The sequence below is a fragment of the Engystomops pustulosus genome, chromosome 6, assembly GCF_040894005.1.
Source record: "Engystomops pustulosus chromosome 6, aEngPut4.maternal, whole genome shotgun sequence".
NCBI classification, from domain to species: domain Eukaryota; kingdom Metazoa; phylum Chordata; class Amphibia; order Anura; family Leptodactylidae; genus Engystomops; species Engystomops pustulosus.
Genome location: NC_092416.1, coordinates 159591261 through 159735439, shown reverse-complemented (window position 1 = coordinate 159735439; position 144179 = coordinate 159591261). Strand labels below are relative to the sequence as shown.

At 43.0% G+C, this 144179-nt stretch overlaps 1 protein-coding gene across 3 annotated transcripts; it reads right to left on the bottom strand.

Annotated features, from left to right (window-relative positions):
• Positions 1 to 60043: 60043 nt before the first annotated feature.
• Positions 60044 to 118715, bottom strand: KIAA1755 (KIAA1755 ortholog). 3 transcript variants are annotated; one of them, XM_072112076.1, is made up of 22 exons: positions 101277 to 101406; positions 99026 to 99139; positions 95866 to 97331; positions 91071 to 91268; positions 90687 to 90810; positions 89626 to 89719; positions 85259 to 85345; positions 84909 to 85025; positions 83990 to 84088; positions 83757 to 83905; positions 75482 to 75620; positions 74809 to 74931; positions 74465 to 74656; positions 73393 to 74378; positions 72382 to 72631; positions 70295 to 70384; positions 69828 to 70049; positions 64783 to 64953; positions 63315 to 63492; positions 61035 to 61148; positions 60717 to 60959; positions 60044 to 60424 (listed from the first exon to the last, which is right to left on the bottom strand). In XM_072112076.1, exons 3-22 carry the CDS (start codon positions 96650 to 96652, stop codon positions 60270 to 60272), a joined length of 4518 nt encoding a protein of 1505 aa, XP_071968177.1. In that variant the 5' UTR covers positions 96653 to 97331; positions 99026 to 99139; positions 101277 to 101406; the 3' UTR covers positions 60044 to 60269. The 3 variants fall into 3 exon arrangements, with proteins under 3 accessions (XP_071968177.1, XP_071968178.1, XP_071968176.1); XM_072112077.1 differs by lacking the exons at positions 99026 to 99139; positions 101277 to 101406 and adding an exon at positions 118602 to 118715; XM_072112075.1 differs by lacking the exon at positions 101277 to 101406 and having other exon boundaries at positions 99026 to 101268.
• Between the last annotated feature and the right edge of the window lie 25464 nt (positions 118716 to 144179).

Below are 144179 nucleotides of genomic sequence, written 5' to 3'. Positions count from 1 at the left end.
TACTGTGCCTACAAGTAGTGTCGGACAGAGGTTCCTTGCACCCACCAGATAAAAATTATCCTAGGAGCCTAACCTTCATTAACCACTAGGTAACAGACCCTAGTAGCCTCCAAAAATCGGTTGTCTTCTGCTGTCCCTCTGAGATTCAGTATTGAGATGGAGCCTGGGTCCAGCAGAGGATCATCTGTTGGGCTAGTCTGGCAATGCCTACAAATCTAATAATCCCCTCTAACTGGTTGCCACTTTACATAAAATGTATTTTTTAGTTTCTCCTTCACCAGTTCTTCTCTTTTCTGCCGTAGCTTATGACTGTATAATAGGCTAATTTGTTCTGGTTAACACAAATATGTAACTTTACACATGGGTGGAAGAATGTTTGTATCTGGTTTTTAATGAATTCTGGAAAACTTAGTGTGGGCCAAAAATACAAGTGTGGGCCTTGTAAACTAGGTGAACTTTCTCTGCTCCACCCATCTCGGGCTCCAGCGCCCCGCATGGCACCACCATCGGCAAGAAGTTACAAGGGGTCCATGGACCTTCTTCTGCCAATTAGTGTGAAGGTGCTTCTACTACAGTATAGATTTCATTAGCAATGTACTTTCTGTCTATTTGTTACATTCCAATAAAAAAAAGGTATTAAATTTGGCAAGTGTGACAGTAAAAGACCATGGTCACCTTAAGTCTATTATTAACTCTGCCTCTGGAACTTATGGGATTGAGACACCTTATATAGTTGAGGCCGCTGTGATATGCAACATTAAGGAACTTGTGCCCTCTATGGGTAGACTGTAAATACTTGTGCCCTCATCTTGAACTGTAAGTACTTTTTGTAATGTGTTGTTTGCGCCGTTTGCACTTCGAGCACCACCCTGTGCAGAGATGAATATGAGATATCCGTAGAAAAAAATGTATTTGTACTGCAGATGAACTGTGCCTCCGCCTGCCAATGCTCTCATGCCATTTCCACCAGAAACACACCCGATCACAGGCGCTACCAGCACTTTGACTCCCATTTTCTCCATTTACAGGGCATTTGGGGCCTGGGGTGTACATTGTTCTACATCCTCATCCTCTTATCTTTATGTGCAACATTGGAAAATAGTGTCATGTCTGCGGAGTGTATGAAATTCCACCAAAATAATGTCAAGCATAGCTAAACTTTTACCAGAATTGCATGAATCAATCAGTGAAGTAATAATATATTTTATTAAAGACGTATGTTGCGGTGTCCTTTTTGTTCTTACCCTCATTCTTATCATCCTCCCTCCTTCCTTCTTTATCTGTTTTTCAAAGTTTGTTCTGATTGATTCATCACTTCTCCTGGTGCTCATCAGTTTCAATAGTTTCCATTGTTGCCAAATAAGTCACCATCAATGTGCTAGTGACTAAACTCCTTACAGACAGGCACTGGGCGGCCTTATCTTCTTTCAGAAATAAATTACCAAATGAAATATTCTCTAAGTGTAACATATGGTCTGGGAAGAGACTGAAGACACAGACAGAGACAGTGAGTCACAACAAAAGGTCAAAGGTAGAGATGAGCGAACATACTCGTCCGAGCTTGATGCTCGTTCGAGCATTAGCGTACTCGAAACTGCTCGTTGCTCGGACGAATACTTCGCCCGCTCGAGAAAATGGCAGCTCCCGCCGTTTTGCTTTTTGGCGGCCAGAAACAGAGCCAATCACAAGCCAGGAGACTCTGCACTCCACCCAGCATGACGTGGTACCCTTACACGTCGATAGCAGTGGTTGGCTGGCCAGATCAGGTGACCCTGGGATAGACTAGCCGCTGCCCGCGCTGCTCGGATCATTCTGTGTCTGGATGCCGCTAGGGAGAGAGCTGCTGCTGGTCAGGGAAAGCGTTAGGGTGTTCTATTAGAATAGTGTTAGGCAGGAGTGATTCTACAAGAACCCAACAGCCCTTCTTAGGGCTACAATAACGTTATACTTTTTTTTTTTTGTTTGCTTGTGGCTGGGCTTGCTGGCACTAGTAGTGCAGCTAGTACAATATTGTGAGGAATTTGCAGGGGGACTTGCTACCGTTGTGTTTAGCTCTTAGTGACACACATATCCACCTCAAACACCAAAGTGGGAAAATTTATTAGGGGTTTGATTTCAATTAGGCACAGTCTGCCATTTACTTTTTATTTTACGTTTATTTTTTTAATAACTCAGCGTCATCTCATCTTGCATAGTAGTGTGCTTTCATACTTGGCTAGAAAATAGCCATAGGAGAATCCAAACGGCTTACTTACGCCTACAGTAGCGTTATATATATTTGATTTCTGGTTGATCTGCTGGTGGCTGTCCTTGCTGCAGTGCATCTACTAGCAAATTGTGAGCAATTTGTAGTGAGAGTTGCGACCGCTGTGTTTTGCGCTTAGTGACGCACATATCCATCGCAAAGACCGAAGTGGGAAAATTTATTAGGGGTTGGATTTCAATTAGGCACAGTCTGCCATTTCCTTTTTTATTTTACGTTTATTTTTTTAATAACTCAGCGTCATCTCATCTGGCATAGCAGTGTGCTTTCATACTTGGCTAGAAAATAGCCATAGGAGAATCCAAACGGCTTACTTACGCCTACAGTAGCGTTATATATATTTGATTTCTGGTTGATCTGCTGGTGGCTGTCCTTGCTGCAGTGCATCTACTAGCAAATTGTGAGCAATTTGTAGTGAGACTTGCGACCGCTGTGTTTTGCGCTTAGTGACGCACATATCCATCGCAAAGACCGAAGTGGGAAAATTTATTAGGGGTTGGATTTCAATTAGGCACAGTCTGCCATTTCCTTTTTTATTTTACGTTTATTTTTTTAATAACTCAGCGTCATCTCATCTGGCATAGCAGTGTGCTTTCATACTTGGCTAGAAAATAGCCATAGGAGAATACAAACGGCTTACTTACGCCTACAGTAGCGTTATATATATTTGATTTCTGGTTGATCTGCTGGTGGCAATTTGTCCACCAGTCAGTCTTCCACGCAGTCCACCCATGTCACCGAAATCGGCACTCCTCCAGCTCCTGCACCTCAGCCTCCTCCCCCCCAGTCTGCCCCCTCCCAGGAAAATTTGGCATTTGAACCGGCATACTCTGAGGAACTGTTTTCTGGACCCTTCCCACAGTCACAAACCACTTGTCCGGTTGCTGCTGAGCAATTTTCCGATGCCCAGGTTTTCCACCAGTCGCAGTCTGTGGGTGATGATGACCTTCTTGACGTAGTGGAAGAAGTGTGTAAAGAGGTGTCCGACGATGAGGAGACACGGTTGTCAGACAGTGGGGAAGTTGTTGTCAGGGCAGGAAGTCCGAGGGGGGAGCAGACTGAGGGATCGGAGGATGATGAGGTGACAGACCCAAGCTGGGTTGATAGGCCGGGTGAACACAGTGCTTCTGAGACGGAGGAGAGTCCTCGACCAGAACAGGTTGGAAGAGGCAGTGGTGGGGCCAGACGGAGAGGCAGGGCCAGACCTGGTGCATCAGCGCCAAATGTGTCAACTAGTGAAGCTCCCGTGGCGAGGGCTCCTGCGGCGAGGGCTAGATTTTCAGAAGTCTGGAGGTTCTTTAAGGAAACACCGGATGACCGACGGACTGTGGTGTGCAACATTTGCCAAACCAGGATCAGCAGGGGTTCCACCACTAATAGCTTAACTACCACCAGTATGCGCAGGCATATGAATGCTAAACACCCCACTCAGTGGCAACAAGCCCGTTCACCTCCGGCCGTGCACACCACTGCTCCTTCCCCTGTGTCAGCTGATAGTCAGCCCCCTGCCCAGGACCCTGCCACAAAAACCCCATTGTCGCCTCCACGATCCTCCACAGCATCCACCAGTGTTCAGCTCTCCATACCCCAGACGCTGGAGCGGAAACGCAAATATAGTGCAACCCACCCGCACGCCCAAGCCCTTAATGTCCACATCTCCAGATTGCTTAGCCTGGAGATGCTGCCCTATAGGCTAGTAGAGACCGAGGCCTTTCGCAACCTCATGGCGGCGGCCGCCCCTCGGTATTCGGTCCCCAGCCGCCACTACTTTTCCCGATGTGCCGTCCCAGCCCTGCACCAGCACGTGTCAGACAACATCATCCGTGCCCTGACCAACGCCATTTCTGACAAGGTCAACCTGACCAGGGACACGTGGACGAGTGCTGCCGGGCAGGGCCACTATATATCGCTGACGGCACATTGGGTTAACTTGGTGGAGGCTGGGACCGAGTCTGACCCTGCGGCTGGTCATATACTGCCGACGCCGAGGATTGCGGGGCCTACCTGTTTCAGGCCTACTATGCCTCCTCCTCCTCCCACCCCTCCTCCACCTCCTCCTCCGAACTACCATCCGTGGGCATGGCGCCATCAGTCGGTAGCTCTAGGCACAGCAGCAGTGCCGTTGCTAAGCGACAGCAGGCGGTGCTCAAACTGCTGAGCCTAGGCGATAAAAGGCACACCGCCCAAGAACTATTACAGGGCATCACGGCGCAGACTGATCTGTGGCTGGCACCGCTGAACCTGAAGCCAGGCATGGTTGTGTGTGACAACGGCCGTAACCTGGTGGCGGCTCTGCAACTCGGCAGACTGACACATGTGCCATGCCTGGCCCATGTGTTAAATCTGATAGTTCAGCGTTTCCTCAAGACATACCCCAATCTGTCTGATTTGCTCACGAAGGTGCGCCGCATCTGTGCGCATTTCAGGAAGTCCAGCACAGATGCTGCCACTCTCAGGGCAGCGCAGCGCCGCCTCCAACTGCCCGCTCACCGACTGCTGTGCGACGTGCCCACGAGGTGGAATTCAACACTGACCATGTTATCCAGAGTTTACCAGCAGCGCAGAGCGATTGTAGACTGCCAGATGTCAACTTCCACCAGAACTGGTAGTCAGGTCAGTCAGCTTCCTCAAGTCTACAATGAGGAGTGGACGTGGATGTCTGATATCTGTCAGGTGCTGAGTAACTTTGAGGAGTCAACACAGATGGTCAGTGGCGATGCCGCCATCATCAGCCTCACCATCCCGCTGCTTGGCCTGTTGAAAAACTCTCTGATCAGCATGAAGTCGGAAGCTTTGCGCTCGTCACAAGAGACGGGGGAAGAAGATTCCCTTGTTGATAGCCAAAGCACCCTTAGGTCTGTTTCTCAGCGCATATCGGAGGAGGTGGAGGTGGAGGAGGATGAGGAGGAAGAGGAGGAGAATGTTGGCGAGACACAAGAGGGGACCATTGTTGAGTCCTTCACTGTTCAGCGTGTATGGGCAGAAGAAGAGGAGTTGGAGGAGTTGGAGGAGGAGGAAATGGACAGTCAGGCCAGTGAGGGGAGTGAATTCTTACGAGTTGGTACTCTGGCGCATATGGCAGATTTCATGCTAGGCTGCCTATCCCGTGACCCTCGCGTTCAAAGAATTTATTCCAGCACCGATTACTGGGTGTTCACTCTCCTGGACCCACGGTACAAGCAAAATCTTTCCACTCTCATCCCTGGAGAGGAAAGGAGTGTGAGAATGCATGAATACCAGCAGGCCCTGGTGCACAAGCTGAAACAGTATTTCCCTTCTGACAGCACTAGCGGCAGAGTGCGTAGTTCTGCGGGACAAGTAGCGAGGGAGAGTAGGCGAGCAGGCAGCTTGTCCAGCACTGGCAAGGGTACGCTTTACAAGGCTTTTGCCAGCTTTATGTCACCCCAGCAAGACACTGTCACCTGTCCCCAGTCTCGGCAGAGTAGGGCTGATCTTTACAGAAAGATGGTGAGGGAGTACGTAGCTGACCATACCATCATCCTAAATGATCACACAGCTCCCTACAACTACTGGGTTTCAAAGCTGGACATGTGGCACGAACTGGCGCTGTACGCCTTGGAGGTTCTTGCCTGCCCTGCCGCTAGCGTCTTGTCCGAGCGGGTTTTCAGTGCAGCTGGTGGCATCATCACCGATAAGCGTACACGCCTGTCGACTGACAGCGCTGACAGGCTGACGCTTATTAAGATGAATAAAGCCTGGATTTCTCATAATTTCCAATCTCCACCAGGTGAAGGAAGCTCAACCTGAATAATTTATCCACTCCTCCTCCTCCTCATTTTCCTCCTTCTCCTCCTCTTTGTACAGTAAAGCAGAGGAAACTGGCTATTTTTTGACAGGGCCCACTGGCTCTAGCTATAGTACTTTATGCATTTAATTTTTCTGGAGGGCCACCGACCCGGTCCTCTGTTTTAAACAATTTTTGGGAGTGCCACATACAGGCACTCAATCTATTCAATTTTTCTGGAGGGCCACCTACCTGCTCCTCTGGTTTGAAAACTTTTTTGGACTGCCACATACAGGCACTCAATCTATTTCATTTTTCTGGAGGGCCACCTACCTGCTCCTCTGGTTTGAAAACTTTTTTGGACTGCCACATACAGGCACTCAATCTATTCCATTTTCTGGAGGGCCACCTACCTGCTCCTCTGGTTTGAAAACTTTTTTGGACTGCCACATACAGGCACTCAATCTATTCCATTTTTCTGGAGGGCCACCTACCTGCTCCTCTGGTTTGAAAACTTTTTTGGACTGCCACATACAAGCACTCAATCTATTTCATTTTTCTGGAGGGCCACCTACCTGCTCCTCTGGTTTGAAAACTTTTTTGGACTGCCACATACAGGCACTCAATCTATTTCATTTTTCTGGAGGGCCACCTACCTGCTCCTCTGGTTTGAAAACTTTTTTGGACTGCCACATACAGGCTGTATCCAAATTAAATTGTCTCCATAGCAGCCTCCACACGTTGTCTCCATTGCTACCTCCAAAAGTCGTCCATATAGCTGCCTCCATACATCGTCCCTTTATCAAACGAGGTGTGTCAGGCAGAAATTTGGGTTGTTTTCATGGATTCCACATCAAAGTTGTTAACTTTGTCGCCACCCTGCTGTGTTATCCACAAAATATACTGGCAAACTTTTATCATTTACCAATATTATTTCAGCGCTTCTTGCGCATCTGTTTACATTCCCCTTACCCGCCATATCCTAAACTTATAAGAACGCTACTACACTTGATCTTATACAAAAGGTTCTTAGAAGTGCTGTTTGGGGAGTAGCCTAGAGACACGGGTTTGGATTGGCGAAAGCTCGCCTGGCAGCGGAGCGCCAGCTCCATGCCAAGATCCAACTAACATAGTTTTAACTGCAGCACCTTTAATCTACTACTAGTTCACTGCCTCCATACATGGTCCCCTTATCAAACGAGCTTTGTCAAGCAGAATTTTGGGTTGTTTTCATGGCTTCCACAACAAACTTGTTAACTTTGTCGCCACCCTGCTGTGTAATCCACAAAATATACTGGCAAACTTTTATCATTTACCAATATTATTTCAGCGCTTCTTGCGCATCTGTTTACATTCCCCTCACCCGCCATATCCTAAACTTATAAGAACGCTACTACACTTGATCTTATACAAAAGGTTCTTAGAAGTGCTGTTTGGGGAGTAGCCTAGAGACAGGGGCTTGGATTGGCGAAAGCTCGCCTGGCAGCGGAGCGCCAGCTCCATCTCAAGATCCAACTAACATAGTTTTAACTGCAGCACCTTTAATCTACTACTAGTTCACTGCCTCCATACATGGTCCCCTTATCAAACGAGCTGTGTCAGGCAGAATTTTGGGTTGTTTTCATGGCTTCCATGTTAACTTTGTCACCACCCTGCTGTGTAATCCACAAAATATACTGGCAAACTTTTATCATGTACCGATATTATTTGAGCGCTTCTTGCTCACCTCCTTTGGTTCCTCACTGCCACCCATTGGTTTGAAGCCTGAGTCCATTTAGGGTATGTCGCCATGCCACTCTCTAGCCTGCCGCTGCTGCCGCTGCCTCTGCATGCCGTCCCCTATAGTGTCAGGGTCAATTATTGGATGTTTTAGATGCTATCTAGCTTCATTCTGTCACTCTGTCATGGCCATGCTGTTGCCCATAATTTTGGCATAATGGTGCGATTAAGCAGCCTCAGAGGCATCCATGCATGCTGCCCCTGCTGTTTCCTGTCCATTTCCGTGGTGTTTCCATCCTTTTCTGAGGTTCCCAGGTGTTTGGCCAAGCTTCCCTGTGCAGAGCCTTGGTCCCCTTGAAAAATGCTCGAGTCTCCCATTGACTTCAATGGGGCTCGTTATTCGAGACGAGCACTCGAGCATTGGGAAATGTTTGTCTCGAATAACGAGTACCCGAGCATTTTAGTGCTCGCTCATCTCTAGTCAAAGGCAAAGCAGTACAAAATCACAAGGCAGAAGAAAAGTCTGAATATAGACGGAAGGTCAACGTTTCAGGAGACAAAGATCAGAAATACCACGATGTCTAGATAAAAACTAGGCAGGCACAGAACTAAATGTGGGCAGATAATTTATGTGATGCCAGAGCCCCAGTCCCAGGAATGATTGGAGCAGAATTCTGACATCCAGACCAACCAGAGCAGTAAGGAAGTGATGTGAGTGAATGGGGAACCTGTCAGTAACATTGGGTTTACTGTTGATATACTGGAGCAGAGCTGTAGGAGAGTGATTGCTGCGGTACACATATACTATTGTTCACACAAGCTGTGAACGGAGAAAGGATGACACCTGTACAGTTGATACAACTATCACTTTTCACAGGTGAGAATTTGACTGGGGTGCCAGACTACAGAGTCTATCTACACAGCGTACAGGGAACAGTGATTCAGAGCAGCTAGGTCTCACACCAGCAGAAAGGGAATGGCAAGTTACAGAAAAGGACTGCAGAGATGAAAGTTGCAGAAAAAATAAGATTTCAGGTCACATAATTACAAGAAACTGGGACAGATTTACTTACCCGGTTCATTCGCGATCCAGCGGCGCGTTCTCTGCGGTGGATTCGGGTCCGTCCGGGATTTATTAAGGTAGTTCCTCCGACGTCCACCAGGTGGTGCTGCTGCGCTAAAGAGCATCGGAACGCACTGGAATACACCGAGCCGGGCTGAGTGAAGGTAAGTGGAATTTTCGCTACACATTTTTTTTAAAAAATGCGGTGGTTTTTCCGAATCCGTCGGGTTTTCGTTCGGCCAGGGCCCCCGATTTCTGTCGCGTGCAAGCCAGCGCCGATGCGCCACATTCCGATTGCGTGCGCCAAAATCCCAGGGCAATTCAGGAAAATGCGAATCGGGCCCTTAGTAAATGACCCCCACTGTGTTAGCTGTGGGGGACACACACACCTGCACTGGATTTCTGCCAAATTTCAATAGGTTGGGTTTTCTTTGACTTTTGCTATGTGGCCCATTGATGCATAAGTGCTCCATGTATATGTAATGGTGGTGGCTACTGCTCTTCCATTAGACTGCAGGGATGCAGATTAATCACTTTTCATCATTCCTATGGATAAAGTGTGAATTAACCTTTTAATAATCAAGAACTGGTCATGATTAGTTTGGGTCGCAGCAGTTGAGTTGGGAATGTGGGGTCCCTAGTACCCTTCTCTTAAACAAGAGACAGGACTTCTATATGGGATTGCTAAAGAGAAACTGATCTCAGAACTTTTCGGCCATCCAGTTTTTTAAGGGGCTTATTTATAGCACAGTTAACCCATCGGCTGCCTCCATTTATGGTTACATTTATCCAACAGCATTCATACTTATCGTTGAGACACAACAATGACTGGAATCAATTAGAACTCTTTCCTGCTATGTATATCCTGCTCCGAAAGAACCGTGAAATCTGAAAATTGGCTATTGGCAATGACAAGGCAGTTCGTGCTTAACTTCTATTAATCATGGCACTTTGTCTTATTGCATTTTTTCATTTTCAGCAATTAGCATTTGTACATTTTTATTACATAAAATGAAATCCAGGTCTCTTGCCAACAACCAGAAAGCGAAAGAAAGAAATTGGGAAACAAGAGGAATTAACCCCGTCAGCACTTCATAAAGTGCGTATACACTATAGAGAGAAGCCTGGGCTGCTTTAAGTGATCACAAGGCTGACAGCAGGGCCAGAGGCAAGGATCCGGCCGGTACGTGGTGCCATCTTCCTCCTTGTTTTGGCAAGGAATTCTATTCATCTTCTAGTAAACGAAACAATGAAAATTAGTATCCTGGGGCAGGAATAAGTCATAATTATAACGTGAAGGCTTCATTTTTGAGCACTGAATGCCGAACCCAGAATCCTTAGTCAGCGGGTGAAGCTGTGCATTAGATCTGCCTCTTCTCCAGCTGTATGAACATAAGGGATGACTGAAGAAGCCTCCATCTGATCTGAGTATCAATGTATTGTGCCACTGTGGATTGTGCACAGTCAGCTCTTTTTCACGTCTTTCTACTTTGTAAGCTACTAATGATTTACTTTCTCAGCAATGGAAAACAAAAAAATATAAAAATATGCATCAAGAAATAACCTGAAACATAAAATGGAGCATTCATCTACTGTACAGATGAGCGGACCTATTTGATGGTTTCATTGGTGTAAATACATTCGTAGTAGCCATAGCAGTTGCCATGGGGCCCGCAGTGTCAGGGGGCCCCAGCATCTGAGCTGACACTAAAGAATGGAGGATTTGCACCTTATATACATATTATGCTGCACATTGTATAGCATTATATGTATAAACATACGTTTGATGTACATTTGCTGTAGCTGTGATGTGTATATACTGTATGTGTGTATATATGCCATACATTTGTATATGATGCTGTCCATTTAGTTTTGGCTTCATTTCGGACCAATGTTCTAAAACTATTGCTGTTATGCTGCTGTTAAACATATTGAACTGAGATAGGACTTGATCAGGACCTGTGTTTTACAGAACGAAAGGAAATTCTTTACAAATTTCCAGGGCAATTGGAGCAACATGGGCTTGGACTGAATATATTTGGACCTGAGCTAAATCTTTTGAAAAATTCATTGAGTTCACCTTTATAAACCTTAAGAGATGTATGTATAACACTGTGTAACATACCAGATGAGAATGTTGGCAAAGTATAGTGTTGGGAGTTTACATAGAACAGTATGTGAACAGCACAAGTTTTATAAGCAATAGAGACCTTTCACAGATGATCAAAGATTTATCTGTAGATCAGAGATAACATCTTTCATATTAAATGCAATCAATCAACTAAACACTGTACCCAGCAGTGGCAGTGGGTAGGGCACAGCCAACCAGACACATGTTGAATTACATGGGGGCCAACCAAGCACTGACACTCTTGCAGGTTTTGGTCTTCTTATTCCCTGTTTTTTTTTTCAAAAAGGCTTTTAAAATTATGCAAATTAACCTGAGATACTCGGGGCTCCATAGGTGTTAATGGAGCCTGGAGCCCCTTAGGCTCATTTGCATAATTATTAAAGTCTTTTTTTTTCTTACCAACAAGGATATAGAAAGCTTAAAGAAGACCAGAACTTGACAGAGTGTCAGTGTACTTGGTTTACAAAGCTTCATCCTGGTGTTAGATGCTCTTTAAAGTTGTTCTCCAAGAATTTTGATGGATGGATTATTATTTTGATTGATCATTGCAGAGGTCCGATGTTGGCTGTCCAGCCAATTGCCACACCTGCAATTACAGCTTCTGGCCATCACGTAGAGCATGAAGCCATCTGCTTCTGATTCAGTGCTTTGTGCTTATGATGGTTCGAAACATCTCATTGGCACATGGTCTAAGTAGAGGTCTTCAATTAAAATTCCTGGACAATGACTTCAATGCCCATGTATTAAAATAAAATCATACCTCGAGTCCGCCTGGTGTTGGATCCCCACCCATCTCCTATTAAGCATCTTTCCTAAGGATAGGTGTTCCATTTTTTAAAACCCGGCAACCCCTTTAAAGTGAAGGTCAATGAAACAGTTAATACCATACTACTATACATAGGCAGAATGGAACGAATGGATTTCAATGTGTCTGGCAGTAAGGAGCAGTAATACTTGAAGCTGAGCAGTACTTTGGCGCATACCTGTGTTCTAAAAGCCAGAACTAAATGAAATTCCCTGAACTTAATGAAAAACACTTTGTATCAGTACACGAGCATACACACTTCTGTTGGATTGTAGACTAACTTCTATGTTACGTTCCATGTTATTTCAAGGGAAACTGTTGGTAGAGTTATGCCTCACTACCACGAGCATAAAAGCTTCCCCCAGCCAGGTTTTATAAAAGTTCAGATGTTCTATTTCAAAGGAACTGTAGGCCAACAATATTTAAGACTTGGAAAGCATGTCCTGGGGTCCAGGGAATGGATGGGAGTCCTGGGTGGCCGAGGTACGGATGGGGAATTATAGGGACCTGGGAATGGATGGGGTATCGTGGGGGCCAGGGAATGGATGGGGTATCGTGGGGACTGGAGCATGGATGGGGATTCCTGGGGCCAGAAAATGGATGGAAAGTCTGGGGGTGGGGGGGTGGGCATGGCTAGGGTGTCCTGGGGACCAGGGCATTGATAGGGAATCCTGGAAATGTATGTGGAGTCCTGGTGGCCAGGTGATGAATTAGGAGTTCTGGGAGCCAGGGCAAGGATGTGGATTCTGGGGGGCCAGGGCATGGATAGGGAGCCCTGGAATCCAGGGCAAGTTATTTGAAGTCCTGGGGACAAATGAATGAATGGGGGGTTCTGGGGGCCAGGGTGTGAATGGGGAGTTCTGGAGCCCAGGGCATGGATGGGGGGTGGGGGAGGGTCAAAGCATATTAACCCTGCTCTGATTCCCAGGTCTACAAGTCCCTTTGGTAATCCCAGTTTTTAGCATGGCAGCCAGACAGAGATTCCAGAGGATCACAGGGACCATCTTTTGCCAATAAGTGACCTCCTTGGACCATGAGATGAAACATTGGTTGACCACAGAAAGCCTATTCCTTGGTTTTAGCCAGGTCTGAGGAAGCCACTAATTGGCTGAAGTGTTTTCTGTGACCTTTAACTTCCACAGTGCAATGAAAGCAATGCAAGACATGGAAGGCGGAACACGGTAACTACACTTCTCTTTTGTTTCCCCACCCCTGCCCTGCCTATCTAAGGGTTTTCCCCATTACATTTCACTCCCCCTGCCAATGTATACTCTTCTGTAAACCATTTTTATCATCGCATATAAATGCATATAAAACAATATAACTTTATAATAATTGGTGCAAATGTAAATATTTTCTTCCATTTTACTTCTACATCTAGTTCCTATGCATCTCCTTGGTAACAGACAACAATCTGTGGAAACGGTAGTCACTCTCCCTTGAATCTATCCTTTTTTTGGTGGGAGTATCTGGTAGTACTATCGTATATACCTAAAGGACATCTATCACTAGATCAAGGATTGTAAACCAAGCATACAGACATACTAGTGTGTGCCCCCTCTGGCAGGATCTGCTGTTCTTTTAGCTTCTGATGCCCTTGTTTTAAAGAAAAAAAGGGCTTTAAAAATTATGCAAATGAACTCCTATGGAGCCTGGTGCCCCTCAGGCTCATTTGCATAATTTTAAAAGCCTTTTTTTTTTAAACCAGGGCATAAGAAGCTAAAAGAAGAACAGATGCTGTCAGAGGGGGTACATACCAGTATGTCTGTATGTTTGGTTTACAATCCTTCATCCTGGTGGTAGATGTCCTTTAAGCACAAATAAGAAAATATTAGACTTTGTGATTATACTTCAATGATTCTTCTTTTTGACAGGTTCTTCTTTTTGACAGTTTTCATATATAAGTCCCATTACGCTGTCATGACAAGTGCGGAGTGTTATGGATCTGTGTTTGCACGCTGATCTATGGTTATACTGATAATTTTCCTTACTCTGACCCAGAGAGATCTCCCTCTATTGTTGAATGGCTTCGCTTTTGTATAGGAAATAGAAGAAAGGTTTCCCAGAGACAAAATGGATCCCTGCAGGCAGGGATTCAAAAACCAATAAAACTGCTCATGAAAGACACAGGTCTGACGCTGTTATTTGCTTTAACATTGAACATTTTGACACGACAATACATTTCGAGGCTCATTAAACAAAAACAATGTTCCTATGATATATTCTCTCAGCGACGCCCTGCGAATGTGAATGTTAAAGAGTCGGATAGAGACATCACCAGCTCGTTCTCTTCCACACTTATATATCAGGGAATATATAGAGGATGCTTTTCGTCACTGTATGCTAGAGGGAAAATATAAATTACTTACTGTAATTAACTGTACTGAACAACATACATACATACTTAGATAGTCCGTACATAGTCGCACGTGTGCTGCACCATACCGCTCCGTACCGCGCCGTGTGCCCATTGCCAGCCTTTAGGGGACATATATACGATATATATATTTGGCAGCCGTGTAAACGTCCCCCAACGGCCATCTGAATGTAGCCTTAGAGCCATCTTTTATACTTCTGCAGAGCCAGGGTTCCAGTATTCCACCATATACAATATACATATAGAACGTGTCATCGACTACCAGCTTACAGGGAACCTGTCATCAGGATTTCACATTTTTACCCAATAACAGTTTTTTTTGCTGCCACTCAGTATACCTAGCTCCATGCCAGCAAACTGCGTCAAGTCATAGGGGCGTCTGAGTCCTTGTGTCATCATCATTATCTCCTCACAGCTCTCCTTCCTCCTCCTCCTCCTCCCTCTCACAGCTCTCCCTCCTCCTCCTCCTCCTCCTCCTCCCTCTCACAGTTCTCCCTCCTCCTCCTACTCCTTCCTCTCACAGCTCTCCCTCCTACTCCTCCCTCTCACAGCTCTCCCTCCTCCTCCTCCCTCTCACAGCTCTCCCTCCTACTCCTCCCTCTCACAGTTCTCCCTCCTCCTCCTACTCCTCCCTCTCACAGCTCTCCCTCCTCCTACTCCTCCCTCTCACAGCTCTCCCTCCTCCTCCTACTCCTTCCTCTCACAGCTCTCCCTCCTACTCCTCCCTCTCACAGCTCTCCCTCCTACTCCTCCCTCTCACAGTTCTCCCTCCTCCTCCTACTCCTCCCTCCCACAGCTCTCCCTCCTCCTACTCCTCCCTCTCACAGCTCTCCCTCCTCCTCCTCCCTCTCACAGCTCTCCCTCCTCCTCTTCCTCCTTTCTCTCACAGCTCTCCCTCCTACTCCTCCCTCTCACAGCTCTCCCTCCTCCTCCTCCTCCTCCTCTCTCTCACAGCTCTCCCTCCTCCTCCTCCTCCTTCCTCTCACAGCTCTCCCTCCTACTCCTCACTCTCACAGCTCTCCCTCCTCCTCCTACTCCTCCCTCTCACAGCTCTCCCTCCTCCTACTCCTCCCTCTTGCAGCTATTGGCTGACCAATGTGGCAAGCAAATCTCTGCTGGCTCAAGTTGGCAGAAAGGAGGCGGGAGGAGGAAGAGATGTGAGGGAGGACTCTGTATAGCACATGTATGCAAGATTTATCAGAAGTGTATGAGAGTGAAACTGTTCTAGAAGCTCATAGCATCCAATCAATTTTATAAAATGAAAGCTGAGTTCTGATTGGTTACCTTGAGAACTAGAACAGTTTTGCTCTTAATAAATAATAAATCTCCATCTGATATTATCAAGAAAAATAACAGATCTATCGATCATTAATAAAAAAAAAAATAATCAAAACAAAATTTTAAATCAATAACTTATTCAGAAATTAATCATATACAATAAAACCTCTTTCAACAAACCGCTCAACAGAAAATTGGTCTTTAAATGGGATTGCAGCTTCCAAAGATTATAAAGATCAGACACATACTTTTATGGAGGGGGTCTTCTTAAAGGGGTGTTCTTCTGGAGAGGTTTCACTGTATCTAACAACAAGCTCTGTTTAGTCAATGTAAAAGAAAAACCTTGGCCATTGGCCACATCAAAATATGACCGCGCTATAAAAATAAAAATTATTATTATTGCTATCATAATATTGTGGTTTGGATCAGAGTCTGTGAAATTAATACGAGAATCTGCCAGAAAAAGCAAAGTCATGTGGAAACATTAACTGTATCAAAGTCTAAGGACACAGAGCACAGCCCACAGCACACAGAGCACAGCCCACAGCACACAGAGCACAGCCCACAGCACACAGAGCACAGCCCACAGCACACAGAGCACAGCCCACAGCACACAGAGCACAGCCCGCAGCACACACAGAGCACAGCCCACGGCACACACAGAGCACAGCCCACGGCACACACAGAGCACAGCCCACGGTACACACAGAGCACAGCCCACGGCACACACAGAGCACAGCCCACGGCACACAGAGCACAGGATACAGAGGACAGCCCACTACACACAGGGCACGGCCCATGGCACACAGAGCATAGGACACAGAGGACAGCCCACGGCACATAGAGCACAGCCCACGGCACGCGGAGACACTTTGGGTCCACATAGCAGATCCTAAACTATGTTTTGTATTGCCATATGTTTCCCTGTGAGGAACCGTATTCTCTACTAGAAGCGTAGTTTTCTATAGAAGTGCTACAGATTGGAAGCCCATGAATGTACGGTATGGGCCCTCATTTGGTCCATATGGCTTGTGAACAATATTTTTTGTCATAAAATTGTCAAATGTATTCCTATTTTACATTTACAATAAGCCAAACCGAGCTTGCATGTGCATGAGAAATATGTTTGAAATATCTCCTGCCCATCATTTGTCTGAAAGCTATTAAAAAATACAGTATAACAAACTTAGAGGGAAACTGTCAGCAGCATTTACACGACTAAAACCTCCAATCTGGAATATGAAAAGTCTAAAATTTCTTTTCTATTTATCTTTAAAAAATCACCTCCAAAGTCATAACAAAATGAGATGAGAAGAGTTACTTTTTGCTTTAGATGAGTCACTTTTAGAGTTTGGATGGGTATTATCACGCCAGAAGCCGTTATCTTGGGCTGTATAGTACAATAGAAAACATAAGAATCTCCTCTTTCAAAACTGCATCCGGCTTATGGTTCTGTGAACTACAGATAGGGAAAGTTAGAGACATAGTTGGAAAAGTGAGCTGTAGATAAATGTTTAATTCTTATCTATACCTTTAACTGACTATAACTTTTATTCTGTAACAATGTATTCACACAAACGTTTGGGGGACTTATGAATGGCTGCAAGCTTGCGGCTCTACATACGTCCCCCATAAATGGCAATGGCTGCACGGAGCAATATGGTGCCACACATGTGCTGCTCCTTACACGGAGAAAGGATAGGACACATGGGGGGTCATTTACTAAGGGCCCGATTCGAGTATTCCCGACGTGTTACCCGAATATTTCCGATTTGTGCCAATTTTGCCTGTATTGCCCCGGGATTTTGGCGCACGCTATTGGATTTTGGCGCATCGGCGCTGGCATGCACGCGACGGAAATCGGGGGGCGTGGCCTAACGAAAACCCAACGGATTCGGAAAAACCACCACATTTAAAAAACAAAAAGTGTCGCGGAGCTTGCACTTACCTTCACCAGGAATAGGCCGGTCTACTTGAGTGCATTTCAGCGGACGTCAGCGCAGCAGCGCCACCTGGTGGACGTCGGAGGAATGACCTTTGTGAATCCTGGCTGGACCTGAATCCACCACAGAGAACGCGCCGCTGGATCGCGAATGGATCGGGTAAGTAAATCTGCCCCATCATGTCTTTCTCCGTGTGCACGCCTCATGCATCTCTATGGAGAGGGGTCACCCTTCCTCCTCTCCAGTGTGCTGGACGTATGTGAGTAGGCATACTTTCGTGTAAATGGAGCCTAGCCTGTGCAGCAACTATAAGATGGCGAAACATGGTTGATATTAAGTATAACTGGACCTGTGCACATGTGGTATCGCTGTCATGTATGAGGATCTGCAGGAGCTTCATACTCAATAGCAGGAGGAATAGGAAATCAGCAGTCAGAGAACCAGACTGCGATAAGCCATATTCCTGGAGGGGATGACTGATGCTTTTAATATGTGCATGTTAATATCGTTTTCTTATCATATGATGAGCACTGCTACCTAACCCCGTTATTGTGTCAGCATCAGTCCGACCACACGGGCACCTATAGTGACAACGGGCATAGAAAGTGGCATAGATAGCACCAGGGCCACCTGTATGGACACCGTATACTTCATCTCTATTACCAGCCTCCTGCTGAGCCGTCATGTACATCGCTCACCACATTTTTCCCAGAAAATTAACCTGAATTTGTCAATGTTTATGCAATGAATGTGGCGGCAGCAGAACATCACGTTGTAACGTCTACGAATCCTCTGTTAGAATCATCGCCTGGAGTAAACTAATAATGTAAACCCAGAGATGAGATTAAACCTCCGCATAATCACGGATAAGAATATTCCAAGGAGCGTGAGCCCTCATTATAATACGCTATCCTTGGCCCGGGTGAGGCGGCACAAGTCATATTGTTAATAATGTGATGGAAATCTCCCTTTACCAAATGACTGAAGGTTAACCTCATAGAATTAAACCAGGGACTTGGCTGAGAAATATTGTAAAGGGTTTTACTTAATAATAATAATTCCTTTATTTATATAGCGCACACATATTACACAGAGCTGCACAGAGTTTGCCAAATTGGTCCCTGTCCCCAATGGGGCTCACAATCTAATCAACCTGTATATTTTGGAGTGTGGGAGGAAATCAGAAGACCCGGAGGAAACCCACGCAAACACAGAGAGTACATACAAATTCTTTTCAGATGTTGACTCTGGGTGGGACTTGAACCCAGAACTCCAGTGCTGCAAGGCAGAAGTGCTACCCACTCATGTAAGTAATTTAAAATTTCCATAATCCAAATGTTTAGGCAATAAGTATCTGACAGCGTATGCCCCCATATAGTGATGGGAGGTTCTATCCAAATCTATCATCAACCATAGATATCAGCCATAATTAGGAGAACCCACTAACAGGGTAGAGTCAGGGGGTTTTAGCCCTGTCTACGTTGCAAATTTTGGGACTGTACTCACCACTCACATAAAACCCCAATCCTCGGGAATTAACTCAAGTCTGCTATGGGGTAAGAGGCAACAGTGTTCCCAGTTGATTGATGGCAATTATTCCACCATAACATTTTCCTGTCAAAAGTTGAGGTTTCATAAACAATATTTTCAAAAAGGTACTTCACAAAGAGGAGGAATCAGCCACATTTGCATGTGAACAGCCCCTCTCATTGACATCATAAGCAACGGGGTGGAAGAAAAAACCCATTGGGTATAAATTAGGGAGCATAACATAACATAACACTCTTGCCAATCTTTTGGGGATTTCACTGTCACATGAAGAAGCTGTTTGGATAACCTTCTCCTGAAACCCCATGGCAAAAATTACTGCTACTATCCATTAGTAAATTTTCCCCTTTTTTAGTACAGAATTGATTTTTATTTTTGTTGTTTGTAAATTATTTGCATTTTTTTTTTAATCTTCTCTATTCGACAACAGTATTTCTTATGTCTGCACTGCACATCCTTGTATTAAATCTTTAAAACTTACTTTGGTAACCAGTGTAGCAAAACAACAATTATCGGGGATAGGTCAAAGTGTGTCTAGCAGACTGTGGGTTCACACCCTAGCTGTAGCAAAACGTGAAAATGTCAAATGTCAAAAATGTCAAAATGAAACGTGCAACTACTATATTGTAAGACTGCAATGTCTGACTACTATTAAACTTCATATATGTATATAAATCTTTAAAACTTAATAAGTCTCTACTACTGGTCTTAAAGAACTTACATTTCCGAAGGATAACGCTACTAGTATTATTTTTTTTTTTTAGTAAATAAGTTAAGCATAGGTGTTGGCACTGCTATTTTTGTGAAAGTTTGAGCAGGTGCTGGGTGCTAGGAGAGTCATATTTATCGTAAATACGCCATCTTGGATAGGTGGGAAAGTTTTCTGTGATAAATTGTGAGTCTCCCTGGGGTAAGTGCGCCCCTTGACGTGACCTGAGTGTAGGGATACACCGCAATGACTGGTTTTGTTTTGGATTGGGTACCTATGACAATCCAGTAGACACAACTGAGGGGCAATATTTTTTACATGAGTCTTGTGGCCCAACAATATGGAGCTGCTAAAGGTGTTCTAGTGGGAGTAACAGCTAAATACAATGAGGCCCGTACAAATTCTGCCGTTCCACAGCTTAGTCCTCTTAGCTTGAGAGCCTCTTATTGCACTCTATAGCCTTGATATTATAGATACTTACTAGAGGTTTTATAGGAAACTTTATAACATAACAGTTGGAGACACTTGAGACACTTGGAGTTCTCAGGTTAAATGTTGCACGTCGTCTTCCCCTTGTTAACACATTTTTGCTGAATCTTGTATTACATGACCTTTGATTTCCTTTTCTACAGTATGTTACATTTTTCGTCTAATTGAAGCCACTTGCCTCATGTAAGGGGCAGTGAAGTCACTGACTGACACCATGTTGTAGAAATCTGTCATTTATCTCTTAATTAGAAAAATGATTCCAAATGTGTCCATTTACTAATAGTCATAAAAAGCTTCCTCCAGAATAGAAAGCGGATGTTATTAAAGATGCCAGATGGATGCAAGAACATACAGTAACTTGCTTGTAAGTGTAGGATCGCCATGTCAAAACACAAATGCCTCCTATCCCCGACATCAAGCGTGGGTTGGGAGGCCTCTATACACATTTGATTGGCAACAATTGGACATTTTTCATTACATTAATACAATAAAATAGGCCAATTAGATAAAATAATTAATCATAATAATTCCTTTATTTATATAACACACACAGATTACGCAGCGCTGCACAGAGCTTGCCAAATTGGCCCCTGTCCCCAATGGGGCCCACAATCTAATTAAGCGACCAGTATGTTTTAGAGTGTGGGAGGAAACCGGAGGACCCCGATGAAATGCACGCAAACACGGAAAGAACATACGAACTCTTTGCAATTGTTGACCTGGATGAGACTTGAACCCAGCCCCAAGTGCTGCAAGGCTGTAGTGCTAACTACTGAGCCACTGCACTGCCTGATAGCTTACTTATATGCACATTGGAGGAAATCCAAGACCATGGGGGTCATTTACTAAGGACCCGATTCACATTTTCCCGACATGTTACCCGAATATTTCCGATTTGCACCGATTTCCCCAGAATTGCCCTGGGATTTTGGCGCACGCGATCGGATTGTGGCGCATCGGCGCTGGCATGCACGCGACAGAAATCGGGGGCGTGGCCGAACAAAAACCCGACGGATTCAGAAAAACCGACGCATTTTTAAAAAAAAATGTGTCGCAGAGCTTGCACTTTCCTTCACTCAGCCCGGCTCGGTGTATTCCAGCGCGTTCTGGGGAACTTCAGCGCAGCTGGTAGGTGGACGTTGGAGGAACTGCCTTAATAAATCCCGGCCGGACCCGAATCCAGCACAGAGAATGCGCCGCTGGATCGCAAATGGACTGGGTAAGTAAATCTGCCCCCATGTGTCAAACTGAGACATCCCATACAAATCCTATGAAGCCCCTGATTTGGTCCAATTTCATTCTCATGGCTTAAAGATAAGCTCTTTACAGAAGTAACATCTATGCCGGCGTTATCTTCTCGCTGTAGAGTGCAGCTGAGGATGAGCAGATTGGTTTATTATTATATTTCACTCTGACACAACTAGTTTGTATTTGCTAAGTACCTTTATGGATTTGAACCCCACCAGACACTCTCCTGCAGCTCCGATCCGGTTCATCAGCATTATATCCACTGGTACTAACACTCTCTCCATCCACATCGTTCTCTTGCTGTTCTGCTTGGGTTGAATATAAGAGCCCTGCTCATATCATTCCTGGGGCCGGGAATCCCATAAAAAATCTGCTCACAATTAGTTCTGTGCCTGATATAGACTCAGCTTGTAGTAAACTCTTGCTATCCTGTTTTCTCTGTGCTCTGTATTATGGTATTATGACCTTCTGCCTGTATCCAGACTTTCCTTCTGCCTTTTGATTTTGTACTGCCTTTGCCATCTTGGGTTTGACCTGGCTCTTGAGACTTTTCTTCTGTGTTTGTATTGTCTTGTCCATATCTTTACACTTTGGAAGTGGAAGGGAACATAGACTAGTTGTCCCTTACTGCCTAGTGTGAGTGAGGTAACTAGGCAGGGCCAGCTGAGAAGGGGGTTTAGTCTCAGGGGACACAGGGACCTGTCTGTGTAATCATCCCATTTCCTAAGACTACATTACACTAGGAGAATATTTCACCTGGTAATTTAGTTCTTGAAGAAGATAAGGCTGCCCAGTGAGTGTCTGTAAGGAGTCTGTCAAGTGTCTGTGAAAAGTCAGACAGACAACTGGTGCACGGCACTTAGTTAATGTGGGCCATTGAGGTTTTACAAGATAAGCAAAAGCATATATCCAGTTTTGGGAAGCAAAAAATCTATTTATATCCTTTTGATGCCTTTTGGTGTTTGGAGTTACATTCCAGGAATCTCTTCATGTCATTTTGTGATTTAGGGCAGTTGACTAAGACAACATTATGATTTCGCTAGCCGTTATCTGTTGCCATTGCCACATCTATCTGTTCTTTAAATAGACCATGAGAATTGTCTGCTAGTTACTTAAAGGGAACCTGTCACCAGGGACCTCATTTTCATTAAAGACAGGTTACAGAAGTCCATTACACCTGCAGTGCACATATGCCTTTCTGCTTTCTCTAAGAATTTGCATTACAATATAATTGTGTGTTATAACTTACCTTGCACCCTGACAGAATCCTCTGTGTAGTCTCAGGGGTTGGGCTTTGTATTTGATGCATTTCAAAAAATATGTGACTTGTCTGTGCTGAAGACTCCTCCACTCTCATCCCCCACCTTTGTGCTCCTGTACAACTCCTTCCTCTCCCACTGATGTCAGCTCACCAGGCTGTGATCTCTGGAAGGAGCAGGTAGGTGGGGCTGTATAGGAGCACAAAGGTGGGGGATTAGAGTTGAAGAGTGAGCAGCACAGACAAGTCACATTTTGTGTTTTGAAATGCAGCCAAACCAAAGCCCAACCCCTGGGACTACACAGAGGGTTCTGTCAGGGTGCAAGGTAAGTTATAACACACAATTATATTGTAATGAAAATGTGTAGAGAAAGCAGAAAAACATATTTGCACTGCAGCTGTAATGGGCTTCTGTATCCTGTCATTAGTGAAAATGAGGTCCCTGGTGACAGGTTCCCTTTAAAAGATACTCTTTAAGAACACAGATCTATTGGGCTGAATCATTTATGCTCACAAATATTATGATGAATTGTTTTACAAGGTATATGAACTTAACAAAACCCAAAATCTACTCAAAGACAACTGGGAATCACATCTTATTAATACTTCCGCTGCTATTACTGTGCTCAGAGATCTATGGTTTAATAACTACTAGAAAATCATTGTGATGTTTTCTTTCCCAGTATTATTCTTTATTAAAAACCATCACAAAGAACAAAGGGAAAAAAACCACTGAATATTTCCATTAATATAAAGGTATCATTTCGATACCCTGAAACAGCAACATTATTAACAGTCCATTGCTGGACAATTATGTATCCAACCCACCTAGAAAGTGAAAATTTAGGAAAGAAGCCATAAGAGAAAACTACCTGTATTGGATGTTTGTAAAGAAGTGATCCACGGCCCTATAATGCAAATGCACTTTCCCTCAATTTATTCCAACACATCCACTTACCTTTTATATGGGGTCCCATTAGCATTCAATGGGGGTCATTTACTAAGGGCCCGATTCGCGTTTTCCCGACGTGTTACCCGAATATTTCCGATTTGCGCCGATTTCCCCTGTATTGCCCCGGGATTGTGGCGCATCGGTGCTGGGATGCACGCGGTGGCGTGGGCGAGCAAAAACCCGATGGATTTTTAAAAAACGCTGCATTTTTTTAAAAAAATGTGTCGCTTGGGACGCGCTTACCTTCACTTGGTCTGGCCTGGTGAACTTCAGCGCGTTCAGATGCTTTTCAGCGCTGGACGGCGGAGGAACTACCTTAATGAATCCCGGCCGGACCCGAATCCAGCGCAGAGAACGCGCCGCTGGATCGCGAACGGACCGGGTAAGTAAATCTGCCCCAATGTATCCACATAGTTTTTTTCATACTAATAACATTCCTCTATTTCCCCGGCTAATTCCAGATCTTATCGAGTTTCGGTCCTCCAGTACGGTGTGCTCTGAAAATAGCACAGATTCTGTTTATGACCCAAATATATTCTGTTTCAATATTTTCAGGAGGGATATTTGATAGGGATAATGGTTTGATTTTGCTGGTGCTCCTTTTAAATTCAAATGGGATTATATTTTGTATAAAGTTTTGGAGAAATTGTTAACAGCATGTCTCCATGTTTATAGCTGAAATGAGGTATCAACATATACCTCTCAAGTAAGCATATATGGCTGTTAATTACATATACAACATATTTCCATGTATGCAGCCGTGATGCCTCTCTGCCTTGTGTCAGATCTTAAAAATTTACAAAACAATCTTTGTTAACTGCTTTCTCTTAACATTTTTACATAAGAAGGATTTTACCTTTGTATACTTGAACCAGTCATTTAATGGTAGATTATACCTCATGAACAATTCTCCAAAGGATATTATGGTGTCTTTTTCATATTAATCTCTTAAATTGTTAAAGACACCTACCATGGGGAATCTCTATGCAGAGCAAGCGGCTGCGCATACTCGGCTGCGAAGCCGGAGCTACTGCGCATGCCTAATAGCTCTGGCTTCAGAGCCGAGTATGCGCAGCCGCCGAATCTGCATAGAGAGTGGCCGAGTAGGCGCAGCTACCAGGAAAAATTGCATGGTGCTGCACCTTCTCTCTTATGAGCTGTCCTTAACGGTCCTAGATGGATCCAGCAAACATCCACTATTCAATAGTCCAGTAGAATAAAAACTCTTTTGTGACCGGAGCTCAAAAACGAAAAAGACGATCCATGCACGTTTCCTCCTTATTTGTGCACCAAACACAAGGGATCACTTTCAGGGATAAGTCACCATTCAGACCAGAAACCGTCAATACTTTCACTCCTGTCCTAGTCTCCTCCACTCACTGTACATAAGAGACATATCCAGACATAGTGTAGACAGTTGTAGATAAAAAATGCGCATATCACAAATAACTCCACAAGGACGCTAATCCTTGCCCGACCCAGGGTTTCGCCTCTGTGCTTCTACCAGGAGCTGCGTGCTGAAGATCTCGTTGTAGGAGGATCCAAAGAGACTACTAGGGCGTGGAGTAGCCGCACCATTTTGTAGCTTCAGCTCTGACTACTCCACGCCCCAGTAGCTTCTTTCAGATATTTGCATGTTAGGTGATTAAAAATTTATAAAGTTACAGGCCTAAAAAGGTTCATTCATTGAACCTGCCACCAGATCTACCTTAATAGGTAGATCCGAGATGGTAGGTTTCCTTTTCATCCCTACCTCAGACCAATTCTTGGGATTTATAACCTACATACTAAACACAAGTCATTTCTATGTCTCCCAGGCACAGAATGGAACCTTTATTATAAAGGGTACAATATTTGCACCATGCTGCCAGGGAGGCCCTAGTAGTTGCTAACATATTCCCTTCTTCTGTCCTAATACAGTCTTTATGTTCACATCTACCAAATTTTTTTTTTAACTTAAGACCTTTGTTTAGAAGGAGTAATTTTAGTTTGGTCCTCAAACTTTTTCTATCTGTGGATCAACTTCACAGCCAATTTTCCGGGAGCTGGTAGTTGTGATTTAGCAGCACCACTGCTCCGTTGTGACCCTGGTTCTTTTCATTTCTACGCTTTTCTGCTGTCTGTCCTGACCATCTGCTCTGCGTTTGACTCCAATACCATGCTGCCTGCCTTGGCGGCCTGCCTGTACCACAATTCTGCCTCACGACCTGGTGGTATCCCGCCACAGCAAGACCAATCCACTTTGCGGCGGGCTCTGGTGCCAACCGGGTGCCACTTAGACTCCGATCCCAGGTGTTCAGTGGTACGGTAGGTCCACTACCACTGGAGCCTGACAATTACATTTCCTACTTAATGTATTTTGTATGGGCTTGTTTAGATCTCCATGAGTGTGCTGCATTATTTCTTTAGAACTGATACTGGAAGCTGTTGATGTTGGAAATAATGAACCCCCAATGGTACCCAAAAATACAATTAACTACAATGGGGTCCACTGGGGATATGTTGGCTTTTTAAAGGAGGTTCCCTCTTCAGCACAGATATGAACTTAGCCTTATATACTTATTAACAAGGCAAGTTCCTTCTACAGAATTTTTTGTTACTCTCTACATTGGGGAGAGACACTGTTACTGTTAGAAACCAAGTAACTGAACTGTTAGAAACCAAGTAAGATTTGGGGAAATGGTCCAATGGTCATAGGAAGTGATTAATCTTCATGCTGGAATAACAATGTTTATTTTATGAATAAGATTATTAGATTGATCATAAGAATTTGGTACATAAGTGTTGTACCTTTATACAAGTCATAGGGTAGTGTATGCTCAGCATACATTGTGCCAAATGAATCATCCCATAATTGCCCATCAATCACAGAATATTGTATATTTTTCAGGTTCAGTTCAGTTCAGGAGATCTCACAATGCAGCTACACAATTGAGTTGGTTGTTGACCATAAAATCCATGGAGACACAAATCATCACATTTGTAAATCCCAAATTGTAGTTGCACTGAGAAAAGATTTCTCCAGGAAACGGAAAGTGTTGCAGCACTTGAACCCGACAAAACTTTCTTTTGTTCGTGAAGATGTTTAATAATCCACTCTGAGAGACCATCTCTTTAATTTGGTAACTCATTGAGGTTTTCAGGAAATTCTTCATATTTTATTCACCACTGGGTATGGAAAGTCTCCAACTATTCTAATACAATCACTCAAGCTTCTCTCTGAGCCTGGACTAATTTATCCAAGGATTTGTAGTTAATCTTATACCTTAACATGTGTTGTAGTTGACGAGAGATCGTTTCATCTTGATCACGTCAAGTTAAGGTTTTGACTTATTTCTTTGAAAAATGAGGTATAGTAAAAAGTATGTGATATATATGTATATATTTTGTTGAACACATTGATACATTTTTTCAACTTACTGTAGTTATATTATTAAGAAACAGCACCACCCTTGTCTATGGGCTTTGCTACATTTTAAATTCACTTGTCCGGGGGCTCCCCAATTACAGCTCCGGTTCTCAGATCCTTGATGGCTTCTAGTTTTATTGAACTGTAAGGCCGCATTCACATGAGCATATAAGGGATGTACGTATGTCCCATCGACAGCAATGGCCACACAGAGCAATACGTGTGTGGCACCATTACTCCCTGTACACGGGGAAAAGATAGGACATGTCCTATCTTTTGTGCCAGATATATGCTAGGCTGGCTATGGCATAAGTTCGTGTAAATGCGGCCTTAGTAATGAAGTGATAAAGTGAAGAGCTATGATGTGCAGGACAATCATGCAAACCAAAGAGGAAGACTGTAGGTATGGGGTCATTTAGAATAGACCCAACGTTGTTACTGCTTTGTCACTTGGTAGGAATAGGTGGGTGATTGAAGAAAACCATTCTCTAGTATGCATTCTACAGGTAAGACTAAGCACAATGGGGCAGATTTACTTACCCGGTCCATTCGCGATCCAGCGGCGCGTTCTCTGCGCTCGATTCGGGTCCGGCCGGGATTCATTAAGGTGAAAAGCATCGGAACGCGCTGGAGTTCACCAAGCCGGGCTGAGTGAAGGTAAGTGCAAGCTCCGCGACAGATTTTTTGTTTTAAATGCAGCGTTTTTTCTGAATCCGTCGGGTTTTCGTTCGGCCAAGCCCCCCGATTTCCATCGCGTGCATGCCAGCGCCGATGCGCCACAATCCAATCGCGTGCGCCAAAATCCCGGGGCAATTCAGGGGAAATCGGCGCAATTCGGAAATATTCAGGTAACACGTCGGGAAAACGTGTTTTCAACAACCCTATCAATGATAAGTCTATACATTACTGGTATCTGTAAACTTCCACAATCCGACTGATGATGTCAGGAGATAAAAGGATCGGAAATGTAGAATTTTATAATGACCAATTCTTTATTCACCCAACCTCCTGCAGAACCTTAAAGGGAATCTGTAATCAGTTTGACCATAATAAACTGCAGAAGGTGTTAGGTTAGATCCGCAACTTGTGATGTATCTGTTAATTGTCAAAAAAGGATGATCTTGTGGTTACATGTTCCAGTTTTTTTGGAGCAATTTTTATTAGCAATTAATTTATTTTTAGTTAAGGAAATTTGGGCAAAAAAACCTTGGATGGATGGATACGCCACCTATAGACCACTGCCAATATGCTTGAAAGGAGATGAGAATGTAGCCTTAGGCCATGGAGATCTTTGTAACCATACCTTTATGTGTCCTAAGTGGCAGCAGGAGCGTAAAAAAATAATTTTTTTTTTAGCGACTGCTAACATACAAAGTTGTATAGTTACACAGATCTCCAGAGCCAAAAACCAATTTTGTATGCTCACAACTGCTGAACGATTTCCTTTAAATGTAGATATTTTTAGTCCATGAGTCTATAAAGTGGTCTGATAAAAGATAGATGGGTCATCTTCCTCTCCAAAGTGAAGGGAACTGGAAGTCGATGGAGGTTCCTCAGGATAAGAGCAAAATTCATTTGAATGTTTATAGGGTTATTTACCCCTGATCATTTTTGAAAGTGCTTGGAAGACACTCATAATGTGTTTTGGAGGTTCCAACTGGAGATTCATTTACACATTTTGCTTATGAAGCCCCACAAAGTAACACAACAAATAACAGGCTCCGTAATGAAGACCCAATGGATCCCATTATAATCTGTCTTCTGTCAGGTTACAGATCTCACTCTTCAGTCGTGATCTCCTATGATGGAACAGAATTCATTAGTGCAGATGTAAATGAACCCTTAAAGTCCCCTGTTTCTTTCTATCTAATCAAAAGATACATTACAATTTATTGAGTGGCTCCAATGGGCCCGTAATATTCCAATGATTTACGTTTTACAAACATAGATGTGATCATAATTGTCAGATCATCAAATGAAGACAAATCCTTATCCAATTACAAGATGTCAGCAGGGAAATGAGCAGTAAGATAGTAATTACTGAGTGTAATTATAGAGCTAGATGGGTAAGACACCCCAACCCCTGGCTGGAGAATCCTGGCCCCAAGAGGAGAACATGGGTCTTCTACTTGACATAGGGATTGTTCTGATCCTCCCAGTGCATATTTCTAATTGAGTGGGCAGCTCTAGATAATACATTTATATTATTCCTGGCACATTGAGGAGATTCCATTCAACAGAGATAAGTGTATTCCTTGTTTATTCAGTTGCCAGGTAGAGCACTGAGGTCTCCACAAGCTTGGAATTTTTTGCAAACCTGGTTCTCTTAAAGGGAGCGTGAAATGAAGCATGTTACATGATAAGTTAGCAGAAGGTAGAGGTGATCAGAATGTGCTAAGTTGTGGATTTGACATTGCTTGACATTCCCTTCCTCAACCAAGGAAGGGAAGGGATTGGATGAATAAGGGATTTAGAGGAAACAATTCTATATAACACAACGGTCTATGTTATTTAGGTGTAATGAGGCATTTACACCCTTCTTGAAGCTCTCTGCTGTCCCTGCTGTGACCAGCGCCTAAGGCAGACTACTACACAGCTTGTCCTACTCCTATCCTCCATAGATTGTATTACACTAAACGCTGCACACCCTTCCCCTCTCCATAGACATGCACGGCCGTGGACACGGAGAAAGAAAGAACTTGTACTATCTGTTACCTGTGTAAGGTGCGGTATGGTGCCATACGTGTGTGGTAACGTACCGCGCAGGGAGGCTATTGCTGTCTATGGAGACATATATGTGGCCACAAGCTTGCAGATAATAGTCGTGTGAATGTACCCTAAGTGTCCCCGGTTTATCATACTTGATTTTGATGGTAAATTTCCTTTAATAAATGGAAACATCTTTACTTGCTTAGCATTTTCTTGGAAAGCTTACAAAAACCTAAAACTAATGAATATATGAGCTGTATGTCATGGATCATGTGCGCCATGTCCGGGCATGTGGAGGCTTTGTATTCTGGGCTGAGTTACTGTTTGCATTAGTCTGTCATGCAGTCATGGTGTGAATATTTCGGCATGAATACATTTGTCCTGTCCCTCACCTGCTGTCTGTACAATACTGTTCTGTGTTTATTTTGGGTTGTCCCGCTCTGTTCCATCCTGCTGCCTTTCCGTTTGTGGCTTCCTACATTCTTTTTCCTAGGAATCGGGTCACACTTCATGACATTTGGCTCTAAGACATATTAAACTTACATTTGTCAGCTTTAATTATGTTCTAGAAAATTCACTTATAGAGAATAGGGCTGTATGGAGGTTCTCTGACTTGTGCTATGACATGATATAGTAGATGGGATAAACATTTGTCTTGACAACCTGACACTAATCCCATTGAACCCCCAATGACCCTTATAAGAGTAATAGTTCACCTCCGTTGGAGCATCAAATACAAGATCCTTATGCTACCTTAGCCTTTTTTCTCCAATTTTGTTAATAGGGACTTTACAATGATCAATGGATACCAGGATATTCTACTGTAAGGACCCCTAATGAAAATCTGTAATAAATGGGTTAATTGGCGGTAGGTTTTCAGTTGTCCTGCAGCACCCCCACAGGTGAAATAAAGAATTACATGGTAATCATTGAATTCCATAGGAAGTCTGTACAATGAATGGACATGCCGAGTCCTCCAATCCCTTAGCCACTTTGTGAAACCATTCTAGGTCCTAAATGTATTAAGTATTGTGTAATATAGTATTTAAAAGTGTTTCCTATGACTATGACTATACAACAATACAACAATGTCTTTGTTTTGGTATCAGGACTTGGAACTTGGATAGGATGGTGGTAAAGACTATTCTTAAAGGATTATTGGGATTATTCCTAAGAATTTGCTACCTGGTTTAGCCCTAGTCAAATGTGTTGGTGTGTTCATATACAGGTAGACTTGTCACATTGGGGTTCATTTACCAAGGGCCCGAATTTACGACGATTTACCTGAATTTTTCCGTTTTGTGCCGTCTTCCCCTGAATTGCCTCGGGTTTTTGGCGCACACGATCGGATTGGCGTGGCCCTGGTATGCAAACCAGACGGATTCGGAAAAACCGACGCTTACCTGCACTCGGCCCGGCTTGGTGAACTTCAGTGCATTCCGATGAACTTCAGCGCAGCAGCGACACCTGGTGGACGTTGGAGGAACTACTTTAGTTAATCGCCGGAAGACCCAAATCCTCTGCAGAGAACGCGCCGCTGGATCACGAATGGACCGGGTAAGTAGATCTGCCCCAATGTATTCATATTTGATTTTTCCGAATGACCACAGCCAGCAAGTAGGGAGGCCCAGACCAACCCCTGGACATATTGGGGGTCATCTATTATGGCCTTTCAAATGGAAAAGTGGCTTTCTTTGTTTCTTTCTGCGGCTTATTTATGAAGTGTCGGCACCACAATATTGGTGTTGTTTCGACATGCTCAACTTGTCCTATTCTTGGGTGCAAGATTTTGGTAGCACTTGTAAATCCATAAATTTTCTGGCACTTTTCGGCACAATTTGTGGCACAAAAAGAGAGCAACTAAAAGCTGGTTTAGGGAGTTCTAAACCTTTCAGTCCGTGCGCCAATTAATTAATCCCTTGCGCCACAAACTTATATCCCAATTTAATATATTGGGGGAGAGTTATCATAAGTGTCTAAGAGCAGAACTGTTCTAGTTGCCCATGGCAACCAATCAGAGCACAGCTTTCATTTTTCTACAGCTGTTTATAGAATTAAAGCTGAGCTCTGATTGGTTTCCATGTGCAACAGTTTTACCTCAGAAACTTGATGATAAATCTCCCCCTTTTTAGTGCCACCCTGTGCCCAAATTATTAAATGCCCCTCATTAAAATTTGATCTGCCTTACATATTTAATACACTACATATGGAACATAGTCAGCATTGTTAATACATGGCTATGTTGAAATCTTGAATTTTTTCATACAGTATATAATGTACAGGAAACAGAGGAAACCTGTTTATGTTGCTCATTCTGCATCCTGACGTGTATATCTTAAAGGGGAAGTGCATTTAGGTCATGAACACAGCGTATCCTTAAAGCTGCAAAGTGTCATAGACTTGACCCTATAAGTAGCCTACAGTAATGTAGATCTAGTGGCCTGTAAATCAGCCATAGACCCCTCTTAATTTCAGAGAATAAACTCACTAAAATGCTAGATAACACTGAAGAAATAATGGCAATTTATTAAATTTATGCTATCCAGAATATTCTCAAATATAAACCAAGTACATAGACCTCATAAAATTAGGATTATTAAAGGGGTTGTCCAGTTACAACAAGTTATCCCCTATCCAAAAATAATAGAGATGCAGCACAAATGTCCAACCTGCCACTACATTCATTTGGGGTACAACAGACCCCTGTTTTGTGATGGGGTGGTCTTACCACTGAAACATTCACTATTCAGCAAATCATCCCCTATCATGTGGATTTCACAGGTGGGCATCCTAAAAAAAGACCCTAATAAGTGTTATAACCTAATTTTTACACCACTGGTAGGAATGTTGATTAAGGGCCTGGTGGGCTGTTGCTGATCCAGAATCTGTAAGGAATAAGGGAGGTCCACCTTCTCCCATAACAAGTACGACTACTTACCTCCTCTCTCCGGGTATCACCAGTCAATATAAGTTTCACTTCTTGGTCTAAATAACTCTCCCCTGACCCAGGGCCGGCACCAGCACTGAGAACAACTGGGCAAGTGCCAGGGCCCAGAGCTGCTGGTGGGGCCCACATAATGCTGTATATAAGGAATTCATTGGGGGTGAGGGGGGAGGGCTTTATATAAAATAAACATGAGAGGGCTGTTTGGTATGAAGAACTAGGGATATTTTAGGGAACAGGAGACTGTTTTAGTTTCTAAATGTTTAATGCCGCCACATGAGTTCACAGCAAAGGGGCCCACTGAGGCTCTGCCACCCAGAGGCCTACCATGATTGACCCCACACCAAGCAATGTCGAGTCCTTCATTAAACTGCACGGAGTCTCATGACTTCTCATCTCATAAAATAATCATAATGAATATTTGGGAAAACTGAAACTCTCACTGTTATTTCTAAGTTACATAAGTCAAAACTAAAAAAAAACCTTTCATTTTCACATTATATTTTCACTTGTCTCATGTTAATTAGAAATTCTGATGATAGCACGTGTCAATGTGAAGGAGAAAATTCACAGTCTTTGCTGCAGGCCATGATACATTAAGTATCACTTACATTTACAAGATGTCATATCGTCCTGCAAGTGACATTTATTGCCTTATGATTGCACTTGTGAAAACGTATCATCAGTATAGGACAGACGATACTTGGGCCCACTAAAAACATGGTTCTTCCATACAGAACTGTGTTTGAGGACTATCACTGTCAATCGCTGTATGTGGGCGGAGTAATCAGGACTCTTACTGTCAACCACTATGTGCGGGCAGAGTAATCAGGACTCACTATCTCTCCTAGGAGTCCTGACAGAAGGTGGATTTTCTTTTTAAAAATCATGTATGATACAGCCCAGCTTCTCTCCTTCTATTAAATCCTAAAGATACCTGTATATTGAAGTTCACAAGAAGTTTTGATTATAATTATTACTATTAAATGTTTTAAAAATTTCTCTAGTTAATAAATTACAAGTTTTTCTGGCAGCTCCTGTAGACATGGAATTAGATTATGTTAAATTTTTGGAGTAGATGAGGGGGTGAAATAAAAAGACAGATTGTATTACATTCTTATACCCCTTCCATCTTGTATTTATTACCTGTTTCTATTATTTATTACAGTTATGTGTGCCAAGGTTTTGCACGTGTATTGTATCAGGTCTCATAATTTAGCAAAATTTAATCCATCCATGCAAAATTCCAATATATTTTTGAGGACATGCAGGTAAACATAAAAACTTTTGTCAATTTAGGTTCAAAACCTAAGCCCAATTCTCGATACAGTCAAGATTGCACTTATCTGTGGAGTAGCAGGGAGATGGAAGCCGATCCCACTGGGTAATTGGTGGGAATGGAGGTCCAGTAGAGACCCGATTTAGAGAGAGTTCCAAACAATGGCTACAGGTCCAGTCTGGTCATTCGATCCCTTGTACTATAAGTCAGTAGAGTTTAGTAAATCCAAACACTGGATCCCGGACTTCGAAGTTCGAGTTCGGGCTTACTCCCACTGGTAAAACCCACGATCAATGAACCTGAACGTGTCCACTCATCACCTGCCAAGTTTATAATGTAGCTCCCAATCATGCTGGATTGAGTGTAACAGTTGGCTACCCCCAGGCCATGATGTCATTACGCATGTCGGTATCTGAGCCACATACAGCCACGGAAAAGAAAATAAATGAAAAGCAAAGAGCTGGAAAGATGACTTATCTGATGTTTTAATTTCATTTTACAGCAAAAAAGAAAAGAGATGGGGGGAGGTTTAAATGAAAAAGGGGTGCATCATGTACAAAAATTGGACTACACAAAAAGGGCTTTGAAAGAATGGCATCAGAAAAGGGGGTATTCTGAGAGAAAAAGGGGATATTTTAAATGGAGGCCAACAGAAAAGGGGGTATTATAAGTAAGGATACACTAAATGGGAGTATTATACCTTATAAGGCCTCATACAAATGACTGTGTGCTCATCCTGGCCTGAACCTTGCCGAGTGGAGAAGGGTGGAGGAATGATTACTTGTCACCCCTCTACAATAAGAACCAAGCAGCCGCAATACAAAAATGGTAACATTTAAAAAACGTATATTTTCTGACCTGGTCGCCTGGTTAGGCCATGGTGCAGAGAGACACTGTTTGCTCATCACAACGGGATCGGATACCATTGCCTCTATGGGGGCTGTGATATGGCCTCAAATTGTGTGGCCCTATCACTGACCTCCATACAGTTGTGTGCATGGGTCTAAGGGGCACAGAAATGAAGCATAATAAGATGGCTGGTCCATTATACAGTGTTGGAGCGAGTAAGGGGGGGGCATTATTATACTTTGTGGGCACAGTAGACAGTGAGGTTAGGTTTGGAACAAAGGTACCGCCTGAGAACCAAATATTTACCAAGGTCAGTGTAGCGCGATACAACTTTTGTCCCTCTTTGTGGTCACAAAAGTTGGGTATGGATGCTATAAGTGAAACCTTGGCCTATGTTGGTTGCAAAGGGGCCCATTATCCTCCAAAACTGTTCCAAAGAGTCCAAAGAGTATTTGATTGAATGAACCAGGGAGAGGCTATAGGGAGTGGGCAGGCCGTGTCCCTTCACACCTCTCCAGGTGCACTTGGCGTGGATGTGACGTAAGGGGGAAATAATTGCAGAAAATTGGCATAATATTCCTCATAAGTCTCCCCCATTGTGCTCTCTGGGATGATAAAGGAAGCCTATTTTGATTTTTACCCTGGCTGTTCTGCCCGTGTACCCCATAACTGCTGGTGTGCCATGGTCGATTAGGTGCTCCCTTTCCAGCTGTAGAAGCGGTTAAATGAAATTTTTGTCCAGAGGATGTAGATACGGCAGAAAGTGAACAAAATTACAAGGAAACAGTGACCACCACACAAATGGGATATCTATAGACTATGAAATCTGCGGTCACAGCACAAACTCTTTGTTCTCATCCACAGATGATGAGGAAACTTACTAGAAATGACACTTTTCACTTTGTACGATTGTGCAAGAAGTTATTAGGAAAGAGCCTGTTGATGCTCACCTCAGTGACCCCTCTGTATGTGACCCTTTAATGACTCATTTAATTGCTCTTTGCCTTACAGTTCTAACATTTTAAGTGGTTTATTGGCCGGGAACTTCTTAATTTAGTTGCGTCTGATATAAAAATCCAAAAAGATAAATTTAAATTCTCAATGTCTACATGCATGGAAAATGAGGCCGGGGATAGCGACAGGGGGAAGAGGGCCTGTGTATGATAACTTCCCCCCTATATCTGTCTCTGTTGTAGTAACAACCTCAATTTAGTAAAAATCAGCTGTAAAATAATAATGTAGGTCAAATCCCTTTAGCTTTTCCCTGTTCTGTGACATCTGGTTGTCCCTAATGTGTAAATTAACCCTGTACTAAGATATTGGGGCACATTTGCTAAGATTATTGTAAACTGCAATAGTGTGGCTTACCTGTGTGTAGTGAAGGGTGTGCCAGATTTAGGATTTCTGGCGCCCGTTCTTCATGAATCAGGCGCTCCCTGAACTGGCCCGATAGAGAAGCTTTTTTTTTTTGGTGCACCTTTAACATGGGGTGTGCGACACACTTCTGTCAAACTTTGCATGTTAAATCTGTCGCACGGTCCGACTGAGCACCGGAGTGCCCCCTAATCACAAATGTGGTGTGGACACTTCTTAAATACCTGTGCAAGCAGTTTGCACTAGAAAGAATGTGCAAAGTCCGACAATTCAGGCTAGATAATCCCAGTACAGGAGGTCCCCTACTTAAGGACACCCGACTTACAGACAACCCATACTTACAGACAGACCCCTCTGACCTCTGGTGAAGCTTTCTGAATGATTTACTATAGTTCCAGACTGAAATAATCAGCTGTAAGGTGTCTGTAATGAAGATTTATAGATAATCCTTTGTCCCATTACAGCAAAAAATGTTTAAACTCCAATTGTCACTGGGGCAAAAATTTTTTTGTCTGGATCTACAATTATAAAATACACAGTTTCGACTTACATACAAATTCAACCTCTGGACCCTATCTTGTGCGTAACCCGGGGACTGCCTGTACGATGTGTATTTTAATAAATCCACAATGACACACACAAAACTGACTAACTTTTTATACATTGTCATTTAGAACTGTCTCATGTCGAGAGTCACTGTTATTTCACTGGACATAATATTGTGGGGTTAGGGGTCTACACCTGTGAACTAGTTCCCTAGGGAAATAAAAAAGTTAAGAATAGGTAAAAACTGGTACAGGCAGTTACGTACAAGATAGGTTCTGTAGGTTTGTTCTTAAGTTGAATTTGTATGTAAGTTGGAACTGCATAGTTTATAATTGTACCCAAGCAGTCCCCTCATGGTTATTTTATATAAAGCCCCCTCACACTCTATGGATTCATTAGATACAGCACCCCTCACCCCCATGGATTCCTTACATACAGCCTTATGTGGGCCCCCGCAGCAGCTCTGGGCCCAAAAGTTGCCCAGGTATGCGCAGTCCTGCCCCGGCCCTGCTTCTGGGTATAGATGGGTTAGCAGGCACTATATTTCCCATTATAGCCTCTATACGCATCACATACCACCTAAGGACTTTGGTCAAACCTAAAGAATTTAATTATAAGGTGAATTTTTTTTCATCTAATATTAAATTATTCATCTTTCTACAGGTTATTTCCATAACATTAATAATTCTGTTCTAACTTGTGGTTTATAAAATCATGGCCGCCAGCGTATTCTCACCCTCAGCAATACCTAGGTAAGTTTTTGAAACCTTCATATATGAGACAACGTCCACCGACGCGAACAACCCGCTGTATGATCCTCGCTTTTAAAAAATGACATTGATTCTGAAGATGTGCCAAAGGGCAAATTGTACGGATTTGTTCACTGCGCTGCCAACAGACTGACATCGCCACACAACGAGATTATAATAAAGGAGACAGCCGCTGGGATGACAGTAAAGTAAAAGTATCACAGTCCAGAGCTGTCATTGTGCGTTCTCTTCTCGAACATTGACCCTCCGCGTCTGTCAGCAGCTCCTCGGTCATGTCATGACTGAACCAATATTGTAATCTCTCTGTTCTGCTGCTTCATAACAGACGGGCTGACAAGTCCTCGCCATATATTAAAGTGCCTGTGATACTGGTGAATGCCTCAAAGATCCCAGCTCCGAGGTTCAAAGGCAGGCCACCTCATAACCACGAGGAACGGGAACAGGAATGTGACAAATGTACTTTATGTAAAGATACATTTAGTATAATCTGACACCTATGACACGCTCCTGGTTAATTTACTATCACTTTAGTTGTCTGCCCCCAGAAGGTTTATATTTACATGTTGGATAAAAACTGTCAAAAAGATAGATTTTCTGTTTTCATAAAAATTCACTGAATAGTCATTGCCTCCGACAGAAGCCAACACTTGGCTAACCTTCGTCTTGCCCTATATACACATATGTAGATTGAACCTCTAGTGCCAGGGCTCTGTATTCTGGTTTCCAAGATATGATATCAGACATGAACTTGTGACCAGTGTTGAGCGAAACCGAACCAAAACATTCATGTTCGTACTGAACTTTGCAGGTTCTGTTGCCCTGGATCCAACCCCGAACTTCATTATAAGCTTGTGTCCAGGTTTGGTCTTGGTTGGTATTGTCCTTGATTGGCCAGTCATAGATCATGGTCGTTACCTTTTTAGATCCCTGCCTCCGCACGCCAGCTGAAGTATTCCAGCGACACAAGGCGTCTCCATTTTGGGGAGGATCATCACTTCCCAATGATGTCAACGGGAGCCCTGACCTTCCCTAAAATGGCAGGTCAAAGTTACAGTGATTTAAATGACGCTCGCGACTTTGCCAGCGGCATTTAAACAGTTAACACCAACAATCAGCGACATCACATATCACAGATGTTACTGGTGGTGGTTCGGGACAGGCTAAAACACTAACCCATGACCCGTGCAAATCTTCTGCTGATTACAGAATACAACCCTTGTTCTTGTCTGGCGATATCTCAAACCCCCCATTACACCTTCAACCGGCAAATCATGAACTGAAGTGTATCTCCCTATTTTCCATCAGTCATGATATTATCACACCATTACCACTGTGAAATCCCATATATCTCTTGCAATGTTAGACATTCAGATAACACTAGGTAATTTACCCTACAAGACAGGTCTCAACCCCCCCCCCAAATTAATTTTAACATAAAGAGTGATCCACCTCATTAGTTATGATTATTACAAAGCTTACCATTGAATTATTTTATATGCAGCACCATACCCCTGAATTGATAATAGTTGCTCAGTACATAAATGCAGCACCTAGAACAGTGATGGCAAACCTTTTACATACTGAGTGCCCAAACTACAACCAAAACCCACATATTTTTCGCAAAGTGCCAATGCGTCAATTTAAGCAGTAACGTATTACTCCCTGCACTTTCACAGGTTTAAAGTATATAGGCACCTGGACACAGTACAAAGAAGAAGACGTTTGGATTATCATTGTAGCTTCCTTCTAGGGTCCTGGACTCTCTGGGACTGTAAGAGGCCTTGAGTCCTGTCTGACGAACTCTGTGCTGGGGTGATGGCTCGGGTGCCCATAGAGAGGGCTCTGAGTGCCACCTCTGGCACCCGTGCCATAGGTTCGCCATTAGAGATGAGCGAACATGCTCGTCCGAGCTTGATGCTCGGTCGAGCATTAGGGTACTCGAAACTGCTCGTTACTCGGACGAATACTTCGCCCGCTCGAGAAAATGGCAGCTCCCGCCGTTTTGCTTTTTTGCGGCCAGAAACAGAGCCAATCACAAGCCAGGAGACTCTGCACTCCACCCAGCATGACGTGGTACCCTTACACGTCGATAGCAGTGGTTGGCTGGCCAGATCAGGTGACCCTGGGATAGACTAGCCGCTGGCCGCGCTGCTCGGATCATTCTGTCTCTGGATGCCGCTAGGGAGAGAGCTGCTGCTGGTCAGGGAAAGCGTTAGGGTGTTCTATTAGCTTACTGTTAGGCAGGAGTGATTCTCAAAGAACCCAACAGCCCTTCTTAGGGCTACAATAACGTTCTACTTTTTTTATTTTAATTTGCATCTTTTACCATTTTGTGAGGAATTAGCAGGGGGACTTGCTACCGTTGTGTTTAGCTCTTAGTGGCACACATATCCATAGCAAAGACCGAAGTGGCAAAATTCAGTAGGGGTTGGATTTCTATTAGGCAATAACTCAGTGTCATCTCATCTGGCATAGTAGTGTGCTTCCTTTGATACTTGGCTAGAAAATAGCCATAGGAGAATACAAACAGCTTCTTGAAGCCTACAGTAGCGTTCTATATATTTGATTTCTGGTTGATCTGCTGGTGGCTGTAGTTTCTGCAGTGCATGTACTTGCCAATTCTGAGCAATTTGTAGTGAGACTTGCGACCGCTGTGTTCTGCGCTTAGTGGCGCACATATCCATAGCAAAGGCCGAAGTGGCAAAATTCAGTAGGGGTTGGATTTCTATTAGGCAATAACTCAGTGTCATCTCATCTGGCATAGTAGTGTGCTTCCTTTGATACTTGGCTAGAAAATAGCCATAGGAGAATACAAACAGCTTCTTGAAGCCTACAGTAGCGTTCTATATATTTGATTTCTGGTTGATCTGCTGGTGGCTGTAGTTTCTGCAGTGCATGTACTTGCCAATTCTGAGCAATTTGTAGTGAGACTTGCGACCGCTGTGTTCTGCGCTTAGTGGCGCACATATCCATAGCAAAGGCCGAAGTGGCAAAATTCAGTAGGGGTTGGATTTCTATTAGGCAATAACTCGGTGTCATCTCATCTGGCATAGTAGTGTGCTTCCTTTGATACTTGGCTAGAAAATAGCCATAGGAGAATACAAACAGCTTCTTGAAGCCTACAGTAGCGTTCTATATATTTGATTTCTGGTTGATCTGCTGGTGGCTGTAGTTTCTGCAGTGCATGTACTTGCCAATTCTGAGCAATTTGTAGTGAGACTTGCGACCGCTGTGTTCTGCGCTTAGTGGCGCACATATCCATAGCAAAGGCCGAAGTGGCAAAATTCAGTAGGGGTTGGATTTCTATTAGGCAATAACTCAGTGTCATCTCATCTGGCATAGTAGTGTGCTTCCTTTGATACTTGGCTAGAAAATAGCCATAGCAATAGGATAGGATTGTTTGGTTTTAAAAACTCAAAAAAAAACAAAAAACACAAAAAAACACAAAAAAAAACAAAAAGAAGTAAAAAAAAAAAAAAAGTTATAACTCTCATTTTAAAAATGTTTAACCCGAGGGCTAGGGGTAGAGGACGAGGGCGGGGACGTGGGCGTCCAACTACTGCAGGGGTCAGAGGCCGTGGTCCTGGGCGGGGTGAGACACCACCTGCTGATGAGGGAGCAGGGGAACGCCGCAGAGCTACACTCCCTAGGTTCATGTCTGAAGTTACTGGGACTCGTGGTAGAGCACTGTTGAGGCCAGAACAGTGCGAACAGGTGATGTCGTGGATTGCTGACAATGCTTCGAGCAATTTGTCCACCACCAGTCAGTCTTCCACGCAGTCCACCCATGTCACCGAAATCCCCACTCCTCCAGCTCCTGCACCTCAGCCTCCTCCCCCCCAGTCTGCCCCCTCCCAGGAAAATTTGGCATTTGAACCGGCATACTCTGAGGAACTGTTTTCTGGACCCTTCCCACAGTCACAAACCACTTGTCCGGTTGCTGCTGAGCAATTTTCCGATGCCCAGGTTTTCCACCAGTCACAGTCTGTGGGTGATGATGACCTTCTTGACGTAGTGGAAGTGTGTAAAGAGGTGTCCGACGATGAGGAGACACGGTTGTCAGACAGTGGGGAAGTTGTTGTCAGGGCAGGAAGTCCGAGGGGGGAGCAGACTGAGGGATCGGAGGATGATGAGGTGACAGACCCAAGCTGGGTTGAGAGGCCGGGTGAACACAGTGCTTCTGAGACGGAGGAGAGTCCTCGACCTGAACAGGTTGGAAGAGGCAGTGGTGGGGCCAGACGGAGAGGCAGGGCCAGAGCTGGTGCATCAGCGCCACTGTCAACTAGTGAAGCTCCCGTGGTGAGGGCTCTTGCGGCGAGGGCTAGATCTTCAGAAGTGTGGAGGTTCTTTAAGGAAACACCGGATGACCGACGGACTGTGGTGTGCAACATTTGCCAAACCAGGCTCAGCAGGGGTTCCACCACTACTAGCTTAACTACCACCAGTATGCGCAGGCATATGAATGCTAAGCACCCCACTCAGTGGCAACAAGCCCGTTCACCTCCGGCCGTGCACACCACTGCTCCTTCCCCTGTGTCAGCTGCTAGTCAGCCCCCTGCCCAGGACCCTGGCACAAAAACCCCATCGTCGCCTCCACGATCCTCCACAGCATCCACCAGCGTTCAGCTCTCCATACCCCAGACGCTGGAGCGGAAACGCAAATATAGTGCAACCCACCCGCACGCCCAAGCCCTTAATGTGCACATCTCCAGATTGCTTAGCCTGGAGATGCTGCCCTATAGGCTAGTAGAGACCGAGGCCTTTCGCAACCTCATGGCGGCGGCCGCCCCTCGGTATTCGGTCCCCAGCCGCCACTACTTTTCCCGATGTGCCGTCCCAGCCCTGCACCAGCACGTGTCAGACAACATCATCCGTGCCCTGACCAACGCCGTTTCTGACAAGGTCCACCTGACCACGGACACGTGGACGAGTGCTGCCGGGCAGGGCCACTATATATCGCTGACGGCACATTGGGTTAACTTGGTGGAGGCTGGGACCGAGTCTGACCCTGGGGCTGCTCATATACTGCCGACGCCGAGGATTGCGGGGCCTACCTCGGTCCAGGTGTTTCAGGCCTACTATGCCTCCTCCTCCTCCCACCCCTCCTCCACCTCCTCCTCCGAACTACCATCCGTGGGCACGGCGCCATCAGTCGGTAGCTCTAGGCACAGCAGCAGTGCCGTCGCTAAGCGACAGCAGGCGGTGCTGAAACTGCTGAGCCTAGGCGATAAAAGGCACACCGCCCAAGAGCTATTACAGGGCATTCCACATCAAAGTTGTTAACTTTGTCGCCACCCTGCTGTGTAATCCACAAAATATACTTGCAAACTTTTACCATTTAGGGATATTATTTCAGCGCTTCTTGCGCATCTGTTTACATTCCCCTCACCCGCCATATCCTAAACTTATAAGAACGCTACTACACTTGATCTTATACAAAAGGTTCTTAGAAGTGCTGTTTGGGGAGTAGCCTATAGACAGGGGCTTGGATTGGCGAAAGCTCGCCTGGCAGCGGAGCGCCAGCTCCATGCCAAGATCCAACTAACATAGTTTTAACTGCAGCACCTTTAATCTACTACTAGTTCACTGCCTCCATACATGGTCCCCTTATCAAACGAGCTGTGTCAGGCAGAATTTTGGGTTGTTTTCATGGCTTCCATGTTAACTTTGTCGCCACCCTGCTGTGTAATCCACAAAATATACTGGCAAACTTTTATCATGTACCGATATTATTTGAGCGCTTCTTGCTCACCTCCTTTGGTTCCTCTCTGCCACCCATTGGTTTGAAGCCTGAGTCCATTTAGGGTATGTCGCCATGCCACTCTCTAGCCTTCCGCTGCTGCCGCTGCCTCTGCATGCCGTCCCCTATAGTGTCAGGGTCAATTATTGGATGTTTTAGATGCTATCTAGCTTCATTCTGTCACTCTGTCATGGCCATGCTGTTGCCCATAATTTTGGCATAATGGTGCGATTAGGCAGCCTCAGAGGCATCCATGCATGCTGCCCCTGCTGTTTCCTGTCCATTTCCGTGGTGTTTCCATCCTTTTCTGAGGTTCCCAGGTGTTTGGCCAAGCTTCCCTGTGCAGAGCCTTGGTCCCCTTGAAAAATGCTCGAGTCTCCCATTGACTTCAATGGGGTTCGTTATTCGAGACGAGCACTCGAGCATCGGGAAAAGTTCGTCTCGAATAACGAGTACCCGAGCATTTTAGTGTTCGCTCATCTCTATTCGCCATCACTGACCTAGAATATAAATCAGAATTGAAACATATCACCAGAAACAGGCTCAGTCCATAAATACAACACATAACCAATCTCAGTATATAAAAAGTATCAGAACCAAATTAATACCATAAACACAGCACCGGAACCAAGCTCAGTAAATAAATATAGCATCAGAAATAAATTCATATGAAAATACATCACCAAAATCAAGGTCAGTATAGAAACACAGCACCAGAAACAGTCTCACTATTTAAATGCAATGCAGAACCAAGCTCAGAATATTAACACAGCGCCAGGACCAAAAGTACAGCACATAAATTAAGCCCTAGAACAACTTCAGTTTATAAACACAGGGCCAGAACCAAACCCAAGGCATAAATATGGCACCAGAACCAAACTCATACCAAATAAGGCACCAGAACGGAGCTCAATATAGAAACACAGCAACAGAACCAGGCACAATTTATGAACAAGAACCAAGCTCATACCATAAATACAGAAACAGAACTAAGTTCAGTATATAGACAGAGCAGAAGAACTAATCTCAGCAGTGACGTAAATAGGAGAGAGAGGGCCCCATAGTAGGCTTCTGAATGTGCCCCCCCCCCCCCCCTTCCCACTTCAAAAATATACTTATTTCTATACTCACTTTTGTGAGTTACACACCATACATTGTATACATTCACATACAGCATACATACATCACATATATGTACAATGTGCAGCATCATATGTATATAATGGTGCACATCCACTTTTTAGTTTGTCAGGTCAGATGATGGGGCCCCTGACACTGTGGGCCCCATAGCAGATGCTATGGCTGCTACCATTGTAGTTACACCCCTGAATCTCAGTATAAAAGTATCAGCTAGGCTACAAAAATACCACCCACTTGCCATCTGTAGCCTTGGTCTACCGGCGCGATCCAGCGGCGTGTTCTCCGACGTAGATTCAGGTTCTGCCCGGATTCACTAAGGTCGTGTGCCCGAGATCCAGTAGCTGTCGCTGCTGCGCTGAGGTCTGCCGGAGTTCACCTGCTTCTTCTAAGTGCATGTAAGTGCATGATCTTGCGACATATTTCGGTTTTTAAATTCCACGGTTTTTCCGAAACCGTCGGGTAGTCTGATGGCCACGCCCCCCAATTTCTGTCGTGTGAAAGCTAATTGCGGCAAAATCACTTTGCGTGCACCAAAATATGAGGGGAATTCGGCACAAACCGGAAAAAAATGAGAAACCTGATGAAAGTGCGGCCGCGGAGCCCTTAGTAAAAGAGCCCCAATATGTCATTGTATCTTTTGGAATGTATAAGATGATGACAGACTTCTTTTCTATGTAGTATAGCGGGTAATGAGGTTATAATGGTTATCTATTTATAAGCATAGAGGGACCATATGATGAAGTAAAACCCCTCCACCTACGTAGTGATTATATTGCTCCATCTGCACTGAAATGTCACTGATTATTAGTAAAACAGAAGGTAAGTTCCTGCCACAGGTCAATGTCCCCCATGTTCACCCCGTGTCGCTCCACGTAGATCTCTAATGAACGTGGGCTCGTTTGCTTTCCAGCCTTCCTGCCTCTGATGCCAGTCACAATAGCTTTGATGTAACAGGGATAAATCGGTGAAGTCTATTTATTACCAGCATTTCCAGGCTCCCACTATTCTTCGTCCTCGCCTCATCCCAATTTACGTGTTGAATTGTTGACCTACGACATGGTAGAAATCACTTCCTTAAATGTCTTTTGTCAAACTGACTTGCAATTCTTTCTCGATCTGTAATAAGATATAATCTTTCAGAGATGGCATTGTGATGGCTCTGCCCCCTGTTCTCCTGTGTAATGTGGAAATGCTTGATGTTAAATGACACAACATGGCATCTCTTGTAGCTGGGATATGGAATGACGGCTTCAAGAGTCGTCCTGCAGGAGACTAAAAACACGGTAGTTTATCCTTTGTACTGTAAGGATTACCATAAGTCTCGGCTTTATACATGTGTGTGATACAATTCTCGACCCCACCGGTGGTGGATTATCTCCTGTGTGAACAATGGAACGTGCCCGATTCTTCTGACCACCAACGTCATCCAAGGAGAGTTGGGAAACCCTTATCTAGAGGAGGTCATCAGTCGGCCACCAAAATCAATGGATTCTCCAATTTGTAATAAAAGGAGGAAATAATTATTTGATCCCTGGTTGATTTTGGGAGTTCGCCTACTGACAAAGACAGGAACAGTCTAATTTAAAGGGTAGATTAATTGTAATGTAGAAAGATAGAATATCAAGTAAGCCATGATCCCTTTGAAATAAAATCTTTAAAAAATAAACCAGAAAATCCAATTGTATAAATGATATAAATCTATTTGTATTTTGCAGTGAGAAATGAAATTTTTTATATCTCTTACAAACCTCCTACAGAGCAGTTAGATGCCTCCTAATGACCTTGTTACCGGCATAGGGGAGTGGACCAGAATTCCTCCTGACTTGTGCGCAAAGCTCATCATCAACTACAAAAAAACGTATTGACTCCTTACTTCCAGGATTCACTAAGGTCCGTGTGCCCGATATCCAGCAGGTCTTGTTGCTGCGCGGAGGTCTGCCGGAGTTCACCTTCTTCTTCCCGGTGCATGTGAGTGCTGGTCTTGCGACACAAATGTATTTTAAAATTCTGTGGTCTTTTTACGAATCGGTCGGGTTGTTTGATGGTCACGCCCCCCGATTTCTGTCGCGTGAAAGCTGGCACCGATGCGCCACAGTCCAATCACATGCGCCAAAAACCCTAGGCAATTCAGTGCAAAACGGCAATCGGAAATATTCGGGAAACCCGGAATAGCGGCCGCAGGACCCTTAGTAAATGAGCCCTATCATGTCAAAGTGTTTTTTTAAGAACATTTAAACACATGATAAAGTTATAATGTTGTTCTATGTGATGTGCCCTGTAACATAGGGTCAAAGGTTACATATGTTTTGGTTTGGTTGTTGACCCCCTTAAACACTATAGTGTTTCACAGTAATGAGAGATGGATCCAGTAATAGCACAGATTCTCCAAATATATACTTAGAATTTCTCTTCTATTCAAGTGTTAAATTACTCACAGAACTTACTAACATTAATTTAACACTTCAATAAAAATAAATCTCCTGTAATGAGAAATATTCTAAAATTATACTTGGCAAATAACGCGGCTGTGTGATTGGTTTTCCAGTCCGGCCTATGGAGGCGTAGTGAGAGAGCATGAAATATTATCTTTTTGTACACTGCGCCCCCTTACCTTATACAACCCCTTTAAAGAGAACCTGTCACCCGTTTTGGCCGATTGTTGTAAAATTCTGAAGCAACTTTATTTATAATTCTGTTTTATCTCCTAGAAATTGACGGCTGGGTTTATAAAAGGGACGGTTCCTTCTCGCTGAGCCCGGATTGGACGATATCCTCTTACTATTAACACCCAGTTATTACTTTACTCATAAATTTCTAAAGAGTATAACAAAGTAATGGCACAACATAAAGTTATAAGAGCGATATTCCATAATGTCATATCATGGAGACTGCTAACATTTACTAAACCAGACACGTCAGGAGTGATGGCAAAGTCTTCTTAAAGGTAATTAAAATTCTTTATAATTATAATCCTTCAGTGTACAATCTGTGCCTATGATTGCAACCTCATTATCTTCTGCTCACATAATTGGACAGCTCAATTGTTACAGTAGCTGTCTAGTGTCATGTGGGTTCACATCCAACCATGGCAACATCTACATGGATGACATGTACTCCTCATACTCGCTCCTCTGCTCGCAAACTAATTAGATTGTATTACTTTGTGGACCTCAGAAGACATTTGCTGGCTTTTCCCTTTACCAGTCACTTATGGGAGAGATGAACAAAACATTACAATTGTCATCTTCAACTGCTTGGCGAGGAATGGTGTCATCTTGCCTCTGTCCTAACCAAAGTCTGACTGATTCCCATCAGAAACCATAGCTTATAGCCACTTTTTATAGTTGATAATATATTGTGTCCCCTTAATATATACTTTACATACTAAAAAAAGAATGCAAATAGATCTCCCTTAATTCATGGTATAAGTCCATTTGAGTTTATAGAAAGGGCATTCAAACCCATTTAGCTCTCTTATGGGGGCAGATTTTTTTTTTGTTGATAAAAAAAGATGATAGACTTTGCTGACTGTCGTGAGCTAAATAACATTACTGCACAAAACTATAATAATAACACATTATGGGTGCTCCTGCGACCCATATCCCTGGTCAAAGTCAAAACCGTGCCCCTCTCAGCGGCGTCCAGGACCCAAGCATCACTCACCTCTCCACGCTCCATCTCCCATCCCTGCCTACCAGCGCACACGTCCCTGACTCCTATGGCGCACGTGCACCGGCGTATGTAAATTTTAAGGGCCAGCGCACCGCTGATTGGTGCTGGTCACTTCCCAGGATTTGATAAAAGCCGGCTTCTTCTAGCATTTCCCGCTGGATCTTCATGCTCTATGCTGTTTAGAAAGCTTTGTCCTGTGCCTAGTGCTTGTGATTGGATTCCCTGTTGTGACCCCGGACCTGTTCTCGTTTACACTTCTCCGCTGCCAGCCCTGACCTTCTGCTCCGCCTCTGACCCTGAACTTCTTCTGCATGTTTTGACCTCCTTGCCTACCGACTTTGTACCTCGCCTTTGCTGCCACCACGGACAAAGTCGCACCTGTGGAACGGCCTGATGGTAACACGCTGCAGCAAGTCCAACCTTGGGCTTGGTGAAAACCAGGTACCACTTCCACTCCGGTCCCAGGTGTCGCCTTGTGTCATCGTCCGCGCTGGTCCAGGGGGTCCATTACCCCTGAAGCCTGACAGGAACACTGTGTTTTATGCTTCTGAGGGACATTTTGAATATCTTATGATGCCATTTGGATTGTGCAATGCTACTGCTGTTTGTTAATGACATCTTCCGGGATCTTCTGGGTCAGCATGTTATTGTTTATTTAGATAATATCCTCTGTCTTTTCTCTGGATTGGGCCACACACATGTACCACATGTTAGGAATGTTCTGTCTAGGCTTCATCTGAATCAGTCATTTGCTAAACTTGTCTGTAAAGTGTCTGTATGGAGTCCAAAAAATATCTTTCCTAGGTTACAACATCAATCCTTAATTTTTTTGTATGGATCACATCATGGTCACGACTATTTAGAACTGGGAATGTCCTACTAACCTGAAAGCCCTTTCGGGTTTTCAAACATTTATTGAAGATTTATTTTAAAAATTTGTGTACTAGCTGAGCCTTTGACAGATCTAGGAAAGGCGCGGATGTGACCAATTGGTTTTCAACATTCATACAGCTATAGAACTGTTTCATAAATGTGCAGTCTTGATTTTACCCAATTTGGATCATCCTTTCATTGTAGAGGTTTACACTCCAGATGTTGGTGTGGGAGCTCTTTTGCCCCTGGGTCCTGACTCCCTTACCAATATACAGCCTGTGGCATTTCTCAAGGAAGTTCTCCTCCTCAAGGACAATTTTCGTATGAGAAACCATGAACGCCTGGCCATAAAATGGGATTTTCAGAAATGGAAATGCTTCCTTAAGGGGACTAAACACCAAATTACGGTGAGTATAGCCAAGGAGGTTACTCCTGACAAATCCAGTCCCCTGGTGTTGTCGTCGCAGTCATTGATCAGTATTTGTCCACGTCTATTGCTTATGTTCAGGGTTCAGCTCCTTGTTGTTTGTACCCCTTTTGGGCATTGCTGGAACCAAGATCTTTTCCCCATGTGTGGCACCGTTCCGCCACAGTGCCGCCACTGCCATCTATGGGGACGTATATGTGGCAGTCAGAATGAGCCAAATAGGAAATGGTCATCTGGTCAGGAGTATGAGTTGGCAGAGCATGTGTGGAAGTCAACAAAGAATCTTCATCTCGTTGTTCAATTTTTAAAGTTTGCTCCTCGCTACCTGAGTCTATAATAGAGATGAGCGAGTATACTCGTCCGAGCTTGATGCTCGTTCGAGTATTAAGGTACTCGAAACGGCTCGTAGAGTATTTCCCCTGCTCGAGATCGAGCATTTAATTAAAAAAACACAGTGAAGAACAATGAAGAATAGAATAAAAACAGTGAACACTGTGAACACAGGATCATTTAAGTGAAAAACACAGTAAAGAACACAGTGCAGAATAGATTACAGATGTTCGGCACATCTGCTTACTTGTCGGAAGATACGCGCGGAACGGTGCGAACAAAATAGTATGTGAAGAACAATATATATGTGTGAAGAACACATTGAAGAACACGGTGAGCAGGACAGAGACACCGGGGAGCAGCACAGAGACACCGGGGAGCGGCACAGAGACACCGGGGAGCGGCACAGAGACATCGGGCAGCGGCACGGAGACATCGGGCAGCGGCACGGAGACATCGGGCAGCGGCACGGAGACATCGGGCAGCGGCACGGAGACATGGGGGCACGGAGACATGGGGGCACGGAGACATGGGGGCACGGAGACATGGGGGCACGGAGACATCGGGGCACGGTGACATCGGGGCACGGTGACATCGGGGCACGGAGACATCGGGGCACGGAGACATCGGGGCACGGAGACATAGGGGCACGGAGACATAGGGGCACGGAGACATCGGGGCACGGAGACATCGGGGCACGGAGACATCGGGGCACGGTGACATCGGGGCACGGTGACATCGGGGCACGGTGACATAGGGGCACGGAGACATAGGGGCACGGAGACATCGGGGAGACTTCAGTGGAAGAAGAGCAGCGGATCCCGGGACAGCGTATCTCCCGACAAGCAAGCAGATGTGCCGAACATCTGCAATCTATTCTTCACTGTGTTTTTCACTTAAATGATCCTGTGGTCACTGTGTTCACTGTTTTTATTCTATTCTTCACTGTTCTTCACATCTGCTAACTTGTCGGGAGATAATATACGTGCGGAACAGTGAAGAATAGATTGCAGATGTTTGCATACATCTGCTAACTTATCAGAAGACATTCTTTTTCAATTAATTAACACATTTTATTCCCGAACCATGGTCCCTTTGAAAAATGCTTGAGTCTCCCATTGCCTTCAATGGGGCTCGTTATTCGAGATGAGCACTCGAGCATCAGCAAAAGTTCGTCTCGAATAACGAGCACTCGAGCATTTTAGTGCTCGCTCATCTCTAGTCTATAATCAAAATCATCAAACATCAATGTCTTTTAGCCTGCAGTTACCTCATACGCTTCATGTCCCTAACATATTTGACAAATCACTCTTGAAAAAATAATTCCCTCTTGTCTTTCCTAGCTCTTAAGCTTTCACAGGGTTCAGAAAACTGTTTAGGGCATTGGAAGCTGTATGGCCCTGAGTCTCTGGCAAAGATTTTCTTGAGGTCTCATACCATTGCTTGAACCCTTCCAAACCTGGTGGTCCTAATGAAGGTACAGTGGCCCCTTGTAAGAGGGGGTTACTGTTACATCTGAGTCAGAGTCTTCCTTTGTTCATAAGCTCAGGACTCTGCCCCTTTCACCTGGAGTAGAGATCCTACTATGATGAAACCCTGTGGGTTACCAAAAAAAACCCCTTTTTTTGGCGCAGCTGCGCTGGTTTCCCTGTGTCCAGATTTAGGGGACATGGCTGTCGGACGATCCGACTGATTCCGTCTGAGCGAAGGATTTAACTTTCAAATTGTGTCGCAAGCCCAAGCACTTACATACACCACTAAAAAGATGGTGAACTCTGTTGGACCTGAGCGGGGAAGTGACACACGTAGGATATCGGGCGCACGATCTAAGTGAATCGCCGCACTGCGCATTATAGACAGACAATGCACTTAATGTGAACTCCAGCGGGAATTAAGTAAATGTTCCCCTGTGTGTGCTATCCTCTTTGCTGGTTATATTTTCTTGATATACTTATGTACTTCTGGTTTCTGATATTTGTCTCTTGTTCTTTACTGTCCTTTTGTGTGTGTAATTCTGTACCTTATATACTATTACAGTTGTGACCCGGATTGTTTGACACCCTTATTGTGTTCATCTGTTTGTCTTAGTTTGTGTCTGCACTTTGGTGTAGGGAAAGACCATCTTTGTAGTTGTATTGCTTAGGATATGCAGAGGCAAGCAGGCAGGGCTGTTGGGGGGGCTGGATTTTAGGGTGCACTGTCATATCTGTTGTTAAAAGCCCTGTTCCCTATACAGTAATTTCCTCTTGTACACTGTTTGCTGGGTTTAACCTGAAGTGTCACAAGGCTGGTTGTTAACAGTGATCCATCGCAGCTTCTGTTTTCAGTCCTTGTCTTCATACGTATGTTGTTTTTCATCTCTGCTCACAATTTGTGCCAAAATGATTTTCTTTTTGCAGACTCTAGAAAATGCAGGACAACACTTCCTAAGTGCAGCATAAATAATTCTGTCTCTTCTGTATAAAGGTCTATTCCAGTCACAAAAAAATAACTACTCAGCTTCCGACTGCACTAGAGTTCATCTACCCCCACTTAAATCTTCCCTGGTGTCTTACAGTGAAGAGGTCTGTAAGATTCCTATTAAAGTGCTTTTCCGGAAAAGAGTCTTAACATTCTGTACTTATAAATCATGGGTAAGGTTATGTTGTTTGGGGTCTTACCAATATTTTTTCGGGGACTTTTTTAGACCTGGGACCTGCAGATTGCAGCTCATCTGATAAATATACATGTGGAAAATCACTTTCTTTTTTTACGATAGCTTCTACTTGCAGGCCATGAAAACAGGACATGAACACAAGATTACAAGAACCAGTGTCCCGTTCTCACTAATTGGTTGAGCCAGACAGTAGGTGATCTCCTTAAGGAGAGAAGGCCATCTTAAAGGCATGTGGAGACTTTAAGCCATAGATGCTCCACTAGGGAATTCTGGGAAGTATGCAAATATGTTTTCCAAGGTGTTAAATTGAAAACAATGCCTCTTTTTGTTACCTTGAAAGGCAGCCCCCTTAACATCAAGTATGACCTACAAGAAGTCTAAAAACATGATGTAGGATTAAGCCAAAACCAGTATATCTGTTCCAGAAGGAACAGATTCCCAACTCTAGACGCCACTGTTTCAACCTGGTTGGGTCTCCTCAGTACAGTGTTGGGAACTGGTTTGGCTGAGTGAGAGGCTATTGACTAGGTTCAGATAGTAGGTGATCTTTTTAAGGAGAGATTGACAATTAAGGCCACCTTAAAGGCATGTGGAGACTTAAAGCCATAGATGCTCCACTAGAAAATTCTGGAAAGTATGCAAATATGTTTTCCAAGGTGTTAAATGGAAAACAATGCCTCCTTTTGCTACCTTGAAAGGCAGCCCCCTTAACATTAAATATGACCTACAAGACATCTAAAAACACTATGCACGATTAAGCCAAAACCAGTATATCTATTCCAGAAGGAACAGACTCCCAATTGAGCGTCAGGTTGAGCATGTGTAGTGTGACTCCATTAAATGGGAATGTCAACAATTTTCCGAGCACGGCTCTTGGCTATCTCCACCAATCTCGGCAGTCAATTAGTGAGAATGGGACCACTGTTTTCATGATCGGTGAGGTCCTTTCTATTGATCAGTGGGGTTTCCAGCAGATGGACCCTCAACAACCAGATTGTTATCCCTTATCCTGTGGACAACCATTCCCAATTCTCATGATTGGTGGAGGTCCCACCAGTCACGATCCAGTGTATAGAGGATACATTTTTACTAGATGATGATAGAGTCCATAATCTCCCAAATCCCCTTACAATTAGAAACAGCATTGTGCAGGACAAGCTTTCCAGATAAAATTTTCTTATCGTTGGTCATTTTAAGGAAAATTCTACTTGTATGCAAATTGGCTATTGGCGCAGACAGTGGGGCCATTTCTATTACTGCATAGATTTTTTTTTTACCTTCCACACCTTATTTCTATGAGATATACCAATCTTTGTTTAAAAGGTAGTGATAGACTATGAAAGACAGCATATAAAGATTAGTATAGGTGCATAAGTAAGTGTAATCCTGCCCCCACTATACAAAGCAACTAATTTGCATAAAGTAAAGATAAAAGTGGATTTTTTTAAAAAAACGACATATTACCAGGATATAGGAATTGTTGATCTGGGAAGCTTATCAAATGTCCTACACAAAACTTTGAAGTGATTTTGGAGCTGGGACACTCCCTATAAAGTCCCATGGAGTCAACTTACATCACTTAGCAATTATTTTTACAAATTTGCAATCTTTTCCGAATAAGAAAACTGTAAAAATGCATTAATCCTTGCATAATAGCAACAACCAATTGAATGGATGCGTTTGTAGGGACGCATTTGCATGGAAAATTCTACAAAGCAACATGGATCATCGGAAAATCCAATTCCACCGAAAATTTGCATCTGTCAGAAACTTGCAGACAATGCATTGATATTCCGGGGTAATAATACACATAACTTCTCTCTGTACTCATACATAATGGATTGTTTGCGACATTCCCTTAGGATGTATCATCTGAAAAGCATTGATGTTATGTAGCAGCTAAAGACTTTGATGTTGTAAAAGTGGCAGCACGGCTCTTAACACGACTGGAGAGTTTCTGTAAATATCTAATGTTCGAGTTTTAGTTATTTCATCCTAGACGCGACCCTTGATGGTGGAGACAATGCCGGAAAAATAAGGAATTTCGCTCCTACCGTGGAGATCAAATAATAAGATATACTGAATGGAAGATGGTTTATGGCTCTGTATCAATATATAAGAATAATAATATTGTTATAATAATTAATGTTATTACTATTATTTTATTATTATGATAGCAAAATAATAATGATAATATCAAAATAAGAATAGAAATGATCCGGCTAATGCAAGTGTGAAACAAACATGGATTGTCTTATATTTAGTTTTAGCTGTAATATTTTATCATCTAAAAAAGTACAGTAAGTAATGTAATTATCATTATTCTCATCTTTATCAGTATTTACCTATGAGATGGTGTTTGATATAAGCTTAGAGGAAAAACTCACCTCATAACCATAACATGAAGTCACTTATTGGCTTGTACGACACTGCACTGTCTTGGTTTTCTTCCTATCTCTCTGACCGCACTTTCAGTGTCTCCTTTTCTGAATCTTTCTCTTCTCATCTTCCTCTCAGTGTCGGGGTTCCTCAGGGCTCAGTCCTGGGTCCTCTTCTCTTCTCCCTCTATACTGCCCCCATTGGACAAACCATCAGCAGATTTGGTTTCCAGTATCATCTCTATGCTGATGACACCCAGCTATTTACTTCTGCACGTAACATCACCCCTGCCTTAATCCAGAACACTAGTGACTGTCTCTCTGCTGTCTCTAACATCTTGTCCTCTCTCTTCTTGAAACCTAATCTTTCTAAGACTGAACTTCTTATCTTTCCACCATCTACTAACCGGCCCAACCCTGACCTCTCCATCTCGGTCTGTGGGATCACTGTAGCACTGAGGCAATAGGCCGCTGTCTTGGGGTTGTGCTGGACTCCAACCTCTCCTTTGCACCATATATTCAATCTCTTGCTCGCTCTTGCCGTATGCATCTCAGAAACATCTCCAGAATCCGACCATTTCTTGGAATTGAAACTTCTAAAATGCTTATTGTTTCTCTGATTCACTCTTGTCTAGACTACTATAACTAAATTGGTCTTCCACTCACTAAATCTTTAATCTAGTCTTAATGCAGCAGCCAGGCTCGTCTTTTAGACCAAATGCTACACGGTGGCCTCTAGTTTGTGCCATTTACTGCACTGGCTGCCTGTTTCCTTTTGTATATGGAGTTTAAAATAATAACCCTCATCCACAAAGCACTGCATAATGCTGCACCTCTCTTCTCTCATCTTAGTCTATTGCCCAATCTGTGCACTTTGATCTGCCATGTTGTATTTATCTCTATTTAAATCTCTCACTCACGCTCACAGGACTTCTCCCAAGCTGCACCAATTCTCTAGAATGCCCTTCCTCAGACTATCAGACTAAGGCTATATTCACACGGACGTATGAAAACGGCCGTATCCGTACCGTTTTTTTACAGGTTACATACGGCCACATTCATTTCAATGGACAATACATTCAACCATTTATACTGCCTTTTTTGAAACTGTAGTGTACTGTACCGTATATTAGCCGTATAAAAATATAGAGCATGTCCTATTTTCTCCCGTATTTCAGTTCTGTTTGCCCTAGAAGTCTATGGGGATGTATAAAATATGGGTTACATACGTGCTGCACATGGATGAAAAACGTCACGTATATACAGGCTCATACGGCCCGTAAATACGTGACTGGAGAATTCATACGGTCGTGTGAATGTAGCCTAATACCCATCCTCCAAAGTTTCAAACATGCTCTAAAAATTCATCTCTTTAGACAAGCTTATCACGGTAGCTAATTGAATAAAATTTCAACTCTCTCTTTACTAACCGATCTTATGTCCTCCTCGTGTCTGTTATCCGGCAAACACAATATACCAAGCTGGCTGTGTTGGATTCTCTGAAGAGAATTCCTGAGGGTGGATGACAGAGTTGAGAGAGATGTGCACTGTGTGTGACTCATTGAAAAGAATTCCTGAAGGAGAGGTGTATGAGGGACTTGAGAGACACACTGGGGTAGATTTACTTACCCGGTCCATTCGCGATCCAGCTGCGCGTTCTCTGCGGTGGATTCGGGTCCGGACGGGATTCATTAAGGCAGTTCCTCCAACGTCCACCAGGTGGCGCTGCTGCGTTGAAGAGCATCGGAACGCACTCAAGTTCACCGGCCTATTCCTAGTGAAGGTAAGTGCAAGCTCCGTGACATTTTTTTTTTTTAAATGCAGCGGTTTTTCTGATCCGTCGGACGCCCCCCGATTTACGCCGCGTGCATGCCAGCGCCGTTGCGCCACAATCCGATCGCGTGCGCCAAAATCCCGGGGCAATACAGGGAAAATCCGCGCAAATCGGAAATATTCAGGTAACACGTCGGGAAACCGCGAATCGGGCCCTTAGTAAATGACCCCCACTGGCTATGAGTGACTCGCTAAAGAAAACTTCTGAGGGGAGATGAGTTTAGAGAGATGTGCACTGTGTGTTGCTGAATACAAATCCCCTACCTCTTTCCTCTCCCTAATGCTGTAGTTGCTGCTGTGGAGGGGTCTTATAAATATGACAGACTCTGCTTTGAGGTCGATGCCGATTGGATGTATATTGGACACTTCCCTTTAAGTGTATTCTAATTCTGTGGGGTTTTGTATACTGTGAATCAAAAGTTAACCAAATGTTAAGCCAATCAGGATTTATGTAATAAGAGTTAATGGAGGGAAAGCCTACAGAATTCTTATATCTAGTGCTTTCTACTGAGCATGAGCAACCTAATCCCTAGATCAGGAATACAACAGACATTTCAGAATAGAAGAGAATTTCCATAAATATTCAGCATATACTGCAGTGAACTAATTGGTGTCCGACTCTAACTCCACAGCCCTGGCAGAGATTAAGGGGCATCACTTATTTTTGTTCTACGTTCACATATCTCAAAGATCAGGTCATGTATTTGCATATTTAACAATATCCTAAGATGCTGATAGGCAGCGTTAGAAGACCAATAAAGTCATGGAAATTCCATTGAACTGTTCAGCGTGGCGATTACTAGTGGATCCGTTTAGGTTCTGTGTATCTTGGCTAAACCCACATAAGAAGAGTTCATATTCCAAGACCCGAAGCAAGCCATAACTTTTTTTGCAAACACACAAAGAATTTCTAATATAAGGTACAACAAATAACTTCAAGATGTGGAGATTTACCCTAAAGGAAGAGCAGCGGATTTCCGTTTTTCTATTCCTCGGTGTTCAGCTGGTGTAACCCCGACTATAAGTAAATCTGACTCCTCTCCATCTGTTGTGCTTCCTCCATGTGGGAGAACAGGTGCCCGATGTGTAGAATATAGACCTAATAAACCCGAGCAGACATGTGTGAGGAACGTGTGGACTTACACAGAGTTTACATTACTGTTTATTTGTAGTCTTAGATCTGTTACATATCCTGAGATGACAGCAGTTCAGTCACGGACACTCGTTTATCATTATCCTTCATTCAAAATACCAAACCTTTTTACCTCAATCTCATTGGTTACACTCCACCAATTCCCGAACAGTTGGACATTATGGGAAAGAAGTCCTAAGATCTTCTACAAGTTAGACAGTGTAAACTGTGAGTAGATGTTCTTGTAGTGCGCCAGATTTCTCTGATGCTGGATGACAAACTTGTTGCATTGAATGTCTAATCTAAAGTCACACCCTTTAAATTTTTGGTGAATTTTTGAGTATCAGCTGTTCAGAATACCGGAGTGGCTGGCTATTGTGGCCTTGGGCGTGCTGATGTCCTGGTGCTTGGTATGGGGACCAGCACAGCCTGGTAGGTCTCCAGCAGGTGGTGTATGCAAGAAATATGGAGGGAGAGGCTGAAGTACTGGTTCTCCCTGGGGCAACCCATTAGTGGCTTTAACATAGGAATAGTGCACCAGTCTGGTAGTAGATGCGGGCTGGGATAACTGAGATGGAGCTGTCTCCAAACTGTGGAAGCTGCAGCTCTTGTTAGGGTCTCCTGACTGAGAGTCCTGGGATTGGGTTCTTTCTCTTCACTCAGACCATGTGGTCTGGACTGCTGATAGGCAAAGACAGACTCTCTGCTCCGTGGAAAGACCTAGGGCCTAAGAGCTGGATCTAAGAGCAGCTAAGACCATCTGCTCTGTGGAAAGACAATGAGGTCTTAGAGACCTGTGCTCCCACTGCCCAGGGGTTTTATACTCCCCCTGGTCAGGTGGTAGCACCTCCTCTCCAATCACACTCCAGTTTACAATACAGCCACGTAATTGGAGAACATCTTACACCCATTTAACTATTGCCTATCCAGGCAGAGGCTACAGGTGCAGATTACCTGAGATCTCCCAGCTTTATCGCTTGGGTGAGTTGCGCAGGCTCACCAGATGGATCCTGACAGGTAGGGGGTCTTATTCGCAACTACCTCCTTGCCTACATGTCGGCAGGGTGTTGCATATGCATTCACATGACAAAAACTGAAACAAGTGTATGGGTAACGCAGTCAAACAAGACTATCTCGTATATGATGAGTATGCCAGAGAAACAAAGTTATGAGGTACCCTCACAAATATACAATTATGAACCTATCCACCTAAACAGAGGGAATGATGTTGCATATACATATTTGTATACTCATAGACTGTATATACACACATACAGCATATATACATCACATATATGTTATATACATATTATGCTGTACAATGTGCAGTATATGTATATAATGGTGCATATCCTTCATTCTTTAGTGTCAGATCTGACACTGTGGGCCCCTTAGCAGCTGCTATGGCTGCTACTCATGTAGTTACACACATGCAGCTGTTGCAACTAAAACCATACCCACTTGTAATAAAGCCACACCTCTTTCACACACTTTATCCCTTTATATAACACTGTATAAATGTGGTACACGGCATGTTAGAAAATTTTCGCAAGTAATTGAAGCCATAACTTACTAAAACCTCTTTATTTTATTGGAAATATGGGACTATGGTAAAAAAAAATCCTATAGGACACCCTGATCAAACACTGTGCAATTTAATCTGTAACCCCTTTTTGGAAGGTCACACCATTTTGTCATAAAAGTGTTATAGTATATAAAGATTTTCTAAAACACTTGATTAATGAGTCTCAAAAGTGTTTAGACCATGGAAAAGGACATGGAAAGAGAGACAGGGAGTCCTTGCATCATATTTATTTCATTAAAGCCTCCTACCTATCATGGCCTTTTCATGTCTCTTATATGTTAAATGTTTTGCCCTTATTAGCTGTGCCCTGTTACATTTATGTTATATAATATAGTGTGTATTACATATATATGTTATATGCTATATAGCGCTATGGATAGATAGGATAAGATGTGACAGCACAATCACTTGGCCATCAGGTAAAGTGATAGAAGAAATGAAATAACTGATGTATAACGTCTTCCTACAGTGTCCCTCATGTCACTGGTGAATGTCCATAGTGACGGAGGTCGGGAGCAGACTATTAGATGCCAGATAAATTGCGCTTGTTGGATTGACAGATACTGCTCTGTCATGTCAGTTTTCAGACCGGTGATCTACAGACCTCATACTTGTAGAACTAAAAAAAAAAAAAAAAAAAAGAAAAATAATATTATTTTATGGGTCTCCACCGAGCCTGGGTTACTACAGCATCACTGCTCAGTGCCACAGAGACAGAGCTTTTTCCTCTGCCCCTTACATCACCCCACACGGTGTAATTTCCCCCATTAGTGCCCTCCCTCTCCTCATATTATTAGAAATGGAATTAGCTGCGTTACGAAATAAAAGACAATCAGACGTTCCCCAATTTATGGGAGGTTGTAGGTCAATCTTTACTTTTAATAAATGACCATCAGGGGTCCTCGTTGTCTTCAAACACAATAAAGCATTTTTGGTATAGTGGTCCTATGACTTTTATCCTTTTATGAAACATAACATATAACAACATTAGAATATGTGAAAGTTCACTAGAATGTAATATATTTATTTACATATATAAATGGATCATAAATATAGAGATTTCATTCAGTAGACAATTTTGTGTTTCCAGTGTCTTCATGGGACATTGTTTTCCGGTGGTTTGTCTATTACATGTAGGGGGCGCCAGCACTCCAAGGGGTAACACGTATTTATGTGGGTCACAGGTATATGGCTTGACTCCGGGGAGCTGAACCCACTTACACTTCCTTCTGAGGAACCAGAACTGGCAGCTGAAATAGAGAGAGAAGAAAAGTGAAGGGTCAACCAGCGTAGAAGATGACATTATAGTCCATGTGGCACTTGAAACAAATGGAAGCAGCACAATCCATCATGGGATCTAATAAAAAGGTCATGTATGTGTGGAACTACCAAAAACTGGAACTTCTGCAATTTGGATCATGGTTAGGGTAGGTTTTATTCAACTATTCAACCACAACATGGCCGATACCATATTTCCAAATACTTCTATAACATAACACAGTTTAGAAAATTGGTTTGGACATCTGTTTGAGTTAGACTTACTTAGGAAAACGCTAGGTTCCTTATCATGGGGGGGTTCAACCCTACAACATCTCCATTGTGGTTCAGATCCAGGACATCCATGTAGAGGGCTGAGAGATCCACGGCCTGAAGAAGTGGAAGAGCATGCTCCTAGAGATACGGCACTGCTAGCACTACTCCGGGAGCCTACCGACATGGAGCGGAGCGGAGGAGGTGACGTTGGGAATGATAATGTGACTGAAGGGGATGTACGAAGATTTTCATCTAGTGAAGGAAAAGATAAAAGATATTAAGCAGAAGTCAATACAACATCATGAAGTCCATTGAAGACTTCTGTACCTCCATTGCCAGTCAGGGGTATGGCTCTACTGCTAATGGCGGCCTCACTTGGCTGGATGTCAGTGAACGGCTTGCATCCTAATCCAGAGAAGACCCTCTCCTGTCTCCGCATTTCTGGAGAAGAAATATAGAAGAAATAGGTAACTGGAGACCATACATTATGTAATAATTTTTTACAGCTATGATGCATGTACGTATTAAAGTATACATGTATGTAAAGTCTCAAATTGACTGGAATTGTCCAGAATTTTCAGGCACAATTCTTACATATCGTGGGAAATGAGTGTAAGTTCTCCAACATCCCCCATCTCCGTGATGTTGTCATAGAGGAGTAGAAGAGGATTCCTGAAGCTCAAATGACAATGTGATTGGCCACTTTACCTCATGTTTTTTGTAATGTGTGTAAGTGTGTGGGGAAGGATATGAGGTAACTTACCAATATCCATCTACTAAAAGCTCTGCTCAACATGTAAATTGAAGTCTCCTGTCAGATAGAGATCACATGACCCTCCATCTGCGGCCATTTTATGGTCAGGAATGTCTGGCTGATGAGGTAAAAGTCAGGAGACTTCACTTTACATATCAAGAAAGCAGCGTAGAACTATTAATATATGTATATTGTGTAATTTACATAATATCCTGCCCCCACACTTACACACACATTACACAAAACATGAGGTAAAGTGAGGTTAAGTTTTCAGTGAATTACAGGATGTAAAATATTAATGCAGCTATAGTGTGTGCACTGCGAGCAGGAAGATTACATTGGAGATGCCGCAAACTTCTCCATCCATTTTACCAGAATAAATAAAGCCTTTCACTTGTACAAGTAGCAGATATGACAGAAAACTACTACCTGACATGTCAGAGCTGTATTTAGCATATAAACCAAGAAAGTATATGTTGCCGGAGAAGTGAGGGGGAGGAAGCGCTAAATGATGTTCTGTATCTTGTGAGGGAACGGCGGCGTGATGAAGACCAGAACGCTCAGAGAGGTGGAAACATATGTTGGCGGATATTAATCACAAACTCTGATGGATTTGTAGTGGTTGTTTTATGTCTAAAAGGTCACATGTCTGTAATTGCTCACTTTTTGGCGCAATTTAGGAAATGCGCGAATGCACGCGCAACAAACCCCCATTGCATATTGATTTATAAAAATACTACTGTATCTGACAATAGGTGAGAAGATCCTTCACATTTTTGGAATATTTTAATACATCTTTTCATATGAAGATATGACTCTATGATATGATGCAGAGCTTGTATAACAGTGTCAATTTGGTGCCCTCAAAGTGAATGAAAACACGCAGTCATTAATGTCAACTACCAGTAATAAAGGTTAAAATGGTGAAATTGTGCCTGACTATCAATATTTTGTGTGGTTACTATTATTTTCCAAGCTTAAAGGGGTTGGCCACTTTACCTCATGTTTTTTGTAATGTGTGGGGGAGGTAGGATATTGGGTAATTTACCAGTATACATCTATTAAAAAATTCAGCGCTTTCTTGATATGTAAAGTGAAGCCTCCTGTCTTTTACCTCATCAGGCAAACATTCCCAACCATAAAATGGTCATGTGATATCTATCCGTCCATGAAGAATCATCCTGCTAAGACCTAATGATAGTATTCATGCAGATAAGAACAAGGTCCTGGCAGGGCGATTGTTAATGGACAGATAGAGATCACATGACCCTCCATCTGCGGCCATTTTATGGTCAGGAATCTCTGGCTGATGAGGTGAAAGACAGGAGGCTTCACTTTACATATCAAGAAATCAGAGCAGTACATTTAATAGATGCATATTGGTAAATTACCTAATATCCTGATATCCTGCCCACCCCCCACACATTGTGTGGGGGGCCTTTATAAGACAATCTGATTGACTATGGAAAAAAGGGGTCATGAACAGCACTGGTAGTATAGTGGTTTTACTACAAGTGTACCACGGTTTCAATTTCCGATCCGATCAGACAAGAACGTTACACCTACTGTAAATTGCAACAATAAAGTTTTTTTTGTTCCATTATTTACTCCACATACAATAGAGTAGTGGTCATACCTGGCTCAGAAAATTTGAAAATGTAATTTTAAGTCAAATTACCAATTTGTTTAAGGAGTTTAAGTAAAATAACCATGGTGGAAGTATCAAACCTCACATGTTTCCAAACCCATAGGAGGCACAGAGCCTCGTACTTTGTTTAAGTGATGGGTATGAACAAGTCCATGATCCAGGAACTAATTTTAAAATGAACAACAATTGGATACACTTTGATTACCTCGGTTTTTAATAGCCTGGTCCCAAAGAATCTTCTGCAGGTCCCCAGTCCAAGACTCCTTAACATCAGGAGAAGGAGCCTGGAAAGTGTATGTGTCCTCTAATTTCCTTCTTCGAAACCAGATCTCGAAACACAGTCCACTGCCCCCCAATGTGTGAGTAAGGCCAATCTCAGAAGTCTACAAGTGAGAACAAAAACAATGAAATCAGGTCATTCGATTAAAGGACTTTTGGAAGTTTTTGGGATGATCTTCTACATCCAAAGTTATATTTACTTGCTGTATTATGATTTCCAAAGCTCAAGATTATTTCCAGTAAAGCTAACAAGCCAGCATGTAGATCATTTCCTATCCAAACACATGAACACCTTTACTTTATGGTACCTGAGATTCTTGGCCTGCAAATTCATGGGTGTAAGCTCTAGTCACCCACTATAAAAACTTCTAGGTTGTATATACCATACAATGTGCGGCTCCTGTCTTAAGGATCAGGAATATTTATAACTTTGGCTCCTCCAGTCAGAACCTAGGAGAAAAGGGGCCACATAACAGACTTCTGAGTGGGGCCCCCCTTCCCGTTAAAAAAATAAATATATTTGTTCACTAACACACATTTATACTCTCATATACACATTTGTACACTTACATACACACACTGTACAATGTGTGAGTTACAATGAGCAGCATAAAATGTATATAATGATGCACCTACTCCATTATTAAGCGTTGCAGGTGGGAAGCTGGGGTCCCCTGACACTGTGGGCCCCATAGCAGCTGCTATGGCTCCTACCCTTGTAGTTACACCCCTGCCTCCAGTCCACTCTTAGGCCTCATTCACACGGCCGTATATACGTAGCATATACACCCCCCACAGGCCGGCAATGGGCGTGCGCTATATATCGCTATGGAGAGGGGCGACGCGGCGTGCCCGCCGTGCTACAGTCCGGCGGGCAGTGGCAGTGTGCATATAGCCTTAAATCTACAGCCTGGTTAATCTGCTTGTCCTCTTGTCCCTCCTCTGCTTTTCCTTCACTTTGCTACCCACTGCCCTCTGTAATTAAACTCTCATCCATTTTTTTAATCTTCTAAATTAAATTAGAAACATACTTCTTAAGGAAAACCCACAATGACCCTACTACCACCTCCACATCATCATCTGAGTAGCATCTAACCTCAGTACTGTCTCCACCACCCAACCACCCATTACTTGTTAGATTAAAAGTCTGCATGGGCAGGGTCCTCCTATCTTTGTGCCAATCTGTCATGATCCCCTATAAGGGGAACAGTGTGATCTCTGGGGGTACAACAGTTTGTTCCTTGAAGGCCTCCAGGGTGGATCGCCAGTGCTCTATACATTTCTTTGAGGAGGGTTGTGTCAGAAAACCCAGGTCAAGTGTATACACCTACACCTTATTTTGTAATGATCACTTAAAGTCTTGACCCCAGTACTCCCCAGAAAGTAATGCTGACCTTGAAGGATTGCTTGTACACATAGATCTCCTTTCCTGATGGAGCCTTTTTGGTTTTGCTGAAAAGAATCAGATCCTCGAACAGAAAAACCCTTCGAAGGCACTTTCTCTTTCTGTAAGAAATCACAAACTCTCCTTGACGCAGTAGTCGACCTTGTTCCTTCAGGTTGACCTGAAATAAATGTAAAGTATATGAACATGAAGTAAATAGTACAGCTAAGCTAAGCTAATCCTCTAGGATCCCATAACATTCATTAAACTCAAGGAACATCACATTTCATAGGAAATTGGAAACTGTCAAGGACAGCCTATAATCTTTAGCTATATTACCAGACACAGATAATACGTCACATGGCTGTCATGGTTGTAATGAGGGAATGGCGGCTCTCTTTCATCCTCTTAATGATCTCAATGTGTTTTGGTTTGGTCCATGGACTGATAATTATGTAGATGGAGTTATGCAGAAAATGATAATTATACACATAAATAATAGATCACATAAATTTCCGTGCATACCCACAGGGAAGTGATGGACGGATTTACCTATCGTTTCATAGAGCACTTGGGCCATCCTAGTAATACATCATAAGAGATGCTCATCAACACATGATGCAAGTTCCTCTCATAGAATACCATGTATTTTGTATGCAAACTACATCTCTGCTTAGACTGCTTACCCACCATAGTATGTCATTGGTACTAAGCCACAAAACAAAAAGAACATCTAAATGATAAGGAACTTAATAAAGCTCCTATGTAAGACAGATGCCCATTTATTCAGGCTCATACATTATGAATTTTGGTCATGTTATTTGTGAGGGCCACCACCAGATGACTACTTTTCAATATAACATCTGAGTAGAACTCAAATTTAACCTGTGTACGTGCTCTGCAACAAGGCACTCGGCATCCAGAAGGTTTGTGGGCAACCATGGATAATCCTGTCTTTTATCTACATCAAACATGGGATTTTTCTGATCACTACTAAGCCACCTCGGGAATCCCACAATTCCCGTTGTCCCCCCAAGCGAGTCCAAGTTTAGATGAACTTATCAAGGCTTCAGCTTCAAGTCTGGAACTTGGTTCATTGCGCTATAACGAGGCACCAGACATCTATAGAAGAAGTTCTTGTTCCTCTGGATGATTTGTGGGCTACATGAGATAGTTTGGTATTTGCTATAGTTTTTAGTTTTTGAATCTATAGCTCAAAACAAAAAATATAGTAATACAAATATATTTTTAAGCAACTACAATGAGTATGGACCCAACTGCTTCTAGATCCGTGCTTTGATGGGTGCAGGGTCAGGTTGTCTGCCCTTCACTGATCAGAGATATACCACTATAGACTTTTTGTTACATGTGATTTGCGATGAGCTTAAAATCTGGCTCCTATAAAGTCTTTAGAGATGGATTTTTTTTTGGGGGGGGGGGGACAAAGGTGGTTTTGAAAGGTTTTATTTCTAACAAAAAGCAATTTGTAGCATTTACACCCAGTAAATATTGCTATGTGAATTGGATTTTAAAAAAGCTCAAAAATGATAGTATAAATGATATATTTTTATAAGCAAAAATAACCCTAAATTATAATGTTTACATTTTGAGTATATACAAATATGTTAAAGGGGTTGACCACTCTTACATAAGTTCACCATGTGCTTATACTACCTTGATAATCTCTGAATGTTCATCAATTGATTGAGCATACCTGATACATTTGTGCTGTCTGCAAACTCTCTGTGATTCTTTGTTTACATGCTTGAGCTATGATGAATAGGAGGAGCTACAACAGGAGATTATGACTCAGGCCCTCTCCCTGCTTCTGTCAGTGAAGATGGACAGTGAAAAGAAGGACACAGTGGGAGACGCCATGAGGATGGACTGGATCAGTGAGAGGAAGCTAATTATATATGCAGAGGGCAGCATGATGAGAATAGGGAAAGATTGACGCCCTCAAAGGAGGAAAAGACACATGAAGATACATATCTAATGGAAGAGATTTATTCAAAAGTGGCCGACCCCTTTAAGCACCATTTTTAAAGAGAACACGTCAGATCTTATGCCAGAGCAAAATTTGAGAATCTGAGCTCTACCATATACCGTATAGATTTTCAAAATAATTTTCTTTCAATATATCTTTTAATCATAGTACTGGTACTCTACCATTCTGTACTTCCTGGTCTATCTCAGCCAATCACTTGCTGTATGTTACTGTCTGTGGTCAAGGGAAGGTGTTGCCTTTGGTGAGATGTTTGGGAAAAAAATGGTTCAATCTCCATTTCATCTTCTGGTTTACCCTAGTGGGAGAGTACCATATTTGGAGATAAGGGTGGCGGACATTTGGTGTCATAATCTCACAGGGGCAGATTAAGATGGTCATTGGCTCTGGGTTGTATTAATATTATAGCCCCCTACAAGTATGGGATCACTTCCTTATCTGGTACTAGAATGAGCTTTTTTTTGGAAATGAAGGATGTGTCCCTTCTACCTGCTTTCATTAGGTGTCGTCTCAGGACTTTAGAGGACCATCAAAGGTTCTGAAATTGCTCTTGAGTCCAATACATGTGTATTGACAGCTGAAACAGATGTATGAGGAATTCATGAATGAAGGTCCTTCTCAGTATGAAATTTGACAGGTGGTTTGAGTGGCCATGGGCCCCTCAAATGATTGGGCTCCAGGATACCACCCAAGCTGCCTATAGCATAACACACTACCTAATGCTATCTCAGATCTGTCACATTCACACATCACAGCCGTGGTGTTTTGCTATAATTATCCTGGGTACTGACTATTTTTGTTTTTTTCTATCGTGGTATAATCTCTCCGCATTGCACAACAAAATTCCAATAATTAATTTCCCAGTGTCCGCCTGGTAAGGGGAGGGGGAGAAAGGCCCATGCAAACCTGCTGTCCTTATTACATTTCTAAATTAAAGCAATATATCTGAAATCTCATAGCGTGGACGCAACGCAGATCTGTGCAGCTAGAGGCCAGCGCTTATGAGATTATATTTCATACAAGACTCACTCATCTGCAAGAGCCGCTGATGGTAACATTTGGTGACAAGTGACACAAAGTCGGTGACGGGAAACACGTCGGGTACAGGTGCGGCATATATGACACATGCAGTTCAGCCCGTTGAAGGATAAGAACTCTCGGAGATGTTTGTACTAGAATCAGTAGCCTGGATACCCCCTTTTGACCTCAGTCAACCAAACCTAGGATTTCTCCCTATTGTAAATGATGCTTTTCCACTGCAGCTTCTATGTAATCCTGTAGTTTGTCTCTGTCCCTGTGTGATGTCTCCGCTGCGCCCCAGTCCATTGCTGTGTGTATGTGATTAATCTCACTCCTCCTCCTGTCTCCCACCGCTGCGTTCCGAGCAGTTACTCTCCCTGCTCAATACGTCTCGCTCTCCCTAATGTCCCCTCTCGCGCACTGGTAATTCACTTTAACTCTAATAGCCATAAATGCTTTGACGTTCTCGATATTACATCTTCCGTGCTGCATTTCACGGGGAATTTAAAACCTGTCTGTCACCTATATCCTGCCATCTTTTAAGGAGATGCAAGGAGCAAATCCTCCAGAACTTAAACCTCACTCCAAGATCTTAATAAACCGCCAGGCGAGAATATTTACATGGAGGCCAAGGGAGAAAACATTGGGGCACATTTACTTACCCGTCCCGTTGACGCCGCCGATCCAGAATGTCCGGCATGTGTCCTTCAGTTCACCATCTTCTTCCTGGTGCATGTAAGTGCGTGTCTTGCGACACAATTTTGAAAGTTAAATTCTGCGGTTTGTCCGAATCAGTCACAAAGCCCCCGATTTGTGTCACATGAAAGTCGGCACCGATGCGCCACAATCCGATCGCGTGCGACAAAAACCCCTGTGCGATTCAGGGCAAATCAGAAATATTTGGGAAACCCGACAGAATTGCGTCCGACGGACCTTTAGTAAGTGTGCCCCATTGTGTCTAATGGGTCTAGATTGAATGGCAGGTTAGGGCGATTGTTAAGAAGAAGCGGAAGTATAGATTTGTATCGTGTTAGCCATAGAGAGCAGAAGAAGAGTGAAGAAATCAGGCGACACCTTTTTGAGGCTAACTTAGTATATGTGTTGGTGAGCTTTCAAGAATACCAATTCTCTTGGTCAGACAGGAAGAAGCTGAAGTTATTTATGGATGCAGTGATTGCAAACTATTACGCTTGCATCAAGTCTGCATTTACTTTTTTAATAGAAATCAACGTGGTGTATAGGACTTATCAAGGCTGGGGCTCGTTGAGATATCCTGTAAGTGAACTCCATAATCTAAGTTGACTATTTCACTATAGCAGAACCCTTTAGCTATAAAGGAGAAATATTAGATAATATTAGAAAATAGAAACTAATTTACAGTTGTACAATCCATGGCTAGTATTTCCAGTCATGACCAAGCTATTGGCACCATTTAGCTTTTGGCCAAGAATCTAAATACAACCCTGTCAGACAGGAGTTCCTTGGGCCGGCCACATATATTTATACTGGGGGTGCACCTTCCACCACCATACAAAGAAAAAAAACCTTACAAGTGTCCAAATGAGATTGTCCTCTCATTGGGTTATAGCCTAAGCCCATCTGAGGATTCTTTGGTGGGCCAGTCTGACACTGGATGGATGCCTAGTTATCGATCTACCACTGGTAGCCCATATTGGACTGGCACAGAGAGTACCAGAGAATCATCTGATGGGCCCAAGATCTAACTCAATAATGGATTCCGGGGGTCCATCAGAGGACAACCCAATTTGGGGGTAGTCTTTTTAATAGGGGTTCTTGGACCCACAGAATTATTTTATCTCATAGGTCCAATGAACCCTAGTCTGACACTGCTGGTAACCTGCCAAAGTGTCATGTATAAAAAGTGTGTATCTAAACCATAGTAAAAAATAAAACATATATATCCCCTATATTATACTTATAACTTATAGAAATTATCAGTTTAAGGATTTTATCATTATGTGTTGAAAATATAACAGAATCAGACATTGTCCTTTATGCTTGTTCCTTACGTCACAATCCTGGATGTCATCCATGGCAAGGAGATCATTCCCGTGACGTAGCTGGAATCTGACAACCTCCCGAGCGGCTTTGAGCTCTGCCTCCCTGGTGCTCTGTCCTTTGCACTCCCACTCCATGTCCTGCAGGAGCAGGCTGTACTTGCTGATGCGCTGGATGGGCTTTAGAAGATAGGAAGACAGATCCATCTTGTCTCCCAACTCCTGCTGCTTCCTCTGTTAAAATAAAACACAATTTAAAGGATATTGGACTATTCTTAGACGATGATCGACAGAAACAATATAAACACATAAATTATACAAAATGTCTTGGAAATATATGTCCTTTCTCAGTAACACAAATAGGACACAAAATCTAATATTGTACTTGGCCATGGCCATCTGTGTCTATATGGTTGTGTTTGGTTCTGCAGACCAGCCCCATTCCCAGCCTCCTGACTACAATCTTACATAAGTCATACCTTGAAAAATGTGGCCCCATGTTCTTGCAGTAATCGATCTGACTGAGGTTTGTTCTTGCTGTAAAAGGCATAAAGTCCAAACTGTTCCTTCTATAATGTAAAAAAAAACTCAATAAAATACTGCTTCTTAACTTTTATAGAAAATCGCTTTACATTAGGCAGAGTCAGACATGCCATAATGACAAAAGGCTGGGACTCTATGGTTACTGAGACTCTGCCTACATTGTCATTGTGGCTTATTGTAGATTTGTCATAAAATGAACACCATTGCTGCCCAATACCATGGATATTGGGGCTTATTTACTGAGCGTCCTGGATTGCACTTTCCGGGATTTGCATGACTTTGACAGGTATTTAATAGGTGTCTGTGCTGGGATTGTGTCGCACGTGGGGGGGGGGGGGGGCGTGCCGTCAGACGATCCGACTGATTTGACTGAGCGCGGAATTTAACTTTCAAAATGTGTTGAAAGACATTGCAATTACATGCACCAGGAAGAAAAAGGTGAACTCTGTTGATCTTAGTGCACTCCGCGGACCGGGTAAGTAAATGTGCCCATTGATATTGTCCAATACAGTGGACCCTCATGCTTCCAAAAATAAAGGATACTAATGCTATGCAATACAACATACACCAATGCTGCCATTTACAATGGCCATTGATATTGTTTGATACAACGGATACCAAAACAAAGGCTACCATGCTTTTCAATGCAATTGACACAAAGGGGCAGATTTATCAAGCTGTCTGAAATTCAGAATATTTCTAGATGCCCATGGCAACCAATCACAGCTCCTCTTTAAAATATTCATGAGCACTGGTAAAACGAAAGCTGAGCCGTGATTGGTTGCCATGGGCAACTGACTTTCAGACAGCTTGATAAATCTGCCCCAATGCTGTTCAAAGGAATGGAGCCCAATGCTGCCTTAGAAATAGGATAACATTGCTGTCCAATACAACGGACACCGACAAATACAATGGACATTGATATTGTTTGATACAACGGACACTGATTCTGCCAAAAACATAGGCTACCATGCTTTTGGTGCCCAATGCTGTCCAATACAATGGACAGTGATGCTGCTCAATACAATGGACACTGATGCTGCCAAAAAAAGGATACTGATGCTCCCCAATACAACAGACAACAATGCTGCTCAATACAATGAACATTGATATTGTCCAGTACAATAGACACTGATTCTGCCAAAACATAGGATACCGATTCGGTTCAATACAATGGAAACAATGCTGCTAAACACAATGGACATTGATATTGTCCAATGCAATGGACAAATTGCCAAAAACATAGACTACCATGCTTTACAATACAAAGTATACCCATGCTGTCCAGTACAAAGGAAACCAATGTTATCCAACACAACGGCACCAATGCTGTCCAATACATTGAAGAATGATGTTGTCCAATAGAAGGACACTGATATTGCCAAAAACATAGGACACAGATGATGTACAATACAAAACTGACAGCGATGATGCCCAATGGACTCCAACGACTAATTATGGGATCTGTCATGGTTCCATCACAATGGGGCACCATTACTTACCCGGTCTATTTGCGATCCAGCAGCGGGTTCTCTGACGCTGATTCGGGTCCGGCCGGGATTCACTAAGGTAGTGGACCCAATGTCCACCAGGTGTCGCTGCTGCGCTGAAGTCTGCTGGAGTTCACCAAAGTTCACTATCCTATCCTGGATGCAGGTAAGTGCGTGTCAAGCGACACTTTTTTTAAAAAAAATACTGCATTTTTTCCGAATCCGCTGGGTTTTCTGACGGCCACGCCCCCCGATCTCTGTTGCATGCATGCCGGCACCGGTGCGCCACAATCCGATCATGTGCGCCAAAAACCCGGGGCAATTCGGCGCAAATCGGTAATATTCAGGAAACCCGTAGGAAAAATGTGATTCGGGCCCATAGTAAATGACCCCCAAGTATCTAATAGCTCTCCATGCTCGGTATTCCCATTATAAAAAAAACTGTATACAGTGACTTTGAAGCCTTTGATAGTAACTTCTTATCCTCAAGGAATAAATCAAGAGATTTAAGAATGTTTCTCTAATATACTCACATGTTTCAGGAAACAGCGTCCCACATGACTGGGGTCCCTTCTGCAGCTTGTAAGTTCCTGTAGGAAGACATGGCTGTGGAATTCATAGAGTTTTTCTAAGTTTCCAAAAATGGCGGCATGCTGCCCCCGTAGCGTTGGTGGGAGATCTGGCTGTTCCATCTCACTCAGGTAGTGAGAAAGAACATAACCCAAGGAGCAGACATAGTCCCTCTCTGTGGCAAGTAGCTCTTCCATTATGCGATGGAGCTTACTGGACAGGAATGAGATAAAAGATAAGATTAGAGGTCATTGGGATGAAAAGTGAGACCATTGGCCATTTTTATCTCTATCTAGAAACTCGTGCACAAAGCAAAGTTATGTGCAGAGACCTTGAGTAGTAGCAAAGAGAATAGAATAGAAGAAGACAGCTTATCTTTTGAATGGGCGCTAAGCTGCAGTGACTCGGCTCAGCCACTAAACAGAGAACGGCGCTTTCTGCTTCCTGTTCCTCTGTTTATCAGCTGCTTAGAACAGATCGAACTGACCCAACACTAGTACTTTAAGATTGTCTGAAGGATCCATCAATTTATACAATAATTGGAGGAAATTTATCAATCCCTCGCAAATAAATATATATCAATGGTCACGCAACTTTTTTGAACTTATTTACACAAGTAAGTTGCAGCATTTTATAGTTTTATGTTGCTCACTCCCCTTTTAATTTGTATAGGTATGTAATCATGGTGACCGGATGGACATCAGATTTATGAAAGTTTAATTTTGTACAAAATTTTACAAAATTCTCACTTCAGTGAGAGGGGAGTCGAATGTGGAGGAACGTTGCATAAAAGAAGTAATAGATGATGTCCAAATGTATGATATATTGTGCAGTGTATTCATCAATGTCATTTTTTAATTAGTGTGAATAAAACCTCTTACACCATACACATATATTATAGTGTATTTTCACATCTTTCTTCAATAGAACTGGTCTAATTTAGTTTATTATTCATTTTAACTAGTCACACTTACGCAAAGTTAAACTTTGCAGTCCAGTCATTGTCCCTGGATGACTCAGTCATGGCTCTTCTCATCCAAGGCATCCGGAAGGTTAGTGGTTCCATTGGTTGCAAAGGAGAAATGGCTGAAGAACTTTCTGAGGAGTAATGGGAACCTGAGTCCCCTGTGGAGAAGCTGGCATGCCTAGACAGGACACATCTTCTACCTGACTGCTTGACTTTACTACTGTCACTCTGAATACTTGAGTCATCACTATTGGCCCTGCCAAAGGAGACCCATGTGAAGTGGTCTGTATTTGTTGCAGAGGATGGCTGCACTGGGCTGGGTCTAGAAAGCTTGGGGCTGGGAGTATGTAAAATCTCTAAAGCTTCATTGTTGGAGTTCTGAGCCATCACCTCAGTGTTCTCTGGGTCAGAACCATTACTGTTTTTGGTTTCTTCACTGGTAGAACATCCCTGAGAAATGAGTGTTTCTCTTGGTGCTCTTGCGTTTCTTTGACTTCTAGATGCTTTGAGAAATAGACCCATGGAGCCAGCATGAAGACCAAAACTACAGCAGTTAATAACCGTTGACTCTGCAGATCTCATGCTGCCTCGAGGCCTGTATTCCTCTTCTTCCTTTTGGTTTCCTTGTCCAACTTCACTTGAGCAATTGTCCACACTGTCCTCTCCTTTACTGATGCTAGAAGACAAGGTGGCATCTTTGTGCCAGGCTAGGGCTGCATTTTGCTCATCTCTGCACTTCTCTAGAGTTTCTTCTATAAGTTGCTTAGCTTCCTGACATTTGAGCCAAGTCTCGTTCCACACGGCGAGTCCTCTACAGCTGCTCAGTTTGTAGGATTCTTCTTTCATCTCTTGAAATTTCTCATTTGACAATTCCTCTGTTAATCTCTGAAGGTAGGTCTCTAGGCATTGCTGGGTCTCTGGCTGGCAAAGCCTTTGTTCAGCCATCTTCAGTTGTCCCACATAGCGGCTGCAGCTCATGGTGAGCTGAATGATCTGGTAGAAACATCAGCCAACATTTAGATCTAGGACATTCAGTCATATACACATCTGATTTCCAAGTATAATAATTTTTAACTTACCTTATCACAAAACCTGTACAGGTTCAGCAGCTTCTCCAGTTCTTCCTTTTGCCGTTCAACATTCATGTAGAAGCTACTTAGTTTGGTCTGGAAGGCTCCTCTAGTGACCTTGAAAGAATCCATCTCTGGAAACGTGGACCCACTGAATTTATTAGCATCATCCAGAAGGACCAGCCCGTGGTTATAATGCACCTGTGGGACAATAAAAATAGATAAAATGTCCCTAAAAATAACCAAAGGAATCTGCACACATTCTAGGATCACCGATCCATTAATCATCTGTATGGTTTTTCTAACAGCGAGTAAGATAATCTACGCATTTAATATTTATCTAGTGTACTTACTGTTGCTTGAAGAAAGAATTCCTTAAACTTTTTGTGATACTTCTCCAAAGTTTCCAAAGACCACTCCATAGTGTCCATCTCATGTAACTGATTTTCTCCATCTTCATCCATCCATGAGGTAAGCTGTGGGGGTAAATCGTAATATAAAATGTTGTAGAGTAACAGAAAACATAGCTTCTTTCTTAGCTTGACACCTGTTGACATGTTGGGGCACAGTTACTTACACGTCCAGTTGACGCAACCGATCTGGAATCTCCGACGAGGATTCACCTTTTTCTTTCTGGTGTATGTAAGTGCTGATCTTGCGACACAATTTCATTTTTAAATTCTGCGGTTGTCCGACCACCACACCCCCCGATTTGTGTCACATGAAAGCCGGCGCCGATGCGCCACAATCCGATCACGTGCGCCAAAAACCTGTGACAATTAAGCGCAAAACGGAAAAATTCGGGAAACCCGACGGAAATGTGTCAGACGGACCCTTAGTAAATGTGCCTCGTTGTGTTAGATATTGAAGCTCAGGCCTGTACATACCAATGGATGACTGCTCTGGTTACTTAAAAACGTAACTTTGGAGTCTATAGACAATTTTGGTTTCTTTACAAAAAGTTGCTTTTAAAAAGTTGCTCCTCATTTATGACATTTTTGTTGTTCACTTCTTTGTCGCCTTTACCTGGTTAAATTGTTTTTCCAACTCCTGGATTTTTAGCATAGACTCCAAAAGTTCCAGTCTACGATTAGACTTAGTCACTAGAGCGTGTACTCGTTCTTCCAAGTGGTTGTACATGTGCACAGCTGACTCCACCGCGCTCCTAAAAGATAAATATAATTTACACTTTCATTAATGACCTTTTAATTTAACTTAATATATACATTTATATTGGCTAGAGGTGATCTAGAATTGGTATAGAGTTTACCTATTCTTAGGATAGGCCACCATTTTTAGGGGCCTGACTTAGAGCTCCAAACAATCTGTTTAAGGCTACATGCACACGATGTATGCTCGCCGTACCGTAGTACGGCGGGCATACATCGGCGCCGGGGAGAGGAGCAGGGGCTGAGCGCTGATGACCCATAGTAATATATGGCACACATCGCCATATTCCGTCGAAAGATAGGACATGTCATATCTTTCTACGGGCTACGGAACAATACAGTGCCGCATGTGTGCTGCACCGTACCACTTCTGTACGGCGCCATAAGGCCATAGAAGTGTATGGGGGACGTGAATACGCCGTATATATGTCGGCCGTATATATACGCCCCCCATACGTTCATGTGAATGTAGCCTAAAGTAAATTTTTTTGCCCACTCTTTTACTATTTTGCCTATGTAACTTTACTGCCTAAATAATAAACCTTGAATATTCATCAAGTGATTCAGCGTTTCTGATGCTTAGTGCTTTAGTGCTGTCTGCAAACTCTCCATGGATCTTTCTTTACATGTTTGATCACTGATGAGTATGAATAGCTGCAGCAGGAGATTATGTTTCATCCTGCTCAGTGAGATGGAGTGTGAGAGAAAGAGACATAGTGAGTGACGCCATTAGGACAGACTTAAGGAGGGAGAAACAGGAAGTTGTGTATATATGCAGAGGGCAGGTTTATTGAAAAGTGGTCAACCCCTTTAACCAAGAGATCCATACACATGTAAGCACCTCTTTACTTATAATGATGGGTGCTTCCTAATTGCACTCTTTTCTTCTTCTGCCCCTTGAGTTGAATATTTCTTTAATACGGTATGTAATCCATATGAGAATTTGAACCTTCCACTTACGTTTCCAGGAATTCTCCCGATATGCACCAATTCTCTGGAATGCCCTTCCCCGGACTATCATACAAATACCCAACATCCAAAGCTTCAAACGTGCTCTCAAAACCCATTTATTTAGGCAAGCCTATTATACTCGTTAACTGCATAAACTTTAATTCTCTTTTTAATAACCGATCCGATGTCCTCCTCCCATCTGTTATCCGGGAAACACTAGATACCAAGCTCCAGGAGTCTCTGCAGTCTTTGGACTTTGTATATAAGATGGCAGCTGATGGCTGGTTCAAGAAGCATTCTTATTTATTAAATTATTTTTATTTCATTCTCTTATTAAGGAATGGCTGAACCATTATACAAGCTCCTATAGCTCTTGTGGCACCCCCTCATCCTCATAGACTCTTACGAGCAGGGCCTTCAATCCTATTGTTCCTTATGACTCTGTAATCTCTTATTTTATTTGTATATGTTCCCCAGGATCTGTAAAGCGCTATGGAATTTGATGGTGCTATATAAATAAAGATTATTATTATTAATGCTAAAAAACCCAGTTCTCTGGATCGGCATGAGTCTCGGCAATGGGACTGCCATTCAGTGACGGACTGGCCCACCAGAGTACCAGAGGATCCTCCGGTGGGCCCTGGCACAACCCAATACTGAACCCAAGATGTCCATTAGAAAACAACACAATATGAAGGCTGCTAGAGTATATTTCCTGGGGGATGATGAAGAATGGGCCCTCTGATTGATTTTCTCTGGTGGGCCTAAGGAAACCCAGTCCGACACTGCTTCCATCTATCATGTATTTGTGACATGTAATAAATATTGACCATTAGAGTTGAGAGAATGAGAGTGAATGAGAGAACTATAATACATGATGGATAAATGTGCTGCAAGGCTTCTATACCAGTTGAGTTCCCCTTTAATGTGTTACAATGCCGCTCTATGTCCTCCGTAACCTAAGCCGGCAGCTGTATGTACCGACCCATTTATATGGATTCTATTCACGTGCACATGGACCCTGGGAACACCTAACCCTAACCCTTACTATATTTGCTTAATAAATTTAGTCTTTGGTTATTTCGCCAGTATTTATGGACTCCCAGTACCCTCTGCATTTATCTGCAGCGTCTCACTACCATTACCCAGCAGGCACCATCTTTCTCTGCATAAAACAATACAGCGACCTTTAATGCGAATGTTGTGATCTGCATTGATTTGCCTAATTGTCCTTTCTTTAGATCCAAGGACTCCTGTCTTGTTTTATTATCCCTTTTAAGTACATAATATAGAATTTTATGGATTCTTCTTCTCAATGGCTCATGAATACTGTACGTTTGCCAGGCTTGTAAACCACCATAGACGTCTGTATGGAGAATTTTATGCTGCATTTTAGTGTTTTGTGGGGGTGTAGTCATTCCACTTACTTTAGATTGTGTGTATGAGAGTCAATACCCAGAGAAACGTGTTCGTCAGTTTATTAACAATGCTTAATCTTAGAACTTCTTTTCAACTTTGCAGATCCGACAACAGCCCCCCATTTTACAGTATGGTTTCTTAACCCCTTCTGTCACAATCTGTGTCCCATGTGCAGAATATCTGGTAAGTTGCATTTTACCACAGCAATTTCGTCTGCCAGTTATATCACTAATTGTGGGAAGGCTTGAAGACTAGCTGGGATCAAGACTCTCATATACATCACATAATTAAACGGAGCTTCTGCTTCTATACCTCATTTTAATTCACTTTCGGAAGCAGCATGGGGGACATTATACAGCAATGTAAAAGGCATCTAGGACCTTTTTGAAGCTCACTGCTTTCCCTACTGTGACGAGCACCTGAGGCAGGCTATTCCACAGATTTACAGTTATAGTAAAAAAGCCCTGTCACCTAATGGTGATTAGACCTTGTTTTCTCCAGATGCAGACAGTGCCCCTTGTCTATTGATTTGATTAAACCTGGAGCAACTTTCCACCATATTATTTGTATGAACCATTCATATATTTACATAAATGAATCATGTCCTCTTTTAGTTGTCTGTTTTTCAAGACTAAATAAAATTTAAATTTCTAATATTAAGTTTAATCTATCCTCATAGCTGAGACCCTCCAAAACCCTTCGTTGAACCCTCTCCATCTCCAGGGCCTCCTTTTTATGGACTGGTGCCCAGAATTGGACAGCATATTCCAGGTGAGGCCGAACCAATGTACAGGGGTAATATTACATCCCTATCTCGAGAGTCCAGACCACTTCTGATACATGACAAGATCCTGCTGGCTTTAGAGGCAGCTGATTGACATTACATGCTGTTATAAACTTCAAATTGTGAAAAGTATGATTTTTGAAAGGATAAGGTGAAATCTGACAAATCATGCTTGGACACCTTGGCCCAAAACAGGTTAGTGGCTGTAGGGCTAAATAAAATCGTTATTAGTAATTTATTCCTGGGGGTTTCTTTTGTATAGAATCCAGTCTGAAGGAAGTACTGGACCCTTTGCCTGATCTGGGCACCATTTCTAGGCCTAATGCTCACTATGGCTCAATACTTGGGGTCCTTTCAGCTGACCTATTCTCTTTGGTCGGAAAGTAACAATGGAAGACATGCTTTCCTTATCACACAAGTAAAGTTTTTAGTAACTTTAGTAATTGATACCTAATGTGCTTAATATACACATCTGATGTACAGATGGAGCTCAATATGGACCTACGACTATTAACCTAAGCTTCAATGGTTAATCCTAAATGTCATTATTTTTCTAAATTCTCAACTGCTGACCCAGGCAAGCCACTGTCTGGAGAGAAATTTTACGTGTGAGCTCCTACAGGCCTTTCTGCTTGTTGACAAGAGCGGAGGATTCTGAGGACATGTAATGAGCAGTATTTAACACCTATCACTCCCCGGTGAGAACAAGCTTGGCTTATCCCAATGACCTAACACAGCTGTACCGCAGTGCCACCAAGTGGAGATGGAGCGGAACATATTTATATCTACATTTCATTCTGGTATGGTCTGGAGAAATAAGCGAATTCATTTGTAGACTCGCTACAAATCTGCCAATCGAGCACCGAATCAAGCAAATTTTTGGCTTTGGACAAATCTGTAACATACTGTATGATAATAACCAAAGTCTAATGCAGGGGTCAGGAACCTTTTTGGCTGGGAGAGCCATGAACGCAACATGTTTTAAAACGTAATTCCTTGAGAGCCGTGCAATATGCACATGCCCCTCAGTAGATGGGTAGCTACAGCACATGCCCCCCAGTAGATAGGTAGCCCCTGGACATGACCCCCAAGAGATAGATAGCCACAACACATGCCCCCGAGTAGATAGGTAGCTGCAGCACAGGACCCCCCAACAGATAGGTAGCCACAGCACAGGATCTCCAAGAGACAGGTAGTCTTAGCACATGACCCTCAAGAGATAGGTAGCCACAGCACATGTCCCCAGTAGCCATCAAAGGAGCCACATCTGGCTCCCGAGCCATAGGTTCCCTACTCCTGGTCTAATGGATCAGTTAAAATGTCCCTCAACTTCAAAGGACTCCATTTCCAATAATGTCCGATTCCAACTCGTCCGTTAGGCTGGTTTTTAGGACTAGAGGGGGTTAAATACCAATTTCCACAGCAATTAAAGCAACATCGTCTTGGACCCAAATGAAATCTTATTTAAAAATTGGGCAAATGATTTGCTCATCTCTAATGGTCTGTATTGATTCTAAGGAGCTTAGATCTGCTTTGCTGAGTCAGATTCCATAAGCTGTGGGGAGGAACCTTTAGAAATGGGTGGAGAATGCAGTCAAAGTTATTTTCTGATATGTTTAGTACTGATATATATATATATATATATATATATATATATATATATATATATATATCAATATTCTGAATTATTTTCTGACATAAAAGTATACATCTATATATATATGCCAAAAAGAAAAGAGACTGCACTCCAAATTGAATGTGAACAAACGGATGGGTGCTTTATTAGCCCAAGTGCAATGTTTCAGACCCTATTAAGGATTGGATTATTATTGTCTGGTGTGTCAAGACCAGTATTTTGGGATCTGCACCCACAGTTTTTTTCATGCTTTTTGGTGCTGCTGGACTTCTAATGTTCAAAAATCCTTCTACAGGAGGAAGGGGGGGGGGGGCAGAAAACTGCAGGAGTTTGTCTCCCTAATTGTTCCTGTGAGTCTCATGCTGTGAGAGGGGAGTCGGAGAAGCCAAGTAGGAGTTCAACCACATAATGATGGCATGGAGGAAAACAATATCCTTACCAACCTGAAAGTGTTTTTTCTTCATTGCTTGAAGTGTAAGCATCGGTGAAAATGATAATACAGCTGCTTACACTTCCAAGAATGAAGAAAAACGCTTTCAAACCAACCAAACAAATGGTAACATCTAAAACGCTTTCATTTCTGCAATGCTTTGAAAAACACATCACAAATGCCACATGTGACCGCAATCTATAATAATTAATAATAATTCCTTTATTTATATAGAGCACACAGACTACGCAGCGCTGCACAGAGCTTGGGAAATCAGTCACGGTCCCCGATGGGGCTCACAATCTGATCACCCTACCAGTATGTTTTGGAGTGTGGGAGGAAACCCACGCAAACGCTGAGAGAATGGATGTTGACCTTGATGAGACTTGAACCCAGGACCCCAGCACTGCAAGGCTGTAATTTTAACCACTAAGCCACCATGCTGCCCAATCTCATATGTTGTAATCTCCCCGGGGTGTGACTAGAGTGCTTTAAAAGTGCACACTACGGCCTCAAATCCTAAATTTGCAGTAGTGTCCACTCCTGTACATTAACCACTCACATAACTTGTGTCCAGGTTCATTTGCAACAAAAAGGTCTCAAAAAAAGTTGCAGTTAATAGGACAGAAAAAGGAAACATGCGTCACAAAAAAAGACATGGTCATACATAAGGTACAAGGAAGACTTGCCAATAGTATCAATTATACATCAAAGAAAAAAAACTAAGATAAATGTCCCCCAATGACTCCTGGGAATTTCGTAGAATGGATCTTGATGAGCCCTGGCCCAATGACAAACACTTTTGTAGTCCAGTATGACATATTTTGCCCTATTAGCTAGACAGGACCTGTAAGCGGGTGCTGTATTATGTGGCTATATACAAAAAAGGCCAATAGGCCTCACTAGGACTCATTAGTCATAAAACTTTACTTTTATTGAAATACTGTTTAAAAATATTTAAATACTTGGTGAGTTTTATTATGAACAAATCCTAACTAAATTATAAAATTTCGCAGATCATCGTAGAGACTTTGATGTGTGGTATTCTATGGAAGGAGGAGGTTTGTCTTGGAGACTCTTTGGGATCTCACTGTATACCCAGAGGCACCACTAGATGTCACTATCGTGTTGTTGGCTCAATGGTCTTTTATTATTGTGTGTATAATTGATGAGAGCTACAATGTTGCAAGTTCCTAATTCTGTAATGGATACAGTGTCGTTTTCCTCTCATGTATAGTCTTAGACACACGTCAATTATCGATTGAATGGAGTCATCACACACATACAGTGACTCTCAAATTACTTTCTACAGGCGCCTCTGCATAGTAAATTCACTGTGTCGTTTGGAGCTAGTGAGCGTATCGCTGGCAGTTAGTGTTCACTACCAGTCGAACTACTCCTCTATAAAGGTATTAGAGATCCCAGACTGGTCTCATTTCTGCGCTCATTGCTAGATGCTTCCTCACTAATATTCATGCCTTAGGAATCCACACACACACTTTATCTGCTAGTTAAAAATTATCCACACTAACGCCCCCCCGACATGTTTCGCCACATTAGTGGCGTCCTCAGGGGTGCCGGGGCTAGAGTATGGCTAATGAGTCCTAGTGAGGCCTATTGGCCTTTTTTGTATATATCTATTGATTTATGGACTCAGTCCAAGGGTCCACATCTCCTCTTGATTCACTGTATTATGTGGCAGCACATTACACTTTCCTTTTCACATCTCCAGAATGTACAGTAACTATTTTCCATAGACGCACACTGTGAGACACCTGTGACTTATCATTTTCTCAGTCTGTAACTATCACTCTCTGCTTCTTCCTTATGGTGTTAAGAGCATCAAACAGTAGTAGGTGTTTAACATATTAATCTATGCCGGTGCTCTCCAACCTGCAGGTCTTCCAAAACCCTTCATGCTTTTATGAACTCTGATGATAGAGTCAGTTACAGTTTTGATAAGACTATTCTTAAAGATAATTAATAAATAAAACATGACGTAAATATTTGAAATTATATATTTTACATTTTTATGTGACTTTTAAAATAAAAAAATTGTTTTAGTTTGCGTGTTTTCTATGGCACTCGTATTAAGATCACTTGCCATTTGTGTTGTGTAGATTTAGAAGTGTCAGCAGAGTCATCTCATTCTCAGTAATGTATGCATGTCCACTGTCATTCCCTGGTTGCTGAAACATAAGTTCTTTATGTTCTTAGAGACTGTATTAATTATTTCTATCTCCATAAACATCCATGGAAGGAATTTTTTTTCCAAATCAGGGCCCCTTTGGTCATACAAAAACCTTTTCATGATACATGAGGCAGTGGCAATACAAAACTCTGATTTGTGCTATATTTAGCATTTTAGAAACTTTAAAGGATTTAAATAGTAATATGAAAATATATGGTTTACCTGGAAAGGGGTGTGGCATCTTTAAAAGTGGGTGTGGCCTATGTTGCACTGCCTTGCTCCAAAAATGCACCAAAATTTGTTTTATTTTTTGGCATGAAGCTAAGACAACTAGAAACAGGTACAAAATTAGACTAGACAGTCTTAAAGGGGGTTTCCAGGAATTTTGGAAAGCCTCTGGGGGTTCCCTGTCTAGCTTCTGGTTACCAATGTTGCAATGGTCTTCTGGTCTAATGGAAAGTAAAGGAAGTGATACCCCATGGCTACTGATTGGCCTTGACACTCTTCTGACCCCCAGGTGGGTAAGTAAACTTTTTTTACCTCTTGATTTCTGCCCCAGCCTCAAGGAAGTTTTCCAGGATTCTTACAAATGCCCCTCTAATCTACAGCAAATTTACTATTTAGTATAATTTTAGTCTAGTCTTGTGCCCTGTCTAACTTCAGTATTAATATGTATCCCCCATTGTTTAGCTATACACTGGTATGGCTAATTTCACATTACCTGACATCCTGAGAGCAGTAGAAGCGAGTTGCCTCTTTGCGTAGTCTGGCCAATGTTGTCCCTCCATCCCGCTGTAAGGAGACTAAACGAGAGTCACTTAAAACCACCTTCATCAGCTCCCGGTATTGACCCATTTTCTCCTCGGCTTCCTATGAAGAAATATAATGAAATTTTTGTTCAGCAAATATGGAAATTCTACAAGAACAGCAGAATTTATGGGGACATGATCCTACCTTTGAATCCTGCAGAGCGCTACCTTCGTCCAGTTCTTGAATGGCGTGCTGCAGTAAGTCAGAGGATTTTCGGAGGTCTGCTGAGAATGCATCAAGTTTCTGAAATAAGGAAGTAAAGGGAAATGATTGATCATTGACAGAATTAATAGAATGTAAAAGTATCAGGACAGCCTTAAGCCCATGTCAAATTCTTTTGTAGTGTCTTCTAGAAATTGTGTTGGATCATTGGAACGACCCTGATCTGCTCTATCCCTGCTCCTAAACCAGAAGGGGGCAGTTACTTTTGGGGGCTGATTTAATTATTTAGACCTGGATGCTCCTATGTTTAATGGTCCATGTTTGGCAGGCATGGTTACCCTTCTCTTGGCTCAAACATACTAAGTAGTCCCTGGTACATCAAATATCTTTCCTTTGACTGGGGCACACTAGATCATCCCATAAGACCTATGATTGGCCATCATAATTTGGCTCATCTAAAAGTCATTCCAATCCCTTTGTTTGCCCATTTTCCTGCTTGCAATACAACTTCAAGAACTGACTCTTCACTTGATCCCTAATGTATCCCATCCCTCGACGGCTCCAACTTCATATAATGACCAGTTTTTCCAAGTTATCATCGGGCAGTAGGTTTCCCTCATTATTATAAAACTCTACCAATATACTTGTATATCTCCTTCTACAACATTTGTGCTTATGTAACATCACACAGAGGCTAGTACGGCTACTGAGAATTGGGAACATGAACTGCAGATCATGTAAAACCGGCAGAACAATGGCATCCCTGACAGCCGTTGTACTTATCAAAGTTCTTGACATACACAGAAGAGCAACTCAGAGGAGAAGTCAAGACATAAGACTTGATGGAAGATACTAGAATAGAAAGATATGAACTGTATTTATTGTTAGCAGGTAGTGGCACCTGATAAAATTGGACCCACTCGCTGTGACAGTATGGGTAGGTGCCTCCAAGGTCCCAGGTCAGCTGGCCAATGTCCACATATCTACCCAGAGATTTCAAGGAAGTTAGGACTTCCACCTATGGTTGAAATAGTAGAAACAGGGTCAGAGTACAGTAAAAAACAAATTAATTTGTATATATATTAATTTAAAGGGGTTAGATGAATTACTAAAAATAATGTTTTATATCAGAAATGACCCCACTGTTGTCCATGGGGTTTGTCCCTTGTCCATGGGCTTTGCAGCTAAGTTCCAATTAATTAGCTTCAGTTGATTGTACAAGTATTGAAGGGATGCACAATTCAGGCTTACCTGTAGTCCAGGCATCCGGTCCAGTTGTGGTGCAGTTTCCTTCTCTACAAGAATGACAGTGCTCTGGATGGAACCAGAAGAAGAAGCCTGAAGAGTGAAAGGAGACAGAAATGTACATTAAATATACATTGTGCTTTGATTCAACTTATAGGGGCAGCATCTTCAAATTTCTAAAAGCTTAGAATGTAATTAAAACACGCAACTTACTATTACCCAATACCACTTTCCCTGTTTAACCGCCAGTTCTGGTCTCCAATGTTGAATGTATTGACATGGACTTAGCTGGTTGATTGTCTATTTAGAAGCCAGAATACAGAGATTGTACTGGCACAGGACCAGTAGGTGAACATGAGTGAGTGTCACCGGTTTGTTAGCTTTGAGCCTGTCTGTGTTAGAATCTATGGATCTTATCTTTGAAGAGATAGAAGACCACTGATACTCCCATAAAGGGCCCATCTCTGAAGACATGGACAGGCCCATGGAGGACCCATCTTTGAAGAAATGGAATGGTCTATGGAAGACCCATCTTTTAAGCCATGGACAGGCCATTGGAGAACCCATCTTTGAAGAAATGGAATGACCCATGGAAGACTCATCTTTAAAGACTTGGACAGGCCATTGGAGGACCCATCTTTGAGGAGATGGTAAGACCCATGGAGGACACATCTTTGAAGAGATGGATAGGCCAATGGAGGACCCATGGGGTTCTGCTCTACGGTGCTTTTAAATGTCCAGGGATATCCCTTGTATAAAACAGGAGGCGGATGGAGTGAAATCATTGCCCCCTATATGACATATATGGTAATGGTGTTATTGCTGTATTCAAGATTTCTACAGACATGACACAGTAGGCATCTTATCATGTGAATATTAAATAGAAACAAATATCCTTAAGATCCTGATCCTACAGAATAATCCCCTCTTAATTCATGCTATAGGAATAGAGAGAATAGTCTGTGAATCAGTCAATGAGGCAGACAATGGTCTCAGCTGATGGAATTATTAGGCAGTAATTACCCATCACAATTGTCTCTAGGATCAGCTAACTGCACTGTGGCAAGTCATTGAAAGCCCCTGTTTGCAATTAAAAGTAGTCTTCCTCAATAAAATCCTCTTTACCTTAATAATAGGGAGTCTCGCTCATTAGTGGATATTCCTTCCCTTTCTAGAACACAACTAATGTGAGCAATTGGGTCAATGGCAAACTCACTTGTATTGCTCTGTAATGCACCAAGTAATGCAAAAAGAGTAACATAAGACGAGCTGGTAAGTCTAAGGGATGGCTTCTTACAGGGACCACTAATAGTGCTAACCAGATTGTACATTGTATCCCATTTGCAGGCAGTATATTATAGAGCAGCAGAGGCCGAGCAGATCTACATAGTTTCCTATATGTAGGCAGAATGTTACAGAGCAGGAGGGGTTGGCAGATTGCACATATCAGCAGTTGGAATGTAATAGATCAGGAACAGCTGAGCAGATTGTACATAATTTACTAAGGGTCCGAATCGCGTTTTTCCGGCGGGTTTCCCGAATTTTTCTGATTTGCCGGCTTTCACGCGACAGAAATCGGGGGGCGTGGCCGTCGGATTTGGAAAAAAATGTGGAATTTTTAAAAAAAATTGTATTGCAAAAATAGCACTCACATACACCGAGACAGAGGAGGTGAACTCCAGCGGACTTCAGCACAGCAGCGACAACTACAGAACAGCTTGTATAAAGTGTGCTATATGTAGGCAGTGTAATATAGAGCAAGGAAGAGTTAAACAGGTTGTAAATAGTGTGTAATAAAGCAGCAGAAGCTGAGCAGATTGTATATAGTATGCTATCTACTGGCAGCATGTTATAAAGCAGGCTGAGTTGAGCAGATAGCACGTAGTGTCCTATCTGCAAGCAGCATGTTATAGAGCAGAAGGAGCTGTGCAGATTGTACATTGGGGCAGATTTATCAAGTGTCTGAAAGTCAGAATATTTCCAATTGCCCGTGGCAACCAATCACAGCTCCCCTTTAAAATATTCATGAGCACTGGTGAAATGAAAGCTGAGCTGTGATTGGTTGCCATGGGCAACTGGAAATATTCTGACTTTCAGACTGCTTGATAAAGCTGCCCCATAGTGTCCTATCTGCAGGCAGTAATGGAGGAGGAGATGTGCAGATTACTTATAGGGGCAGATTTACTTACCCGGCCCATTCGCGATCCAGTGGCGCGTTCTCTGAACAGGATTCGGGTCCGGACGGGATTTATGAAGGTAGTTCCTCCGCCGTCCACCAGGTGGCGCTGCTGCGCTGAAAATCATCTGAACGCGCCGGAATACACCGAGCTGGACCAGGTGAAGGTGAGCGCTTCCCAAGCGACACATTTACGATTTTTAAATGCGGCGGTTTTTCCGAATCCTTCGGGTTTTCGTTCGACCACGCCCCCCGATTTCCGTCGCGTGCATGCCAGCGCCGATGCGCCACAATCCGATCGCGTGCGCCAAAATCCAGGGGCAATTCAGGTACAATCGGCGCAAATCGTTAATATTCGGGTAACACGTCGGGAAAAAGCGAATTGGGCCCTTAGTAAATGACCCCCATAGTGTCTTATATGCAGGCATTATGTTATACAGCAGAAGGTACTAAGCAGATTATACCTAGTGTTTGATCTGCAGGTAGTATGTTATAGAGCAGGAAGAGCCAAACAGATTGTACATAGTGTCCTATCTGCAGGCAGCATGTTATAGAGCAGGAGAAGGTGAACAGATTATGGATAGTGTCCTATCTGCAGGCAGCATGTTATAGAGCAGGAGAAGGTGAGCAGATTATGGATAGTGTCCTATCTGCAGGCAGCATGTTATAGAGCTGGAGGTGCTGAGCAGATTGTACACAGTGTCCTATCTGCAGGCAGCATGTTATAGAGCAGGAGAAGGTGAGCAGATTATGGATAGTGTCCTATCTGCAGGCAGCATGTTATAGAGCAGGAGAAGGTGAGCAGATTATGGATAGTGTCCTATCTGCAGGCAGCATGTTATAGAGCTGGAGGTGCTGAACAGATTGTACATAGTGTCCTATCTGCAGGCAGCATGTTGTAGAGCAGGAGGAGTTGATCAGCTTAATATATGTATGAAAAAGTGCATGTTTGCTGCAGCAAAGTACACTGAACATCAATGTAAAGAGAAGGATAGTTCAAAAGACAATTCCTCCAGAGCTGAAATCTTTTCCCTTTAATCAAGAGCTCATTGCAGTGTCCCCGCTCCCACCTATCCTGCGCCTCAGTGGTCTCACCAGTATAATGTGGCTCTCCCATATATATAGATGTGTTCATGGTGGCATCTTGTGGCTGACTGAGGAAGATAATTATTCGGCATTTATCATTGGCGGGAACTTAATGGTTGCCGTTTGGATATAAGTGTTTCCATCTTCTATATTTAGAGTCACTGATTATAGGAGCAGCCTAAACTCATTATAAGGCAGTCTCGCTCTCACAGGCAGCCGCCGTTATTACCACCTAATAAACTTTATGGAACCCTCCTGCCTAATGGTACAATTAATCCTCAAATGTCATTTTTGGGATGGGCACTCTAAGTCACAAATATCTGCACATTAACCGCTTATGAGCTGGAGGAAAGCAACGTAATAAAATGTCATCAGATGTGATGTGATCTGATTCATACTGCTGCAATATGTTGCATAGATGAAAACATGTCTCCAACCAGGCGGGCGCAGCCTCTGTTACCTTTATCCTTGACTCATATGGACAAAATCACATTATACAGGGAGAGTCCATAGTTCCAGGACACTGACATTTCTGAATACCCCAGTAAGTTATGAGTTATAGGGGCCTATCTTTGAAGCTGGAACACGGCCGCCATCTTGAAAGATGCTATATTGGATCATTGTGTCAATTTTTCAAAAGGCAAGGTGGTCATGTAATATAAAAGATGGGTTGTCTTAGAAATCAATTGCCATAATCAGATTTGCAATGTCCCTTGTGGTTTAAAAGTCTTCAAAGTGGAAATATGCAACAATTCCACATGCCCTGTGAAGCGCAGACATGTGACATTACGGTTTACAGCACTGGAACCTATATCAGAATCTATAGAGAATTTCTGTGACCACCTTTGATCCAATATGGCGGATCTCAAGATGGCGGCCTTGTTACTGACATAGCCTAAAAGATAGGCTGGATCAAATAGTTAGGAACCCGGATGAAAATCTATGGAGAATTTCTGTGACCAACTTCACATCTGCAAAATGTGCCTTTGATCCAATATTGCAGCTTTTAAAATGTTGTTCTGGACCTAGTGTTAAAGGTAGTCCCTAATGGCTTGGGATAGATGCAATACACCACACAGGGTGCCTATGACTCCTATGTACAAAGCCTCACCTGAGCGCATTGTAGGGCCGCGTGTAGACATGGAGATGGAGGATGCTTTCTGGCATCCACTAAAATAGTCAGGCCAAGGTCTTTTATTTCCTTTCTGCAAGAAAAAATAAAACATAATTCCATCAAATAAAGTCTTGTATTGTGCTATTTTATATTATCAGGAAATATATCTGCCTCCTTTCCTTCCTAATTGCTTTCTCCTATCCCTCCCTCCTCCCTCTCCCCCTTCCTACTTTACCGTCCCTCTTTCGTTTCTTCTTTCCTAAATGTTTCGTTTTCTCTCTTTCTTCTCTCCGAATTGCTTCTTTCTCTGTCCCCCCCTTTCCTCCTTTCTTCCTTACAAAATGCTACTATTCTCGCATCTTCTCCATCCCTGTCTTCCTTTTATACTGCTTCCCTTTCTCCCTCACCTCACCTTATACTCCTTTCTTCCTCCCTCATCTTAAAATCCTTCATTACTTCCTTCCTCTTTATCTTCCTTCCTCACTCGCTTTATCCTTCCTTCCTTTTGTCTCTTACTTCCTTCCTCACTTTACTTTATCCTTCTACATTTAAACGAACATCATACTGCTCTGTGCTGACATTGCTGTCTATGGTGGACGTATGTACGGCCGCAAGCCTGTGGGCGTACATACGTCCCCCATATCCATCCTTCCTTCCTTCCATCCTTCCTTCCTTCCTTCCTTCCTCCCTCCCCCCCTTACTTCCTTCCTTCCCTCCCACCCTCCCTTCCTCCCTTTCTTTACCTTATCCTCCCTCACCTCACCTTATCCTCCTTCCTCTTCCCTTGCTCCATACATCCCTCACCTTATCCATGTCATTTCTCCATCATCTCACCTTATTCTCTTAAACCCATTCTTCCTCCTTCCCTTCCTCTCCCTTCCTTTCTTCCTCACCTCACTATATCGACTTTCTTCCCTTCATCCCTCCCTCATTTCCCTTCTCCTTTTATCCTTTTCCTTCCTTTTATTTTCTCTATCATACACCTGTAATCACCATAGTAATGGTAGTAGTAAGAGATAACAGTTTTACAAAAATATGTTGTAGATGTCATATCTCACCTGGCCACGGAAACCAGATAGAGGAAGAGCCGAGCCACTTCTCTGACTGAACACCATGTAGCGTCCCATGCTGTGCTATCGGTGGTCACTTGGATTATGGCTCTGCCCAGTTTATCTCGACTACCTAAGATCATAAAGGTGAAGTCAATACACAAAAAAATAAAAATATCATCCTTTCCAAAGGTTCAGGCACAAAGCGGGGCAAGCCCGAGGTGCACAAAGTCATCAAGGTCGACTGTTGCCCATTTAGTTGTCAAGACAAGAGATTCACACAGTGGTCCATACAGGTTGGAGACTCCTGAGGGACGTCTACTGAGTATGGTAAAGCTATCTATACACAATACAATTCCTAGGTCTAAAACAAGATATTTAAATTTTACAAACCTGGTAGACAGGCAATTCCAGAATACAATAACTTGGCACTGAGATCCTGGCACTGGATTGGAAGATCAGTAATGGTCTCCCAAGGAATGGATCCTCTTGATGGTGATCCTACAATGGATACCCATAGTCCAGACTTGGATGGCACTTTTTGGACAGAAGATGTCACCTCAATCCCAGCATTTGTATTTGCTACTGATCCTGATTAAGGGAAAGACAACATTATATTGAGAAATATTTGAGACGAGTGTTTCATTCAGGAGCCTACAGTAGCTTCAAGCTTAAGTTTTGAAGGCTTTGCATTAAGTCACATAACTTCGAAGCTGGGACATTGCTATTAAAAGTATGTGACACTGGGTGAACCCCAATTCCAAAGAGGAGCCTATGGTTCTGTGTGTCACAGAAATATGTAGTGCTTTTGAAGAGGGCACATGAGGTCAAGGCCTATTTTTAAATTCTGAGGAGATCTGATGCCTGAAAAAATATGCAAATCCTTTACACAGCTACATTATCACCCTGAGCTCTCAAAAGTATGAGATCGATTGAGCTAAAAGTAGAGAGAGTAAGTGCACATATATATTACATATAAATCTGGTGCATTACAATGAAAAAGTGTTTGAAGACCCTACCGAACAACGGCCTTCACCTTAGCTACTTAGACCCAAATAAGTGTCAATTTTGAAGAGAACCCTACAACATCTCCACCAAATCCAGCTCTTTGCACCTTTAGGTGTTGCTCCACTTATTCCAGAGCAATTGGAATTATATCTCTTGCCTCCACCATTCCTGGCAATCCTTTCTGTTCAGTTACAATTAGGTTCTGCACCATCAGGTGGTGCCAGGCTGTCTACTCCAGCCCACAACCGCCTACCTGGCAGCATTCTTAGCATGTTGGGTGCCGAATTTAACATAATTTATTGCTCTATAGTTTTGGTAGAGCAAGGTCTTATTTAAGAAGTAAGAAATTAGTTTACACAAGTATTCAAATGTCGGAAATTTGGGAGAATTCCATATCCTATGCCATAAATGTCAGGTAGACAACCACCATTGGGAACTTCACTATTGTCCAGAATAGGGTTTCCTTCACCCCATTGCAGTATTCGCATGATCTTGTTGGAGAAAGAATGAAAAACTCACATTCTTAAGGCGATTAAGATTTTGGACCTATCAGAATTTCTTGATTTCTTTTTATTTTTACCCAAGATAGAAAGGGTTGCCAAGGAGTGAGTTCATAATGTGATATTTTTTGCTTGGATGTAGCTGCAGGTGGCTACCTCAACAGGGGCAGTGGGACAAGGGTCAAAGGACCCCTATCCTTGTCATAGGTAAAGGACCTGCATCCATTGGATATTTAAGACATATCCTTCAAGACTATACATATTTGTGATGTGGCAACCCCTATTAGCAATGATCAAAGGTAGACAGCCTCTGGATATGGGCTACTGGACACTGCCCTAATACCTTATTAATGGGTCGACCTCTTCTCCCATCTATAGCGAACAAGGAAGGTATAAATAAATTTCTAATTTGTTATATAGGTAACAGAACCAGTGTCAATTAATATTCATGATTCACTGTCCAATTACCAATCACAGCTGTCAAGCAACCAATCACATTCTTTCCCAGAAATTAGTTTACCCATCTTGATTGCTATGGAAAAATCTGCCCCGTTCTATTTCTTTAATTGCCCTTTCATAATAATGCACCATATCCCTCATGTAACATGCAGCAAATATACATCCAATATCTCTGCACTCTGTTCTTCCATAAATCTATAAATATCTGGATATGTTATTCTTCACACACCATATATTACTCTATAACTACTTCAAATGTCAATCTGTATAACCGCAAATCATACCCCGTGCACTGTAACATTATGTGCCTATCATGTGAAGCCGGTGCACCAGCATTACCTACTGAAATCACAGGTTTCGGCAGTGAAGGACAGGCCCATTGGCTTGCAAATGAGTTTTTCATAGACTGTGAGGTCGACCCGCACGGAAGGTGACTGATGACATATAATGAAAGTGATTTACTAACACTTCACAAAGTGCAATAACCCATATGACTCGGCGCTGATAAATACAAATGTCTCCAGGCTGGAAAAGGGTCACTGAACCTCCGGGCCCTTCCTCTTACTCTACAATTGGGTGTAATTTAATAGAGTGGATTGTGGTGAACTAGGCCATAGTGCTGCCTCAAAGGCTCAGAGGTCATATAAACCTTCTATACATTAACCTCAACACATAAATTGTGTCCAAATAAGGCTCCAGAGCCGGTGACAATGGCTCCGGTATGGAACTTTTTAGGTGGTTGTATCAATGGTGAAACGAAAGGGGTCGTAACAATTGTACTGGTGACTAGGCCGCAATGTATGAGAGGCCCGGAAACCCTATCTGCCTTATTTATCGATGGCCATTACTTTACTCTGTGAGGTGAAATGTCATCTCCGAGAGGCCTAGATACACTACGACACCATATTAGAAGTTGGCGAGGGTGGAGTGGACTGGAAATACTAGACCTGCAATCACCTGACATTTTTTATCCGAGGTCCTGACTATTGTTATGTACAATGTGAAGCATAATATGTATATAATAGTACACATAAACATTCTTTAGTGTGTTAAGTCGGATACCAGGGCTCCCTAACACTGTGGGCCCCATAGCAGTCGCTATGGCTGCTATTGCTGTTGTTGCGCCCCTGGTGGTACAGGGATCATACTGTATATACATACATTTTGCCATGTTCTCTGACTGATGCAAAAGGGTGCAACAAGGGCAAAGCCAAAGTGCCTAAAATTGCCTAAAATCAAACACACTTTTTAATAAATTATATCGAACAGCTTACCATATAGCACAGTATAATACTGGTATACATCCTGGATGCAATGCTTCTAGGAGAAAATATATTAACAATATGGCACCCGGTGAAGAATGCCACTCATATAGTGGGCTGTCAGTGTGTGTGTGCCGGGTGGAAAACTTCTTAGCTGTCAGAAACATGTGGTTGACCCATTATTCATGGATGTACTATTTGAGGACTGCACGCATGGCTGATCTGCAGCTGTGCTATAGTCATGGGCTTTGTGAATGCAAATACAAGGTTGTCAAAAAGATCACAACTTGAAAGCAGTTTAACTATCTCTCAAGTATCACGTTGCCCCTTACTGCTCATACCCTATATACAACATATACAAAGAATAGAAACAGGTCATAACATCAAACTAAAAACAAGAACATTGACCATCTTGGACATACAGGCAGTTCCTGGGGTTCTTTAGGTTTGTACTTAAAGGGGTTATCCACTTTCAGCAAATAATTGATAATTTTCTAATATACTTTCTGTATCAATTCCACACTGTTCTCTAGATCTCTGCTTGCTGTCCTGCTATAGAAAGCTTTGGTGTGTACTTCCAGTGGATAGAAATCAGTTCATGATCTTGTCATGGATACGCTGGTCCACGAGCCATTAATAACCACAGAAATCTATAGAAAGCTTCTATGTTTTCTTCCAGTGGATGGAATGGTAATGTGATATTATCACACAGCTCTGATTACTCTGTGATATTGACGGCTTGTGGACCTGCATGTCCATGACAATATCATGAACTGATTTCTATCCACTGGAAGTAAGCATAGAAGCTTTCTATAGAATGACAGCAAGCAGAGATCTAGAAAACTGTGAGGAATTGATACAGAAAGCACATTGGAAAATTGTATAACTTTTCATTAAACAAACATGGACCACCCCTTTAAGTTGAATTTGTATGTCGGTACATGTATATTTCATAATTGGAACTCCAAAAAAAAATTTATGTCCCTGTGACAATAGTTTTTTTCAAAATCTTGTGTTGTCATGGGACCAAGCATTATTCATGAAGCTTCATTACAGACACCTTACACCTGATCAATTAGCTATTACTAAAGTAAAGCATCCAGGGAGGTCACCAGAGGTCACAGTGGGCAGAGAGGTCTGTCTGTAACTAGAAGTCATCTGCAAGTCTGGTGTCCTTAAGTCGGGGACCACCTGTATTGGAACACGTGTACATAGGAACAATATCAAACTACTCCTACTACCATACATATATAAGAATAGCTACAGGAAGGCTCCAGTTACTAGGGGCCAAAAAATCTCTGTTGTAGACAAATGGCAAATAAAGTACAGGCAGTCCCCGGGTTACATACAAGATAGGGTCTGTAGGTTTGTTCTTAAGTTGAATTTGTATGTAAGTCGGAACTGTATATTTTATCATTGTAATCCCAGCCAGAACTTTTTTGGTTTCTGTGACAATTGGATTTTAAAAATGTTGGGTTGTCATAAGAATCAGGATTAACAAAAAAGCTTCATCACAGACACCTCTGATAACTGTTATAGCTGATTATTGTAGCCTAGGACTAAAGTACAATAAATTACCAATATCCAGTGGTCCGTTTGTAACTAGGGGTCGTATGTAAGTCGAGTGTTCTTAAGTAGGGGACCGCCTGTACTGTAAATCTTTTTCTCTTTAACTAGAGTGCTGCCATTTTCCTTTTCACTATTTCTTAGAATAGTTGTAACCACTCCCCCATAGTAAAAACCAGCAAACACATAAGCCATGCTAGTTCATTTGTGAGTTCTCTTTTTCTACACAAACAGCACCAATATTGTACATTGACCATGCAATTCTTTGGCAGGAGTGTTGCTATTTTTGGAAATATTGTAGACCATATTTTTGGAGATGAGTCAGACGAAGAAGTCACAAATATGTACATTACATCTCCTCTTTATAAAAAACACTCATCATCTTACTGATACCTTTTCCTGAGAACTTAGCCCGACTAAGTCTTGGAGAGCAGACCGCAGATACCCTTCTCCATGTTCCACCATACTGATTTGAACCGCCATCCATGGTAAGGCCATCTCCAGATGACGAGGATCCACGTTGTCCTTTTAGAAAGGAGAATCTGTGTACAAGGGATGGAGAAGAAGAGTCTGACCCAGGTGAAAAAGTCACTTTTGAATTTCTTGAAGTACCGGGTACTTGTATGTCTCCGGATTTTGAGTCTGTTTTTCCAGGGAAAAGCCAAGATGATGTTTGGTTTGGAGCTTTACGACGGGAACAAATAGGGCTTTCTAAGGCAGCGAATGTGCTGGACCTACTCACAGTCTCTTCTAATATCTCAGCCATAGGTCCTGATATGAATTTAATTGGATTCCTAAGAGCTGCAAGGTAAGACTGGCGGAATCGACACTTGCTTTCTTTGACATTCAGATCTTTGTTGAGTTTTCTTCTAAGGCATGGGGTACACACCCCTTCCTCACTGGTCTGAGATCTCCCACACACCCACTTATTATTAGCAACACTTGAAATAGGATCTCCGTTGACTTTTGGAACCCTGGAAGAATCCCCCATTTCCTGGTGACAAGAAATGGAAGGTTTATTTTCTGCTGGGCCAGCAGTTTCTAAAAGGTCCACATAGTCTCCTTCCAGGTCTTTGTCTGCCGTATCATCCAAGTGTGGTGTCATCAGATTGCTGCTTTGGCCAATCAGTTCTTCAAGCACCGAAAAGTCTTTTAAGGAATATGAGGTTTTGTTCTGCATGGATATTAGAGTCCCATCAGTGCTGTATTTCTACAGTATTACCAAGGAAGTATGACATGATCTATCCTCTTCTTTGGGCAATCATATGTATTGATATGAGATATCCGCTAGTGTTTGGTGATGAGAAAGTAAGTTGGGGCAATGTAGGCGGCACAATTTTATTTAAGTAAGACGACCACCCAAAAAGTATTTGAAAAGTGTTTTACAAGATGGTGGTCTTCACGAGGCATGAGGATCTAAAAAATCTGTCATGGATGAGAGTGGTCTTCTTAAAAACAGTCTGGTTGAGATGTTTCACATCGATTTACCATGTAAATTTATGTTGCTGTTATGTATGGATTTGCAGTTTTCACAAGTATCGTCAGGAATGTGTCCACACCAGGTGGTCAGAAATGCAATAAGATTTCTGCTCCAATGGAAAACTCTGTATCACTTTTTTAAAAAGTCAATGTTCTAATAAACATCCCGTTCCTGTCAAGGCCTCTTAATATCCTCAAGCAACTCCCAAGTAGATGGGGCCGAGTCAGCGTTCCGGTGCATGTCTCCTGTTAAGACTCCATATGGGGACGGACCATGCTGCGGCCACCACGTACTCACCATGGAGGCAGCAATTAAACAGTACATTAAGCAGCCTGGTAATCACTCTGTAATGAAGCGAAGCGACCGGCTTCCCGGAGACCTGCAGAAAGAATATAAATTGAATTAAGAATATGCGTTACGGAAGTGGGGTTTTTGCAAATACAAGGGAATACAGCACAGCCTGTGATAGATGATGGCGCAGGCGACAACCCGCGCCGTATGTTTTCATTTTCCCCTGTGCTTGCTCTATTTTTCATGGTGAGACAAAAATAAATGTTTGTTTAGAGGGAGTTCATTGGCATTTATTCACCTAAAGAGAGACAAATGGAGCGGATTACTTGTGCGACAGAGATTTTGAAGCGTCTCAAGGTTCCATGTTCACATCACAATGAGGCACATTTACTAAGGGTCCAAACACCGACTTTTTACCGTTTTGCCCTGAATTGCCCCGGATTTTTGGTGCACGCGATCGGATTGTGGCACATTGGCGCCGACTTGCATGCAACACAAATCGGGGGGCATGGACATTGGACAACCCGACTGATTCTGACAAACCGTGGAATTTAAAAACGAAATTGTGTCGCAAGGTCAGCACTCACATGCACCGGGAAGAAGAAGGTGAACTCCGACGGACCTCAGCGAGGGAAACGACACATGCAGGAAATTGGACGCAAAATCTTAGTGGATCGCGGCAGACCCGAATCCTCGACGGACAGCGCACAGCGGGGATCGCGACGGGACCGAGAAAGTAAATGTGCCCCAATGTCTCTGATCTGACAATCACAATGATCTTCATTCAAAATGTATTCCATGATATCAATATATCGCCAACATATTATGAAGCGCAGTATACAGAAAATTGATCCCAAGTGATATTTAGGGCAGGTAACCTGTGCCTATTGCTGAAGGCGGCACCGGGGACCCAATGATATGGGCATTTGAAACTCATATCTATGATTAAACTCTTCATTCTTCTGGATGCAGCCACTTTTGGACTAACTTTATGCAGTGTTACTACTTTTTGCACAGCGCAGTCATGATTTGAATTTTTAACAAACTTTTTAATGTTCAGTTTTCACTAAAATGACAATAACAGATGAAAGCCGCCAATAATCCATTGGAATGAATGGACATTTTAACGGATCCGTTAGACTTTTATTATGTCATATTCATGATTCATACAAAATAAATCAGAAAATATTCAGATTTGTACCGAATTGTCTTAAAAATCGCCAGATTCTTATTGAATTGTATAAATCAACAAATTGATGCCCTCATCTCTAGCACTATATAAATAATAGTAATACAAGCTACATAAAATTTGTCCTTTTAACGCAGGACCTTTGTTAAAATGTGTAAGAGTACGAGGTACAATAAATAAAATTAAAACGAAACTAAAATCACAAAAAACATTTCGTTTACTGTACAGTACAAGGAACATAGTTACGAGATGTATTGTGATTTGATACATCGTTGCCATCCCATATCCTATCGATATTGGTGATTATTAAAGATGCGGCACAGAAAATTTGCAGCGTGTTTTACTACCGTAACCGTATAGTTTTGTATATGCCACAGGTGCTTTGTACAGCCTGAGCAGCTTTTCTCTCAGTTCCCCATTATGGCTGACAATGTAACCCAATGCATTGTGGGAAAGTAGCCTTGAAGAGTAAGACAAAGTCCACCAAAAAGAGAAAGAGTGGAACGTACTAGAAATCCGTATCCCATGCGGTGATGAGCGACATCACACGTCACCCGGTTTACACCTAATGAAGCATGATAAGCACATAATACCTTCCAGGGATGGACGCCTGCAGGAGTCTGCCACAAAACTTCTTCCGCACACTCCTCAGGAGGGGCTGCCAGCTCCAACTTGTTTCATACACACCTCCAGTCACCAGGCTGTTCCTGCCACAAAAAAAGGGGACAAACCCCCCTAGCACCTACAGTCAAGCAAGCCTCCCCTCGAAGGACCCCCTCCCTTTGCCTTCCATTGATGTGATTGGAGGGCTGTGTTCCGAATTTAGCTGCACCAAAGACAGAGGAATGTGGAGACAGAGCTGAGTGTCAGGCTGTCAGACTTTAATAGAAGCCCCCTCCCTTCCCCCCACCGCTCGCTGGCACTGATCACAAGGGAACAGTTGTATCAACAGTCACCTGCTGGGACTTGTACCCATTCACACACCCTCAGATTAGACAAAAAAGTATCCTGGACCGGCTACTGTAGCTACCGGACCCTCTGCAGCCTTTGTTCCAGATGTAGTAGTGCTGAACGCGTTGTGTTACTAAATAATAATATTCTGTATTTCAATGGCGCCATCATATTCCGCAGCGCTGTACAAACCACGGGGGGCAATAACAAATTATATAAAACATAATAGTTTTAATAACATGGTCATATAGGAGTGAGGGCCCTGCTCACAAGAGCTTACAGTTTATGAGGATGAGGGGGTGACACAAAAGCTTACAGTCTATGAGGATGACGGGGGGGCACAAGAGCTTACAGTCTATGAGGATGAGGGGGTGACACAAGAGCTTACAGTCTATAAGAACGAAGGAGGTGACACAAGAGCTTACAGTCTATGAGGATGAGAGGTGACACAAGAGCTTACAGTCTATGAGGATGAGGGGGTGACACAAGAGCTTACAGTCTATGAGGATGAGGGGGTGACACAAGAGCTTACAGTCTATGAGGATGAGGGGGTGGCACAAGAGCTTACAGTCTATGAGGATGAGGGTGTGACACAAGAGCTTACAGTCTATGAGGATGAGGGGGTGAAACAAGAGCTTACAGTCTATGAGGATGAGGGGGGGACACAAGAGCTTACAGTCTATGAGGATGAGGGAATGAAATAAGAGCTTACAGTCTATGAGGATGAGGGGGTGACACAAGAGCTTACAGTCTATGAGGATGAGGGGTGACACAAGAGCTTACAGTCTATGAGGATGAGGGGGTGACACAAGAGCTTACAGTCTATGAGGATGAGGGGTGACACAAGAGCTTACAGTCTATGAGGATGAGGGGTGACACAAGAACTTACAGTCTATGACAGTGATGGCTAACCTATGGCACTGGTGCCAGAGGTGGCACTCGGAGCCCTTTCTGTGGGCACTCAGGCCATCACCAGAGATGACTCCAGGTATCATCCTGCAGTCCCAGACAGCCCAAAATTGGCTATGCACAGAGCTATTTTAAAGTGACAGCTCTACCTGGGACTATTTTCTGCTTTATTGGTGTCCTCGGGTGCTGGTATCAATGAAAACTGTGACAGAGAAGGGAGTAAAATTCATAAATTTAATTTCTGTGTTGGCACTCTGCGATAAATAAGCGGGTCTTTGTTGTAGTTTGGGCACTCGGTCTCTAAAAGGTTTGCCATCACTGGTCTATGAGGATGAGGGGTGACACAAGAGCTTACAGTCTATGAGGATGAGGGGGTGACAAGAGCTTACAGTCTATGAGGATGAGGGGGTGAAACAAGAGCTTACAGTCTATGAGGATGAGGGGGTGACACAAGAGCTTACAGTCTATGAGGATGAGGGGGTGACACAAGAGCTTACAGTCTATGAAGATGAGGGGGTGACACAAGAGCTTACAGTCTATGAAAATTTTCATTGCGTTGTCACAGATAACAAACTTAGCCCTGCTACATCCGCACTGGGTCCTGACACGATGAGCATCTATGGAATGTTTATATATACACACACATGGTATATAAAGCGCAGTATATGAGCCCCCGCAGAGGTATCACTATGATATTTACTAAGTGTTGACAGAGCCAGGAGCATGGCCGGTGACAGGTCCGCGCCGACGCGTTGTAAGGCCATGAGTACAAACAGCCACACAAACAAACTCCTCATCCTTGTTTGCTATGGCAAGTGTCAAAAACACTGAGGTGAGGGCCAGATGACGACTGCGGATTGTAGAAAATGGGGGTCTTGGATAACAATCAAGTAGTAATAATAATAATAACATTATTAATAAATCATTATTTCTATAGCGCAATCACATTCACGGTGAATGTATACAAACCAAATAAGACATTACATTGTAATAACATAGTCATATGACGCAATTGGAATGAGAGCCCTGCTCACAAGAGCTTAAAATCTATATTGGGGGAGATTTATCATAAGTTTCTGAGGTAAAACTCTTTCTAGACTCATTTGTCAAGCTCTGTGTAGCTATGAGTAATCGGTGTGCACTATATAAATGAAGGAATTATTATTATTGTTTTAGTTGCCCATGGAAACCAATCAGAGCTCAGCTTTAATTCTATACACAGCTGTGGGAAAATGAAAGCTGAACTCTGATTGGCTGCCATAGGCAACTAGAACAGTTCTGCCCTAAGAGACTTCTAATAAATCTCCCCAATATGAGATTCAAGTCTACAAATAACTACACAATATAAGGCAATTAATAAATACCAATATCACCCATAGCAACCTACGGTATATATTCCAATTATGTTTATTGAAGACTCAATTTTATTTTCCATAGTATAATAATTCAGAAGTATCTTCTTTTGCGCCGTTCCTCTGTTATTCCTACTAGTCCGGTGAATTACAAGTTTTCTAAGATAATTGACTCAGAATATCTATGTTTCAAGATTCTCATGCGGTATTCTCAACTTCATTATGCATGAGATAACCACAGAATGGGGGTGGGTTGGGGGGGTGGGGGATTTACTAATTCTGGCGCAAGCACCACTGTCGGCATCGGAGATCAGTCTCCGGAAAGCACAGCCTGATGTTTTAAAGTGGCGCACGGCTGTAAGTAAATAATGGGTAGACGGTAATAATTAGTCATGCCCCATAAAAATGCTGATATCAATGAGATGTGCGCCAAAATTTTACATGGACTGTGCCTTAATTTTGCTCTCTGACCATGTTTTTCCTGGTCAATTGTGCGCCAAAAATTGCGCCTAAAAATGCCGACAAAATACACATAAATGTGACGGATAATGTGGAAAAGTTAGGCCACGCCCACTTGCGGAAAAAAAAAGACAGAGGAGTCGGGATAGTCGGAAGCATCTGTTCTTTCTGGCACAAACTCATTATGAATGATTCTCAACAATTCTGCGCCCAAAAAAACTAAAGATCCCGGCATTTTTTAGGTGCAGATATGATAATACATGTCCCCCAATATGTCATAAATACATGATAGATGCCTGTTCCATCTCTGAATGGCACCTCTATTCTGTAAATAGCATAGAAGTAAACTGAAGGTATCATAGAAGTAATTGTTTCTAGGATGTAGAAACATTCTTCAACATTGCAATGTATCACCTGTGTCAAGACATCTGCTTGCTTTCAGTGAATGGGAAAAGCTGTATAAACCTAACTACATTAGTAGCACACATCTCTCTTCTTCCCTGATAGTTTGTTACAATGTATCAGTCTAGGATGCTTCAATCACAAAAAAATTGCCTTGAGGGGAAGCTATACTATTACCGTACTGCAAACCAGAGAGCAAGGAGAGCAAACACAAAAAGTCCTATTCAGTTACAGCAATCTCATTGTTCAAAGCACTAACTACTCTGTAAAAAGAAGTGTAAGGAAGTTACATAAGTTCATATAAACCTTCACTAAATGGTACAATTCCTTTTAGAGTTACATCTTAGCAGTAAATTGCCTCTGGTAATAGTTTATATAATTCTGGGGAATCTGATGATGTCATTGTAGTGATGACATAACATCTAATTTATATGCTGGAACATGAAGTGACTGCATCTCACACATTCATTCAGCACTTTTTTTTCTAGTTCATGGCCTGAGCTCATAATCTCTCAGTAAGATCCTGAAAATGTAATATCCCACCCAGAACATTATGTAAAGCGCTGCCCAGATAGAAACATAATCTACCAATACATCCCAAGCAAGGCAATTACAACTAAACTCTATGGCTGTGTTCACATGTTCAGGTTTTTTTTCAGATGTTCAGTTTTTGAAGCCAAAATCTGGGGTATGGATAATAAAGGGTTGGAACTTTTTTTTTTTGCACTTTAGGTGTAAACTGATCGTGTGAAAACAGACGGTGACTCTCCTCTTACTATACAACCTGGATTAATAAAAATGAGTGATCACTAGGAAGAGATTAATCACCCTTGAATGGGCTGTAATGTGACCCCAGGGTGGCTTAACCCTTGAGTATAGATATATCTGCACCTGCTTTTCCTTAGAGATTGTGTCCTGCCCCTCCATTCAATACGAATGGAGCTCCGGAAACTGTAGACCACAGCGCTCAGGTATCTCCAGCACTTTCATAGACAGAGAATGGTAGTTGCTGGAGATACCTGCAATTTCCAGTGCTAACATAGTATTGAATGGACAAATTCACAACCTGCTGCTATCTCAATTAGTGAGAAAGGGATCCCCAGTCTCGTAGTAGATGGGGGTCCAGTTAGCATTGCAGTTCGACCTCCACAAGGATAGGGAAAACAATGAAACGTGGTACAACCCCTTTAAACTCTTAAAGGGTGCTGTGTCATCCTTTTAATAGGAAATTACTATTTAAAGTTAAGGTGCGACTATGTGTCATTCTCTATGGGATTTACCTATATAACCCCTTATAGAAAGCTCAACCTACCTATTGATTCAACAGGAGAACTAGAACCTGTTCTGAAACCAGACACCCCATGATCAGCTGTGTAAGAAACTGAAACAATTAAACACCCAACCTGTTTACTCTTTACATTATAGTGGTTGTGTGTGGTATTGCAGCTCAGCCCCAGAGCCTTAAAATGTAAGTAGGCCAAGTGGTAGGTAAGGGAGATCACTCCAACAACAGATTGGTCAAGCTTCTGGATGTCGGACCCCACCAATGTGACAGCTTGACACTGACCAATCAGGGCTTCTGTTCAATTTTGACAAGAAGGGAAGTTATTGTCAAATTTAGAGAAGGAACAACTGACATGCAACCCAACAATCCCAAATTATTATTATTATTTTATTATGCACTTTGTTACATTTTCAAGGCATACAGCCAATAAGGGTATATAGTAGGAGAAAAACTGTAATTACTAAGATACTTCATCTTATACGCCCAGGACAAAATTTTCTCCCGTCCCCATTCACATGTCCACTCCAAAAATTTTTATAATTGCAATAAGCACTTTTAAAAATTACACATTTCATAAGAGGTGAAAAGTTCCTTTCACTAAGATTAAGACATATTAGAAATTAGTAGAAAATCTTTATTACTATATACATATTATATACTGTGCACACGTATAGTATTTCTGTATGGGAATTTGTCCTTTTCGAGTTTCCGTTCCCATTCCATGAACTCACTTGTGCAATTCTTCAAAGCTCACATCGCGCCACTTCCCCCATTCAGAAAGAATAAGATCCTCGGACAGAGAGAGCAGCTGGTCCAGCAGTTTAAGAAGTAGTCATTGTATACAGAAATGGTAGCCCTTTGTCTTGGAAAATCCCCCTTTTGTCTCTCTCTGTCGGGGCAGATTCTTAGCATGCAAAACTGAAGGAAGACTTAGTTTACTATTAGGTGTGGGAAACTATAAGGTTCATTACATTAGAACTATTACTAATGATAGAAGTCACAAGACTAGAAGTAGTGGTTTAAGTAGTAATATTAATGGTAGAAGTAGTTGCTGAATTTGTAATTAGTAATTGCAGTAGTAATTGATGTAGAAGTAGGTGCTATAGTAGTAGTAGTTATAGTAGTGGCGGTAAATCGAGCGGTAGTTGTATTAAAAGTATGAATATGGATAGTACTAAACAGTACTAAAAGTAATATTGGTATTAGTAATTGCAGTACTAGTATTTCTAGCAGTACTAGTAGTAATAATCTCGGTGGTTGTAGTCGAACTAGTAGTAATAGTAGGAAAGCTGGATGAGAAGTTTGTCCATGTGACACAGGGATGGTGGGGTATATCTATCCTCCTCATATTTCACTGTAGAAGTAGTTGCACATGTAGTAGATGTACAATATGTATATTTGTAGTACTAGCAAAAGAAGAATTAAAAGTTGTTATAATACTAGTATGTGTGGTAACTGTTGTAGCGGTGAGAGTAGTAGTAGCACTGGTAGTGGTAATGGTAATATTAGTAATAGTTTTATTAGTTGTATTATTACTAGTAGTAGTTATAGGTTTAGTAGTTATAGTAGTGATGGTGTAGTAATGGTTTTAGCAGTTGTAGTTGTACAAGTAGAAATAGGTTTAATAGTTATAGTAGTAGTGGTAATAGTAATAGTTTTAGTACTTGCAGTAGTACTAGCAGGAATAGTTTTGATAGTAATAGCAGTGCTAATCATTTTAGTAGACGTAGAAGTACTAGTAGAAAAAGGTTTAGTAGTTATAGTAGCAGTGGTTATAGTTATAGTTTTAGTAGTTGTAGGAGTACTAGTCGTAATTAGTTTAGTAGTTATAGTAGTAGTGGTAAAAGTTTTAGTAGTTGTAGGACTACTGGTAGTAATGGGTCTATTAGTTATATTAGCAATGGTTCTAATAATATTTTAGTAGTTGTAGGAGTACTAGTCGTAATTGGTTTAGTAGTTATAGTATCAGTGCCTATAGTAATAGTTTAGTAGTTGTAGTAGTAGGCTTTGTTGTAATTGGTTTAGTAGTTATAGCAGTAGTGGTAATAGTTTTAGTAGTTGTAGCAGTACTAGTAGTAATGGGCTTAGTAGATATTGTAGTAAAAACAAACAGCTTTAGTAGTTGTTGTAGTGCTACCAGTAACTTTTAGTAGTGGAATTACCCAATTGTTAGCACTGTTATGGGTAATTAAGGTAAAATCCTAGAAGTGACAAAAGAACAAATGGTAAAAGAACCAGCTCTGGCAGAAATTTTATCTGAATATACTATGCTATGACTTTGGAGCAATGTGGAGCCTCATCTATGTACTGCAAATGCCTTTAGTTATACACAAAATTGAGTCGTCACAGAAGATGACATCCCAAGTACAAATCATGAGCAATAGATTGGAACCCTTACATCTGTCCTACCAATGTCACAGAGAGCTGGAAGCCAGAGGATTCCTCCTCCACCCACACCACACACAGCTACCCCCCTCCTAATAATATGAGCCCAGCACCCATCCTTCATGACAGTGCTAAGTGGACACCACTCAAGTGTTGCAGAATTCTTGTCAAGTGCAAACAGTGAGAAGATAGAGAAGTGATTGGGCTGAGGGCAGACACCAGGAGCGCCGCCTCATCCCTTTCTTTTTGCAATCACTACAAAGTAAACAGCTGGTATTTCCAGTAAATGATATGCGGCCCAGCAAGCCTCATTAACCCATTTCACATAGACATGCCGCCGAATGCTACCTCGCTATAATGTATCTGCTGGAACAGATTCTGCATGATTGCACTATTGGGAAGATACATTACTAGTGATGGGAATTAGAACAGTTGGCAGATGATTACATAAGATACCAAGGAGCCGCTACATCACAATCGTATACATCTTCTCCAAATATATTCTCTACAACCTGCCCCAGAGCCCGCACAATACACTGAATATGCAGAGGAACTTGGATTATATTCAGAATGATGAGTAAAATTCACTTTATTTATCATGTGGAACGAAAATGATTGTTTTCCACTACAATGATTATTTACTAAAATAATATTTATGGCTGACTAACATTATGATAACCTTGCCCACACACAGTGATTGACATTGAGAATCCTAATTATTAGTAATTATTAGTCCTGATGACTCCTCCCACACACAGTGATTGACAGTGAGAGAGCTGATTACTCTGCCCACACACAGTGATTGCTAATAAGAGTCCTGATTATTCTGCCCATATTAGTCCTGATGACTCCTCCCACACACAGTGATTGACGGTAAGTGTTCTGATTACTCCCCCCCACACACACACACACAAAGTGATTGACAGAAAGAGTCCGGATTACCCCGCCCACACCCAGTGAGAGTCCTGATTACTCCGCCAACACAGAGTGATTGCTAATAAGAGCCCTGATTACTCCGCCTACACACAGTGATTGACAATCTGAGACCTGATTACTCCGCCCACACAGTGATTGACAATGAGAGTCCTGATTACCCCCCCACACACAGTGATTGACAGTGCGAGTCCTGTTTACTCCACTCACACACAGTGATTGCTTATAAGAGCCCTGATTACTCCGCCTACACACAGTGATTGACAGTGAGAGTCCTGATCACTCTGCCCACACACACAGTGATTGACAGTGAGAGTCCTGATTACTCCACCCACACTCAGTGATTGACAGTGAGAGTCCTGATTACTCCACCCACACACACAGTGATTGACAGTGAGAGTCCTGATTACACTGCCCACACACAGTGATTGACAGTGAGATTCCTGATTACACTGCCCACACACAGTGATTGACAGTGAGAGTCCTGATTACTCCACCCACACACACAGTGATTGACAGTGAGAGTCCTGATTACTCCTCCCACACACAGTGATTGACAGTGAGAGTCCTGATTACACTGCCCACACACAGTGATTGACAGTGAGAGTCCTGATTACTCCACCCACACTCAGTGATTGACAGTGAGAGTCCTGATTACTCCACCCACACACACAGTGATTGACAGTGAGAGTCCTGATTACACTGCCCACACACAGTGATTGACAGTGAGATTCCTGATTACCTCACCCACACGCAGTGCATGATATTTTTTATATAAATAAATGACTGGAAAGTGATAGGATTGGTGACTCTGGGGGTATCTTGAGCAGAGATGAGTGGTTGGATGAGTGGTTGGGACGGCTTCCTCTAATGCACCTGACAAGGTTTCTTTGCTATTTTATTTTTAAATTTCACACTTTCTGGCCACTTATATCTGAAGCAATTGTGGCTAATTCTATGTTGTTAAAGTGACGGCTTTTTTAAGGAGGTCATTGCAGAGGTCCTGGGATGAAGGGAAGCAAAGGAGATGTCTGATGATTCATACATTGTCACCACCATGACTATTGTTTGGCTCCTCTTATTAATACTGAATGTCCTGTGCTCGCTGTTCCCATTCACTTTTTGATATTTTTGTGCTTTAAAAAAACAATACATTTTCTTTGTCACAAATTTGAATCAAAATGTACTTTTATTAATGTTATATTATACAATTAAAGCGGCTTTCCAGGAGTATGGAAAACCTCTATGGCAGTGATGGCTAACCTATGGCACTGGTGCCAGAGGTGGCACTCAGAGCCCTTTCTGTGGGCACTCAGGCCATCACCAGAGATGACTCCAGGTATCTTCCTGCAGTCTCAGACAACCCATGACTTGCTGTGCACAGAGCTATTTTAATGTATCAGCTGTACCTGGGACTATCTCCTGCTTTATTGGTGTCCTCAGGTGGCTGGTATTAATGAAAGCTGTGACAAAAAAGGGAGTATAAATCACAAATTAAATTTCTGTGTTGGCACTTTGCGATAAATAAGTGGGTCTTTGTTGTAGTTTGGGCACTCTGTCTCTAAAAGGTTTGCCATCACTGCTCTATGGGGTCGGGGAGGGAAGAAATGATGCAAAGTTACCCCCTGTGGTTCCTGGTTCTTATGTTGCACCCAGACCTCCCATTTTAGCCTGCATCTGGCTAGACATTCCTAGGGGTCTGGAGGCCCACCTTAGCTAATAAGAGACTTCAACAGAGCAGGGGACAACACAGTGGGGCACATTTACTTACCCGGTCCTGTCGCGATCCCCGATCCGGACGGCCCGACGAAGATGAAGTCCGGCGCCATTCACCAACATCGTGCACCCTAGATCCTGCGTCTGTCGCTTCCCCACTGAGGTCCGCCGGAGTTCACCCTCTTCTTCCCGGTGTATGTGAGTGCATGTCTTGCGACACAATTTGCAATGTTAAATCCCCCGCGTTGTTCGAATCGTCTGATCGAACAACGAATCGTCTGACGGCCCGCCCCCCGATTTGTGTCATGTGAAAGCCGGCGCCGATGCGCCAAAATCCGGTCATGTGCGCCAAAAACCCCTGTTAAATGCGTCGGAAAACGGAAATCCTACAAAAATGCGGTCCGCGGACTCTTAGTAAATGAGCCTCAGTAAGTAAAGACCCCTGAAAAATGAAAAGTGATGTCTCATGTTCTGAGCAGGCTGCTAATTGGCTGAAGTGGGTCCTGTAATCCTACAGAACTTCCGGTCAGGTGCATGCTAAAATACCAGAAGTACTGGATGGATTAGGAACTGGGATCCAAAGCAGGGTAGGTATGCATCCTATTTATGTTCCATCCCTGCACCCGTGTGGGTGAGGGAAAATATATTCCATATAAATGGAACATGGCCACAATCTTAAAAGCCACCATATTGGATTAAGGGTAAGTTCAATGGGAAGGAGGTTAAATATCAAAGAAGACCAGGGTTGTATCAGAAATCCATTGCTGTAATACTGTTGACAACATGGGAATAGGAAACACTTACATTGAGTAAGCATGAGGCATCTGACTTTGAGGACCTATATTATGGGGAACAATGAGTTGAGTATCCTTATTGAGTAAGACAAATATTTGAATGATATCTTACGTTGGGTAGTAAACATACTGTAGGTATATATGAAAGTGTGAGCATCTCGATTACTAGTCTTGGGGCACGTCATTGAGACATTTCAGAAGATTGCATGTGTGGATGCTGGGACCGATGATACAGAAGGTGGGTTCCATGAAGTCCTGTATTGAGTAATCGACGGGCCCAGTACTAGACCTTCCATTAGATGTAAACAGATCCGACTCTATGGGGCACATTTACTTATCCGTCAATATCGCGATCCCTGATCCGGAATGTCTGACGATCATGCACTGTGCCGCTATTCACGTAGATCATGCGCCTGATATCCTGCATGTGTCACTTCCCCACTCAGGCCCGCCGGAGTTCACCTTCTTCTTCCTGGCATGTAAGCGCATTGTCTTGCAACACATTTTAAGCATCAACCAAAAAAATGGTAAAGCAAGGGGCGTGGGCGTGAGATCACTGTCATATACCACCCCTGCTGTTTTGCGTAATACAACCGAAATGTTGAATATACTGAAAAGATTAGATCAAATGGATGCCAGACAAATAATTTTATTAAATACACAATTACACGGCAACAGAAGAGTAGCAATAGAAGTATAAAAACAGAAAGTGCCAAAATACATATATAATCAAAAAGCCAATAAGAGGAATAAAATACAGTGTATAGGAAAAGATACCACTTAGAGCCAAATATATAAGTTCCAGCAGTTAAGGGAACACAAAGTACCTCATATGGAGTAAGCACTAAAGAGTAAATACCTATACCAGTTGGACAGGCACCCGCTGTACACCCCGACACGTGTTTCGCAAGTAGCTTTATCAAGGGGAGTGTCTTAGATTTTGCTGGGTAAGGCTTATATATAAGAGTCCACCAATGAAAGAGAGCGTAGCTTAAATTACATATTATGCGCTCCTGCGTGCAAACCGGCATGGGAGGATGAATTGAATCTTAGCACCGTGAGATCATGAGACGCAGTCGCGAAATCTCGGATCTCGCGATACTCGGGCCAAAGCCACAAGAATGAGTTGTGCATGCGCAGAAATGCGGCCGAGCAACAGATTTACCATATTCAGGCGCAGCAGAAATGCGGCCGAGCGACGGATTTACCATATTCAGGCACAGCCGCAGTAGGGGTAAAAGTTTAACAGGTAAGTATATAAGAGAATATCCTTTTGTGTGGGGCAACGCAGAAGGACGGACCTGGTGTCTATTATGTGCAAACTATCGCTGGAAGGGAGAAAAAAGGGGAGGGGAAACAGGACAATATGTCCAAATGTCATACAAAGTATAAAAAACGTCTTGGTGTCAGTACACAATTAATCATAGGTGAGAAACATGTTAGGAATACGAGGAAACCCTCATAAATAAAGTGATGAGTGCTCAATAGTAAATGAATAAATATATATATAGATATAGCAAAGTGGACTGGCTGATCAGTCACAGATATTGATCTGGTCACATATTATACATAATGAAATAGAAATGAAAGTCAAGCAGCTTGCGGCTTTGGCCCGAGTATCGCGAGATCCGAGATTTCGCGACTGCGTCTCATGATCTTGCGGTGCTAAGATTCAATTCATCCTCCCATGCCGGTTTGCACGCAGGAGCGCATAATATGTAATTTAAGCTACGCTCTCTTTCATTGGTGGAATTTTTCTGGAGTTTGGGTCTTGATATTTCAACAATTCTCTGTAAGAGTGTCCCAGTACAAGGTAACATAGGTCATGGCGATCGAAATATGCATTTAGGTGCAGTGGTGCTCTAAATTCCTAAGCGAAAGTACATCAGATGCAGAAGGTAGAAAGATGGAATGGCACTCACCGCATATCCTTTTCAGTGAAGGTTTATTGGTGCATACTCACAACAATACACGAAGTGTGGTACAAGTAGCGGGGAGGGAAGGACGTAGGGACTCAGGGCTTGGCAAATAGGACAGCTGTTTCGCGCTCTCGGCGCTTCATCTGGCTTGTGAGCAAGCGGTGAGTGCCATTCCATCTTTCTACCTTCTGACTCTTATATATAAGCCTTACCCAGCAAAATCTAAGACACTCCCCTTGATAAAGCTACTTGCGAAACACGTGTCGGGGTGTACAGCGGGTGCCTGTCCAACTGGTATAGGTATTTACTCTTTAGTGCTTACTCCATATGAGGTACTTTGTGTTCCCTTAACTGCTGGAACTTATATATTTGGCTGTAAGTGGTATCTTTTCCTATACACTGTATTTTATTCCTCTTATTGGCTTTTTGATTATATATGTATTTTGGCACTCTCTGTTTTTATACTTTTATTGCTACTCTTCTGTTGCCGTGTAATTGTGTATTTAATAAAATTATTTGTCTGGCATCCATTTGATCTAACACAATTTTAAGGTAAAATACCACCGAATCAGTCGGATCGTCCAACGGCCCACCCCTGATTTAATCCCCTTTTAAATGTGTCGCATATTGGAAAACGTCGGAATATCTGACGTTTGTGGTCCGCGGACCCTTAGTAAATGAGCCCCTATATATACAAAGGTACAATCAGATTTCACCTCTATAGTGTATAACCATATACAATCAATTGCTAAATACAGCAACATTGAGATGTTTTAGGGTTTCCCCAATGTCCTTTTAGCACAAGAGACTTGACCATATGATGGAAATCTGTTAGTGGCTCTTTGAGTCTATAATATATGTGCTGGGCTACACAGTTCAACAGAAAATGTATAGATCAATTACTGTCACCTAAATTTAGTGAAGACTAGCTATGCTGCGACAGAAGCAGCCACCCAACCTGTACCAGAGGTAGGAGTTTGGTGCCAACATTCTTCAGGCCGAGCTTGGTGACCCTTCACCATGTTCCAGCAGCTGCATGACTGTAAGCTCTGTTGTATCAGCATTACTACTAGTACTCCAGGTCTCCTTTACCACCTATACTAAAGGAGAGTATATACCAATTTCCTGGACAGTCAGAGAAACATTGGATTCGATTTGTGCTGAATCAAATCTTATGAAAAACTTGACAGGTTTTATCGATTGCTCAAGTCTATTCCCAAGCAAATGATGGGGATGGTTCCCCATTGCAAATACCTGGCAAAAAGCAATTTTACCTCTTTAGTCTCCTCCCATTCAGATACAGAATGCTGGGACTACCCCGCTCCTCAAACTAGGGTTTAGCGGTCATTTCCTCTCTACTATCTGGGGTTTGTTCTTTGCCACATAATCGCATAATTTGACTAATTTTGACAATTCTCTTTTACCCTTGTTTTTCAATTCCTGTTTCCTTCATGCAAATGTAAATAATTAAACTGTGAAGAAGCTGCTTGGGATGAAAAACTAGGAAATATTTGAGGGAACAGGGGACTGCTTTTGTTTCTACTGCCGCCAAATGAGTTTACTACAAAGGAGGACATTACGGCTCTGTCGCCCAGGGGCCTATTGTGACTTGGAGCCAACCCTGCTAGATAGGGGTGTGTCTCTACACAGTCTGACACTGTCCAATCAGTTTTGATATTTTCTTGGTGTTCAGTGACACACCTCTCAACTGGCCACACCCTGTTGGCAATTTACTAATATATTTGTAGGAAGAACAACAGAGAATTGTTATAGCAGATGTTCGCCACAGCTAGAGACCTCAGGAGAGGGGGTAGGCTTTCTTCAAATGGAGCCAAATGTTCACTGCCTGTACATAGTAAAACTGGCCATTTAGCAATGTTTTTTGCTGCCAAATGTTTTAGAACCCCCCTATTTTATAGGGTCATGTCCCAGGAGTTTCTCTGATTCCATTGATGTCCCTTGACTGATGACCTTATGGACTATACTCTCCTCTAGAGTTCCTCCATTCCTTCTGGTATGCAGCACTTTAATAATGGGATACTATGGATGTTGGATGTCGATGGCAGTCAAGTCTACTCCTTATAAAGACATGCAATGAGATACTTGTCACTTGGCTGAGCATGCACTGTCCATTTCATCATCTCATGGACTGTCTTGATGTCCTTGATCGTATTTGCTCTTGTGCTAGTTGAGCAGTCAGGATGTCTGGGCAGTGTTCCTACAACTATCCATTGATTTAGGAATTTCAGCTGTGACTATATATCCCAGACATGCGACAAGTTGTTTTCCATGTTAAGTGCCTTGTCAGATCTATGCCCATTGAGGTCACTCAATAAAACAGTCATTAACCCATTGAGCAGCTAAGAGGTCAACAGCAACTTCACACCCAGAATGAGATAGAGTCTCCATCTGCTGCTAGAGGTCAAATTCACTATGGTCCACGAGCCCGACCACCCAATACAGGCAGAATGTACTTAAACATTGCACCCTTCAAGTTATTTATGAGAAGGGTGGCTACAGACACCCGCTGCCATGTCTATAAACCAGCTCTTGTCACTAAGCACATGTCTCAACTGAAAATGTTACTTGTTTTAGATGTAATAAGACAAGGAGTTAAAAGAAGAGCAGACCCTGACAAAGGGGGCAAACATCAGCATGTAAGTGTGCTTGGTTTACAGTCCTTGATCCTGGTAGTAGATGGCCTGTAACACACACTATAATAATCCCATTAAACATGACTTCTCACTTCCCCTGACATATCTGGTCTAGTATCTACTTGTATTCCCCATAATGTAACAATTTTGTCTTAGAACTAGCATTTTACCATTCCTCTGTTATTCCCCTTGTCAAAGGGACGGACTAGTCTACTAGCACTGATTGGACAGAGGATGTACAGACCACCATCAACTGCTAGCACCCAGCTGATGAGTCATTCATACATTTCTATTTGCATGTATATATATATATGGCCTCTACATTTACTTGTATGGGACTGCCAGGAATGGATGTATTCAGTGCTCGGCTATTTCCAGTAGTCCCATAGAGAATGCATTTTGTGGCTGTGTATGTACAACTTACACCTCCAAGGATTTAGGGCTCCAAGGTCCATGCTTGTGATTGTCAGAGAACCCAGTGATTAAACCTCCAATGATCAGCACCTTGTATCTAGATATCTAGTTATTGCAGGATAACTTGAGAGAACCAGAATACCACCAGACCAGGTCCACCAAATATGTCTGTAGAAATCGAAAATGTATAGTATATTAAAGTCCATATCACTACTCTAAGCGAGCTTCATGGCAACTACACATCCTACAAAGTACGATTCATGCTATGGAGAGCCCAGCTCTAGTAACCTAAGGTGTCAAGTGCCACTTATACTCAACTGTGCATGATGGCACTTCAACCACGCTGACATAGACAGGACCAGAACAAGGCACTGAACGTGATGAGAGAAGATCAGAAGAAGTACAGGGATGATACACACAGTGATGTCACAATACAGGGATGATACACACAGTGATGTCACATTCCTGGGAAAATACACACAGTGATGTCACATTCCTGGGAAAATACACACAGTGATGTCACATTCCTGCGAAAATACACACAGTGATGTCACAGTACAGGGATGATACACACAGTGATGTCACAGTACAGGGATGATACACACAGTGATGTCACATTCCAGGGAAAATACACACAGTGATGTCACAGTACAGATGAACAGATCTAATGCACAGAGTGATGTCACAGAAAGGGATAATACACACAGTGATGTCAAAGTACAGGGATAATACACACAGTGATGTCACAGTACAGGAATAATACACACAGTGATGTCACAGTACAGAGATAATACACACAGTGATGTCACAGTACAGAGATAATACACACAGTGATGTCACAGTACAGGGATAATACACACAGTGATGTCACAGTACAGGGATAAAACACACAGTGATGTCACAGTACAGGGATAATACACACAGTGATGTCACAGTACAGGGATAATACACACAGTGATGTCACAGTACAGAGATAATACGCACAATGATGTCACAGTACAGGGGTAATACACAAAAGATGTCACAGTACAGGAATAATACACACAGTGATGTCACATTCCAAAGATAATACACACAGTGATGTTACAGTACAGGGATAATACACACAGTGATATCACATTCCAGGGAAAATACACACAGTGATGTCACAGTACAGGGATAATACACACAGTGATGTCACAGTACAGGGATAATACACACAGTGATGTCACAGTACAGGGAAAATACACACAGTGATGTCACAGTACAGGGATAAGACACACAGTGATGCAACATTACAGAGATGTTAAAATACAGGGATTATATATACAATGATGTCACAGTACATGGGTAATACACACAGTGATGTCACAGTAAATGGATAGTACATACAGTCATATCACAGTGCAGGGATAATACATACAGTGATGTAACAGAAGAGGCATAATATATACAAGAAAGTTTACAAAGCACATTAACCACAGCCTGTAATCATATACCATATATAATATTTACTTTAAAGGAAACCCGTCATCAGCAATTGGCATAATAAACCACTACCAGAATATTGTCAAGTAGTATAACACCTTCTAGTTTTTGTTTCTTTCATGGTCCAGTGTTATGGCATCATCCAGAAAATCAACTTTGAAGTGAGATGGGAATTGATTGTATCAAGTCAGGGAGGCGGAGAGTTTAACACTGAAGTCAAGATGGGGAGCTCTGATCTCCTCCTCCTCTGTGACTAAATTCATTCATTGGACTTCAGGAGATCTGGTTAGTGATGTCTCTGGATGCAGGACTATAAATTACAGTGAAGGGGCTTTCTGAGGAAGAGAGAGCTTGACTTCAGTGTTAAATTCTCCGCCTCCTTGACTTTTTACAACCAATTTACATCCCATGTCAAAGTAGATTTTCTGGATGATGCCTCCACCCTGGGTCTTAAAAGATGCATGATCTAGAAGGTGTTCAGCTGCTTGATAACATACCGGTAGTGGATTATTTGGTCAATTTCTGTTCTCTTTAATGTAAGACTCCGAAATTTTATATCATAACCCCAGTTACAATAGAATAATATTCTCCTACAGAACAATAAGCTTAAAATTATCTGCAAAAAACAAACGTGCTCAATAATTATAAATAGAAGTTTGCAGTTCAGTAAAATGAGAGCAGATATAATATACCACAACAATAGAACGACATTAACATTCACGACCTGTAATAAAACACAGCATTTTATTTCACAATCCCTTAAGCATACAATAAAATATATAGATTACTTTATTACACACCTGCCAGAACCTCAAACAACATAAAAGAAGCAATTAGGATCAATGAAAACAGACGCAGTGGAGCCATTGTTCTTATTGGCATTGACTCATAACATAAAGTGTACAATAGGATCAAAGGAAACATACAGGTAATTCTGTCACCATAACTGAAACTAGCGCAACATATTTAAAGGGAACCTGTCACCATGAAATTTCTGTCCAGTTTCTTATAGAGCAGGAGGAGCTGAGCAGATTGTACATAGTGGGGCTTATTTACTAAGGGTTGGGATTGCACTTTCATCGGACTGTTTATGGTGTTCGGGATTTGCACTGCTAAGACAGGCTGGGGGGCATGCCTCCGGACGATGTGATGGATTCGGACTGAGCGCAGGACTTAACTTTCAATTTGTGTTGCAATACAATGAACTTACATGCACCGGGAAGAAGAAGGTGAACTCCGGGGACCTGAGCGGGGAAGCGACACATGCAGGATATCGGGCGCACGATCGTAGTAAATCGCGGCACAGTGCGTTATCGTTGGAACAATGCACTTTGGGTGAACTCCTCGGACAGGTAAGTAAATGTGTCCCAGTGTTCTATGTGCAGGCAGCATGTTATAGAGTAGGGGGAGCTGAGAACATTGTACATAGTGAATTATCTGCAGACAGCATGTTTTGGGGAGAAGGAACTGAACAGGTTATTCATAGTTTCCTATCAACAGGCAGAATATTACAGAGCAGGAGGAGTTAAGCAGATTGTATGTAGTGCCCTACCAGTGGTTGGAATTTTATAGAAAAGAATGAGCTCAGTAGCTTGCAGCCTGCAGATAGGACACTATGGAAAATCCGCTTAGATCCTACTGATCTATAACATTCTGCCTGCAGATAGGACAATATGGGGCACATTTACTTACCCGGTCCTGTTGCGATCACCGAGGTGCGTTGTCTGACGAGGATGACGTCCGGTGCGATTCACTAAGACCCCGTTCATGTCCGCCGGTGCATGTAAGTGCATGTCTTGAGACACAATTTGAATTTTAAGTTCAACCCTCAGTTGGGTTGTCCGAGGGCCATGCCCACGAATTGCGTCGCATGAAAGTTGGACCGATTGCGCCAAAATCTGTTCGCGTGTGCGCCAAAAACCCCTGTTAAATGCGGTGCAAATCGGAAATAGTTGGGAAACCCGACGGAAATGTGGTGTGCGGACCCTTAGTAAATGTACAATCTGCTCAGCTCCTCCTGCTCTATGACATGCTTCCTGCACATAGGACACTATGTACAATCTGCTCAGCTCCTCCTGCTCTATAACATGCTGCCTACAGATAGGACACTACATACAATCTGCTCAGCTCCTCCTGCTCTATAACATGCCGCCTGCACATAAGCCCGGCTCTTTTAATATGATACATTTGGCTGCAAGTTCCCCTATCATTTCCAATACGTTTAATATCTACAACAAATCAACAACTTGATATCTAATTACATAAATTACACAAAATCTGGATATAGGGGATATTGGCAGATGTATCCGTAAGGAGATGGAGCACTTGTATATCTATATATAGTGAAGGTATATCAATAATAATTTATATATCACCATCATATTCTGTAGTGGTTCACAAATCATGGGGGGGACACATACAAATAAAATAAGACATTACAGAATAAACAATAGGAGTGAGGGTCCTGCGTACAAGAGCTTACAGTCTGCGGGTGATGGGGAGTATGGAAGACCCCAGCAGATGACTTACCTCACATTGATATCATTGATTGTATTCAGCATCACAAGAGATGAGCAGAAAATAGTGAGAAAATACCAGATATCAGTCAATATTCCATGGCGCGTAGAAATTCATTGTCATTGAAGGAAAGGAAAAATGAAATAATCTTCTACAAAATAAAATGAGGAAAAACAATGTAACTATGACAATCAGGAAATGTTATTGGGCCCTGAATATGTTCTATGAGTAGAGGCTGGAATTATTGGGGCAGGTGTCACATGTGTTTCCTCTTAGATAAAGAGGGCGAGAAAAGATCTTCCAGAAAGTGTCTCTAAAGCCCCACCTACAGGCGGACAACATGTAGGGCAATGGCCATCCTGGGAAATGACTTGGTCATGTCGGCAGCAATGGGACCTCAGGATCAGCAAGTGACAACACAGCATCTGTGTATTAACCTTTTAATGACCAGGCCGAAGAATCCAGACAGTTAGAGAGTGTTTTTGCTCGCTTCAAAATTTCAGGACCTTAAAGGAAATCTGCCATCAATAACACATGTTATAATCTAGGGGCACTTATAGATCCAGGTACCCTGACTTAGGTAGTCTTCTTATATTTGTTATCCATGCCCTCCTTCATTCGAAAAACAATTGATAAAATTATGTTAATGAGGATGGGGATGTTACCAGAGTCCATACTGTAGATTCACAGGCTGTAACACTGTGCAGGAGCACTTCCCTCTCTAAATGTGTGCTAAATCTTCTTCTGCTACAGTGAGATTACTTCAGGCAGAGGGAAGGGGGAAGTGCTGAGAGGGGGCAGGGGTTAGAGACAGTGTAACAGCATGAGAAGAAGGTATTGCCCTCTAGAGCCCTTCTGGCTCATTTGCATGACTTTAAACCTGCTTTTAGAAGGAAGGAGGCCATGGATAACGAATATAAGAAAATTACCACAGTCCCGGCACCTGGATCAATGGGTAATTGCCCCTGGTTTATCATGATGGATTGTTACGGTAGATTTCCTTTAACTTTTTTCTGTAAAAAAAAAGTTTTAAAAAACCTTTTTTCTCTAATCATTGAATAAGTTATATACTATATATTTTTTATATATTTTCTAGTATATTTTTGCCGCATAATATGTTCCGCTTAAGTGACTTCATGGGATATTTTCACTTTATTTTATTTTTTTTTACTTTTTCTCCATTTTTTTCTCTTTTCTTCTGTAATTGGTACATCTATAAACTTTCAGGTTTTGATAAGACGCAGCAACTCTGTGACTTCTGCAAGCAAGTGCACATATCATTTGATCTGGATCTCTAATAGATTTGGCGTCACTATTAACTACATGGTGCTCATCCAATTATTTTTAGAAGTTACATTTTGATAGTTTTCAAAAAGGCGGTGAGAACAGCAATGATGATATAATTCCATGTCACACTGTTATACTCCATGTACTATCACAGGTCCCTTGAGATGTGAATGTTGTTAAATAGAATTACTTTGCCTCGTGTCTGCAACCAATGAAAAGTTACATAACGTTCATCAAAACCACTGGAAACATTGAAGTGATCAATATAGGAGGAGACGTGACCATCATAGATAAAAAGCTTATTTTTGGGCGGAATAACAGAAACAGCACAACACAGAGTTCTATGAAGTAACGGAGGCCGTGGAGAAAAGAATTTCTACAAGGGATACAGTATTCTTCTGGCACATATCTGTATGGATATGAGATTTTATTCCGTTCTAAGGATTTTATTCTGTTCTAAGAAGGCCCAAAGCTGTTTTTGAAAAGTGTTGATGAGTATTAAAGGGAGCCTACATCAAGAAGATGCACAATATACCACTGTGACTTTGTTGAAAAGTGCAATGCCGAAATCCCAGCTTAAAACTGCTTTCTCTCACCAGTAAAATCGTTCCCCAAACGGTTTGTGCCTTTGTTGGCTCCACCCATCCCTGCTTAGCTCCACCCACCACTGCTTGGCTCCATCTATTGCCGGGTGCATGAAATGGGGAGAAGATCTACAGTTTCCCTCACATTGCCCACTGCTACATTCACATATCTTCTCTTTCCTTTCATCTTCTGTTATCTTCTACTTTCCATGATGGAAAAGGTGGAGTTGTTAACTCTGAGCCTACTGATCCCTTCTACATCATCAACATAAATTGTCTTCATGATCAACTTCATCTCCTCCCATCAGCATCTTCAATGTTTCCACAGTTATTCTGAACGTCATGGGGCTTTCCATTTCAACTTTCCAACTCAAACATTTAGTACCGATGGCCGTCTTCTGTGTCACTGGGAGTATTGTCACAACAAATTTATCTCAAAAACATTCAATTCCTGGAACAAATTCTAAACCTATTTGAGAAGACCACTGCTTTATTCAAAATGGCTTCCTGTGACAGATTTTTAATTTTGGCCAAGATAGATTTGTGCTTTAAATTTGAGGCTTAGCAAAATAAATGACCTAGACTTAGAACAAATCTTGTTCGGTGGAATCTGAAAACCTTCACCTACACTGATCACGGGTTCCTGATCCAAACCATGGCCAAACCATGTTACTGTGGCATCATTTCTATTGACTGAGCTCCCCACCAATATGGTACAGACCTCTATCCTAAGGGTAGGTAATCAACATGGCATCGACATTTGTGACATGACATTTCCTCCAAGGGGCCTGCTTCCAAAAAATTGGATAAATTATGGTGGTGCTATGGTACCTATCATGTATTGGCCAGTGTCTTAAGTCAGTTGCCAATTGTCAGAGTTAGTCCTCATAAATATTGGCAGTTCAAGGTTCACAAAGAAAATGGGATTTGGGAAAAGCAACCCTAAAGTAGACACTTTTTTGCATTTTAGGGATAGGACTGGGTGGTCTTAGACCAGTGGTGGCGAACCTATGGCACGGGTGCCAGAGGTGGCACTCGGCACCCAGGCCATCACCTAGCCACCATTCAGGAATCAAGACCTCCTCCTGCAATCAAGAGCAGCCCAGGACGTGCCACGTTCAACATTATTATAAATTGACTTGAAGTGCAGGAGGAGCTAGGAGGTTTGGACATAGCTGGATTATCATTGTAGTCCATTTTCCAGACCTGTGATTCATCCTGTTAAGGGAACCGTAGAGGGAAACTACAATAATAATCCAAATTTCTCCTTCTTTCTACTGTATGCTAATACATTTGAAACCTATTCGTTACTTTAATTTGGCACTTTGTTAAAAATATGTAACTTCTGCTTGTAGTTTTGGCACTCGGTCCCTAAAAGGTTTGCCATCACTGTCTTAGACTGTTCAATAGAATTAGGACTTAAACATATAGGGGGACATTTACTATGGCGTTTCCGCCAGTTTTGTGGCGCTTTCACCACATGTTCTGCTCTCCTACCTATTTATTAGCTGTCGGGGACAGAAAAAATGACTTTTTCCGTCTGCTCCGACTCTTCTCCGAAAAGGGGCGTGGCTTTGGCGGAGTGGAAACTCAGACAGAATTAATATGTGTCACAGCCATTTTTGGGCGCTGTAAACTGGCGGAAAGTAGACCAAAAGAAAACTGGTCTAGCAGGGACTGTTGGACATATTTCTGGTGCTCGGGACAGATTTTGGTCCCAGGGACAGAAAATGGTCTCGGGGACAGAAACGTCTCTGCACAGCTCCACAATATTAAATGTGTATCTTCTTTCCGAGAGCAGGTCGGTAACAAAGCCAATGCAGACACTGACACTTTAAGTAAATGTCCCCCATAAAGTTGGTTTTTACAAGATAACATAGCTGCAGCTGATGGTCCTCATATTGAGACTACCCCCAGTTGAATGAACGATTAAAAGCCCTGTATGTGAAACCCTTGTCTAGGACTAGCTGTGGTCTCTATAGGTCGGATGGAATGACATGACATGTGTCACCGGCATGTTCATCATACTTTTTATTGCTTCTGGCTGACCCTGACAGAACAGCTGAGAAAACCTAGTGAGGTCACAACGAGGAGATTTCATGAATAGAAGGTTTCTCTAGGATGCAGCAGGTGTCTGAGATCACAGAGAAGATTATACTACGTTTTTTATGGCAGTGGTATCCTCTTGCATAGACTGACACCTGAAAAAGGAATTTACATGAAACTTGATGAGGTCGTAAGTTGAAATTCGCCACTGAATCCATTGGTGATCCGTTTTCCTGTCTGATGTTGCCAGGAGAATAAAGATTTTTTGGATCAGAAGATGTGAGTGCTGCCCGTGTTCCTTCTATTTTCATTCCAATGCATCTGCCGAGGACAGTCAGCATGGAGAACTGTACATTACACTTTATAGGCTTCAGCTTAGTACAAAGAGATATGGAAGTTCCATATGACTTATGTCTTTACTTTCTGCTCTGTGGAACTTTAGCAAGACTCCACTGTTAGCAAGACTCTGCAATTCCCCAATAGAAGTTACTAAATCTGGCACTTAGTGTTCCACTTTTATCAAAACTGTACAAAACTGTGTAGTGCGTCAGATTCATGAATTGTGGCGCACGTTCTTCATGAATCTGGAGCCCCCTGTACTGCTCGGGAAGTGGGCACCATTGTTTTTTTTGGTGCACTTTGTTCATGCTGCAGAATTGTGGTGCTCGTTGGACAGAATTATGGTGCACGGTCTGACTAAGCACTAACATGCACATTTGTTCTGTCTTGTCGGACACAGCACAGTCACGACACAAAACTGGTGCAGACACTTTATAAATACCTGTGCTAGCAGTTTGCACTCCAAGAACCTGCAAAGTCTGACAGAAAACTGGTGCAAACACTTTAAAATTTGGGCTGATGTGTTTGGAACACTATGGGGCAAATTTACATACCCGGTGCTGTCACGATCCCCGATCCGGACTGTCCGACGAAGATGAAGTAGCTTGTGCGCCCGATATCCTGCATGTGTCGCTTCCCCGCTGAAGTCCGCCGGAGTTCACCTTCTTCTTCCCGGTGCTTGTAAGTGCGTGTCTTGCGACACAATTTGAATTTTAAATCCCGCGCGTAGTCCGAATCTGACGCGTTGTCCGACGGCCAGGCCCCCTATTTGCGTCGCATGAAGGTCGGCATGATTACGCCAAAATCTGATTGCGTGCGCCAAAAAACGCTGTTAATTGCAGAGCAAATCAGAAATACTTGTGAAACCCGATCAAAATGCGGTCCGTGGACCCTTAGTGAGCCCCTATGTGCAGTTTGCCTGTGCAGAGGGTGCGAGATTCATGAATGGTGGCTCATGTTCTCCATGAATCTGTCGCCCCCTGCACTGCCCCAACAGAGTGCACCAATATTTTTTTGGTGCACCTCTGACATGGGGCATGGGACACATTTCTGTCGGACTTTGCATGATAAATGTTGTGCACGGTCTGACCGGAACGCTGATTTTAGTGAAGAAATTTGTGTGAAGAAATGTGTGTGAAGAATAATGCAGCCATGCCACAGGGTCGTATGTGACCCATATGTGGCGCGGACACTTCTTAAATACATGTGCAAGCAGTTTGCACATGAAAGAATGTGCAAAGTCTGACAGAAAACTGGTGCAAGGTAAATGTGGGCCACTGGTTCAAATGTTTGTCCTTTAGGGTGAAATCAGCTTCCATGTTTGGTCCATGCACATTCTTGTGTTTGCTATTCTTGGAAATCGAATAGATTCTTGTAGAAAAGAGGTTTTTATGATTCTACCACAGAAGAGACATCGCTTAATGGCCACAAGGTGTCCTGTCTTTTTGGGTTCTATGTTGTCTTAATAGACTAGGAGCTTATATCTTATTTATTCTCCAGAGAAAAGACACATATATATGTAATTTTTGGTTGTTTACATAAAGTATTATTTCCTTAAAGGGGTTGGTTACTTTTCCTCATGTTTTTTCTGTAATGTGTCTAAGTGTGTGAGGGGGGGGGGCAAGATATTAGGTAATTTACCAATATACATAGTTCTGCTTTCTCAATATGTAATGTGAAGCCTCCTGTTTTTTTATCTCATCAGTCAGACATTCTTCACCATTCACTAAAAAGAGTACCTGGTCTTGGACCAATCCTTTCTCTTACAAATCATATGCTCTATTAACAATTGTCATGGACAAAATCCTAAGAACCATTATGTCCTTAAGGATCACCTTAAAAATGGTCATAGTCAGGGACATGATAAGAAATATCGGTACATTCAGCCAGATATACCCCATAGTCCTCAAGGCTAAGGTACGGACTAGTATACATCTGGTCTCCTCATCCATCCTATTCCTACAAGCACCTAATGGTCCTTGTTAAAATCTCTTTTACTCAGCTTTTATTTTCAGTTTATAAAATGTGCCCGACCCCTCCAATTGGCACCTTCTCTGGCCATTCTGGGTCCGAGTGATAAGCATTGATTATGGCACCAGAAGTCCAGAAGGAAAAGATAGATAGATTGCCACCAGGGCTATTAGAGGTTTGCTTCTTTCTGGCTGCCTGTCCAGTTATCTTAAAACTCAACAATGGACGTTTGACCAGCACTTTCCATATGTTGATATGGCTTTAATACAACAAATATTTCTGTAATTATTTTGAAGTGTTGGGGTGGTTCCATATCCAAAAGTCAAGTCACCCCTGGAGACTTGTGAATAAACAGCTCCAACTGATTCACCATGTTGTGACCGCAGCGTCTGAGTCAGATGTGGTGTGCCAGAGTTCACCTCTTATCTAATGTATTTTTTGCTATGAGCTCTGAAAGGCAATAATCTTTTTGAGTCCCAATGGGTCCACAGCCCGTTCTCTGGGCAAGTCACATAACTCATGGCTCGTAGTAACTGGAGACAGAGACATTACTTGTCCTTGACCTAGACAGATCCCTTGATACACTGATTCACCAAACCAAACCCTCTAGGAGTGTCACAAAAGTGATGAAACTTTCCCAGAGAGATCAATCTCCACCATAGTTGTTAGAGTGGACATCTCCTGGGGTTTCCATTACTTTGCTCCGTTTTGAAAGACAGAGATGAGCACATAGCCATATAAGGTTGTCCCTCAGATTTCCTTAATTCTAGTCTTTACTTTGGTTACCCCCCTGCTCAAGGTCCTTTGGGCCTTTTACCAGACCCTAAACTACTATTACTTAATAACCAGCCATAACTAAAGTTATGTATAAGGAACCCCTTATGAAACATTTTAGAACATTTTCTAGTAAAAAAAAAGTTTTTCACCAGAAAACTACATACTGTAGTTGCTTGTGCTGAATGTGCTGAAAAAACCCAACTCATCTTGTACACAACTTTATAAAAAAAAAAAAAAAAGCAGCAGCAACACAGCAGCGTCGCCATTGGGGAGTGCCAGAAGATATGTATACACGTAAATTTTTTTGTACAACGAGGGGCTGCTTTAGTCTATGGAGAAGGTTGCATGGGCATTTCATTACTGGGGGAAGCTGCTGGACATTACATTACTGGGGGAGGCTGCTGGACATTTCATTACTTGGGGAGGCTGCTGGACATTTCATTACTTGGGGAGGCTGCTGGGGCATTTCATTAATGAGGGAGGCTGCATTGGGCATTTCATTACTGAAGGAGGCTGCAGGGAATTTAATTATTGGGGAGGCTGCATGGGGCATTCCATTACTGAGGAAGGCTGATGGGCATTACATTAATTAAGGGAGGCTGCTGGGTATTTCATTACTGGGGGAAGCTTGTTGGGCATTTCATTACTGGAGGAGGCTGCATGGAGCAATTCATTACTGGGGGAGGCTTGTTGACCATTTCATTGTTGGGGGAGAGCTGGGAATATCATTACTGGGGAAGGCTCCTGGGCATTTCATCAGCGAGGGGAGGCTGCTCTGCATTTTATTACTGGGGAGGCTGCATGGGGCATTTCATTATTGGAGGAGACTGCTGAGCATTACATTATTCGGGGAGGCTGCTGGGTATTACATTATTGGGGGCAGGCTGCTGGAGATTTCATCATTGGGGGAGGCTGCAGGGCATTTCATTACTGGGGAGGCTGCTGGGCATTTCATTACTGGGGGAGGCTGCTGGGCATTTCATCATAGGGGGAGGCTGCAGGGCATTTCATTACTGGGGAGGCTGCTGGGCATTTCGTCAGTGAGGGGAGGCTGCTGGGAATTTTATTACTGGGAGAGGCTGCTGGGAATTTCATTACTGGGGGAGGCTGCTGAACATTATATTAATCAGGGAGGGTTTGAACAATGCATTTCCCACCCTAGGCTTATACCGGAGTCAATGGGTCATATTTAGAGATGAGCGAACATGCTCGTCCGAGCTTGATGCTCGGTCGAGCATTAGGGTACTCGAAACTGCTCGTTGCTCGGACGAATACTTTGCCCGCTCGAGAAAATGGCAGCTCCCGCCGTTTTGCTTTTTGGCGGCCAGAAACAGAGCCAATCACAAGCCAGGAGACTCTGCACTCCACCCAGCATGACGTGGTACCCTTACACGTCGATAGCAGTGGTTGGCTGGCCAGATCAGGTGACCCTGGGATAGACTAGCCGCTGGCCGCGCTGCTCGGATCATTCTGTCTCTGGATGCCGCTAGGGAGAGAGCTGCTGCTGGTCAGGGAAAGCGTTAGGGTGTTCTATTAGCTTACTGTTAGGCAGGAGTGATTCTCAAAGAACCCAACAGCCCTTCTTAGGGCTACAATAACGTTCTACTTTTTTTATTTTAATTTGCATCTTTTACCATTTTGTGAGGAATTAGCAGGGGGACTTGCTACCGTTGTGTTTAGCTCTTAGTGGCACACATATCCATAGCAAAGGCTGAAGTGGGAAAATTCAGTAGGGGTTGGATTTCTATTAGGCAATAACTCAGTGTCATCTCATCTGGCATAGTAGTGTGCTTCCTTTGATACTTGGCTAGAAAATAGCCATAGGAGAATACAAATAGCTTCTTGAAGCCTACAGTAGCGTTCTATATATTTGATTTCTGGTTGATCTGCTGGTGGCTGTAGTTTCTGCAGTGCATGTACTTGCCAATTCTGAGCAATTTGTAGTGAGACTTGCGACCGCTGTGTTCTGCGCTTAGTGGCGCACATATCCATAGCAAAGGCTGAAGTGGGAAAATTCAGTAGGGGTTGGATTTCTATTAGGCAATAACTCAGTGTCATCTCATCTGGCATAGTAGTGTGCTTCCTTTGATACTTGGCTAGAAAATAGCCATAGGAGAATACAAATAGCTTCTTGAAGCCTACAGTAGCGTTCTATATATTTGATTTCTGGTTGATCTGCTGGTGGCTGTAGTTTCTGCAGTGCATGTACTTGCCAATTCTGAGCAATTTGTAGTGAGACTTGCGACCGCTGTGTTCTGCGCTTAGTGGCGCACATATCCATAGCAAAGGCTGAAGTGGGAAAATTCAGTAGGGGTTGGATTTCTATTAGGCAATAACTCAGTGTCATCTCATCTGGCATAGTAGTGTGCTTCCTTTGATACTTGGCTAGAAAATAGCCATAGGAGAATACAAATAGCTTCTTGAAGCCTACAGTAGCGTTCTATATATTTGATTTCTGGTTGATCTGCTGGTGGCTGTAGTTTCTGCAGTGCATGTACTTGCCAATTCTGAGCAATTTGTAGTGAGACTTGCGACCGCTGTGTTCTGCGCTTAGTGGCGCACATATCCATAGCAAAGGCTGAAGTGGGAAAATTCAGTAGGGGTTGGATTTCTATTAGGCAATAACTCAGTGTCATCTCATCTGGCATAGTAGTGTGCTTCCTTTGATACTTGGCTAGAAAATAGCCATAGGAGAATACAAATAGCTTCTTGAAGCCTACAGTAGCGTTCTATATATTTGATTTCTGGTTGATCTGCTGGTGGCTGTAGTTTCTGCAGTGCATGTACTTGCCAATTCTGAGCAATTTGTAGTGAGACTTGCGACCGCTGTGTTCTGCGCTTAGTGGCGCACATATCCATAGCAAAGGCTGAAGTGGCAAAATTCAGTAGGGGTTGGATTTCTATTAGGCAATAACTCAGTGTCATCTCATCTGGCATAGTAGTGTGCTTCCTTTGATACTTGGCTAGAAAATAGCCATAGGAGAATACAAATAGCTTCTTGAAGCCTACAGTAGCATTCTATATATTTGATTTCTGGTTGATCTGCTGGTGGCTGTAGTTTCTGCAGTGCATGTACTTGCCAATTCTGAGCAATTTGTAGTGAGACTTGCGACCGCTGTGTTCTGCGCTTAGTGGCGCACATATCCATAGCAAAGGCTGAAGTGGCAAAATTCAGTAGGGGTTGGATTTCTATTAGGCAATAACTCAGTGTCATCTCATCTGGCATAGTAGTGTGCTTCCTTTGATACTTGGCTAGAAAATAGCCATAGCAATAGGATAGGATTGTTTGGTTCTAAAAACTCAAAAAAAAACAAAAAACACAAAAAAAAACAAAAAACACAAAAAAAACACACAAAAAAAAAAAAAAAAAGTTATAACTCTCATTTTAAAAATGTTTAACCCCAGGGCTAGGGGTAGAGGACGAGGGCGGGGACGTGGGCGTCCAACTACTGCAGGGGTCAGAGGCCGTGGTCCTGGGCGGGGTGAGACACCACCTGCTGATGAGGGAGCAGGGGAACGCCGCAGAGCTACACTCCCTAGGTTCATGTCTGAAGTTACTGGGACTCGTGGTAGAGCACTGTTGAGGCCAGAACAGTGCGAACAGGTGATGTCGTGGATTGCTGACAATGCTTCGAGCAATTTGTCCACCACCAGTCAGTCTTCCACGCAGTCCACCCATGTCACCGAAATCCCCACTCCTCCAGCTCCTGCACCTCAGCCTCCTCCCCCCCAGTCTGCCCCCTCCCAGGAAAATTTGCCATTTGAACCGGCATACTCTGAGGAACTGTTTTCTGGACCCTTCCCACAGTCACAAACCACTTGTCCGGTTGCTGCTGAGCAATTTTCCGATGCCCAGGTTTTCCACCAGTCACAGTCTGTGGGTGATGATGACCTTCTTGACGTAGTGGAAGTGTGTAAAGAGGTGTCCGACGATGAGGAGACACGGTTGTCAGACAGTGGGGAAGTTGTTGTCAGGGCAGGAAGTCCGAGGGGGGAGCAGACTGAGGGATCGGAGGATGATGAGGTGACAGACCCAAGCTGGGTTGAGAGGCCGGGTGAACACAGTGCTTCTGAGACGGAGGAGAGTCCTCGACCTGAACAGGTTGGAAGAGGCAGTGGTGGGGCCAGACGGAGAGGCAGGGCCAGAGCTGGTGCATCAGCGCCACTGTCAACTAGTGAAGCTCCCGTGGTGAGGGCTCTTGCGGCGAGGGCTAGATCTTCAGAAGTGTGGAGGTTCTTTAAGGAAACACCGGATGACCGACGGACTGTGGTGTGCAACATTTGCCAAACCAGGCTCAGCAGGGGTTCCACCACTACTAGCTTAACTACCACCAGTATGCGCAGGCATATGAATGCTAAGCACCCCACTCAGTGGCAACAAGCCCGTTCACCTCCGGCCGTGCACACCACTGCTCCTTCCCCTGTGTCAGCTGCTAGTCAGCCCCCTGCCCAGGACCCTGGCCCAAAAACCCCATCGTCGCCTCCACGATCCTCCACAGCATCCACCAGCGTTCAGCTCTCCATACCCCAGACGCTGGAGCGGAAACGCAAATATAGTGCAACCCACCCGCACGCCCAAGCCCTTAATGTGCACATCTCCAGATTGCTTAGCCTGGAGATGCTGCCCTATAGGCTAGTAGAGACCGAGGCCTTTCGCAACCTCATGGCGGCGGCCGCCCCTCGGTATTCGGTCCCCAGCCGCCACTACTTTTCCCGATGTGCCGTCCCAGCCCTGCACCAGCACGTGTCAGACAACATCATCCGTGCCCTGACCAACGCCGTTTCTGACAAGGTCCACCTGACCACGGACACGTGGACGAGTGCTGCCGGGCAGGGCCACTATATATCGCTGACGGCACATTGGGTTAACTTGGTGGAGGCTGGGACCGAGACTGACCCTGGGGCTGCTCATATACTGCCGACGCCGAGGATTGCGGGGCCTACCTCGGTCCAGGTGTTTCAGGCCTACTATGCCTCCTCCTCCTCCCACCCCTCCTCCACCTCCTCCTCCGAACTACCATCCGTGGGCACGGCGCCATCAGTCGGTAGCTCTAGGCACAGCAGCAGTGCCGTCGCTAAGCGACAGCAGGCGGTGCTCAAACTGCTGAGCCTAGGCGACAAAAGGCACACCGCCCAAGAGCTATTACAGGGCATCACGGCGCAGACTGATCTGTGGCTGGCACCGCTGAACCTCAAGCCGGGAATGGTTGTGTGTGACAACGGCCGTAACCTGGTGGCGGCTCTGCAACTCGGCAGACTGACACATGTGCCATGCCTGGCCCATGTGTTAAATCTGATAGTGCAGCGTTTCCTCAAGACATACCCCAATCTGTCTGATTTGCTCACGAAGGTGCGCCGCATCTGTGCGCATTTCAGGAAGTCCAGCCCAGATGCTGCCACTCTCAGGGCAGCGCAGCGCCGCCTCCAACTGCCCGCTCACCGACTGTTGTGCGACGTGCCCACGAGGTGGAATTCAACACTGACCATGTTATCCAGAGTTTACCAGCAGCGCAGAGCGATTGTAGACTGCCAGATGTCAACTTCCACCAGAACTGGTAGTCAGGTCAGTCAGCTTCCTCAAGTCTACAATGAGGAGTGGACGTGGATGTCTGATATCTGTCAGGTGCTGAGTAACTTTGAGGAGTCAACACAGATGGTCAGTGGCGATGCCGCCATCATCAGCCTCACCATCCCGCTGCTTGGCCTGTTGAAAAACTCTCTGGTCAGCATGAAGTCGGAAGCTTTGCGCTCGTCACAAGAGACGGGGGAAGAATATTCCCTTGTTGATAGCCAAAGCACCCTGAGGTCTGTTTCTCAGCGCATATCGGAGGAGGTGGAGGTGGAGGAGGATGAGGAGGAAGAGGAGGAGAATGTTGGCGAGACACAAGAGGGGACCATTGTTGAGTCCTTCACTGTTCAGCGTGTATGGGCAGAAGAAGAGGAGTTGGAGGAGTTGGAGGAGGAGGAAATGGACAGTCAGGCCAGTGAGGGGAGTGAATTCTTACGCGTTGGTACTCTGGCGCATATGGCAGATTTCATGCTAGGCTGCCTATCCCGTGACCCTCGCGTTCAAAGAATTTATTCCAGCACCGATTACTGGGTGTTCACTCTCCTGGACCCACGGTACAAGCAAAATCTTGCCACTCTCATCCCTGCAGAGGAAAGGAGTGTGAGAATGCATGAATACCAGCAGGCCCTGGTGCACAAGCTGAAACAGTATTTCCCTTCTGACAGCGCTAGCGGCAGAGTGCGTAGTTCTGCGGGACAAGTAGCGAGGGAGAGTAGGCGAGCAGGCAGCTTGTCCAGCACTGGCAAGGGTACGCTTTACAAGGCTTTTGCCAGCTTTATGTCACCCCAGCAAGACACTGTCACCTGTCCCCAGTCTCGGCAGAGTAGGGCTGATCTTTACAGAAAGATGGTGAGGGAGTACGTAGCTGACCATACCATCGTCCTAAATGATCACACAGCTCCCTACAACTACTGGGTTTCAAAGCTGGACATGTGGCACGAACTGGCGCTGTACGCCTTGGAGGTTCTTGCCTGCCCTGCCGCTAGCGTCTTGTCCGAGCGGGTTTTCAGTGCAGCTGGTGGCATCATCACCGATAAGCGTACACGCCTGTCGACTGACAGCGCTGACAGGCTGACGCTTATTAAAATGAATAAAGGCTGGATTTCTCAGAATTTCCAATCTCCACCAGGTGAAGGAAGCTCAACCTGAATAATTGATCCACTCCTCCTCCTCCTCCTCATTTTCCTCCTTCTCCTCCTCTTTGTACAGTAAAGCAGAGGAAAATGGCTATTTTTTGACAGGGCCCACTGGCTCTTGCTATACTTCATGCATTTAATTTTTCTGGAGGGCCACCTACCCGGTCCTCTGTTTGAAACAATTTTTGTGAGTGCCACATACAGGCACTCAATCTATTCCATTTTTCTGGAGGGCCACCTACCCGGTCCTCTGGTTTGAACAATTTTTGGGACTGCCACATACAGGCACTCAATCTATTCCATTTTACTGGAGGGCCACCTACCTGCTCCTCTGGTTTGAAGAATTTTTGGGACTGCCACATACAGGCACTCAATCTATTCCATTTTACTGGAGGGCCACCTACCTGCTCCTCTGGTTTGAAACATTTTTGGGACTGCCACATACAGGCACTCAATCTATCCCATTTTACTGGAGGGCCACCTACCTGCTCCTCTGGTTTGAACAATTTTTGGGACTGCCACATACAGGCACTCAATCTATTCCATTTTACTGGAGGGCCACCTACCTGCTCCTCTGGTTTGAAACATTTTTGGGACTGCCACATACAGGCACTCAATCTATCCCATTTTACTGGAGGGCCACCTACCTGCTCCTCTGGTTTGAAACATTTTTGGGACTGCCACATACAGGCACTCAATCTATCCCATTTTACTGGAGGGCCACCTACCTGCTCCTCTGGTTTGAAACATTTTTGGGACTGCCACATACAGGCACTCAATCTATTCCATTTTACTGCAGGGCCACCTACCTGCTCCTCTGGTTTGAAACATTTTTGGGACTGCCACATACAGGCACTCAATCTATCCCATTTTACTGGAGGGCCACCTACCTGCTCCTCTGGTTTGAAACATTTTTGGGACTGCCACATACAGGCACTCAATCTATCCCATTTTACTGGAGGGCCACCTACCTGCTCCTCTGGTTTGAAACATTTTTGGGACTGCCACATACAGGCACTCAATCTATTCCATTTTACTGCAGGGCCACCTACCTGCTCCTCTGGTTTGAACAATTTTTGGGACTGCCACATACAGGCACTCAATCTATTCCATTTTACTGGAGGGCCACCTACCTGCTCCTCTGGTTTGAACAATTTTTGGGACTGCCACATACAGGCACTCAATCTATCCCATTTTACTGGAGGGCCACCTACCTGCTCCTCTGGTTTGAAAAATGTTTGGGACTGCCACATACAGGCACTATCCAAATTAAATTGTCTCCATAGCAGCCTCCACACGTTGTCTCCATTCCTACCTCCAAAAGTCGTCCATATAGCTGCCTCCATACATCGTCCCTTTATCAAACGAGGTGTGTCAGGCAGAAATTTGGGTTGTTTTCATGGATTCCACATCAAAGTTGTTAACTTTGTCGCCACCCTGCTGTGTAATCCACAAAATATACTTGCAAACTTTTACCATTTAGGGATATTATTTCAGCGCTTCTTGCGCATCTGTTTACATTCCCCTCACCCGCCATATCCTAAACTTATAAGAACGCTACTACACTTGATCTTATACAAAAGTGCTGTTTGGGGAGTAGCCTAGAGACAGGGGCTTGGATTTGCGAAAGCTCGCCTGGCAGCGGAGCGCCAGCTCCATGCGCATCATGCGCTTCTTGCGCATCTGTTTACATTCCCCTCACCCGGCATATCCTAAACTTATAAGAACGCTACTACACTTGATCTTATACAAAAGGTTCTTAGAAGTGCTGTTTGGGGAGTAGCCTAGAGACAGGGGCTTGGATTGGCGAAAGCTCGCCTGGCAGCGGAGCGCCAGCTCCATGCCAAGATCCAACTAACATAGTTTTAACTGCAGCACCTTTAATCTACTACTAGTTCACTGCCTCCATACATGGTCCCCTTATCAAACGAGCTGTGTCAGGCAGAATTTTGGGTTGTTTTCATGGCTTCCATGTTAACTTTGTCGCCACCCTGCTGTGTAATCCACAAAATATACTGGCAAACTTTTATCATGTACCGATATTATTTGAGCACTTCTTGCTCACCTCCTTTGGTTCCTCTCTGCCACCCATTGGTTTGAAGCCTGAGTCCATTTAGGGTATGTCGCCATGACACTCTCTAGCCTGCTGCCGCTGCCTCTGCATGCCGTCCCCTATAGTGTCAGGGTCAATTATTGCATGTTTTAGATGCTATCTAGCTTCATTCTGTCACTCTGTCATGGCCATGCTGTTGCCCATAATTTTGGCATAATGGTGCGATTAGGCAGCCTCAGAGGCATCCATGCATGCTGCCCCTGCTGTTTCCTGTCCATTTCCGTGGTGTTTCCATCCTTTTCTGAGGTTCCCAGGTGTTTGGCCAAGCTTCCCTGTGCAGAGCCTTGGTCCCCTTGAAAAATGCTCGAGTCTCCCATTGACTTCAATGGGGTTCGTTATTCGAGACGAGCACTCGAGCATCGGGAAAAGTTCGTCTCGAATAACGAGTACCCGAGCATTTTAGTGTTCGCTCATCTCTAGTCATATTTATTATCGCCTTTCATGTGTTCCATTAATCTGACGGACCGACGAGGGATCCGATGGAGGTACATGGAACCCCATCGGACCCCTCGTTTTTGTGATCTGCGGGGGTCTCAGTACTGACACCCCCGCAGATCAGCAAGTTAGGTCTTATCCCGCAGATAGGGCCTAGCTTTTCTTTGTGGGAAAACCCCTTTAATCTTTTGGTTTGTGCATCAAATCATTAATCCCTTGCGCCACAACTTACATCACAGTGACAAATATAGCAACTTTCCAGCCCCACTCTGCCCCCAAATTTATAAATTCCCCACAATAATTTTCCCAGTATTCTGTGGTAAAATTAGGGGCCTCGGCTTAAACTCTTATATACTTGCGTATATACAATAATTAGAAGTGCAATGTGTGACTAGACAGTGTTAAACTTCACTAGATTTACTATCCAGCATCAGCCACAATGATAACTGTGGAGCAGTACAAGACTGATTTGTCATCATTTTCAATGCCTACCTTTAAGATAGTTTTAGTTTATCTCCTCCATTAGTGTCTGTATATTTAGATGACATAATATAGAGAATTTTTGCATCTTTATATGAGTGTAAATACTTCAAATCCTTCATCCAGTAAGATATTAATATTATTCTCCAACTATTAATTAGAAGAATTTCATTTAATCTTATCAAAGTTCTTTACATCATTATATTCCGGTATTGCTGCACATGCAGTTCTCTTACAGATGGAGGCAAGCAGATCCAGAGCTTAAAATGAGGATTTCTTGTCCATGTGATAAGATGGAGTTGATGGCTTTTTGCCTCTTTTTTCCCGCAGCACGGCAGGAGAGACTAAGTGCTCTGCAGTCGGAGCTTACTAAAGTTCATCTCCCTGATTTCTCATCTCGGCAGAGGGTCCTATGGGAAAAAATCAAATGTAACTTTACCAGGTGAAAAAACTAATCCTGAATTCATGTTATGCTGAGATGGAAGAGTCAAAACCTAGACCTATCCTGCCCTCTGCTGGTGAAGGTCTGCATTACAATATTCTTCTAACTAAAAGGGACTGAATGGGAACAGAAAGACGGACACAGAGGGGCACATTTACTTACCCGGTCCCTCAGAGTTCCCGAAAGTGCATTTTCCGTCCGGAATGCACTGTGGCGCGATTCACTAAGATTGTACGCTCAATTTCCTGCATCTGTCACTTCCTCGCTCAGGTCCGACAGAGTTCACCTGCTTCCTCCCGGTGCATGTAAGGGCTTCTCTTGCGACACAATTTATTTTTTTATTTTTTTATTTTTTTCCGAATCCGTCGGATTGTCCGACGGCCAGCCCCCTGATTTCTGTCACATGAAATCCGTTGAGTGCGCCAAAAACCCTTTTTAAATCCCTGTCCCAGCAGCGCAAAATGGAAATTGTCGGGACGTCCGACGAAAGTGCGGTCCGCAGATCACTTAGTAAATGAGCCCAAGAATGTGAGACCTAAAACTGAACTCGCCAGAATATCCATACCTACTTACTTCAAACCCCCCCAGCTGGGAGCCACTAACTGGGCGCCAATTCCTGCTTAACTCTAAGAGATAACAAGAGACAAGGACAAGACAAAGAAATAAGAAAAGTCAGAGATGAGTCATAAACCTAGAGGACAACATAGTACCAAATCGATGGACAATAGGGACAACCAGAAAGATAAACCAAGGAGTCAGAAGATACCAGATATAAGCGTACAGAATACATGCAATGTTGGTTAAAGGGAACCTGTCATCAGAGGTCCTTTTTCTGGCTATCCCATGTCCCAATAGAGAATAATGGGGCAGATTTACTTACCCGGTCCATTCGCGATCCAGCGGCGCGTTCTCTACGGTGGATTCGGGTCCGGCCAGGATTTCCTAAGCAGTTCCTCCGACGTCCACCAGGTGGCGCTGCTGTGCTGAAATTCCCCGGAATGCACTGAAGTACACCGGCCTATTCCTAGTGAAGGTAAGCGCGAATCCCGCAACACTTTTTTTTTAAAAAATGCAGCGATTTTTACGAATCCGTTGGGGGCGTCACTCCTCACTGGCCACTCCCAAGGGACACAGGAAACTGCTCTGGAGACAGAAAGGTAAACTTTTATATAGCTTTTCTTTTTATTGAACAAAGACAGTTTTATTATAAAAAATAACGTCCATCACAGCAGGTTAACTGGTAGTGAACTAAAAAAGGCGAATTTAGTTACAACAGTATGATACACCCCCTCATAGGGATGTAGTTAGTATAGAATTTAGGAAATACCTCCTGCTGCCTGGGACAGTGGGATAGACCTGGAAATCTGGGACTGTCTCTCCCAATCTAGGAAGGTTGTGTGGTTTGATATGGTTGGTAGGTGCCATCCAGGAATTAGTACACAAACCAACAGGTATACAGGAGTAATGAGGCAATGAGACTTCTTACCCTGTATTCACACCTGGCTTCTAAGTTTTTTCTATTAGACAATTCATGTCTGGATGTTATCAGGACATAGCAGCCAAACGTTTTAAGGCTGAATTAAACACAGTCTTTGGAACCGACTTTTTTGTCCAATTTATGTGGATTGGGTTTTCAGAAATCCACAGCTTCATTAAGGAAAATGAACAATGTGGTATTGTAGTGGTATTATCCTTGTAGTCATACCTCCATACTGGCTCCATGCACCAGACTTTACCTTGTGAATCCTGCTGACACATAGTCTGGCCTCAACTATAGGAACAAATACCAAAACTGTGTAATTTTATCTTAGATCTGAGTAATATTATGTGATACATTCTCTTGTGGGACCCCACTGGCATTACTTCAATTGGATGTTATTGAAAAAAATTTACCTGTGTAATCTCCAATAAATGTAGCTATGTTGTCCCTTAGACCATACAGTCCCTTTGAAACTAGATTGTTGTCCTTAGATACGACCACTGTTGCTGGAGTGATTGCACAAAGAAACAAATGTGAAATGTCCGGGAGTCACAACCTGTCCAGGTGATGAATACTGAACCCAGGTGGTCGGCAAGACTCAAAGAGTATTCCTGGCCACTGTATTGGTCATATCCAAGGACTGTTACTCAGGGACAACATGACTAAATTTATGGAAAATTATCTTCACACAGGAACATTTTTTTAATAACATCTAATCCAAGAAATATATATATGATGGATGAGTTAAATTAAATGTGAATGCTCAGATGGGAATATTCCTTTAAAGGAAATCTACCACCAGGATGAAGTATTGTAAACCATACTGGTGTGTGCCCCCTCTTGCAGAATCTGCTCCTCTTTTAGATTCTTATGCCCTGGTTTTATAGATAAAAAATATTTATTATATTTTAAAAATATGCAAATGAGTCTAAGGGGCCCCAGGCTCCATTAAAAACCAGAACATAAAAAGCTAAATGAAGAGGGGGTACTGCCAGAGGGGGTACACACCAGTATGTCAGTGCGCCTGGTTTACAATCCTTTATCCTGGTAGTAGATTCCCTTCAACTATAAGGTACTTCCATTTTCATACCCACATACCTTTAATAGCTGTCCACCAAATACTTCTTCTAACCAGCTGCTATTCCTTCCAACCTGCCTATATACACATGCATGCTTGGCTTGGTCAAGTGTACATGCATAAAGGCAGCCTCTTGCAAACACAAACCAACGATGATGGAAGGAGAGAGCTAAGTATAAGTGTATATCAGCCCCATTCTGATTCATAATCCCAGATCACATAATAAGCAATAAGTGTCTCACATCGGAAAACACCACCTACATTTTTTTTTTACATTTTTTGGGGGATTTGTAATTTTTTTGTGGTTGCAATTGATACAATGTTGACAGCAGATTACAAAAAAGTGTGAGAAAAATAGTTACGTGCAAGATGGATTATCTTATCCAGGGGTGTAGTGTGAATAATGGATAAATGTGAGGTGATGGCCGCATCCATTATTTATTGTCTTGAGAATATTTCTCTTCTGCTGCATATGGATCTGGAAAGAAATATTTTCAGGAGGCATCTGAGGCCACATCAGGTGTGATATGCTGACTGAGGATTTACCTTAAAGGGGTTGTCTAGGATTACAAAACACATATCTGATTTCATGCAAAACAGCAGCAAGGTTTGGGCAAAAATATTGGCTGACAGCCATTATGTATCTAGAACATACACTCACCGGCCACTTTATTAGGTACACCTGTCCAACTGCTTGTTAACACTTAATTTCTAATAAGCAAATCACATGTCGGCAACTCAGTGAATTTAGGCATGTAGACATGGTCAAGACAATCTCCTGCAGTTCAAACCGAGCATCAGTATGGGGAAGAAAGGTGATTTGAGGCCTTTGAACGTGGCATGGTTGTTGGTGCCAGAAGGGCTGGTCTGAGTATTTCAGAAACTGCTGATCTACTGGGATTTTCACGCACAACCATCTCTAGGGTTTACAGAGAATGGTCCGAAAAAGAAAAAACATCCAGTGAGCAGCAGTTCTGTGGGCGGAAATGCCTTGCCTTGGGCTACAGCAGCAGAAGACCACACCAGGTGCCACTCCTTTCAGCTAAGAACAGGAAACTGAGGCTATAATTTGCACAAGCTCATTGAAATTGGACAGTAGAAGATTGGAAAAACGTTGCCTGGTCTGATGAGTCTTGATTTCTGCTGCAACATTCGGATGGTAGGGTCAGAATTTGGCGTCAACAACATGAAAGCATGGATCCATCCTGCCTTGTATCAACGGTTCAGGCTGGTGGTGGTGGTGTCATGGTGTGGGGAATATTTTCTTGGCACTCTTTGGGCCCCTTGGTACCAATTGAGGATCGTTGCAACGCCACAGCCTACCTGAGTATTGTTGCTGACCATGTCCATCCCTTTATGACCACAATGTACCCTGTAACATCTGATGGCTACTTTCAGCAGGATAATGCGCCATGTCATAAAGCTGGAATCATCTCAGACTGGTTTCTTGAACATGACAATGAGTTCACTGTACTCAAATGGCCTCCACAGTCACCAGATCTCAATCCAATAGAGCATCTTTGGGATGTGGTGGAACGGGAGATTCGCATCATGGATGTGCAGCCGACAAATCTGTGGCAACGGTGTGATGCCATCATGTCAATATGGACCAAAATCTCTGAGGAATGCTTCCAGCACCTTGTTGAATCTATGCCACGAAAAATTGAGGCAGTTCTGAAAGCAAAAGGGGGTCCAACCCGTTACTAGTATGGTGTACCTAATAAAGTGACCGGTGAGTGTATATTATATGATATAATGATTCACATAAAGCTGGCACTCCACAAGACTGTTATGTTATTTTGTATTATTTGGATTCTGGGAAAGGGCAGAATTGGCAAGACGCAGGGGGTCTGCTATCATCCTCAAAGGATCCTCGAAGGGGACAAGCACAGGATGTCCCACTGATATCAACCCCCATGAAACAGATGTAAGCATTAAAAATATTTTCTATAACCTGCTGCCTTGCAGATAGGACACTATGTACAAACTGCTCAGCTCCTCCTGCTCTATAACATGCTGCCTGCAGATAGGACACTGTGTACAAACTGCTCAGCTCTTCCTGCTCTATAACATGCTGCCTGCAGATAGGACACTAAGTACAATCTGCTTAGCTACTCCTGCTCTATAACACACTGCCTGCAGATAGGACACTATGTACAATCTACTCAGCTCCTCCTGCTCTATAACATGTTGCCTGCAGATAGGACACTATGTACAATCTGCTCAGCTCCTCCTGCTCTATAGCATGCTGCCTGCAGATAGGACACTATGTACAATCTGCTCAGCTCCTCCTGCTCTATAACATGCTGCCTGAGGATAGGACACTATGTACAATGTGCTTAGCTCCTCCTGCTCTATAACATGCTGCCTGCAGATAGGACACTATGTACAATCTGCTCAGCTCCTCCTGCTCTATAGCATGCTGCCTGCAGATAGGACACTATGTACAATCTGCTCAGCTACTCCTGCTCTACAATATGATGCCTGCAGATAGAACACTACGTGCAAACTGCTCAGCTCTTCCTGCTTTATACATGCTACCTGCTGATAGGAATAGTGCAGTCTGTGCCGCCAGTGTATAGTGCAGGGGGCACCAGATTCAGGATTCGTGGTTCACATTCTGCATGAATCTGGCCTCCCCTGCATTGCCCTGACAGATTGCACCACTTTTTTGGTGCAGCTTTAACATGGGTCGTGTGACACAATTCTATTGGACTTTGTATGGAAAATCTGGCACCAGGTCTGACTGAGCGCACGGTCTATAGTAAATGTGCCTTCATATCCGAGTGCACAGGAGAGATGTTGTTATTCTAAACTGACAGCCTGCAGGCCCTCTTCTCTCTGCAGGCCTGGTCGCAATCACTTTGTCATTATGTGGAGCGGCTTTCATGCTACAGAAATCGGGGGCAGGCTGTCGGAAGATCCAACTGATTTGGACTGGGCGCGGGATTTAACTTTTAAATTGTGTTGCAAAACATGCACTTACATGCCCCCAGGAAGCAGAAGGTGAAATCCGGCGGACCTGAGCGAAGAGGCAACACATGCAGGATATCGGACACACGATCTTAGTGAATAACGGCACAGCGCTTTCCGATCGGACAATGCACTTTGGGGGGAACTCTGCGGCTTAATAAGTAAATGTGCCCCACCCATGTCATAACTATCTTTGGATCTCCTATCTATCTATTTATCTATCTATTTAAAAAATAAAACTCAGCAGCACTCCAAAATTGTGAACAAACAAATAAAGTGTTTATTCCACCTCCAGCAACGTTTCGGCTGTGAGTCCAGCCTTTGTCAAGCCTTTGTTGCTGGAGTTCAAAGGTGAAGTTTTCTCAAGCATCTATCTAACTATGATCTCATATCTATCTATCTATCTATCTATCTATCTATCTATCTATCTCATATCTATCTATCTCATATCTATCTATCTATCTATCTACAATATGAAGAAAGCGGGCAGCACTCCGTTGTAGGTAAAAATTACAAAAGTGTCTTTATTCCATAGTGAGTGACAATGACAGCGACATTTCGGCTCTGCAAGAGCCTTTTTCAAGCCATTCAAACAGTGAAATGGTGGCCATATATATATACAACAAGTGATCACATGACTGATTGGGATACTCCCACCATTTTTGTAAAACTGTGATATAATACATATTACATAATAAAAATACATACAGTGAATAGCAGGTATAGTGCACATTATACAATACATTTGTGCATGTGTGATTGACTTTAAAAATGTGACATTTGTAGCAATTCTCTTTGTTAGTAGCACAGAGCGATCTATCCACTGACCTCATCTGTGTAAAAGTGCTCAAGTGCTTTTGTGCTTTTGTGCATTCTTTTGTGCTTTTGTGCTTTTGTCCATTCCCCTCCTTTAAGGTTTGTGGCTACCATAAGCGTGCACCCTGAATTATTGTTGTTTCATCACAATGGAACAGTCTACTCATATCAATGGATTCCAGAGTTTTGCTTACACTGATGCTGACGGCGAAAGGATCCTACATGGCCTAACAGGTGATTCCACTTAAACGCAAATTTGAAAATGAATCCAAAAAACTCACCAGCTTGCAGTTGCACCTTATCACATTAAGTGAGTATTACAAACATCACATGATACCGAGGGGTATGCGTTCTCGAGTTTCACCAACACTTTTTGCGCAAGATAAGAAATTCTGCATGAAATTTGCCCAAATATCCAACAAATATGCTATGGATTTAATTTTACTGAATATTGAGTTTTTGAAAAAGGAAATCGTGACACTTGAGACTAATCTTTCTGATATGGACTCACAACTCAAATCCATTTTGACCACGGATGATTATAACAATTTTTTGGCTACAGTTCAAACTCATGTGAAAACTTCTAAATCTGAACAAGAGCTTACTAAAAGGAACAAATGGATACGGGATGTTGAGGATTACAAGAGAGAACAAATATATAATTGGCAATCTGATTATTCATCTCCAAAACAAAAGGACAACACCAGACGCAGAGAAAAAACCACATAACAAATCTACTTTTGGTTCACAGAGTAAACAATGGAAAGATCAATCCACTCCTTTTTTAGGGACTCCCAGGACTGCACACACCCAGGACGAACCAGAACGAGACGAGGAGGACGCAAGCACCACAGATCCAAGAAATTCCATACCACCCAAACTGAACCAACCAGCACCCAAGATGGCACTACGCAAAAGGACTTAACTGAATTGGTGGTAAATATATCCTCTAAAACTTTAACCAATGATCAAATGAGTGTACTGTCTAAGGGTTTGTCATATTGTATAACATCGTACCCTGATTGGTTTCAGATTGAGGTTGATTTACAGAAATTCATTCGTACCATTAAGCTGAAACATTTTTTTCACACACAAACCTTTACACCGGGGCGGAGCTTGTCTTATTTTATTCTGAGACAGTTCCAGTTACGCAATAAGAGCACATTTATCCCAGATATTGAAATGCCACACATTGAGGCTTTTGCCTCTGCAGTTAAAATGGATATAGCGACATTACGTGACACAACTAAAGACATGCCACTTAGTCATCCCAATTTGACTAGTGGGGAGGTCTCTGCCTTGTGTGAACTGGCCCGTGACGGCGACATCACCGTCAAATCGGCGGATAAGGGCGGTGCTGTCGTCGTCATGGATACCAGCGCATATGTGGCAGAGATCAACCGACAATTAGCTGATGTTAGTGTATATAACAAAATTTCGTGTGATTCTAAATTTACTCTTTTGAAGAAACTTAAGCTAATTCTTGATGAAGCTTTAGCACATCAGATCATTGATGAGGACATGTATAGATTTTTGTTGATTGAAAACCCTGTCACGCCTGTGTTGTATATTTTACCAAAAATACACAAGAATTTATTACATCCACCGGGTAGACCGATTGTTTCCAGCACTAATTCCATTTTTTCTAATATAGCTACATTTCTAGACAGAGCACACAATGATCTATCAACTACAGGGACTTCATATATACGTGACACAACCGATTTTATTAACAAACTTAATGATGTCGATATTTCTTCCACCCATAATATTCTACTTGTATCCTTCGACGTAATATCTCGATATACTTCTATTGACCATCAGAGAGGTTTGAATGCAGTCAGCAAAATATTGAAAACTAAGATGTTTACTCCTAATGCACAAAGCTTTATACTCAGATTGTTGGAATTTGTTCTTACAAATAATTATTTCCTCTTTGGCGATGACTTTTTTGTACAACGTATGGGGGTTGCCATGGGCGCTAACATGGCGCCCACCTATGCAAATATTGTCATGAGGGTGTTGGAGGAAGATGTCGTCTATCCCTCCCCACTTTTCAAATTT

Coding starts and splice junctions, on each gene's coding strand:
- KIAA1755 (XM_072112077.1), bottom strand. CDS start 96,652: ATGCAGAACAAAACCTCATATTCCTTAAAAGACTTTTCGGTGCTTGAA. Junction 89,720..90,686: donor TATCTGGTTTCCGTGGCCAG/GTGAGATATGAC, acceptor TTTTTCTTGCAG/AAAGGAAATAAAAGACCTTG. Junction 75,621..83,756: donor TACTGCTCTCAGGATGTCAG/GTAATGTGAAAT, acceptor TTTATCTTTTAG/GAGCGCGGTGGAGTCAGCTG.